General features: G+C 39.6%; 7 protein-coding genes across 12 annotated transcripts; 3 read left to right on the forward strand and 4 right to left on the reverse strand.

Moving 5' to 3' along the window:
* Positions 1-4,570: 4,570 nt before the first annotated feature.
* Positions 4,571-12,951, reverse strand: LOC132767825 (carbohydrate sulfotransferase 8-like). Its single transcript, XM_067467694.1, has 3 exons — positions 12,846-12,951; positions 7,395-7,541; positions 4,571-5,376 (listed from the first exon to the last, which is right to left on the reverse strand). Exons 1-3 carry the CDS (start codon positions 12,949-12,951, stop codon positions 4,571-4,573), a joined length of 1,059 nt encoding a protein of 352 aa, XP_067323795.1.
* A 2,163-nt stretch (positions 12,952-15,114) lies between these two features.
* RTF1 (RTF1 homolog, Paf1/RNA polymerase II complex component) lies at positions 15,115-48,301 on the reverse strand. The gene is made up of 18 exons (XM_060760665.2): positions 48,103-48,301; positions 40,899-41,009; positions 39,210-39,357; positions 37,029-37,230; positions 35,959-36,073; positions 35,284-35,395; positions 33,178-33,313; positions 32,065-32,242; positions 29,633-29,715; positions 28,061-28,148; positions 27,839-27,946; positions 27,144-27,221; positions 23,868-23,989; positions 23,281-23,338; positions 20,339-20,416; positions 19,203-19,298; positions 18,817-18,928; positions 15,115-17,621 (listed from the first exon to the last, which is right to left on the reverse strand). The coding sequence occupies exons 1-18, from the start codon at positions 48,178-48,180 to the stop codon at positions 17,515-17,517; spliced, it is 2,010 nt and encodes a 669-aa protein (XP_060616648.1). The 5' UTR covers positions 48,181-48,301; the 3' UTR covers positions 15,115-17,514.
* A 6,358-nt stretch (positions 48,302-54,659) lies between these two features.
* Positions 54,660-75,126, reverse strand: NUSAP1 (nucleolar and spindle associated protein 1). 4 transcript variants are annotated; one of them, XM_067462838.1, is made up of 13 exons: positions 74,941-75,126; positions 72,593-72,859; positions 69,402-69,467; positions 68,571-68,681; positions 67,973-68,123; positions 67,369-67,458; positions 65,566-65,678; positions 64,398-64,588; positions 63,931-64,115; positions 62,898-63,011; positions 61,610-61,697; positions 60,520-60,626; positions 54,660-55,098 (listed from the first exon to the last, which is right to left on the reverse strand). In XM_067462838.1, the coding sequence occupies exons 2-12, from the start codon at positions 72,686-72,688 to the stop codon at positions 60,539-60,541; spliced, it is 1,293 nt and encodes a 430-aa protein (XP_067318939.1). In that variant the 5' UTR covers positions 72,689-72,859; positions 74,941-75,126; the 3' UTR covers positions 54,660-55,098; positions 60,520-60,538. The 4 variants fall into 4 exon arrangements, with proteins under 4 accessions (XP_067318939.1, XP_060616668.2, XP_067318938.1 ...); XM_060760685.2 differs by lacking the exon at positions 54,660-55,098 and having other exon boundaries at positions 59,931-60,626; positions 74,984-75,126; XM_067462837.1 differs by lacking the exon at positions 54,660-55,098 and having other exon boundaries at positions 59,931-60,626.
* Positions 54,738-60,267, forward strand: NDUFAF1 (NADH:ubiquinone oxidoreductase complex assembly factor 1). The gene is made up of 4 exons (XM_067462840.1): positions 54,738-55,247; positions 57,237-57,422; positions 58,756-58,830; positions 59,977-60,267. The coding sequence occupies exons 1-4, from the start codon at positions 54,738-54,740 to the stop codon at positions 60,115-60,117; spliced, it is 912 nt and encodes a 303-aa protein (XP_067318941.1). The 3' UTR covers positions 60,118-60,267.
* Positions 75,127-75,314: 188 nt separating the features above from the next.
* On the forward strand, positions 75,315-84,799 carry OIP5 (Opa interacting protein 5). Its single transcript, XM_060760722.2, has 5 exons — positions 75,315-75,652; positions 78,049-78,115; positions 80,700-80,819; positions 82,414-82,495; positions 84,336-84,799. The coding sequence occupies exons 1-5, from the start codon at positions 75,343-75,345 to the stop codon at positions 84,492-84,494; spliced, it is 738 nt and encodes a 245-aa protein (XP_060616705.2). The 5' UTR covers positions 75,315-75,342; the 3' UTR covers positions 84,495-84,799.
* Positions 84,800-93,072: 8,273 nt separating this feature from the next.
* Positions 93,073-111,571, reverse strand: CHP1 (calcineurin like EF-hand protein 1). The gene is made up of 7 exons (XM_060760656.2): positions 111,410-111,571; positions 106,280-106,352; positions 97,582-97,662; positions 96,737-96,864; positions 95,913-95,974; positions 95,185-95,307; positions 93,073-94,617 (listed from the first exon to the last, which is right to left on the reverse strand). Exons 1-7 carry the CDS (start codon positions 111,474-111,476, stop codon positions 94,564-94,566), a joined length of 588 nt encoding a protein of 195 aa, XP_060616639.1. The 5' UTR covers positions 111,477-111,571; the 3' UTR covers positions 93,073-94,563.
* A 114-nt stretch (positions 111,572-111,685) lies between these two features.
* On the forward strand, positions 111,686-137,188 carry EXD1 (exonuclease 3'-5' domain containing 1). 3 transcript variants are annotated; one of them, XM_067462841.1, is made up of 13 exons: positions 111,686-111,850; positions 116,405-116,498; positions 117,661-117,841; positions 121,388-121,456; positions 126,492-126,555; positions 126,639-126,769; positions 127,480-127,544; positions 128,325-128,411; positions 129,498-129,602; positions 129,743-129,823; positions 131,130-131,273; positions 132,743-132,934; positions 135,444-137,188. In XM_067462841.1, the coding sequence occupies exons 3-13, from the start codon at positions 117,709-117,711 to the stop codon at positions 135,879-135,881; spliced, it is 1,509 nt and encodes a 502-aa protein (XP_067318942.1). In that variant the 5' UTR covers positions 111,686-111,850; positions 116,405-116,498; positions 117,661-117,708; the 3' UTR covers positions 135,882-137,188. The 3 variants fall into 3 exon arrangements, with proteins under 3 accessions (XP_067318942.1, XP_067318943.1, XP_067318944.1); XM_067462842.1 differs by having other exon boundaries at positions 111,686-111,782; XM_067462843.1 differs by lacking the exon at positions 111,686-111,850 and having other exon boundaries at positions 113,857-116,498.
* The last annotated feature ends 6,020 nt before the right edge of the window (positions 137,189-143,208 follow it).

Here is a 143,208-nt window from a genome sequence, read left to right on the forward strand (position 1 = left end):
GCCCCTTCCTCTATTACAGGCACGACTTGTGGGAACAAGGAAGAAAGCCTTCTCCGCTGTGCCCCCCCCGCTCAAACTTTGGAATTCACTACCTGGTGAGATTAGGCAAGCCCCCACCCTAGCAGCCTTTAAGAAAGATCTGAAAACTTGGCTCTTCCTATGTGTTTTTGGAGAGTGACCATTCACCCCATTTCTCTTTGTTCAACCTACAGTGTTGCCCCTATGATGCACTTTTTCCTGTCCTAAACTGAAAGCCTAACCCCACTGTTCATCCTTTTGGGCTCCTCTCAAATGTACTTTTTCTACTCCTACCTCATCCAGGGTTTTATCATTTTACCTTGTCCAAGTGGCCCACCTATTGTGTTTGATTTTATATTATGTTATTTTGCTTTGTTTACTTTGTTCTGCTACTGTATGTATTTTATTGTGATGTAATTTTTGTTGCTTTTTGTTGTTTGCATTTTGTATTTTATTTTGCTGCATTGTATCTTTGGGCTTGGCCTCGTGTTAGCCGTTCCGAGTCCCCCTCGGGGAGATGGTGGCGGGGTATAAATACATATTATTATTATTATTATTATTATTATCATCATCATCATTATTATTATTATTATTATTTATTAGAAGTCCCGACAAGCTCTCCCGGCACATAGAAATGACGCGCCAGGAGAATGGGGTTGGGGGAGCTTGCTGAGACTTCTAATGGAAGTTTCTAGTACTTTTCAAAGGGGGGAGGGAGTAGGGGCTTCAGGTGTTCTCTCAGGCTAGTCCCAAGAGAATGTCTGAACACCCACCCCAGAAAGTGTGCGCTTTCAGGGGTAGGTGTGGACAGGCCCCCCAGAAACATCCACTTTTTAACACTGTTGTTTCCAGAATAAAGGCCTGTCTGGATCCAGCCTAAGTAAACAGAGGGCTCAGGCACCTTCTGAATCAGACTTTGTTATTTAAATACCTGTCTACAGGAAATCTTGCTGATGAACAGAGATGTTTTGTTTTCTAGTTTGAGACTGCTTCCTTGAGAATGTAATCTTCAATAGAGTTGCTTGGCAACATAAAAACCAGGAATGTTCTCCGTTTATATATCTGGCAGACAAAATCACTTTGGAAGTATAATTGATTCACTTAGTAATCTGTGTAGGATGTTAAAATGCAGGTGAAAGAAAAATGGAAGATAAAATTGAAAAGATGCTCTGCTTACTTTCACCTTGAATAAACTTCCTCAAGGAAACTGTCTCAGGAGTGCAGTTCCTAAAGCACTAGAATGTGTTAAATAACATGTGTCTGGATTGGGAAGATACATCCCAAATTGCTTTCTGCAGTAAAAGACCTAGTGCAGCTAAGTCTCAATTTATTTTTTTCTTTTTCAATGTGGAAGACCAGTTCGGATCTGCATCACCATGCACAAGTAAAGGAAACTTAAACCACCACCACCACCACCACCACTCAGCCTGTGCCCTGTCAATTAACCTGGCCCCCTGTAAAGATCATCTCTCTCCCACATAAATTAGAGGAAAGGTTCCCAATCTTTCATGAAGTTATCAAAGGGTTTTCAGAGTTTCAAGTGTTCTCAATGTCATCTTCCTCATTCTGACAGTCACTTATTTCACCACTTGCTGCTCTACATTCTCATCCAGAGTTTTGGGGTTAGGTGTCATCTGTACGTGGATGATGTTCAGCTCTATCACTCCTTTCCACCTATCACTAAGGAGGCTGTGCAGGTCCTGAACCGGTGCTTGGCTGCTGTGTCGGCCTGTATGAGGGCGAACAGATTGAAACTCTATCCAGACAAGACAGAGGTACTCCTCGTCAGTCGAAAGGCCGAACAGGGGATAGGGTTACAGCCTGTGTTGGATGGGGTTACACTTCCCCTGAAGACACAGGTTCGCAGCTTGGAAGTGATCCTGGACTCACCGCTGAGCCTGGAACCCCAGGTCTTGGTGGTGGCTGGGAGAGCTTTTTCACAATTAAAACCTGTGTGCCAGCTGCACCTGTTCCTTGGGAAGTCTGACTTGGCCACGGTGGTCCATGCTCCTGTTACATCCCGAATAGACTACTGCAACACTCTCTACATGGGACTGCCTTTGATGACCTTTCAGAAGCTTCAATTAGTCCAACAGTCGGCAGCCAGGTTATTGACTGGAGCGGCGTACAGGGAGTGTACAACTCCTCTGTTACGCCAGCTCCACTGGCTGCTGATCAGCCTCCGAGAACAATTCAAAGTGCTGGTTTTAACCTTTAAAGCCATAAATGGTTCTGGCCCAGATTACCTGTATGAACATACCTCCTGCTATGAACCATCATGAAGCTTAAGATCAGCAGGAGAGGTCCTGCTATTGATCCCACCACTTTTGCAAATGCAGTTGATGGGCACGAGAGACAGGGCCTTCTCAGCAGTGGCCCCCCATCTGTGGAACTCTCTCCCTAAGAACATCAGGTTGGCCACCTCCCTTCTGGCTTTGGGACCAGGTGTTCGATTAGTGGACAGCGGCAATTGGAAAGGAAACTTAGGATTGGCATATTTAATTTATTGTTTAATGGATTGTATAATGTGTTTCTAATGATTGTTAATGTTTTAAATGTAATTTTTAATTGTTTATATGTTGATAGCATCATATGATGCTTGTGTGAGGCTGCCCTGAGTCCTCCTTTGGGGGAGAAGGGCAGGGTAGAAATGCATGAAATAAACAAATAAATAAATAAATAGATTAGATGCTCTTGCTGCAGCTTTTGTTAATTACCAGTTGGCGAACAAACATCTTATAGAATACCTCTTTTCATTAGGAACCAATATCCTAAAAAAACAACTCACTTATGATGGTGAGGATTAGGGATGTCATCCACCTAGTGACTGGAGATGTTACCTAAGTGAACAGACACATTTACATTGTCATATGGAATATTGAAGTGCAGTGCCGTCTCGTATCTGGTGGGAACGAGAGACAGAACTTCTCAGTGGTGGCCCCCCGTCTGTGAAAGATGTTCCCTAGCAAAATTAGGTCAGCTCCATCCCTCCTTTCTTATAGGAAGCAGCTCAAGTCATGATTTTAGGACCAGACATTTGTGTAGCAGGCTTGAAAACAATTACAATGTTTTTGAGATCTGACTATGGACAGGCTTTGGACTAGGTGTTGGTCACTGATTCGGACTCAGATATGGCTATAGGGTTAATAATAATGTTTAAAATGTATTTTAATGTAATGTTTTTATCTACTGTGTAATATCATGTTATATTGTGTTTTTGTATGTGTCGCCATCAAATTTGTGAGGATTTGAAAAGAGACACAATAATGTAATGAGTTGACTGGAAAGGGATGTGTCAGCAGCTGATTGGCTGAGCATGCCAGGGGCCAGAGTTCTGATTGGCTGCTGTCTCTGGCTTGCTGCTGAGACCAACGGTTCTAACTGCCATTTTAATTTTGGACAGTGAAGAGAGTGCTAAATGAAAGGAGCCAGGAAGCCTGATCATTTCTAAGGTATGAGGCATATTTTAAAGACTATTTAAAAGGACTAGTGGGCCTATCTTCGATCAATTTACTCTGCTTGACACGGAAGATGTCGCCAGAATCCTGGCTGCTGCAAAACCAACCACCTGTTCCCTTGATCTGTGCCCCTCTTGGCTGATCAAGAGCTGCTTGGAAGGTCTACTCAATCTGTTGAGCAATATAATCAATGGCTCTCTTGAACAGGGGTTTTTCCTGGACAACCTAAAAGAGGCAAGGGTTCGTCCCTTGTTAAAGAAGCCTAGCTTGGATCCTATGACCCTTGCCAGTTATCATCCTGTCTCTAATCGGCCATTCTTAGGTAAGGTGATAGAGCGGGCTGTACTGGGACAATTGCAACAATTCCTGGATGACACAGCCGGCCTGGACTCTTTCCAGTCAGGTTTTCACCCTGGCCATGGGACGGAGTCAGTCCTGGTTGCCATTACAGATGAACTTCGTCGCCAGTCTGATAGCGGCGGATTGGCGCTACTGGTACTTCTTGACCTTACTGCAGTGTTTGACACCGTTGACTAAGATCTAATGATTCATTGTCTTGCCATGTCTTGTCTGCTGGAGCTAGGTGTGAATGTTTCAACTGACCACGTTGATTAGCATTTGATGGCCTGGCAGTGTCTGGGGCAAAGACTACACAGAGAAGCCATTGAAATCCACAAGCATGTGGACAATTTCAACAGAAAGGAGGAAACCATGAAAATGAACAAAAGCTGGCTACCAATATTTAAAAAACTCTAAAATTACAACAGCAAAACAACAGAGAGGAAACAATCAACAAAAGATTGATTTTCAAAATACTATTCGAGATTGATTAGAATGGACTGAATGTAGCATTTATATTTTAAATCATAGAATCATAGAGTTGGAAGAGACCTCATGGGCTATCCAATCTAACCCCCTGCCAAGAAGCAGGAAAATTGTATTCAAAGGATTGCATTCAAATTGCATTCAAATGTCTCTGACTGGGGAATTCGGTCACAGTACTACAATACAACATCCCTTATGTTATTCCTGAAGACCCTGAGTTCCAGAGATAATTCCAGAGGTATGATTGTATCTTACAGAAAAAGTCAGTTTCAAGAATAGTTGAACAAGGAGAAATCTTTCTGATAAACCTCCTTGACCTTCTGTACTTGGTCAAAACTCAATTGCTTGAGGTAATTTGAGGTGATAGCCTTGCTGGTTCGTTTCTCTGAAGTATAAATTTTTCCATTTGGGAAATGGAGACTCTCTGGTGCTCCAATTCTCCTAAGGACATGATCAGCATCTTCAGCCAAAGTCTCTAACTTCCCCAAGATGTCATAGTGGATGTTACAGGGATCACAGAGCAAAAACATGGGCTTCCAGTGTACATCCATATCATTTGGATTCCTTGTTACCAGATAGTTTACAAACTCAGGGAATGTTACTTTCTTTGTGGAATTTGTGTCCTTTCTGGAGAATGCTTTGATCTTATTTGCCACTGTGATACTGTAGTAGGGCTCAGAATGCAAGAACTTGTCTCTGTAAGCTGAGACCAATCTTTCTAGAGGATGTCTGGTGAACATCACTTTTGTATAGGTGGTGAGAATCTCCATTTGCTGTTCAGGAGGGTAAGTAGTCAACCTCTTCAGAAGTTTTGTTATGTGGATTGTCCCATGGTTGACTTCACTTGTATCCCTGCTTAGGTTGAGTGTGAAGAGCAGAATGATTTTCTTCCAATTGGAACAACCGACTTTCGGCACTTCACAGTAAATAAATTTGTGATTCTCATCAACAAAAAGCTGCCAAGCAACATCATGCTCCAATTGCCATTCTGAGCTTGACAAACTCTTCTTCAGGCAGGTATTATTCAGGATGTCTGTACGGTTACGTTGCTTTTTTAGCCAAGTGTCTTCAAAATCTAGAAGAAAGATTTTTGGGGGGAGGCATAATTAGAAGAAGGACATGTTCTTTGGGCAAGATGGGGCCAGAGGTATAAGTGGAGTAGTAACTATATAGGCTTGTGGGGTTTTTAACATTCAGTAACTTTTGAATTTATTGTCAGCATTTTAATCCTCTTCATGTATAGAAATTAATGTCAGCAAGACATGCAATATTTTTTAAAAATACAAATATGATACACAAAATTAAACAAGAAGAAAAGTTCAAGGCTGAAATAAACCCATAGAACATAGAATCATCCTAGAAAAACAAACTTAGTAGTACTCCTTTTTAGAAAGTACCATACCAAACCCCTCAGCCAGGCCCGTAGCCAGGATTTCGATTTTGGAGGGGGGGGGGCTGAATTTTTTTCAGGGGGGTTTTTGGGGGGGGGCTGAGTTTTGGGGGGACTGAGTCTGAGTGAAAGAGGGTCTAGCCTAGCAAACCTTTTGTATCATTATCCCAATACCCCCATGCATATGGGATATATTGAGTATGGTGATCAGATCATGATATGAATAAATATAACAGTTTAAATAATGCACCAGTAAGGCCTTTTCGCAAACCACCATGAGAATTTGGGGGGGGGGGGAAGGCTGAAGCCCCTCAAGCCCCCCCCCCCCCCCGGCTACATGTCTGCCCTCAGCTTATACTCGAGTCAAAGTTATTTATTATTTTACTCTATTTATTATTATTATTATTACATTTACATTATTTTACTCTATTATTATTTTTATTACATTTATTATTTTACTCTATTATTATTATTATTATTACATGTATTATTTTACTCTATTATTACTGTTATTATTACATTTATTATTTTACTCTCTATTATTATTGGAAGGATATGTAAGCACATTTGCATTGAAGAAGGTTAGAATAATGATTTAATCAGAGTTGGACAGTCTTATCTTAAATTACAGTTAATTACAGTTTTTAATCTGTTTTTACCCAGTTTTCTTTTATCCATTACATGTAGTTCGCCCATGTTATTGTGATTGTGTTTATTGTAATTTTATATTGCTATGTTGTCTTTTGTTTTATGTACTTGCGTTATTATTGTTTATTATTTGCATTTTCGGTTTTGTTTTATTTTATGTAATTGTTGTTTTGGGCTTGGCATCATGTAAGCCGCACTGAGTCCCCATTGTGGAGTTGGAGCGGGGTACAAATAAAATTTATTATTATTATTATTATTATTATTATTATTATTATTACAGTTTTACATAAATATTCAAAAACATTTAACCTACTGATGCCTCAATTAATGTAATTATATTGGTACCTATTTTTATTTTGAAATTTACCAGTGGCTCCTGCATTTACCACCCTCATCTTATATCTGAGTCAATACATTTTTCCCAGTTTTGTGGGAAAATTAGGTGGCTTGGGTTATATTTGGGTCAGCTTATACTCGAGTATATACAGTAAGCTAGAATTCTAGAGATGTTATTGTCTGCAAACAATATCATGGTTAATGAGTATCTACTGAATACTATAAATGCCACCAGAATAATCAGACTTTATAATAGAATGTATCTCTGGCACTTTTAAAGATGTTTTAATGTAGCCTTTTTTGTGGCCTTGGGCATTTTTGCAGATTGACTGGCTTGTCGAAAAGTGATCCAATGATCACTTGGAAATAAGTTGTATTTGGCTTTCTATGTATAAATCAGAATTACTTTCACTTTTCTTTTCTAATGTGATTTACTGACCAAAGTTTCTTGTAGTTTCTACATTTCTACATTTCACAATTGTCACTGAGCACTTCTTTGTACTCATACTTTCCCATGATTGATCAGGATAGAAGTATAGACATAAATTCCAACCCGTCCCCCGCCCCCCATTTTCCCTTCATTCCCAGTCTTTCCTTCCCCAGAACAACATGTATAATTGTAAAAGTTCTTCTTTGACACATCTTAACATTCTTTTTTAGTAAATGTTTTTAAATGTTTTAAATTTTGCTATCTCACATTGCTAGACTCTGCCCCTTACCAGTCATTTTCGTCTTCCAAATAGGAACAATCTCATGAAAAAAAGATCCAAGAAGAATAATGAAGAGGAGGAAAATGAACAATTTTTCAAGAAGGTGGTTCCTGTTGTTTTTCCAAAAAACAAATGTTGTGGTCTTTATGAAAAATCCTAGACAATTGGAATAACATAACCAGGCTGTTATAAACAGGACGATATATATCACACCAAGAGAAGAATGCCACTGTGTCTTTAACAACTGCCCTGTTCACATTACAGATATAAATGCATACATATTAGTACTGTATATTACAGCTCGGGATGCATCTCTTAAAAATAATTAAACTTTCTTGAGAAAATTCGTCCTCTCATCTCATGATTACTAAGTTTGACTGAGAATCTTTGGTAAAGTTTTTCCCCCCATCAGTAGCCCTTTATGATGTCCAAATAAACATCTATTGTAAAAGTTCACAAACTGTGATCTATACAATCCCCCAAACAATTCTGGTACCTGATAACTGTGAAACTTGCGAGAAATTCCAAATGGGCAGAGAAAAGCTCTGAATGAAATCACCACAGATAGGATCACAGCAGCACACACATGATCCTCAATGCTTTCTAGATGTTCCAAAGCAATGATGACTAAACAGAAAACATATACTTTTACCTGCATCCATATTATTCTAGGAAAGATGGCTTCATGTTTTGGGAGGTTGACTGCTCCCACTCAGGCCAAACCTCCCAAATGTTAAAAACTGGAATTAAACTATGTGCCACCTCTTTTTTATAAGCCTAGTGCAGCCTACAGTAGCAAAAAAAAATGTCTTTTGGGTTTTCCAAGTAGAGTTCTAAAGCATATCCATAAAGTCGAGCAACAACTACTGCTTCTAGCTTCCACAAACAAGATCAAAGGAGAGATATAATTGGCAATGGTAGAAGGAAGAAATGCTATCCAAGGGGTGTTGTACAAGTCAGCAGTAGTTACTGCTCCTTCTGCTTTTACACCACTCTATCTCAGCCCTGAAGGGGACTGAAAGCAGCTTCCAAATTGGCAATAATTCAATGCTGCATTACAACATAAAAACATATAAAATAAAATATATTATGCATTACAATCTTAAAAACAATAACATATAATCAATTTAAATACTGTTCAAAATATAGCACATAGCTACCACCAAATATGCTAGGTAAATGGCAGTGGCAGGTAGTACTAGCAGTGATTAATCCTGCTTATGCCTTAAGGCACCCACTCCACGCTGTTTCAGAACATTTTAAGCGGCTGGTGCATTCCCTCATCAGAAAAGAAGAGAAACACAAAACAAAGGAACCACTTTTCTTGTCTCAATTTCTGACCAAACTTACAAAGGAGGGTGTAGGAGCTGTGCACTTGTGGACTATATGTAGACTTTTGGGGTTTCTTGGTAACTCCTAGTGCTTCCAATCTGCAATACCCCTGTTCCAGATAATACCACAAAATCCAGAAAAGTTTTAGTGTGAAAAAATAGACTAGTTTTGGCTTTAAAATACTATTTCAGAGGGCTAGCCTGAAAAAATGGGGGGGGGGGTCCAAGAGTGTGTCTAAAGATGACTGAAAATGATAGAGGTCACTTCAAGTCATTCAAAATAGTGGCTCTAGTGCAGGGGTGGGGAACTTTTTTTTCTGCAAAGGGCCATTTGAATATGTATAGCATAATTTGCAGGTCATAGAGTTATTCATTAATTAATTATAAATAAATAAGTTATACAATTATATATTATATATATATATATATTATATCTTACATACCAAACAAAACTTCCAAAGACCTCATGGCACAGGGAAATTCCTGCATGCACACAAGCTTACAGGCTTCAGTTCAGTAGGCAAAAACAAGAGTGGAAGATGTAGAACAAGCTGGCTCTGGTCTGACTAGTAAGTGGAACTTGGCTTACAGAAGAGTCAGTGTGTCAGCTCACAGGAGCAACAGGATCCGTTGAGTGAGCAGGCTGGAGCAGGTGCCCTTCCCTGTGCTGGGCCACACCAAATTATTTTATGGGTCTTATACAGCCCATGGGCGGAACATTTCCTGGCCTTCGTTGTGCCCTGTTGGAAAATCCATGTCAGAATCGTCACAGGCAGAAACAGCCAACATTATAGAGAGAACACCTGACAGACATTGGAGCAGGAAGGAGAGGGAGAAAGGATGGAAAGGTCTAGTTCAAAAATTGCAACCTGCCTCCCACCTCCTATAGTGCTGCCCACAGTCCACCTTCAACCCCGTACCAACACTTAATCCAACATACCAGGTAAAAAGGATCCACAGATATCACAGCCTGGGCTCCTGTGGAGGGATGCAGCACTTCTCATGATCCAGCCTTGAAAAGAACAGAAAGAAGGCAAAAGGTAGGTAGCTAGGGCTTATAAAATCTTTGGCCCTCCCCTCCCCATGTGAACTACCTCAACAGACACACACACCTAGGCAGTTTAAACTCTGGTCCATCCAGGGAGGCCATCAAGGGTGCTCCTCCACTCACAGTGCCACAGCTGCATGGTCTTGGGTGCAAATTATTTTGCTTTGATTGCTGTACTAATCCTGCATCTTGAATTTGAAACATGTTCAATTCTCATTTCATCTGTTCTTAAGGTCTTTTATGTGTACTGTAATTTCCTCAATCTTCATCTGAGATACAGTTTTTGCAAGGATTGTTAAAGGCACCGAATTCAAGTTAGTACTTGATTCGTATTTGAGACCAAATCAAATTATCTTGAGGGCCATATATGGGCCCTGGGGCAGAAATTCCCCACCACTTCTCTAACGTGGCTCACTGTGTTCCAAGTGGAGCTTGTTATGGCTCTCCCTGCCTTGAGACCTATGCAAGGGCAAACCCAGGCATTTTCTGAACCATATGAGTGTCCCTGAATAAAGGCAAAACAGCATGGCACTTTTACTAAGCAACAGAAATGTCTTCAGTCATACAATAATCTTAAATTTTGTGTATATTTATAGTTTATTTTTATTCTGGCATTGTATCTATGTTGCACTCCATCCTGAGTCCTCTTCAGGGTGAGAAGGGCAGAATATAAATGCTTTAAATAATAAAAATAATAAAATTAATAATAATCTTCAGGTGGAGGAAAGTACCTGATACACCAGAAGTGCTTCTGACCTGTAGTTGAGCTCAGATTCAAAACTCAGAGTTCCCTTCCTCCCTCATCCTCTTTTTCCCTCATACAACTTTGTTGGCACCCTCACCAGAGCTAAGAGGAGTGCATCACCTTGTTTTCTCTTATTCTCCAGAGATTCAAGAGAGACCCCTGTATTTAGAAACTATCTTTCAGCAGTTCACACTTCCTACCAAATCATCCATCTCACAGTCACCCTAGATCAGGCGTGGGCAAACTTTGGCCCTCCAGGTGTTTTGGACCTCAATTCACACAAAAACTTTAAAAACTTCTTCTTGTATAGCCTTTCAGAATAAAAAGGTTTCAGCTTGCAGCCAGAAGGACAGTAGGGTGGGGGCCATTCTGGCTTTCCTGGGCAGGGAGTTCCAGAGTCAAGGGGCAGCCACTGAAAAGGCCCGTTCTCTCGTTCCCTCTTACATCTCAGACAGCAATCAGACTTTGCTCTATGACAAACCACACAGAATAGACCACCCACAATGGAAGGATTAGGTTCTCGCAACTGCAGAAACAAAACAAGATATGTTAACATCTCTTCCATTTCACTGGAGCAGTCTGTAGTCCTCCAGAATTAAGTTTCATGCATGCTTCTGGCATTTTAGAAACCTTCACAGATGCCTGGTGTCTGCTTCACTGGATGTGAAGTTTTTTGTTTTGTTTTTTTTTTTTTTGCCTGCGCAGACATACAGGAGAAGCAGAAGTCACAATTCTTATGCCTCTTGAGGATCAAAGCAAGCTCTCCCCTCTCATCAGAATCCTTGTAAATACACATCTACTGGCACCTCTATTGTTGATTCAGCTAATAATGTTACCTGCTGTTTCTGCTATCTTTGAAATCAGCTTTCTCCTTGCTGTTGGATTTGAATTTGAAGTGTTTGTTGTATGTTGAAGCATTCAGGGTTGATTTGTAGCTCTGTTCTTGAAACAATCATGCATCATCAAATGACATTTTCAAATACTTAAATGCCTCTTCTCAGATTTCACATTGCAACTGCCAAACCGCTAATTTCTCCTGCTAACAAACTGGTTTTCTCCTATTGGTAACCCTGAAAGAGGAATTAATACCTAGAGAAAATATTTCTCAGCCTCTGAGGCAATACTTCTTTAATGATGTGGTTTAATCCTTTAACCACAAACAAAATTGAAAGTACTTTCAATTTCCTTCTTTCAAAGTAAATTTATTTTAGAACAGTGCCTCTCAATCTGTGGGTCCCCAGGTGTTTTGGCCTACAACTCCCAGAAATCTCAACCAGTTTACCAGCTGTTAAGATTTCTGGGAGTTGGAGGCCAAAACATCTGGGGACTCACAGGTTGAGAACCACTGTTTTAGAAGGGCATTTGAGCATAGCACGAGAAGATGGCGTGAAAAGAGCATTTTGCTTTTAACCGGAAAAGAGAAGGTTCTGTTACACATCAATATCCAATACAGATGGGAAGAACTGGATAGAGACAGATTATCACAATAATCTCAATAGAAAGAAAGCTATATGACCTTATAGCTCCAAATTGCTTCAATTATTGCCACATAATAAGGAATGGAGAGTCTGTAGTTCTTCAGATGTTTTTGAAGAACAACTCTCACTATATCTGTTTTTTTTGGGGGGGGGGGATGCTGGCTCATTCCATAAATACAATGATGCAGCCCAACTTTAATCTTATTTTTTATTACTATTAAATAAACAATCTACTCTCCAACCACAATGTGATTTCATCAAATTAATTTCAAAATCCTCAAAAATATATTCAACAGAAAAAAGAACTTGAAATCTCAGAGCACGAAGGGGATACTATCCCACTTATTAATCCAAGTCCTTATTAAACAATCTTAAGAGTTTGCTTTTGAAATAAAGTTTTTGTTTACCCTATATAGCAGGCATGGGCAAACGAAGGCCCAGGGGCCAAATGTGGCCCCCTGGATGCTTACCTCAGGCCCTCATCATTTTCCCTGTCCTCTTGGCAGAACACGGCGGCCCACAAAGATGAGCTGAGAGACCTCTGGAGTGCTCTCATCCACCATGTATCTCACCCTCCTCCTGGCATAAGGACAATGCAACCCCATCTTTATGCCAGGAGAATGGCCACACGGCAACTAAGAGCCCTCTGGAGCACTCTTAGCCACCACTTGTCTCACCCTCTTCCCAGCATAATGCCAAGAGGACAGCCGGAGGTGGAGGATCACGAAGGAAGATTGGGGCAGCTGCCGTGTGTCCTGCCTTCCTCCTGGCAGAGGATGGGGTGAGCAGCTGCATCCTTATGCTGGGAGGACAACCTGAGGATGACCTAGGTCAAGCCCTGCCCTATCCTGGCCTCACCCTCTCCTGGGCCTTCCCCACCCAGCATGTGCCCGGCCCCTTTCTCCTGGCCCGGCCCTCCTGGTTGGGTCTGCAGTGCAGCCACAAGGCAAAGAAGTTTGCCCATGGCTGCTATATAGTCATGTATAAATCTGGAAATTTATGTTAAAAAAGCAAACCCTGGGTCGACCTACCAATGTCTCAGTATGAGTACTGGACTTTAATTCGTATCAGCTAGATCAGCTGTTGGAATTCAAGACAAAATTGAAGACTTATCTCTTGTAGACTGGACAATTTTAAGTTGTGAATTTTAATCTGCATTTCATCAGTGGATTTTAACTCTATCGTGTTGCAAGTCTTTTAATAATATTTTATCTCTTGTATTAATGACCTTGAGCTGCAAGGAGAGGTGAGCAATAAATTCATCATTTTTCTTCTTGTATTGTCAAAGACTTTCACAGCTGGAATCAATGGGGTGTTGCATGGCTGTATGTTTGTGTTCTAGCAGTACTTTTTTCTGACATTTCACCCGCATGTGGCTGGCATCTTCAGAGGATTCTCTGTGGATAGCAGCCGCAGATGCAGGCAAAACATGCTGCTAGAACAAAACTACACAACACCCCTTTATTATTATATTATAACCAATATGGATCATCCCTTTTTAAGAGCATTGTAAGGACCTTCCAGTTCTGCTCAAGCACAGTCACAGTTAACAGATGGTGGAACAAGTACAGCAATGCAAGTCACCAGTTTAAGGCGACCTGAGGAAGATAACATGGCTTATTTTGAAAGTCAGTATCAAGCAAAGTTAAAATAACAGAAGCTTGTGACATAGAAAGGAAAAGGTCCTTTGCCATCAAAGAATTCTTGATAAGCAATAAATGAAAATGCTTTTGAATCCCCCCCCCCCAAAAAAACACCCCTTTATTGTTATCACCATCATAAAAAAGGGGACCGTTCCTTTCTCTGAGTTGGAATAAGAGATCAGTCTGTGCTGGGAAAAATTAAAAGAAACACTGATCTTCTCAAGTCTCTCTGCTGTGGTGCCACATTTTGAATGCTTGGGTGGCGAAATGGCAGCGGCCAGGGGCTTTTCCCTCAACTTATTCATGGGTCACTGTGGAATCCATAATTATGACTTCAAAGCCTGTTCTCAACTTATGCATGAGTTATAAGTACATGAAGAAGGCAATTCACTGACTCCTAGTATCACTGTCAGTTGAAAAATCTCTTTAGCTCTAATTCTGACGCTATTAGAGTGTAAAAGAATTCAGGCTTTTTGACAGCCAAGTGCCTGTAAAACCTCTTGCTTTCATGGGTGAACCAGCTGTTGATCCCAAAGCCCCCCTTTTCAAATCAAACACCACAATGTTAGTGGTCTCTGTATGAAGAGCAGAGTTCAAGGGCAGGCACAGGTAATCTCACTCTCTTCTCTTGTCTATGGAAAGTTTTTGCTGGATCGTATCATCACCGCTAGTAATGACACTAATAAAAACATGCCCTGTTAAAGAATGCTCACATGGATGTCAATCCACCATTGTTCATACATATACCAAGAGTGAGATATTTCAGGTTGATTACTCCTCATGGGGAACCCAATAAATTCCTGAAGAATAAGAAATCCACAGAGAACAGTACTAATGCTATATAATGCTCAATGGACATCTTGAGCAATGATCAATCCATTTGCCCCCAAGGAACTGGGAAATTGATGCTTCTGTTCGATGTTTTGTCTTTTATCTGATATAACAGGTTGCGTTTTTAATTTAATTTTAGTTGTTAAGGCATATTTTTTATATGTTGGGTTGTCAATTTGCATTATTATGAGTGTATTGTTGCCATGTTTGGGTACTGAATCTTTGCTTTTTATGTTTGGAATCCACCTCTCATAGGGTGGAATATAAATAAAGTTTTATTATTGTTGTTATTTTACTTTCCTCTGAGGCTGAGTGTAGGGGACAGGATAGGGGAGTCCAAATCCCAGTAAATACCGTATAAGCAATTTTGTTCCCACTCTGTAAATACATAAAAGTGAACTGGATTTAATTTAGGATTATCGACTGATGAGTAACAGGAACTGATTCATAATGTAGACAATTCAGGTAAGAAAATACAGGGAAATAGTTTAGTTTCTTCCTTATTGCTTTCCATCTTTCACAATCTACCCCATGGTACTTTCCAGATTTTGCCAGTGTATACCTCTGTCATCCAAGAAAACAGTCCGTTGTGTAGTTCAAGGAAAAAATATCAATTGCATGTTTCTAGAAGCAAAGAATTCAACATAAGCAGCTTTATTAAAACCAACCAAAGTTTATTTATAGAAGTCTATACATTTGTAACAAATGCTGCCAAGACATCAATGAATTAAAGCAAATAAACCCATCCCTCCCAATGAGCCTGTGTTGTCATCACTCACTGTCACATGCATTTACAGAGGAGAAAATGTTACACCTTCATACACAATTAATTCCATAGCTATTTGAGAAAAAAATACTCTCTCAATGCATTTTTCTCCGTGAAAAAAGGTGGTGGACTAAGATTCGTCTATTACTTCTACTCAAAGCAGAAGATACATGAGAGCTATCTCAGTCACTTTTGTCCATAATAGGTTTCCATTTTCTTATTTAATCATCTCCTCTAATCCAATCAGAAAGGGGGAAACTGATACCTATTTACAATTTAAGGAGGTTTTCAGTACTTTGATTATGGAGTTCAGTATCGGGATGTGTACCTCTGTTGCAAACATCTGTTGTAGCCTGCCATGATATAATTAGGTGGGATCATTAGACCATTAGTTAAACTCTGCTTACTCTTTCCTTGCTCCTATGTCACAGCTTTATAGAAATTGGTGGGCAATCACAGCCGTGAAAGGGATTGATGGTTAAAATTTTGTACATTAGAAATGTTGGTACTGGAGAGACTGGCTACTACAGATTAAGTTGCTTGCAAAAATCAAGTGATAGAGATGCATATCTACAAAGGATATCATGATGGCTCCCAAACAGCTATATACTGGTAGAATCTAGAAATTCACTTAAGAAGTACATGTGTAAATAAAAGTCCGCAAAAGTCTGAGAAAAGTAGCTAGAAAAAGAAAAATGCAGAAAACAAAAATGATTACACATTTACAAAACAGTCCACAAAGCTGTGGACTATCCAGTAAATAAAGCCACACAGTTCACACAACTTGACAAAAACCCACTTCAGGAGGGGGACATCCCCTTCCCCCTTTTCATTTCACCAGGTTTTATACAGTTATGTCTCCTTAGTTTTAAAAAAGGAAGTAAGGAAGAAAAGGGATAAAGCATCAAGAGGGATCCCAAAGATCACAGCCAAAAAAATGCAAACTCCTATTCAGATGTAAGCAAAGATTTTGTGGGCTTGCTCTTTTTAGAAGAGAGGTTTTTCCTGAACTAGAGCCAGCACTTTCCAGCACCAGCACTACAGTTACCTCGTGCGTTACCGCTGTATGCCATTCTCAGTTCATTATAATCCACTGCAGCTCATTTCGAAGAGCTCTTTGATAAAATGCCATTTATTTACATTTCGATCTTTACACCTGAGTGATTATCAAGCAGTCATCTTGTTCCTATTCAAACATTCCATACATACAATCCTTGTGCTAGGGTTGCACTGCACATGTTGTACCAGTTACATATAGGTCAAACAACTGCTCTTTTACAGTTTGTTATTACTACTGTATCCTTCCCATTTGGAAAAATAAGATTCCATAAACTGGAAATTAAAATAGGAGGAAAATCATAATTATAATAATAATAATAAAGTTTAAGTCTGAAAAAGATCAGGCGACAAGGAGACAGAACAAAATAAAGTATTCCATAGATACTTTTGAGGCAGGGGAGAAAGATCTAAGTTGCAGTCAAGGAGGATGAACTGGTTTTACCTACCTGCAGATGGGAATTCAAGGGCATGAGTCTTACTGTTTTACAAAGGCAAGGGGGAGAAGAGAGAAGATGAAATAGAGATGTGAGAGGTTACATAGTAAATGTCAGCCAGGCTTTCGTTGTTAAAAAAAAACATTTACTAAATTTCCCCTGCTGTTTCAGATGCTAAAATGTAGCTGGTAGAAATCCAAGACAGCTTTAAAGAACTGTGATAGACAGATACAAATTTACTGCCAGTTAAAAATGATTAAAAAAAACTATCTGGAAAAAATTGCCACAACCCACCCATCCCCACAAAAATGTACACTTCCAACTAAACCAGTTTGTAAATATGCCCTTCTCCAGAGCCAGGAGCCAGGGAGACAGAGGAGAGGGGGGAAAGTGCAGGTGACCTTCACAAGAGGTCTTGTGCCACTGCTTCGACTTGCCTTGCGTGTGGTGGTGAGACAGCCAAGTGCCAACACTGCATCTGCCACCAATAGGTTCCTGCAGAAATCCGGACGCCGGGTTAACACTGAATACACACAGCCAACCCCAAACAGCTGCATTTAAAAAAACACCCCCCCTAAAAATAGCACAGATCCATATTTGTGGGTGGCAAGAAGAAAGGGCAAAAAGGGAGGTCTATACAGTGAAGAGTCAATGGTTTATATTACAGATGGCTGGCACTATTTAAAGAGTCTCTTCCCAACTCTAGTGCTGCTCCAATTCAGAAGGGCAAATGGAAGAGGGAGGGAAGAAAATAAATCTTGTAGCATGCAGGATCAGAAGCAGGGAGAAGGGGCTCAAATGAGGCCCCGCCGCTTTTTGTAGTCCTCCAAATTCAGCGATCGTCGAGGAGCACCATCTTTTGCAGGGGGAGCCTTGGAGGAGATGGCCAGTGTTTTGGACTCTGTGGGAAGACAAGGCACAGACACACATGTCATCACCACTCAGCAGGTTCATAGCTCTCTTCAAACCACAGGGCTGAAGGCAAGATGTAACTGCTGCAAGCCATCTACAGAAGACCCTGTTGGTCATGAATTTAGTGCCATAAGGTAAGAAAAAGGCAAAAGAAACATAGCAGAAGGCCGATCTAGGAAATAAATCCCTACTTTCTAAGATGCAAAGAAAGGCAATAAAGCTGTAGCACTCTAGGCCTGGGAACCCCCATCACCACAGTATCACACAAGAGTCCAAAATGTAAGCAAACAGTTTAGTGTAGAAACACATTAAAATATAGGCAAAAAACAGGAATAAAAAAGTAAATGTATAATCCAAAAAGGTGTAGCAACAGATGATAATTCAAACAGTAATCCAAATGTCTCATGCAGATTCCAAGGTAACACTGTCCAGGAATAGCCAAAAAGTCACAAGTACAGCGTAAGTCCAAAAGCAAAAGGTATACTTAATAAACTTGAGAAGGAATATGTAAGAATAAGAGCATATAATACTTTCAGGAATCTAAAATCCAAAACCAAAGGCTTGACTTGAAACAAGAACCAGAGAATTCAGGTCTAGCTTCTGACTTGAACACTATGTTGCCTGAATTAACTCTTTGGTAAAGAACTTGCTAATTAATAAGCACCTATGAAGTCATGTTTTTCCCCACAAAATCTCTCAACTTCCCCACATAATCACTTGGACCTACGATGCCTATTTTCAGTTCTGATCTGTAAATGAAGACATTTGTTGATCTCCATAACTCCAGGTGTTTTCTAATGAGAGCCTTCTGTATCACTTATCTCTTCTGCCAACTCCTTATCTAATGTTACAGTTTCTGGATCCTCTGACTGACTTTGAAGGCCTGCATTTTCCAAGTCAGATTTCTCAGAAGCATCATTTCCATATCTTGAATCTTCCTCACTTTGAGCCCCAGGAAATCCCACAATCCTCTCTAAATCATCAGTGAACCCATCAGCTTCAAGAATCTCAAGCTGATCTCCAACGAAAGCAGAGATAAGAAAGACAACCCACCAAATACTGATGAGGACGGATAATCTCAGATAATGTTAGGAGGTATGGATATATCACATAAAAAATGTCTAAGATGACGGCAGAAACTCCCGATTTTCTTGACTTTTAATCCCCTCAGCAGCAGAACCTACCTGAGCTGGGAACCTGGAGATCAATCTTTACATCAAAATCATGTACTTTGAAGAGGTCCTCTGAGAGGTCACTGGCTGATTTTGAATTCACATCTTTGTCTTTGCTCTGACTCTGAAAGAGAAGAAATCTTCAAATGACATGGAAAAGAGCCCAGGTTTTTTTTTTGGGGGGGGAGGGGGGGAGAGTAAGATGAGAAACTATATTTTACTAGCAATTGTGTCCAAATGCCTAGAGAAAAGTCTTCATGTCCTAAATATCCCCCTCCCCATTTTATCCTCAAAAATAAGAGATACAATTTCATGAAGTTACAGTTGTGGAAACTGGAATTCATTACTTATAATTATGAGAAAGAAAGCACATACAACAGCCGGTTTAAGGAACTTGCCTTGGTCATGTCCTTTGGAGCATCTGGCAATATACCAGATCCATATTTTGCATTTAGCTGGGCAATGATAGCAGCTTGGACAGCGGGATCTCTGGACTGTCAGCAAAAAAAAAAGAAAAGAAAAAAAAAGATGTACTATTCACCTGACCATCAATTTATTTTAAATCTTTGACATCCATTCTGTGTACAACATTTTATAAGACTCAAGAAGTAACGAAGATAACTGTATGTTTACTTTCCAAATGCAATACTGTTGTCACTCCACGTTTGCAGTTTTGTCTTTGAAGATTTGATTTTCTTATGGATTTGATTAAAAATGTGCTGTCTAGAAATCACTACATCCTCCAGTGTGACTCTATACTCAACTTCTTCCAGTCATACCGGAGGACTTAAGAGGTTTGTATAGAAAACATTTCTCTAGAATCCCTAGGTCCTCCAAAGCGATTCTAATTTCAGTTTCCAGTAGAAGTTGGCTACAGAGACATGCTGGAAGACCTAGAAATTCCTAGAGGAGGGTCCTCAGGTTTAACAAATGGCAATTTCATTATTTGTTTTTTCACTTTCACGAGGGTCCTGTCCCCTAACCGCAGTGAATGTGGAGGGTTAGCTGTAGATGTTTTTCATTGATTTTCAAAGTATAACATAAATGCTATATTTAATAATAATAATAATAATAATAACAACAACAACAACTTTATTCTTGCATCCTGCCACCAGCTCCCCAAAGGGACTCAGGGCAGCTTACAAATGGGACAAAATGCCCACAGACACAAATACAGAAGAATCCATCAACAAAATAATACAAATTAAAATAAAACATAATTAAATATAACAATCCAAACAAAAGCACAATTCAATAAAACATAATAGTATAAAACAGCAGCATTAAAACTCAATTAAAATGTCATTCAACAAAACCAATTATATTTCCACTATATAATATGTGTTCTCTCATGCATATATCTTTCTGTTAAAACAGGGCATGATTTTTTTTTATTTTCTGTAACTTTGTTGTTACGGTTGCACTTTCATATTTAGATGTTATAAAAATATGGTTAGATATTTATATTAATCTCTCCATATGCACAAACATTTACCATATTTTCTACTGTTCTCATTGTCTGTGTTTTACTTACATTGGAAACTATTGTGGGTTTACACTGCCGCCTAGTAAAGGGATCCATCTGCTGGTTTTTCATACTACGGCTTTCCGCCTGCAGAGAGAGATTTAAAGTAAAGGGTCATTCTTGGTCTTGTTGATCAAATTATTCAATGTATTCTATTGTCAATGCATGAACAAAATGGCAATAAATAGAGAAATGTATAGAAGGGGTGAATCTTTAAAGAGTACCAAATAATAGCCATGCCAGAAAAGGTGACATAGCCGTACTAAATTTGCAATTATACAGTATTATGATATTAACAAATTGGTCCAAATGGTTAAATCTGTAAAAACTATAACTCAGTTGCAGGAATCCATACAGAAAGAAGCATGTTACTAAAACATTATGAAGCAGATATGTTTTGAGCTGAAATGAAAAAAACTAGAAGTCAAAATACTGAAACTCGTCTATTGAAGAAATATTCAGTAAATTGGTTTAAAACAATTAAACAAATATAAAATGATTTTGGCATCATCTCCAACACCCTTTTTTATCTTTTCCTGGAACATTACTTTTTTCAAACTGAAAGACAAATATAATCAAAAGAGAAAGGAATATATAGAATAAATGACTAATATTTGAATTTAAACCTATATAATCAGACTTAAAAATAGACTTTAACCATTAGATCCATCCTGGTTGTAGCAAATACAAATAAACTACTTCAGGTAAAATAAAATAGAAAAGAGGTTTGAATCTATTTGAAGCACTGCAATGACAGCGTAATCAAAATGAAATTACATGTTTCAAAACCATACCAAATAATACAAGATGTAAAATTTGGTAAAGGGATTAGATTTATTTTGGAGTCAGATTTTGTAATAGGAATAAAGGAAAAACAATGGGACTCAATTTGAAAAATGCCCCCCTATAAATCTGCAAGATCAGGAAAAAAAATTCAGCTGAAAGTGTTCGGAAATGGTATCATTATTCACCAAAACTTCAGGATATCAATAAGGAAATGTTAGGGCTGTGTTGGCAACACTGTGGCAAACTAGTGATGGGAATGTTATGTAGCTAACTTGCCCAAAATGCATAGTTTCTGGGAGGATCTATTAGAATAGATGTTGGGCCAAAAAGTCTACTTCACTGGACCACTATTACTAATTTCTATATTTAAAAGTGAAAATGAAAATTTGCTATACGAAGATCTTATGGCACTTATGTTAAGCTCCGCAAGGCTAGAAATAGCTAAAGAATGGAAACATTAAAAAATCTCTTGATTCAAAGTGTTCTCAAAATTAACACACATGGTAAGAGTACAAAGAGGGGACAGAAATGTAAATACGACTGAGATTACTTGAAAACCATTTAATGCTTATATTACTCGTCAGTACTGGATACAAACCTCCCTTGCATCAAGTGAGATTTTGGAAGAATGAGTATTGAAGGTTATGAATAAAAAATAAACAACATGTAATTGTTTAGAAGCCAATTTGTATTTATGGTGATTGGCAGAGAGAAAGTTCATGATTTCATGATCTAGGGAGGGGATAGGAAGAGATTAAAAAAATGAAATTATGGTATCTGTATAGGAAGAAAGAACTATTGCATGTATCAGGATTAAATTGTTAACTTACATTTATTAGAATAAAGAGGAAAGAATCACACAAAGTAATCTTTAAAATGGAATTTTCTTCAAGCCCACAATCAAGAGAAATCTTAGATAAAAAGGTGGTGCCTTATTTTAAAAAAAAATTCTAACAGAAAGTGAGAACAAAAACATTCTTTCTCTCACACCGCGCTCTGAACATTTGGGAATAAACAAAATCTAGATCAGATTGACACTGCCCCCTTAATTGTATTCTGCCTTCTCTTTGAACTGATCCTTGGTGTTAACACTATGTAACATGATTTGTTTCCTAGGCTATACATGTCATTTCCCAATTGCTTATATCATAAAAACATGGGAAAAGTTTATTAAACTGCAAAAACTTTGTTTTTGCGGAACATCTTGCAGCCCATTTTGCTGTAGTTTTTCAATGAATATCTCATCAAGTCTCAACCAATTCAACATAACTTGTGGCAGCCACAAAAATGAAGTTTCTGGAGTATAACAACTACTTTCAAAGTAAGTACTGCACAATTAAACAGAAGCAACACTTTCAAAGCAGAAACAGATTTTTTTGAAGTTTCATTACATGGTGTAATCATCATAATCACTACTGGTGGCCTTTATGGGTTTTTTTTCCAGCTCTATGATTCTATGATCTGTATTCCATTCTTCCCTCCAAAAAAATCTGGACTAAAAGCAGTTTACAATTTAGATGACAAATACAATGAAAAACATCCCAAAATGACCATTAAAACAGAATTAAACTATTCATAGTACTAAAATAAGTCAAACCCCAAGTAAAAAAAGATTAAAATCTATTGAAAGCAGCCCAATTTGAAGCAATACAGCGCCCCCTAGCCTGTCTTTTTAAAACTTCTGTTTAAAAGGTCTTACAGAATACAAATTTTAAATTTAAATATTTAAATTTTCCAATAAACAAGGAGAAAGGTCATTCTAGCTCCCTGGGAAGAGAGTTTCAGTTTTTAGGGGCAGCCACTGAGAAGGCCCTCTCTTGCATCCTCACTAACCATGCTTGTGAGAAAGGCCTCTGCTAATGATCTCACACAGAGCAGAGCATACAAGGAGATGTAATCAGCCAGACTGAGGCATAAAGAGCCGTATAGGTCATAACCAGCACTTTGAATTGCGCCTGGAAACAAACTGGCAGCCAGTGGATCTGTTTTAATAAGGCAGTAGTGTGGTCCTATAACCTGCTCCAGTTAATAGTCTGGTTGCAGCTCTTTGGAACCAGCTGAAATTTCTGAACACTCTTCAAAGGCAACTCCAAACAGAGCACATTATAACAGTAACGATAGCATTGTTCAAACACATGACATTAATACGTACACACCCCACTTACCACTAAGGCTTTTTCAGATTCCACAATATTCCATTCTCTATTTCTCTGATTAATGTAACTGCAAAAAGAAACATTTGCTTCATCACATGAATACTCATTTACAATTACTTCAGAAACAAGCAAGTCTCTCAAATTCACAACATAAAGAAATTCTGTCTCTGGAATTCAATTCCTAACACCAATTTCTTTTTGCAACTGCTGAAAATAAGGTAAGTTTTTAAAAACCTGAAAAGCAGCAAATTCTATCATGTGCGATTAAGGCCATTTCATAGCAATTTAATTGCCTGCTATCCTACAGAAGCTTGAGATTTGCAGTTTGGTGAACAATATTATGATTCTATAACGCTCCCCTGAACTGGATCACAAGGATTCTCTAACAAAAAGAATTCTAACTAAAATCTCAAGTTTACATAATCTGGGATCAAAGCTAAAAAAGTGGTATCCAGTTGCTGTAACTGTGCAGTATACATACAAAACTAGCAAAATTGCTGAAACAAATAAGCGTATCTGTGATAGCAGTACACAAGAATTACATAATTGTGAAGCTGCCTTGCCATTTTCCAATACCACCATTTTTAGGTACTGACCTGATGGCTGAAATATTTTTTGTTCGCTGGCGATCCAGCGCTTCTGCTCTCTCATCCAACTCATTAAGCTGGTCCTGAATCTGTTTAGCCCTGTCCTGATCTCCCATGTCTTCTGCCATGGCCTTCAAAAACACATATATACATTTGTTAGGCTTGAACCATCACAACAAATTTGATAAAACGTATATCAAAGCAACACCATAATCATATTTATTAGCTCAAGATGTTTTGTTCAACATTTCAGAATCTAATTTAAAGGGCAAAAGAAAAAACTAGTGGTACAGTTGTGAATTCTATCTGACTTCACATTTTAGCTCACACGTGTTAAACTCAAATCTGGCCCACCATGTCATTGTATGTGGCCCTCCTAATGCCGAACTACAACTCCTGTATTCCTTATCATTAGACATCCTGACTACAGCTGATGGAAAACTGCAGCTTGTTCTGTTTAGTCAGGGTTTGGGTTTGGGTTTATACACAAAGCTTGTGGATATTGTCAGAAATATTAAATATTAACTAGGTAATTTTGATTACAAAAGTGTGAGTCAAGCACTGAAATAGTGGGCCAAAGCCTGTTAAGAGTCAGTGGGCCAAAGCTTGTGTCATCCTGAGAAGAGTGAGTAGGCTGAAGCCTGTTAGACCCGTCGCAAACTCTGTTCCTGCGGGAACAAACCTTGCTAGCATGTCCCTGACATCATGAGCCTGCGCCTCTCGCCCCGCCCCTTTCTCCGCCTCTTTCATAGAATCATAGAATCAAAGAGTTGGAAGAGACCTCATGGGCCATCCAGTCCAACCCCCTGCCAAGAAGCAGGAATATTGCATTCAAATCACCCCTGACAGATGGCCATCCAGCCTCTGTTTAAAAGCTTCCAAGGAAGGAGCCTCCACCACACTCCGGGGCAGAGAGTTCCACTGCTGAACGGCTCTCACAGTCAGGAAGTTCTTCCTAATGTTCAGATGGAATCTCCTTTCTTGTAGTTTGAAGCCATTGTTCCGTGTCCTAGTCTCCAAGGAAGCAGAAAACAAGCTTGCTCCCTCCTCCCTGTGGCTTCCTCTCACATATTTATACATGGCTATCATATCTCCTCTCAGCCTTCTCTTCTTCAGGCTAAACATGCCCAGTTCCCTAAGCCGCTCCTCATAGGGCTTGTTCTCCAGACCCTTGATCATTTTAGTCGCCCTCCTCTGGACACTTTCCAGCTTGTCAATATCTCTCTTGAATTGTGGTGCCCAGAATTGGACACAATATTCCAGATGTGGTCTAACCAAAGCAGAATAGAGGGGTAGCATTACTTCCTTAGATCTAGACACTATGCTCCTATTGATGCAGGCCAAAATCCCATTGGCTTTTTTTGCCGCCACATCACATTGTTGGCTCATGTTTAACTTGTTGTCCACGAGGACTCTAAGATCTTTTTCACACGTACTGCTCTCGAGCCAGGCGTCCCCCATTCTGTATCTTTGCATCTCATTTTTTCTGCCAAAGTGGAGTATCTTGCATTTGTCACTGTTGAACTTCATTTTGTTAGTTTTGGCCCATCTCTCTAATCTTTCTCCTTGCGAGAATGGCTTTTCCTTTGCTAGGGCAGCATTGCCAGCATACTCTCTCAGTTGGCAGAATTCAACTGAGAGAAAATGCGGGCAATGCTGCCCTAGCAAAGGAAAAACCATGCTGGCAAAGAGAAAGGGGCGGAGAAAGGGGCGGGGCGAGAGGCGCAGGCTCATGATGTCAGGGACGTGTTAGCAAGGTTTGCTCCCGCAGGAACAGAGTTTGCGGCGGCTCTTAGAGTTAGTGGGCCAAAGCTAGTGCTGTCCTGAGGAGTGTGAGGTAAACCTCAGTATGAGAAAAGGCTCATGTGAGAAAGCTCCAGTGTGTAAAGCTACTGTGGGAAGCTTCTGTGAAGCTTCGGTGTGAGAAGAAGTTCTGTGAGAGGAAGCTGTTTATCTGCATGAGAAAGAAGTCCAGCGTGGAAGCAAATAAGGAAGTATAAAGAACTTTGTTCGTGTTATGGAAATCTTGCTGCTAAGTTACTCTGCTGTGCATTTATGAAGAGAGTCTTTTGTTAATAAGCTCACTCAGCAACATATATAATGCCTGTCATTAAAATGTTATCTAACTTTTCCTCAACCTGAGAGCCACAAGTGCTGTTGGGTTGCAATTCCCATTATCCCCAGGCCGCATTGTGATGGGAATTCTCCTTCAATAACATGCAGGGACCCAAACTGGATAAAAATGAAAGAACACCGATCACAATGTATGAATGTGTGTGTGTGTGTTTATATGTATATATTTATATGTGTGTGTATATATTTTTGACCCTCTACATTCACAGATTAGCCATCCATTCAATGGTCCTTTGAGGGCAAACATAAGTCCGATGCGACCCTCGATGTAAATAAGTTTGACACTCCGATTTAGGTCCTCTCTCATATTGCAAGATATACCATGAAATGCACCTAGTAGGCCCCCTACTGGCAATGGTGAAGGTTTCCTAAGCTATGCAGTTCAATTAAAATTTAACAGGATGTGTCTTTTGCAAATGTAATCACCATGCAGCAATATCTTAGTAGTAAAATCCAAGTACACATTATCAAAATTGTTATGATCATGAAGCATAAATGAATGGGACTTCTAGAAGGCAAAAACAGTTGTGACAGGTAATATAAGTTGGGTAACCCTTCTCCAAAATTATTGAGATCAGAAGAGTTTTGGGATGTTTTTTTCATTTTGCAGGTTTTGGAATACCTGTATATCCATAGATGTATATAATATCTTGGGGATGGGACACAAGTATAAACATGGAATACATTTATGTTTCATATATATACACCTGACAGACCAAAAGCTACTTAATACAGTATTTTAAATAATTATGTGCATGAAACAAAGTTTTTGTTCCCTGAACCATCAGAAAGCAAAGGTTTTACTCTAAGCTGTCTATGTGAATGATTTAGATTTTTGAAGTATTTATTTATTTATTTGGAGTGCTTCTACCCCGCCCTTCTCAACCCCCTAGGGGGGACTCAGGGCGGCTTACAAAACGCACAATTCGATGCCTAACAATTCACAAAATGCAATGCAATATACAATACACAAATTTACCATATAATGTCAACAGTTATAGCTAATTAAGACAAGTATTTTGGATTTTGGGAAAGAAATTCTCCAACTGTATTATTCTCTCAGGAAACAAATATGAATGAAGGGCAAGTAATGCACAAACAAAGGTGATTTAGCTAAGGAAAGGATCAGTGTTCAATGCTACCCAAGTTTACCTTCTCTTTAAGAAGTTGTGTTTTCTTCATTGCATAATTTGACGGTGCTTTCCGGAACCTCTCTTTCTCTTTTACTATCTATGAACAAAGAACACAGTATTATGTAGTAACTAAAATTTTCAAATAACAGGTCAATTCTTTCTTTTTACTACCATGAGGTAGCTTGAGACTGTTCCTATATCATCCACTCTGTGGTCTGTTTAAAATTCCGTTCTTGTTCTATAGTTAAAGAAGCATTTCAGATGCATGCTGGACACAAGCCTATTGGTACAAAGCAATCATGAATAAATGCAGGTGACTTTAACTGTCAAATGACTACAGGGGACAAGTGCTCAAGGTAAGCTAATTTTGCCTTTGAGTTGGTGTTCCAAAAAACCACTGCCCCAGTTTCATATCTTGTCTTCAGTCTCTTTCTGGTAACTATGCAAAGTATGAGTCTTATTTCAGTTGTGACAAATCTTCTGCAAATCTGAAGAGTGGAGAGCAAATGTAATACATAAACAGGGATAGCAGACTATGGTCTAAATGGAGCCCGAAGAGTATCTTTTCCATCAGAGAAACAAAAACTCAAAACTAATCTTATCTTTAAAGGAGGAAAAAACCCTGAGAACATATCTTTTAAGACCTCACCTACCTTTCTGTCATGAACCTTCAACTGAATGGTTCCAGCTCAAAAGTACATTTTCTTCATTTACCTCCTCAATATCCTGATCATTAAATTTATAGTTGATGGCTTCTTTGATGGACACTTCCTTCTTATTGATCTCATCTAGTGTGGGTAGCTGCATCCCAGCAGAGAACATCTAATTAAAATTGATAAAGAAAGGAGGAAAAGTGTCAAAGTACTTCATTTACCATTCAAACGTATATTCTTGTGAAAATTGTGAGGATAAACGGAAATACTCCATCAAACTTACAGCTTCCTTCCACTTCATAAACTCACTCTCTGTGAATTCTTGATTGGAGACAAACTCTAAACGGAACACACGATGGTCATTCCCATGCCTGTACAGAGAGAGAGAAAATACTTAGGATCTTCTGTACAAAAACAATTTCTTTTCTCTCTCTCAGTGTCCGGAGAGCGGGCAACTGCACCACTTTGAAGGTGTGGGATCGCTGAAATATTCGGGAATGGAAGAATTGATTTCACCATCCTTTTCTCCTTAACCAGTAGGGAATTGGTATACTTACTCATAAAGTTTATTTTCCCTTGAGAATTAATAACCATGGAGTGCTCAAGTAAACATTGCAGTAAGACAGAGGGAGAGTACTGTTGAAATTAATTATTTTCTTGCATCAATACTAAAAAATTCAGAATGTATCTTCCTGTTGCAAAGGTAGAATTGGGCTTGGAATAACACAATCCACTATGTTTCTTGGTCCTTTTGTTTGTTGTTTTCTCTCTGTAAACCTAGCAGATACAATCCTGGGCTTTTTAAAATCTTGTTATGTAACATTTTATTTGTCTCCTTAACTACCTTATCCCAAAATTCCTGTATGATCACACAGGTCCACCACATGTGTGAAATATATCAATATAGCTTTGCAGCAGCAAGATTAACCATAGCCAAAGACTGGAAAGGGGGAAAAGGTCTAACCAAAAGGATTGGAGGGAAAGAGTGCGCGAATATATGTTAATGGCCAGACTAACTTATAACAGGAGGAATAAAAGCAATGAGGACTTTTTAGAAAAATGGAAGTTGGCCATGACAAATCTGAATAGAGAGTCAGTAATATAGAGAAGCTCCATTAGGAATTTAGGTTTACCATGAATAAGGATAGATAAATAGGCTTAAAGGCTTCATAGTGTTTCGGTGTTGGAAGTCATGGTGAAGGGTGCACGGGTGTGGGGAAGAGGTTTTATTTTGTTTGGGATACGGGTTTTGGGATGAGTGTATGGTTTGCTGTGTGTAAAATGCTATGTGCTGATTTTCTGAATGTTATGGGGAAAAATGAATAGAAAGCTTTGACTGAAAGTAGTGGAAAACAGGCAGAAATAACTAGTCTATGTGTATTAAGTTATGTAAATGGTAATAATTTGTACTCAATGTCAAAATTAACTGGTTCATTGACTAAGGTAGATAGGCATGTATACACCAAAAATATTGTTACCTGATTATATCTGACACAATTTGCTTTTCTGTTATGTACCATAACCAAAATAAACAGTTTTATTTAAAAAAGAAAGAAAAAAAACCACAATCCACTATGGAGAGAAATTATTAGTAGTACAACAGGAAGATACATTCTGAATTTTTTTTAGCAATGATGCAAGAAAATCATTAGTATCAACAGTACTCACCTTCTGTCTTAATGCAATGTTTGCATGGTTATTAATTCTCGAGGGAAAGGAAACTTTACGGGGAAGTATACCAATTCCCTACTGGTTAAGGAGAAAGGGACGGTGGCAATCAACTTTTCCATTCTCGTATATTCCAGGGACCACACACCTTCAAAGTGGTGCAATGTGTTCCAAATGAATCACTTACCGTAGCTGCAATCCCTTGTTTGTCCTGGCACCCCCAAGCTGATAAACCTTGGCAGTTTCAACAACACCAGTTATTTCTGCCACCTATAAAAGATGAAAGATTTTTTTAAAAACCTGATACTTCCATTTAAATCATTCTAATCAAGAAAGCTCCTGCTGTTCTTCGTTTAACATTCATTTTGTAGCAGAAGACAATATCAAAACAAACCGATTTTGAGATTTGTGAATAAAAGTAGGTCTCTCCTCAAGTGGACTACATCAGGATCTTACCACACCTGAATATTTATTTACCATTTGGACTGAGAAAGACACGTTTGGATTGAGATCCAAGATAAAAAAAATCCACACAGTTATATCCAGTCTTAAACCTACACCTGTTGATAAACTCTACAAGCTAGCTGCATTGCCCCCCCCCCCCCCAATGTGCGACACGAAGTTGCTGCTAAATGTGAGAGAAATAAGGTTGAACACTGTGAAAGCCACCCACTACATGGCTACCAGCCTCCTCCCAATAGACTCAAATCAAGGAAAAGCTTTATGAGAACTACCACTCCTCTTGGCGTCCCTCCAGCAACAGCAAGGTTATCCCTCTTGACAGCTAAATCAGGAAATCCCAACTGGATGGCCCCCTATGAGGGTCTTCCTCCAGGGGCAAACCAAGAATGGGCAACCTGGAAGTCCCTGAATAGATTCAGAAGCGGAGTGGGCAGATCAAAAGACAACCTGGCAAAATGGCATTACCTAAAATAATCCCATACCTTGTGTGACTGTGGAGCACAACAGACAACTCTGCATCTGTATGCTTGTCCACTGTGCCCTGCCTCATGTACAGAGGAGGAATTGTTGGAGGCTACAGACAATGCCGTTGCTGTTGCCTGTTTTTGGTCAAAAGATATTTAGCCGCCTGCATACCTTCTATTTTATCTACTTCCATTTAAAGTAGTTCACACCTCCCAAAGTAGGAACATTAAATGAGTTATTATACAGTTTATGTGTTCTAGAAACATGCACTTTGGCTGTTTGCGTTGGAAATGCTAGATGTTAAAATATTTCTATTTTTGCAACTGTATTTTTCACAATCCCAGTCTAAGAAGTGACCTCAGTATCAACGAAGAAAAAATAACCTCTCACCCCCACTTTTAAGTGATTTTCGTTCACCCTAATTATTTGACCCATGCCATTCTACTTCCAAAATTTGCAGCTCTTTCTGTGGTACATCTCTATGTCATTCATCTCATTCATACAATTGTTGGGAGCCCTATGAAAAAAACAACCCTTCCTATTTCAAAACTCCATCTATTCCTCTGGGGTACCTTTTGGGTTTTTTTTAAACTAGAGCCCATCTATTTTGTGTACCATTTTCACAAAACTGTTCACAAAAACTGGGGAAGGAAGACATCTTTTTGGAAGCCACTAAACTATAACAATATCTCTCCATTTATTCTGAAACTTGGCAAGACAGATCCACTCCAAAAGCAAAATTATCTCTAGAAATGCTACGCAGCTCTGTTAAGACTAAAGTTAGGACCAGTTCCTGCTTTTAAAAAGCTTAAATTTGGATATCTTTTGGAGGTCCACCATTCATTCACATATACCTAGGATTGGGTTGTTGAGTTTTCCGGGCTGTGTGGCCAGTCCCAGGAGCATTCTCTCCTGACGTTTCACCCACATTTATGGCAGGCATTCTCAGAAGTCTGTTGGAAACTAGGCAAGTGGGGTTTATATATCTCTGGAATGTCCAGGGTGGGGGAAAGAACTCTTGTCTGTTTGAGGCAAATGTGAATGCTGCAACTGATCAACTTGATAGCATTGAACAGCCTTGCAGTTTCAAGGCTTGGCTGATTCTTGCCTGGGAGAATCATTTGTTGGGAGTGATTAGCTGGCCCTGATTGTTTCTTGTCTGGAATTCCCCTGTTTTTTTAGTGTTTTTCTTTCTTTACTGTCCTAATAATAGAGTCTTGTAACACTGGTAGCCAGATTTTGTCCATTTTCATGGTTTCCTGGGATTTACTAGGACCCAAAAATGTTACTGCTGTGTGGATTCAAGTTTTTCTGCCTTATGGTGACCTTAAGGGGTTTTGTTAGCAAGATTTGTTCAGAGGTGTTTGGCCTTTGCTATTCTCTGAAGTTGGGAGTTTCTATGGCTGTGCAGAGAACTGGACCTTGGTCTACTCTACAAAGTCATAGTCCAATGCTCAAACCACTACACCACAGTGGCTCTCTTATTGGGAAAAACAGTGACGATGCTACAAAAAACAGTAAAATTGAGTCCAAAACCAGCACCATATGCTGTAACCATCTCGAATTTCCCATCACCCCATTCTACATACATAACTTTATCTGGTTTTTACTTTATTCTGAACAAGTAAGGGCAGGGAATGCATGATTTTCTTGATGGGAAAAGTAATGAAGTCTGATCCAAGACATACTTACTCTGTAAACTGGTTTGCTGTTGTGATTTCCTATGCCAATGCGCACAAAGCAGCCAGTGACTGTCTTGGCAAAGAAAGGCATGTGACACCATCGCTCCAGTTTGTGTCGTGATAATCGCACACGATTCAGCTCTTCGGGCAAAGATACTGGTTGTGATTTTGGAGGAATTTCTTCTTTTCTAGTGTGAAAGGAAAGGGGGGGGGGGGGGAGAGAGAAGAAAATTAATTAATACTCTCAAATGGAATGAGAATCCATGATGTTACACTCTAGCATCAGAATCCTAAACTCACACATTTTTCATTGCAACGACAGCACTGATTTTTGTAACTTAGTTGGAAAGAATGAAGCTAAACAGGACTGGACACGAGAGTCATGCATTTTAGGCTTATTACCTCCATTTGCATTCAAGTTACGATACCTCTCACCTTTGTTCCAAGGAGCTCAAAACTGTTCTCTCCATTTTATCTTCATAGCAATTTTGTGAGGTAGGACTAGATGAAAAATATCGTCTAACTCACCCAGTCACCCAGAAAGCTTCACAATGAAGCCGAGTACTGAACCTGCATCTCCTCTGCCCTGGGGTGCATCTACACTGTAAAATTAATGCAAATTGACACCACTTTAACTTCAATTGCTCAATGCTGTAGAATTATAGGAATAATAGATTTACAAGGCCTTTAGCCATACTGGTGCCTTGCCAAACTACAGCTCTGAGAAGAATACAGGACCGAGCCATGGCAGTTATAGTGATGTCAAACTGCATTAATTCTACAGTGTAGAAGCCACCCATTATCCGACATTCTAACTACTGTACTCTACTGACTCATATGATGAAAACAAGTATATATACATGTTTAATGTATTTTATAATTCTATTTAAATGTTTATGTTAACTGTACATTATTTGGAAAGGCCTCTAATAGTTGCCTAAGCGTACGTTGCCTTGAGTCCCCTCCGAGGTGGAGAAAGGCAAGGTAGAAATGTTGTAAATAAATAAATTTCTTACTGAAGTGGAAATCAGTACAAAATAAAGGACACATCTAATCAAAGCAAAAGTTAATCCCACTGATAGGCTTCTAAACTCTCAAACTGAAATGGAATTTGAGTACTCACTCTTCTTCTTCATCAGAAGATGAAGACCTGGATGAACGATCTGATTTTTCACTAGATTTATCATCCTCTTCTTCCTCTTCATCATCTGAATAGACCTCACTCGTTTTTAATGGCTGCTTCTTTGCCAGCAACTCAGCTATAAATGAAAAAGAGTATTTTTTCAGTGTCTCCTAGTCTGAAGATTCCTTTTGTTTTAAAAATAACTCAAACTGGAGACCAACATTCCTATACATAGGACCATATAAGATACAAGTATCAAAGCAAACAAGCTTTTGAAGAGAGCACTGACTCATGCTCCATTCAAAGTTGTTCTAAAACAACAGGATATAGCACCGTAAATAGAGTTTTACAAATCTCCTGCTGTAAATGTGCAGATTTTGGGCATAGCCAAATGAGCTGTTGACTACAACCAAGGCAACAATATCCAGTCTGAAGAATGCTGGAATAACTATCAAGTTGTTTAATTCTACTCTTAAGAGAAACATTAATGTAAGTTTAAAAATAACTTCATAGTTGACATAATAAAGCTGATGCCCGAAGAGCTTAAAAAGGGAAATCAGACAGAAGACAAGAATGTCTGTGAGGGCTGCTACACATTGCCTCCAGTATCAGAGGAAGTATATCTCTAAATACTACTCTTTGGGAAACAGTAGTAGAAAGATACTGCTATCCTCATGTCTCGCTTGTGGGCTTTAATATCCACCTGGCCACGATGGAAACAGTCAGACCAGAATACCTCTGGTCTAATTCAGCAGGGCTGTCCTTACGTTTAATAGGTGAATAGATATGGCCTTAATTAAAAATTAGTCTTTTTACAGATGTTGTTCCAAACAACAGGATGCTCTCTAAATCTGATGTTCTAATGCTTGGATCTGATCTCTGTGAATAAGAAAAAAATAAGCAGTGATCACAATCATTTTAACAGATAAAAGAAAAATACCTGAGCTTGTGAACAGTGCCAGTATTAGACTAAAAATATCTTAGAACAATTACAAATAGAGAAATTGGACTTACTGTGAAGGTTCACTGTGAGATAACAGGAGGAGCAATCCTAATTCTTGCAAATGCTTTCTGCAATTTATGGAAATCCAGTTCCTCATATTATTATTGTTATTGTTATTATCGCTACTACTATTACTAGTAGTATTCTGCTTTTCTCTCAGGATTACTACCCAGGATTAGTATGCAGCTTCTAATTCCTGCATCCATAAAATTGTTACCATGCTAAACATGGAAACAGCCGCTGATGCCTGTTTAAAACAGTGCTGATATTTCATGAGCTTTCCTTAAATATGAAGTTCTGCTTTAATCAATTGCTAAATACATTTGAGGGAACAGGGGCTTAATAGCTCAACTGAAAAAAAAATCTGGTATCCTGCCATTCCAGCTGGAATGTGGGGGTGAAACCAAATTGCAGTCGATTGCTTTTCCTGTCATCCTGAGAAGTGAACGGCTCAAGTCGAGATAACAGCTGTTCTGTTCAAATTGAGGGCACACATCCAACACACTATCAGCATATCAGTTCACTGCATTTAAAGCAATATGAAGTCACTAATATAAAGTAAGGAAGTTTTTTTATTGTGTCAGAAGCGACTTGAGAAACTGCAAGTTGCTTCTGGTGTGAGAGAATTGGCCATCTACAGAGACATTGCCCAGAAGATGCCCAGATGTGTAACCATCCTGTGGGAGGTTTCTCTCATATCCCTGCATGGGAAGCTGGAGCTGACAGACAGGAACTCACCCCATCTCACAGATCTGAACCACAACCTTGACGTCAGCAGTTCAGCCGGCACAAGGGTTTAACTTATTGCGCCACTGTGGCTCCAAGTAAGGAAATAAACAGCAAAGATATGGCAAGATAGGTCTGTATCTTGCCTAAATGAATTTAAACAGTCAATAATCTCATCATTCATGAAAGGTAAAGGTGGAAGTTCTTAGGTATTAAAAATGGAAGTGTTCATACTATAGTGATAGTTGTTTTTTAAAAACATTTTATTGTTAAGTGTTACTTTATATACTTTGTTTTAATTCACGAAGAGAGCTGCAGTGGTTCACATATGGGAGGCAGGTGAGATACAAATGAAATATAAACTAAAATGCATTTACCCGTTCTGTTCTTCCGTTTTTCCCTTTCAGCTTTCAATTCTTCCATAGCCTGGGATTTCTTATCCAATTTTTCATCTCGTTTTGACCGTCGCTCTTTATTGTGTGACATTACCTGAGGAAAGGCCTAGTTAGAAGTTATGTCTCAAAAATAATTCAGAGTACATAAACTTAAATTCACATTACTTTTCCTTTTGCAGCACTGATTGGTTTGCAAGTCCTCATTTGTAACAAATATTCTGAACTGGTCTGAAATTTAATAAAGGCTGGTAATAATCTTGAAAACTAAAAAATGCATGATCCACAGTCTTCAACGTCTAATGACGTAAAAAATACTTAACAACTAGAATAAAAATATCTTGTCTGGACTAGTTCTTATTACAACAAATTTATTAAGTTATCGAACTAATAGAAGAACCTTATTTATGTTGTAAAAGATTGGCATGATAACCTTTTTTGGTAACAGATATCTAAGATGAGTAGTAGTTTTATGAGACTTTTGGAAGGTGAGAAAAAAGTCTTGTTTTTTTTTTAAAAAAATCCTTCTGGTCAGAGCTTCATTGAGACCATTCCTTAATCAAGTTCAGTCTGAATTAGTGCATGACAGACTGGAATCTACTTGTTGATTTGATATTTGATTTTACTCTCCTAGCAATGTGAGCAAGTTGTGTTTCTTACCTGGGATTCCTGAATTTGTGTAAGTTTTTTCTTCTCTTGTTCTTCTTCTTGCTTTTTCTTTTTTTCTTTCTTTTCTTTCTTTTTAGCTGTTTTTAGTTTCTTCTTAATTTCAAATCTGGACTCAAAGCAAGGAAAGAGATACATAAATGCCTGTAAATTATTTTGCGTATCCCAAGTCAGAGCAAGAATGAAATATAGTATGGCAGATTAAGAAATTCCAAAACTAGGGAATTATCAGCAGGTTTTGAAGCTGCAAGGCTATTAAATGCTGATCAATGTGATCAATTACAACATTCATACTTGCCTCAAACAGACAAGAGTTCTTTCTCCCACCCTGGGCATTCCAGATATATAAACATCACTTGCCTAGTCTCCAACAACCTTCATAACCCTCTGAGAATGCCTGCCATAGGTGTGGGTGAAACATCAGGAGAGAATGCTTCTGGAACATGGCCATACTCCCTGGAAACCTCAGAGCAACCCAGAGCTCTTGTTTTTTGACATCCTACTCAGAGAAGGGGATAATTCAAGTTTTTTAGAAGAGTTAAGGTACTTAAACTGACTTGTGGGTTGATTCTTTAAACTAAAATTTTGAGATGTATGTGTGAATATTTAGGATACCTCACCAAATGAAAAATACCAGTATGCTATAGGATGGACCCATAGCAGTTAAGCTTAGATCAAAAAATCTCTCACTGTACTGAAATGTACTCCATGTGGAAGACTACTATTTGCAAAATATACAGATTATTCTCTCAACTGTAACCAGAATATTTGTCAGGCACAAACAGCCAATTTTGTCTGGGAATTAATTCTGGAGCCATTGAACACAAAACTCTCACACACTATTAATATTGCACACAATGAAAAAGAATTGTTATTGCATACATCTGCATTTACATGGCAGGTGGGAAACCAAATCAAAGACCACAAAAGAACTGGCTTTGCTGATACTCTTCCATCTCCAAGAGAAAATAGGTGTTGAGCTAAAGGAAAAATAGCAGATCCACTAGCAAGGGTGACACAAATTGCGGGCTGCATGTGCTGTTTCCCATGGATCAAAACCTTACCTTCTCTTTAGAACTTCTCTCTTCTCTATCCGGTTAAACAATTCCTGCTCCCTCTCTTTTTCTGTCATCTGTTCTAGACGAGCTCTGTCTTCTTCATCACCCATGAGGTCATCCCCATAACCATCCGTGAACTCATCTTCTGATGATGAATCAGAGTCTGAGCTGGAACAAGAGCTGTTGCTTTCAGAATCAGAAACTTCACCTGAAATAAAACAAAAAGAATCCCACAATGCTGGAGCACCCAAGGAACTATAGATGAATTTCAAAGGTATCAGAGAACTGGACCACTTACAGCCATTCCTTGTTCCACATAGAAATTTCTTTCTCCCACATCAGTCTAAATTTAGATTCTAAGCTACACAGGCAAGAGATCTCCCTTTTTTATGTTGCTTTGGGAGGACAACAATGGCACTAGAATATATAACACACCTCTACGGGAGATATCAAATGTTGTTCAGTGAACCTTCCTAAACAAAGAAATTATAAATATTAATACATCCTTTCTTAACCCTTGATACATTGAAAGCGAATTTAGGTGGGCCTACTTCTGTATAGGACTGAACCAGAGAACTGAAGGAGTTACTTATAGATTAAATTTATAAGTACAAGAATGTAATCAAGATTTTAAAATTGAGAACCTTCAATTGTTCTAATTTATTATTCATCCTGTCCTGAAGGTGCCAATTACCATATATGCTCATGTATAACTCAATTTCATGCGCAAGTCAAGGTCAGGTTTTGGGGCCAAAATTATGGACTTTGATATGATCCATTGATACCTCGAGGGTTATTCTATGGAGAGCAGAAAGAACCAATGTTGCCTTGTGGGGCCAGTCATCCCTGGCTGCCACCACAATTTCCCTGCCCAAGCATTCAAAGAGCCACAAGCAGACTCTGGTACAGAAGGTAGAGGGGGTTGATTCTTCTTTTAGGTTGTCTCAGGACAGACTAAGATTTCACCTTTTGTCATTTTACTCAGTGTCGAGAATTGTTCCTTTGTGATAAGGATTAAGGTACAGTATGTATACTGACCTTTGGACAAGTCAACTCAGTTTTTTTGGTTCAATTTCTAGATTAGTACATGAGTATATAGCATAGGTTAAAATAATTGCCCAGATAAAACACATACCTGAAAAAAATGTGACTGAAAAGTGTCAGATCTTATTGAAAATACAGGGTGAGGCAGCATAACTTCCTTTTTCAAAATGCACGCCATTCAGTCGGTTGAAGATGTAGTGGAGCGCTAGTGGTCTCGTTCAAGAGACGGAAGTATAAAGTTTTGTCCTGACACAGTTCAGTTACCATCATGCGTTGGAACAGTGAGGAGCGTGCTTTTGCTGTTGAGGCCTACTTTTTGAGCGGATTTGGAGTAGATGGCCCGCTCTCCAGATTTGGCCCTTTGTGATTTTTTTCTATGGGGCTTTTTGAAATCCTGTGTTTATGTGAACCGTCCAAGGACCCAACAAGATTTGAAGACCAACATCCAGGAAGAAATTGCCAACATAACGCCTGCTATGCTGGCAAGAGTCATGACAAACGCCAGAAATTGGTTTACTCAGTGTATTGAGAATGGAGAATGGGGGATCTCACCTACCTAATTTGATCTTCAAAACTACGTAAAACAAAACTTTAGGTATGTGCCTACGTTATAAAAAAATTTAAAAAAATTGATTCATACAATGGGTTTTATTAAGTTTTGAAAAAAGGAAGTTATGCTGCCTCACCCTGTATAAGTGGCTGGACCACTTTAACAAAACGTTTTTCTTTTCATCTCCCACTTCTTATTCATATTCTTCGTAAGTAAATTATTTGTACCACTGAATACACCACCATTTTGCTAACACTCACAGCATCTCAGAACACAGAATATTTTGCCTATAAAAGTAATCCTTGTTTCAGTATACAGCCTGAGTATTAATGGTTTTGTGCAAAGGTTAACTGATCATCTGAGGACATCATCTCTTTATTTACTTATTTATTTACTTATTTCTGGGTCTTAAAACAGAGTGAAATAAATTAAAAAATCCAAAAAGTAACCCCATTGCATTGAAAGTATTTTAGGAATGCTTTCAATGCAACAAAGATAATGTAATTTAGATATGTATTCAAGATATAAATTCAATGGGAACTAAGTTTCCTGATGATATCTCATGTTATTACATGGCCCATACTCTCCTTTACCTTCTTCAGGTGCGGAGCTCTCTGCAGAGCTTTCTTTATCAGAGCTGCCTGATGAGGCTGCTTTGTTCGTCTGTTTCTTCATGGCTCCTTTTTTTTCTGCTTTCCCAGTTTTCACTTTCTTTTTGTTTTTAGAACCTCCAACAGTCCACTACAGGATCAAAGAAATGAAGGTAATCTCTTATCCCGAGGCTGAACACTCTCTGTACATAATTACAAATTCAAATCTTAAAATGTTGATTTTTATAGGGCAGGTGGGACAAGCATGAACAAATGCAGATTGTAATGCAGGCATCCTCAAACTGCGGCCCTTCAGCTGTTTGGGCCTCAAACTCCCAGAAGCCCTAACGAGCTTGTTCAATTGTCAGGAATTCTGGGAGTAGAAGGCCCAATAGCTGGAGGGTCACAGTTTGAGGATGCCTGCAATGTAATACATTTTTCTGTCACATAAATCCAGTACGAAGCTGCATTTGGTGGCTGGACTAGAGAGCTGCAAGTCATATTTTTGAAACAAAGTTACACATCATCATCGTCATCGTCAGTAGTAGTAGTAGTGCCCCACTATTCTTTCTAGATCAAGGCCCAAAACAGCATTTGAGTTACTGTACAGAAGATATGGGTGCTTAAGTAGGAATTTCTGTCCATCCTGTCCATTTAATGTTCTCTAAAGACTGTTTCTCTAGGAAGAAAAGAGCATTATTCACAATCCAAATTACTTCTACAATTTTTTAAGAAGTAGCCAATAACAGCAGCAAAGTTATTTTTTCCCTCTTCTGGAATGAATGTGAGAATGTGTTTTAAATCAATTGCAATATACCATGTTATCCAAATTCTAATGTTTGGTTAATCTTAAATTATGGCTAGTCAAAACAACCAACTTTTTAAACTATAATGTGAAGTGGGTTTCTTTCCACTGATCAATGTTTTTGATTGTATGAGAAGCTGCAAATAACAAAATGCAGAGTGAAAACTTGGGGAACATTGTTTTATTCCATTTTGGTCCAGGTCATTCACTTTTTTTTCTTATAAGCTTTTAGGCAACCTTGCTGACTGACCTCTTTATCTGTTAAGTGCTTTCATTATATTTTCTATTGCTTTTCTTATCCCAAAAGCCACTCAGAAGCCATTTTTGGCAAACGGCAATTGAAAAAACACTTTATCTTAAATAAAGGAACTTCTGAAAAAGCACCAGAATGTAACTGATGAAATCAAAATTAAACAAAATGTCTGGTTGTGATTTTACTAGCTTGTTTGCAAGACTATTATGTGGGACCTTATCAAGATACTAAAACTCCTTTATCACTTCCTTGGCTTTTCCTCTGTTTACTTCCATTACCGATTTAAGAAGACATTTCAAGCATTGCACACTGTAAAATATTATGTGGCTCTTCAGCTATGACCCTTGTGATAACAGTAGTGAGAGCTTTAATCCAGTATAGTTTGAAGTAAGCTGGTGATAAGGCGGTTATCACCCAAATCTAGATATCCATACAACCATACAACACCAAGTGTACCAGGATTTTGGAAGAGAGGCCTATAGAAATTAGTAGTTGTGATTACTGCTACTGTTATTATATGTTTTATATTCTCATCACATTAATATGATACTGCTGCTATTATATATATTTAGATTCTCAACAGATTAATATGACACACTTGCTTGATACAATCCACCTCTGTAGAAAAACATACCTCAACATCACTGTCTGAGGTCTCAGAATCTGAAGACGCTGTAGGTTTACTAGCAGGTGTTTCCTTTTCCTCAGAGTCACCACGTTTCCGTTTCGCCAATGACAAGAGCTCCTGTTAAAAGGAGAAGTATGGGGTTAAATTAAAAATTAGCAGGTTCTTCCAACCTTGAGTGACACCATTTCCAAGATAATTTTTTTCATTCACTTCATGGCTAGCACTATTTTAAATGGGATTTCCAGTTTCTATTTTAAACATGTTTAGTCTACTGGTATAGGGGCCAGGGTGATGTAATGATTTCAGTGCTGGACTAAGACTCTAGAAACCAGGGTTTGAATCCTTACTTGGCCGTGGACACAAACTGGCTGACAGAGGCAGCCAAAGGCAAAACTCTTCTGAACAAATATTGCCAGGAAAACCCTTTCACGGGTCGTCTTAGAGTTACCTTATGTTGGAAATGACTTGAAGATACGTAACAACAGCAACTTCTACTGTGCAAAGAAATAACTGCAAAATTCAGCAGGCACACAAAGACAGGTGTTTCTACATTTGAACTTCCTATTCAGTAAATGTGATGGTTTTAACTTACAGAAAACCATGTAAATGTATTTCAGAAATATTTTAAGATAAGCGATACATCTTTTGTTGCATTCAGATATTAGTTTTCTGAATGCAACAAAAGTTGTATTTTATGCATATTTTCTAGTTCTTTATTCAGTATCAGATTCAGCCATCCACGGCTTAAAAATATCCCCCCTCCAAAAAAAGGTTCCAAAAACAAACCTTGATTTGCCATTTTATATTTTTTAAACCACTATTTTATTGCACCACTGCATATAATGGAATTTGAGCAATCACGGCTTTTAGTATCCATGGGGTAGGTGGGATGGAGGATGGCTCTGGAACCAAACCACAACAGATGTCAAGGGCCCACAATATTCTTAAAATACACACATAGGAACAATCTCTGAAATTTTCTAGATGTCCTAGTCATCCGCAAACCAGAACAACAATTGGGTCACACCGTCTACAGAAAACCCACACACACAGATAGATATCTACATAAAAACTCCAACCATCACCCAAGTCAAAAAAGAAGCACCATTAAAGCCTTGGCAGACCGTGCAAAAAGAATCTGCGAACCCCACCGCCTCCGAGATGAACTGAACCACCTCAACTGGGCTCTCCAGGCCAATGGATACTCCACCTCAGACATCAGAAGAGCTGCAAGACCAAGAACAAGCCACGAGAGTAAAGATGAAGATCCACCCAGAGGAAAAGTGTTCCTGCCATACATCAAGGGAACCACTGACTGCATAGGGAAGCTGATGAGGAAACATAACATACAAACAATCTACAAACCCACCAAGAAAATCCAATAAATGCTACGTTCAGCAAAGGACGAGAGGGATCCTCTCACCTCTGCAGGAGTCTACCGTATACCATGCAGCTGTGGACAAGTCTACATAGGGACCACCAAACGCAGCGCCCAAACACCAATCAAGGAACATGAAAGGCACTGCAGACTACTTCAACCAGAGAAGTCAGCAATAGCAGAGCACCTGATGAACCAGCCTGGACACAGCATATTATTTGAGAACACAGAAATGCTGGACCACTCCAACAACCACCATGTCAGACTACACAGAGAAGCCATTGAAATTCACAAGCATGTGGACAATTTAAACAGAAAGGAGGAGACCATGAAAATGAACAAAATCTGGCTACCAGTATTAAAAAACTCTAAAATTACTACAGCAAAACAGCAGAGAGGAAACAACCAGGCACATCTTAACACCTCTCAACAGAACATTTTCCCAGGCTCAGCCAAGCCTTCAAATGCTAATGAAGGTGGTCAGCTGAAACATTCACACCTAGCTTCAGCAGAGAGCTCTTTGCCCCACCCCAGTCATTCCACAGATATATAAACCCATTTTCCTATTTCCAAAAGACCTCACTACCTCTGAGGATGCTTGCCATAGATGCAGGCGAAACGTCAGGAGAAATGCCTCTAGAACATGGCGCTATAGCCCGAAAAAACCTACAAGAACCTAATCTCTGAAATCAATAGTATCAAGAATGCACAGAACAGGAATAAAATATGGACTGAATTAGGTTTACTTATTTTTTATCATGTCAGAAGCAAATTGGGAATATACTGCAGAATTGGCTGTCTGCAAGGATGTTGCCCAGAGGACAACTGGATGTGTTAACATCCTGTGGGAGGCTTCTCTCATGTCCCCATGTGGGAAGCTGGGGCTGACAGAGGGGAGCTCACCCCATCACGTGGATTCAAATCGCTGACCTTCAGGTCTTCGGGTCAGCAGTTCAGCTGACACAAGAGTTCAACCCATTGCGCCATCACGCCTCCCATTTACTTATTTGATGATGGCTTTTATAATTAAATGTTGTACAATGTTTAATTCACTTACAACATATTACAGAAAGCCATTATAAAATTAATACAAATATCTGGGCACACTGCAAACTGTATATGGTCCATAGGCATTTTCTCAACCATATGTCACATTTTAAAAGCTCACTGACTGATATATTCATATAGCATACGTACTACTAGGCCTGATGTAGGTTTTCAGACTACCACCTGAAAGCTTAACACCAGAACTGTTAAAGCAGTCTGTGAAATACAGGCATCCTATGAGTGGTTTCCTATGCAACCATTGGGTCGTCCTGGAAAACTGATGTTTTCCAGTTTCCAGTTGTGTTTTCCTATTATCCTTCTGGTTTCAGAACATAGCTCACACATATCAGGAGAATCTAACCATAGCTCTTCAACTGAAGGGTTTTAGGTATGAAGGGAAAAACTTTTAACCAATAAAGCAGATTTCCTTATTTGCCCTTTAAGGCCAGAAGTACATGAATTGACAACAATGTCGTGTTTTCTAGGTGACTTATTAGCATCAATCTTTGTTTCAGTTGAGATTCAAGTAACGGTTGGGCAGGGGAAGGGATTTTCATCATCCTCATCAAGACTCTGCCATCAAGAAGAAATGTATCATATTTGCCGTAGTTCCAAATGATATTTTCTTATGCCTGCATCTTTCATCTACTATTTAAAGCAGAAAAATTAAGCAGTCACAGCCAATGTCAGGATTTAAATGTGATGTGTACTTCTAGTGATGTATGAGAATTCTCCAAATGATATGATACACAGCTAATCTGAAACACCTAAATAAAGTAATGCCTATAAACAAGAGGGAATAAACATTTAAACAATTTTGACTCAAAATACTAAGTAGTTTTGAAATTTTCCCTCAATGAAAGTAGTTTCTTGGGCATGCTGGACTATGTCTCCATGCAAAGACATTTTCTGTCCTTTAGGGTCTTCTGCGCATCCTTTTGAAAAGGTATTATGTGTTGCCTTAATTTTCTTCTTTTACCTCTGTATGTTGTCAGCAACAATCTCTTTCCATGGCCATACATATATTAACAACAACAACAACAACAACAACAACAACAACAACAAATGAGATTATATCACGGGGTTAGCAATATCAGTGTATTTTGCTTGGAAATGAATGTTTTTCAAAAAAAAAAGCAAGTCCAAGGAGTTCAAATACAAATATGGATCTACACATTATGACTAAAATGTGCATCACTAAAATGTGCATCACCTCTGTTGCAACCAAACTTGGCACCTTTGCTTACAACAGAGGTGAGAACTGTGTGATAATCCACACAATGCTGGGACGCAAGTCCCAGCATCGTTCACCATTGGCTATCTATGCTGGCTAGGAATGCTGAGAGTTGAAATCCAGCAATATACAAAGTTGAATAATTGCATCCCTAGTATTATGGAACACTTCACCAAAGTGGATCCTTGAGGGAGGGCCATAGAATCACAGTACAAGACTTTAACACAGTAGTACCACAAAAAGCACATCTTCAAACAAGTGCCACAATATGAATAGAAATGAAGATGATAAAAAGTCATAGCAAGAGGAGGAAAGGATAGCAAGATCCCAAGGTTGAAACACATCCTCATGAAGTTGCTTAATATAGGTATCAGAAAAGATACTCTGGATGTCCCAATTGCTAACTCAAGACAGTGGAGCAGGTAACAGATGACTCCATAAAAACAATATTCCCAAACCAGGGTTGGAGGAAAACATGGCATGGAACAGCTGGAGAAATTATTCCTTGGAAATGAGTGGAAAGACAATTGCTGAACAATACTTACACTATAGAAGTCCTTGTGGATTGCTCACATTTGAATTATGGAAACAACGTTCAATAAGCTGACTAAAGGCACAGCACCAAACACATTATAAGTCAAATTACCAAAACACCCCCCCAAAAGCCAAATAATAATATAGTCCTCAGGATTCAAGACCAAGTAGGAATTATTGCACCCTGTAAAAAAACATGAAAAGACTTGCAAAATGCTCAGACAGTCTTCAAGAAAAAAAAAAGCAAGACTTCGCAAGAAATTAGATATGGTGACCTGTGCCCAAAGCTTAACTTTTACCTAATAATATAGCAGGCAAAAAGAAAAACCAGTCTCATACACACTTGTCCATCCACTCTAATATGAAAATGTCATGAGGTGGGCACCCCTATTTAACTTACTAGGATACCCATAGTAGTATATTGGTAGCTCAATGTCAGAGGTTGCATAGCTTACAGCTTGCTGTGCAGGAAAGATCTTAGTGCATTTGTGAATCTTCTATTGGGGTAATATTGTTGCTCCACTGGCTGCCGATAAGGTTCCAGTCCCAATTCAAGGTACAGATTATGAACTACAAAGCCCTAAACGGTTCGGGCCCTGCTTGTCTTCAGGACTGTATCTCCCCCTCTGAACAAGTGTGGGCTCTAAGATCTGCCAGGGAGGCCTTCTTCTTGTTTCCACCACTGTCACAAGCACGGTTGGTGGCGACGAGGGAGAGGACCTTTTCGGTGGTGGCGCCCCGACTTTGAAACTCCCTCCCAAAGGAGATTAGGCAGGCCCTCTTTTCGCAGAAATTTGAAAACCTGGAAGTTCCAGCAAGTTTTCAAGAATGATTAGTCCCCAGGCCCAATTCCAGGTAGCCAGACAGCACTCTGTCCTGCACTTAATCCACTTCCCCAGCCCTATGAATTCCTGTTTGCACAATCCCATGCCCAGCCCTCTTATAGTTGGCCACGTCCATTTGTAACCTGGCCATAGGTTTTGTTGAACCTCTACTGATGGAGCCACAATGAAATCGGTTTTTAATATTTCTATCTTTATTGTGTTTTAGAGGATTTTTTTGTATTTGATGATGTTTTCAGTTGTTATTTATTTTGTATGTTAAGTTTCATTAGATTGTGTTATATTGTCAAATGTGTTTATCTTGATGTAAAGGTCTGTATGGTTTCTTGCCAGCAATTGAACATTTGCCTTATATGTTGGAAACCACCCTGAGTCCCTTTGGGGAAGATAGAGAGGTATACAAATAAAGTTGTATTATTATTACTATTATTGTTGTTGTTTAATTATACAGTACCATTAGTGTGTATGGCATTTAACAAGCAAAAGAAGATAGCTGACATCTAATTGGCCACAACTGGTAAAAACTGCAGGACTAGAGAGGCTTTTGGTCTGATCCCGCATGACCACTCTTATTTTCTCATATGAATTGAAACCAGACAACCCACCAAGAGACTTAAGAGTACAATGAATGTAGTTCAGTCCCACCCAATGTTATGGAATCATGGGAGCTGTAGTTCTTATAAAGCATGCATGGGCAATTGTGGAAGTTAAAGACCAAAACACCTGGAGGGCGAAAGTTTGCCTATTCCTGTTATAAAGTATCTACCAAAGAGTGCTGTAGAATTAGTGCAGCTTGACACCACTTTGTCTGCCATGGCTCAGAATGAAGGAATTATGGGAGCTGTAGTTCTGAGACGCTGAGGTCTTGTGTTTTATTGCTTTTATTGTTTTTATATGGTTTATATTATATGTTAATGTTTTAACTATATTTTATGTTGTTGGGGGCATTAAATTATGCCGATTGTAAACTGTCTCGAGTCGCCTTTGGGCTGAGAATTCGGTATACAAATATGGTAAATAAATAATAAATGAATAAAGTCTTCGGCTTTCTCTGCCAATGAGCGCTCGTGCCTCATCAAACTACAACACCCAGGATTCCATAATACTGAGCCATGGAAGTTTAAGCGGTGTCAACCTGCATTAATTGAACAATGTAGATCAGGCATTGGGCCAACTTCGGCCCTCCAAGTGTTTTGGACTTCAACTCCCACAATTCCAAGGAATTGTGGGAGTTGAAGTCCAAAACACCCGGAGGGCCAAAGTTGGCCCAATGCCTGATCTACACTGTAGAACCGACACACTCAAACACCACTTAAACTCCCATGGCTCAGTACTATGGAACCATGGGAGTTGTAGTACGATGAAGTGTCAAGCCGCATTAATAGGACATTGTAATTCCAAGGAATTGTGGGAGTTGAAGTCCAAAACACCCGGAGGGCCGAAGTTTGCCCAATGCCTCATCTACACAGCCACACTCAAACACCACTTAAACTCCCACATCTCTGTACTGTGGAACCATGGGAGTTGTAGTACAATGAAGTGTCTAACTGCATTAATAGGACAGTGTAATTCCAAGGAATTGTGGGAGTTGAAGTCCAAAACACCCGGAGGGCCGAAGTTGGCCTAATGCCTGATCTGCACTGTATAACCGACACACTCACTCACCACTTAAACTCCCACAGATCAGTACTATGGAACCATGGGAGTTGTAGTATGATGAAGTGTCAAGCCGCATTAATAGGACATTGTAATTCCAAGGAATTGTGGGAGTTGAAGTCCAAAACACCCGGAGGGCCGAAGTTTGCCCAATGCCTGATCTACACTGTAGAACTGATACACTCAAACACCACTTCAACTCCCAAGGCTCAGTACTATGGAACCATGGGAGTTGTAGTACAATGAGACATCTTGCAGTTCCCCTGATACTGGAGCACTGAGCCATGGCAGGAGAAGGGCTCCTTCACTGTCTGCCCCTGGGCCCCGGGCCCGGAAGCAGACAGAGCCCCAGGCAGGCACCTTCCTCGCGGGCTGCGTGTGTTGACCGGAGACCTGTCCCTCTCCCTTCCTTCCTTCCTCCCTCCCTCCCTTCCTTCCCGGGGGCTCCAGGCTCCCTCTGCCCCGATCCCGGCTGAGGCGAGGCTGGAGCTCCCTTCTGGGCCCAGCTCCCCAACCCACCTGGTCCAGGTTCTCCTCACTGCCGCTGTCCTCGCTGTCGGAGTCGATGAGGACCCGGCCTTTCCGTTTCTTCACCATGACGCCTCTTCCTCCTCCTCCTCACGGCGCTCCGCTCCTCACGGCCGGGCCTTCACCCAGCGAGGGATCCTGCCTGCCTGCCGCCCGCCCGCCAGCCAACCAGCCCGGGACACAAAGGGCACCGAGCATGCGCCATGCGCCGCTCCGCCCGCCGGAGGCGGGGCCAGCGCTCTGACGTCAGGCGGGGGCGGGGCCAAGAGGGCGACGATAGCGGCCATCTCGACGCCAACCGTCGCTTTTGAGAGAGCGAGATATATATAGAGAGATATAGATATAGAATAGGCCTCTCGCCGCCTTTGTGGTCGGCGCCTTCTTGAACCCCCCAACATTGTGGAAACACAAGAGCCCCCTTTCTTGGCTGTGGGAGGAGGCGTTCATTTTGAGCCCCGTCCCCCCCCATAAACAAGGCCGGGCCTGGGCGGCCTTCTCCCCTCAGAGGCCTTTCTGGGCGAACAGAAAGAGGGAAGGGCACAGCAGGCTTCTCTGTGGCGACGGCTCCTCGCCGTGGAGGCTAAGGCGGGGCCGCGGCGTCTGTCGCTTTTGAAAAAAAGGGAGTTCGAACCCCAACGGCGGCTGCAGGCGGAGCGCTTCCTGCTGGCGGAGGAGGAGGAGGAGGGCGGGCCTAGCGCGCGGCCCGGAACCTTCGGAGCGAGGCGCTTGTTTTCCTGAAAGGCGCCCGGACCGCTTTCGGGGTTGGACTCGCCGGCGGAGAACAGTCCCTGGAGCAGAGAGGTCGGGTGAGACAGTGCGCGAATGAACGGGAGGCTGGCTTCGGAAATGGCGTGTTCGGAATAATGAGTTCATTGCTTGCTTAACATATTTATGTTTATATTAGCCTTGATCGGGCATGACTCTTGCCTTCCAGCTCTCCTTCCCTCATAATATAGCTTCCATTTCATTCTTTCCTTCTTCAATTCTTTTCCCCTCATACATCTTCCGGTAATAGTATAAAAGCTGGGTCCGGAAGCTCTGAGCCTTACGCTGTTTCCTTCGGGAGCGCTGTTTGCGTAACGCAGAACGGAACACTGCTATTATAGCAGGAATGTAAGAATTCTTCAATGGTAAAACCCTAACCCTTACCCTAAGCCAGGCCTGTAGCGAGGGGGGGGGGGGGTAGGGGTTCAACCCCCCCCCCCGAAATGTTTCAGAGTTTTTAAAAAACCTGGTTTACTCATGAATTTTAACTGGTTAACCAAATCCCCACGCTAAGTCTATGAGATGCAAAAAATTAAGAGTCCCTCCAGAACTGCAAGCACTATCTCAAGGAAATATTGACAATTTTATTCACAGTCATTACTTGCAGCAATAGCTGATGTAGTGAAGCAACCAAGTTGGGTGCGTGTGTTGAATGTTCTCATTAAGGAGGCCAGATTTGGTGGAGGTGGTTGACAGGGGCGGAGCTGCAGGCTATGGAAGGCTGCTCTGCCCTCTGCTGTGCTCTTTGCTTCAGCGTGAGCTAGGAGGCAGGTTTCACCCCCCCCCCCCCGCGAAATTTTCAACCCCCCACCCCCCAAAATTTTCAACCTCTCCCGAAATTTTTTTCTGGCTACGGTCCTGCCCTAAGCCTAACACTTAATCAGGGTTTGGGGTAGGGTAAGGGGTGATAGTATGATAGCTGGGTCCGGAAGCGCTGAGCTTTCCGCACATTCCGCAACGGCAGTTGTGAATAAGGGAGGGGGGGGCAGACTGAGGGCGGGAATATACTTCCGTTTGGTGGAAGGATAGAAAGGAGGGGAGGGTTTGGGGTAGGGTAAGGGTTAGGATTAGGGTTAGAATTAGGCTTATGGGTTAGGTTTATGGTTAGGGTAAGGTTTAGAGTTAGGATTAGGGTTTGGGTTAAGGGTTAGGGTAAGGCTTAGGACTCGGGTAGGGGTTTTACCATTAAAGAATTCTTACATTCCTTCTATAATATCTGTGTTCCTTTCTGCGTTGTGCAAACAGCACTCCCAAAGGAGTGAAGTGGAAAGAGCATAAGGCTCAGAGCTTCTGGACCCAGCTTTCATACTGTTACCCTAACAGTATGGCCCCGGTGGTGCAGTGGGTTAAACCCCTGTGCCGGCAGGACTGAAGACCGACAGGTCGTAGGGTCGAATCCGGGGAGAGCGCAGATGAGCTCCCTCTATCAGCTCCTCATGCGGGGACATGAGAGAAGCCTCCCACAAGGATGATAGAACATCAAAACATCCGGGCGTCCCCTGGGCAACATCCTTGCAGACGGGCCAATTCTCTCACACCAGAAGCGACTTGCAGTGTCTCAAGTCACTCCTGACATGAGAAAAAAAAAAAACAAACCCTAACCCTTATCCTACCCTAAACCTTATCCTAACCCTCCCCTCTATCCTTCCACCAAATTGAAGTATATTCCCGCCTTCAGTGTGCCGCTCTCCCCTTCCCTTATTCACAACTGCCCTTGTGGAATGTGTGTAACACTCGGAGCTTCCGGACCCAGCTATCATACTATCACCTTCCAAGCCCGTATTAAATTCTTTTTTCTTCATTCCCTTTCTTCGTCCCTTCTTTCCTCCTTTCTCTTCCTTCCAAACTAGGACCTCATCACACTAGAGAATGAATCCACTTTAAATCCGATTACTGCCTCCTGCAGAATTATAGGGTTTGTAGTTTAGGGAGGAGCCTTTAACAGCCTAACTTGTCCACAAGGACTCCAAGATCTTTTTCATACGTACTGCTCTTGAGCCATGCGTCCCCCGTTCAGTATCTTTGCATTTCATTTTTTCTGCCTAAGTGGAGTATCTTGCATGTGTCCCTGTTGAACATTTTGTTAGTTTTGGCCCATCTCACTAATCTAAGATTGTTTTGAATTCTGTTCCTGTCTTCTGGGATATTAGCTATCCCTCCCAATTTGGTGTCGTCTGCAAACTTGATGATCATGCCTTCTAACCCTTCATCTAAGTCATTAATAAAGATTTTGAACAAAACCAGGCTCAGGACAGAACCCTGCGGCACTCCACTCATCACTTCTTTCCAGGATGAAGTGCATTGATTCGTTCACTTAAGCAATTACAGATTGATCTAACCGTAGTTTTGCCTAGCCCACATTTGACTAGCTACTTCATTATCTGGAATATTGTGTCCAGTTCTGGGCACCACAATTTAAGGGAGATGTTGACATGCAGGAATGTGTCCAGAGGAGGGCGACTAAAATGATCAAGGGTCTGGAGAACAACCCCTATGAGGAACACCTTAAACCCTGGCTTAACCTATTTTTATGAATTAGATTGTGCAAGAGAACAGGTAACTTGAGAGTGACTATAGCTCATTATGAAAAATTGAAGTAATTTGTAAACCATTTTAAATTATTATTGTAAACACAAGTAAAATACACATCTCAATAACAATTCCGCGGGGTTAAGTAGAACAAAAAATGATATTCCACTTACGTTTTCTTTTAATTTGATATGCCCTACTTTCTTAACCTTACCAATTCTACACTTATCTCCCACTTGTGCACAACAGTTTTTCTCCCCTCCCTCCCTTCTCCATCTTGTTGGTTCCTATTCCTCTTTGGCATAAATTCTTATATACATAGGCTTTTGTTGTAGTGACAGTTCTATCTTAATAAAATTATTGGTCTGGATTAACTACATGATAATGTAAAATTAGACATCTGCCCTTGCGCTATGCTACTCTGCTGCTGAGTACGCATGCCCAGTGTGGAACACATCTCACCACACTAAAACAGTGGATGTGGCTCTTAATGAGACATGCCGCATTATCACGGGGTGTCTGCGCCCTACACCTCTGGAGAAATTACACTGCTTAGCCGGTATTGCACCACCTGATATCCGCCAGGAAGTAGCAGCCAATAGTGAAAGGACCAAGGCAGAGACATCTCCAGCTCATCCCTTGTTTGGGTATCAGCCAGCATGTCAACGACTTAAATCAAGAAATAGTTTTCTAAGATCTACAGAGACACTAGTTGGAACACCTCAGCAAGCAAGAGTCCAAAAGTGGCAGGCTCAAACCCAGAACCTCAATCAATGGCTGATACCAAATGAGAGACTCCCCCCTGGGCACACAGAAGACTTGGAAGGCGCTGAACAGACTGCGCTCTGGCACCATGAGATGCAAAGCCAATCTTAAGAAATGGGGCTACAAAGTGGAATCCATGGCATACGAGTGTGGAGAAGAGCAAACCAATGACCACCTGCTGCAATGCAACCTGAGCCCTGCTTACATGCACAATGGAGGACCTCCTTGCGGCAACACCAGAGGCACTCCAAGTGGCCAGATACTGGTCAAAGGACATTTAATCAACTGTGTTTTTTTATCTGTTTGTTTGTTTTGTTCTGTTAGAAATGTAATACAATGGTCTGGTTGCCCCTGACACGATAAAATAAATAATTGTAAAATTTGCCATTTTGTACAGTTTAAACTTTCATTTACCTTGTCTTCTTGTACCTTGTTGGGAGATGGGGCGGGGTATAAAGATTATTATTATTACATTATTGCTTTTATTCACCGTTTGTGAGAATTTGCTCAATTAGCTGTACTTTTCATCTGACTTGGCAAAGATGGTTGGTAATGATTCTTCAGGGGAGACTTGAATTGAGCAAATGGCATGTTTGTTATCACTTTCTTTTCTTTCTTTTTTTGGATAAATATTTATTGAGTTTTGTAATTTATAACTGACATAACAAACTGACAAACATAACAAACAACATTTACAAAACTAACGAACTGAACACCGTTTAACAATAACATACAAAACATCTAGTATGACATTTTCCCTCTAACTTCCAGATACCTCAAGTGAGCATTCGTCTTCTTGTTTAAGTTGGAGTCCGTCATTCCCAGCAAAAAATACTCCGGTTTAAACTCAAATTGTAACTGGAAAATTTCTCCAATCTTTTTATATATTTCGTGCCAAAACTTTTTGACAGCTCCACAGTCCCACCACATATGTCCGAACGTGGCCACTTTTTTCTCACATCTCCAACATGTTTGTTTCCCCTTGCTATACTTAACAACCTTCTCTGGTGTGCGGTACCATAGATAGAACATTTTGAACCACTTTCTTGAGCAGTGGTAATGGTAGTGTGGGTTCACAGGATGAGTAGATTCACAACAGTAGTTCCACTTTTTGATTCTACCAATTAGTAAAACCAGTATAGGTAAACAACATATTTTCATGGTACCTATTTGTTATTTCTCTAAATATTGCTTTAATCTCAAGAAATATTCTATGTCTTCTACTTAAGAAAGAGTGACTACCTTCATGTTGCGATGCTAATGCTGTCTATATATAACATGAGTAGCACATGCATTTTTAGTATAAGACTTCTTAAACTTTTTCCTCTTGCACCCCTATTTTGCTGGAGAAATTTTTGCATGACCCCAGGTTCATAGGTATGTTAAATAGTTATACAAATCAAGTATTTACTGGTAATAAATCATTAAGAAATGTATTCTAAAACAATTCTTTGGTATACACATAATTTTATTACAAGAGAAAAACAGTTTGTAAACGAATGAGCTGGATGGGCCTATTTATTTTTACATAAAGAAGTAAATCTTGGCTGAATTTTTGATACTACAGAATGTATTATTCTTTTTTGGAATGCTCGGTTTTTAATCTGAATGACAGAATATATTCGATTTTCTCCTGAACTGGGACACGAGGTATTTTGGGGGTCTATACCTCCATCTTTAAGTCCCAGTTTGCAGAAGGCCAGGTGCCTGAAATAAATCTATACCCACCTCTCCCTTTGGTTCCCATCATCTCTTACAGAATCAGAATTATGGAATTATAGATTTGAAAGAGATCCCGAGGGCCTTCTGTCCAGCCTCATTTCTGCCTTTCAGGAACACTCAGTCCCAAGGCCCTTCTGATAGATGGCCATCTGCTTAAAATCCTCCAGTGAAGGAGTATCAGTGAAAGCATATTGCACTGTCAAACTCTTGCTATCAGGAATTTTTTCCTAATGTTGAGATGTAATCTCTTTCCTTGGCATTTGAATTCACAGTTCCATGTTTTAGTCTGTGGAATAGTGGAAAACAGGTTTTTACATTTGGAAGTCTTGCTAATTTTGCTGAACCCCCACCCAAAGGAGTCTTGGGTGAAAGGAAGGTACAAGTCATTGAGTAGGAGAGGGTGGAAGGGAAGAGAAGGCAGGAGAAATGGCTTTGTAGCTCTTGTTTTTCTTCTCTTTCAACTGGCTAAGAAAAAGGCTCTGGAGGGAAAAGGAAGGAGGTGGGAATTTCCATGTAGTATGAATTGTTGGGAAGGGAAAAGGGAGGAGAGGAGGGAGCTGCTTGGCTCACCACCACTTTGCTTGTCTGCTTCTGGGCTCTTTTCAAAAGGGACCCGTCACAACCCCCCAGAAAGTTATGGAACCAGAAATTGGTTTGTGACCCCAGTTTTAAGAAGTAGGGCCTTCGTAGATTTCAAAAAATTAGTAAACATATTTTGTTTGAAAAATGTATTTCATTTCTTTTGTTACAGATGGAGACAAACAACATTAACCAGAAAGAGATACTAGTGCTTTTATTTAATCAAGAAATGTTTGTTGGAAAGCTGATTTTCTAAGGCTGTGATTATGCTTTCATCACGTAAGGTGTTGGTCAATGTCTATATTTTGAAGAAATGGCACTGCAAAAATGGCGTGTTTCCTTTGTTCAGACCTCTTGTTGATGGCTACAGTCCCAAATGGCACAGCAACTATAAGAGACCAGGGACACCTCCTGACAAGACCCCACCATGGAAGAAAATTCACTTCAGCTTTCAGAAGGGAATAGAAGGAATCAAGACACATTTTGAGAAACTATCAAAGGAAATAGTTGACCATGTAAAAGGGCCAGAGGGACGTCCACTGCTGGATTATATGCTGAACCAGACAAAAGTCATTTGGGAGTTTCGCAGTGAAGAAGACTTGAAAAATTGGGTAATTTCTTCTGATGCTGAAATTGGAGGGAAAAGTGAAATTAACTTAAAACTGGGTAAGAATAACCAGTCTGCTGTGCTGTATGGGACCCTGAATACTACAGTACCTCGTGATGGAGAGACAAGGTACAGCGGCTATTGCTCCATGAGATCAAAACCACGATTGGTGAGTGAAATGGTAGTGTACTATAACAGTTCCACATTTAAAATGTCACTTTTAGTTGTAGAGTTGATAACCTCCTTGTATCATATTTATTGAAGGAGAATGGAAATCTATTTGAATGATTCTATTTTCTCTTATATTTTTTTATCAATTGGGTATGGGCTGATATAATCACTGTGTTGTAAAACACAATGGATTGTATCAATTTGGTATCTCCTGCAAATGGAATAGTGTTAGTTCAGTGGTGAGGAACAACCTTCCAGAGCAGATTTGGAGGTGATGTGATGGGTGGTGGTGGTGGTGGTGGTGGTGGTGTGTGTGTGTGTAGGGGAGTGAAAGGAGGAGAAAGGCTTAAATAGAAGTTTGTTTGTATAATGTATTTGGAATTAAGTCTCGGAGTATGATGGAACTTTATAAAGTAAATATAGAAATGATTGAGATATTAAAGACTACGATAACTTAATGTTAACCTTCCCCCCCCCCCCCCCCAATTGTTTTCTCAGCAGGAAAAAATCAGGTTCATGTATCTTGCAAGCCATGGCAAAAAAAAAAAAAGATTTTACTAGTCTCAAACAATATTAAATGTAGTAGACTAAGATCTCAGAATTCTTGATACAGTCACAAAGTTCAGGGGAAAGGCACACCCTAAATTATACATATGAATATGTGAACTAAAGCAATCTCCCATACAAATAATCTTATTTAGATCAGAAAAATTGTATATTTAAGTGCTTGAACAATGAAAAAAATGGCATAGCGTGTAGAAAATGGTAAAAAGTCACAAGAGATATACTGTTCGTATTGTGTGAAGTTAAATGAATCCCAGCCAAGGTTTTACTGCCAGGTAACTGTAAATAAGGTTGGCTCTTTAGTGCATTGTTGTAAATTTTGAAGTTTGAAATATTTTCTGGCTTAATCACTTCATTTATTAATTATATATATCTGTTATTATTTGCTTTCGCTATTCCTGAGATGGCAAAGAGGAACAATCCACTACAATTCAGTTTAACCCTCATGTTTATATTGGCAGTCACTAATTCCAGTGAATTTAGAAACTGGCTACAGCAAACTGCTGTTCCCAACCATAAGACTTTATGACTGTTGCAAAATTGAGCATGGTTCTCCTAGAGAAACCAGGGTACACATAATCTCTCAGCATGAAAAATGATTAGGGCAGCTACAACCTTTTTCAGTACTATGCTCTTACTGTATGTACTCATATAAGTTTTAAAAAAGCTTTATTGAAATTGCCCCCCACCCCCACCCCACCCCACCCCACCACCCCCTAGATTGACCTATACATAGGCTCATGTAAGAACAAGGATCCAGTGAAAGGCAGTGGCAGGAAGTACTCCTGCTCTTGCCAAAATAAAAGTCAACTTTTTCTTCTTCCTCACCTTCTTTGGCTTTAGCCTTAAGCAATGTGGGATGGCAGCAGCCATTTTTAATAAGGGTTTTCTGCATAAACTCTGCAGAGACCATGGTGCCCATTTTAATAAAGGTGTGCATACTTTTACAGCACGTAAAACAAATCCATAATTTTGCCCTCAAAACCTACCCTCTGCTTATAGTAAAGTTGATGTATGCATGAGTATATATATGGTAGTTCTGGAACAGTAAAAATCTTAAGGATTATGCCCTAATGTTTCCCAGTTTGGGGAGAACACAGTAAATATAATGATTATAATGTTCTACTAGGATGCAAAATCTTAATGAGAAAGTCAAACTGGCATGACAATAAGTTCTGGGAAAGAGCTAGAGTAGATTAATAGTACAGGCAAAGTATCTGCTCTTTACCATTCTACATAGTCAACTCTTGTGGGTCCTACATAGGGAGAACGGTGAGATGTAAATAGATATGAGTTTTTCAAGCGCACATTAGGACCCCATTAAAATTTTAAGAATTAAGTTTTCAGGTTGGGATGGGAAAAACTGAGTTTGACTAAATGTAGTAACTGTTGAAACGCTCAAAACAATATTTCATTTTGCTAGGTTGCTTTTGATCGAAAGAACCCATATGATTGGTCAAATTTCAACAGCCTGCATCTGCGTATCCGTGGTGATGGTAGACCCTGGATGATAAACATTTATACAGACCCATACTTCTCTCATCAGAAGGATGACCTTTATAGCTATTTTATGTTCACACGAGGAGGCCCTTATTGGGAGGAAATCAAGGTAAAACATTTAAAATAATTCATGATTTCCACTGGAAACCAATCAATCTCAGGGGATAAATTTATTAAGCGACATTGTCATTGTAAGTTGAAGCTCTTCATTTAAATGAAAGCAAGGTTTTGGGGCAAAATGCAGATATTCTTGCATTTTAAAAGCCTTCAAGTGGACCTTTAGATGTTTCCAAATGCTTTTTTGTACATGCAAAGTTTGACCTGATGGAGGGTGAAAATGGTTTCCAAAAATAGTTGCTAATGATTCAAGGAGCACACTGCTCAGATCTGTACTGTTTCCCCTGTGTTATTTACCATCTTGTCATGAACTGCATTCTCTCAAACAGCCTAAAATTAGTTGTAAGGAATGTAGCAGGTAATAACGTTGAATGCCCCAAATTTACACCAGCCAATTTGATTCCACCTCCCTTCATCAAGCCCAAGTCATTTCATATTTACACCTTGTTAATTATGAAGATTCCCCCCCCCCCAAAAAAACATTTTTATTGCTCTCCTTTTTTGTAATATGGAAATCTATCTCTATCCTTTGCATGTTGTTTCTGTCTTGAATTTTCTCATAAAGTAGTGTCTTGGAAAGTATCTAGTTCATTAAAAGGTATACATGAACAAAAAGTCACTTGTTCAAAGGACACATTTTTTTCCAAAATGAAACTTTTGTATTCTAGGTTTTATTCTACATGTCTTAAGAGGGGAAAATAAAATTAGAATTTGAGCTGGCTATCAGATAAGTAAGCTTAGAGAAACATACATAACTACAGTTGCATCTTTTTTCTGCAACATCTGCCAAATACTGGTTATACGGACTAAATTGGAAATTGTGCACTGGTTAGAGTTCCTGTATTTTAGGTACTGCTTAGAACAGAAATTCTGGAACACTTCAGGATTTCCTCCATACCCGTATGTAGGTTAGAAATCTTTGAAAATATGTTAATATGCTTGTTGTATTTAATAATATTGTATTGTTAAAGATTTACCACTGCTGTTAAATGCCAGATACTAGTACCGTATTGTATATTGATGTGATTTGGTCCGATTCCCTATCATAGTAGGTATCAATTCCTTATAGACAAATAACTTGGATGATCACAAGTTGCCTCATAATGAGTGGGTATGTAAATATCTTATTTTGCTAACATGTTCCTGCTCTGTTGCATATTTATGTTTTCAGTTCTGATCAGTTAGCAAGAAGTTATGCTTGACTGTATGTATAGGTTTCAGACTATATGCAAGCTTTGTATTTAAAGTTTGGTGAACACTTTGAGACAGTTGCTATCATCTGTTTTGTACTTCTTTCTAATGAATCCATAATTTATTATTTACAGATTCCATTTTCTAAGTTCTTTTTCTCAAGCAGAGGTAGAATCCAGGATCACCAGCATGAGCTTTTGTTAGATAAGGTATGTATGTGAACCTGCATTTTAATCTTGATACTTAAAAAACAGCTTCTAAATAATAATATGGTTAAAAATAAAAACAGAAATGAATTCATAGATTTCAGGATATTGGTGGGTTCTGCTTGGACCGTGCCCTGAATATTTTGCACAGTAATTTCTCCTTTCCTCATAATTCTTGGAGCTGGAGGAGCACTCAAGCAGGAGAGGGTCTTCATCAAGCCCAAGACATTTTCTGCATGTCTATACATATTTCCTTGTCTTGTTAGATTTTGAAAAACAGAAATTTCCAGTTTATCTAAAATCAGTGCAAAAGTGAGAACTGCCCCTTTCTCTGCATTCTCTGTAAATGCAAGATAATTGGAGGGATCAGTGATAACCTAAAAAAACCCCTTTAAGTCAGTTTGTGGGGTCTGTTTTTGTTATCAGATCACACACCCAATTATACTGTAGCCAAAGATTTTTTAAACTGTAACCTGTAATCCAGGGGTCCTTAAACATTTTAAGCAGAGGGCTGATTCACAGTCCCCCAGACAGTTATGGGGTTGGACTATACTATGGGGAAAAATTAATGAATTCCTTCCTATGCACAATGCACATACCTTATTTGTAGTGCAGAAAAAAATGAAAGGACAATACGGTAATTAAAACGAGGAACCATTTTAACCACCATAAACTTACCAGTATTACATGGGGAAGTGTGGGGCTGCTTTTGGCTGATGAAATAGTCAAGTTATTTAAAATTGTTGTATGCCTTCAAGTAATTTCAGACTTCAGGCAAAAAATAAAGTTTAGGGCGGGGGCAGGTAAATGACCTTGGAGGGCCACATCTGACCCACAGGCCTTTGTTTGGGGGCCCTCCTCTAATCTAATTTTCAAAGTCCCCAAAAACATAGGTAGGTCTTTCTCAGATCCAAACCCCTACTTCAGCTTTAGTCTATCAGCTCAAAGGAGGATTTGCCATTGCCTTCCTCTAAGTTTCAGAGTTACTTGTCAAACGTCATTGAGTGGATTTTCATGTCTGAATGGAGATTTAAACCCTGGCCTCGATTTATGAGTAGTGAAATTTGAGTGTAACCAACTTCAAGTCGAATAAACATGCTGTATTGATTCAAAAGAATGGCCTTTATTAACTATATTTTTCTTTAACAGATTAGCACTTTAGGATTTACTGTGGGTGACAAAGTAGACGGTCCCTTCCAGCTGGAGATTGACTACATTGGATTGATTAAGGACAGAGCACATACAGAAGAATGTGCTTATGAGCTATATGATAGAAATCCCAAGAAATAGAGTGCATTGAGTATTTGGAAGACTATTTGCTCATTTGTTAATGACTGAAACCAGATTTTACACGTATACCAAAATATATTGTTAACAGTTAAGATTATTTATCAATCAAGTAAGACAGATGTATTAAAAAAGAACAATATGAATCTAAAACTTGCTGTTTTGTCTGTTGTCTAATATATGTAAGATTTTTACCCAGGCATTTAAAATAATCTTTTAGGCTGCAGCCAAACTAATATGTAGTAAACAAACTTTGCAAAAAAAAAAAAAAAAAAGGGGGGGGGGGACAGTTCACTTACAACCTGTATTCTTACTAAATATGTACAGGATGACTGAAGCACATCACTGGAAAGAAAACACATAAAAATATTTACAAGGAAATTATCTGTATGAAAAAATATTTACAGCATCTTTGGGATTAACTTCAAACAGCACTCAATCCTCTCCGAGTTCCAAGCATTTGGTCTTTTTTCTGTTTTCTCTCCTGTACAAGTTTCTGACGTCTCTCTTCTCTGTCCGTGAAAAATATTAAATTGGGTAAGTATTTCGGTTTCCATACTGAAAATGTATTCATAATTTTGGTGACAAAAATCAACCCATGTTAAAGAAATACAACTGAATTATCACTGGATTATTTCAGTGATATACTTAGATTCTTTTTGGAAATGCTAAAAAGGAACAGGATGACTGATCAATAGAACACACCCCCCTGAAACTAATACCGGCAGCTTCTTGGAGCAAGAGTTATCAGTAGCTGCTTGTTTAGATATATATATTTGTCAAGCCTATTTGCTAAGTCAAATTATAGTCAAGCATTTATGCTTGTATCATATGATAACTAAAGGACTATTTTCAATTGTACTGGAGAATCATATTAGTAAGCATTAAATCATCCAAAAATACATAAATTCCAGGTCATATGTTGACCATCTTTTTCAAAGGTATTCCTTTCTAAAAGGCTAGTACAACATGAAAACACACAAAGAGAAGAATCCCAAGGCTTCTCTTCTTCCTTCAAACAATTGTATTATCCTCAAGATTGGGACTAAAAGCAGCTAACAAATTAATTATCACAACAGTAAAAAATATTAAGAGGGTTACTATTAAAGAAGAATCAAACTATTAAACAATTTAAAACACACTTTAAGCATGGTTGGACAACTATAGGAAGCTACGGGTGCAATTCCAACCACCAACACCCCCACCTTTTTTTCTCCGAAATACTCCAATAAGGGCTGTGACAGGTATTTTTTTGCTGTTTTTGGCACCCCCCTTTCCAGATTTTTAAAAGCCTTTTCTTGAGGGGCTCTAAAATATGCCAAAAGCATTTTACTTCTGTGGAGCTGCATGCTGGCTAGATCTTGAAGATCATTACAGTTTAAAACAGCACTACCTCAAATACTGTAAATTGTCTAAAAAGCCTTTCAGGGCAAAAAAGCTTATGCCTACCGATGGAAGTACTTAGTAAAGAAAAGATGTGTTTTTATATACTTGCCTGGTCTGAAGAATTGGCTGTTTAACAGCTCTTTTATGGGGACAAATACTCTTGTTTTCCTTTGAATTACCCCAGGGTTTCAGTTTTCCTGAATGGCAGAAAGGTAAATGGGTCAAGATATAACAAGTATATTTTTCACATGCTCCCAAACTGCAACTGTTATCTAATTTAGACAGCAGAGCCAATGATGAGTAACATTTGGAGAGCCCCTCCGATTTAGAGAAAAGGGTATATTTAAGTCTTGCCTATACAATATTCTGAAGAAATTAATTTTGCATGTATTAAGATGATGGTTGTGTGTGCCATTTTTCTTTTACAGTGTCATGTAGATGTTTTCAGCATCACTGATTCTACTTCTGCAAGAAGTACGGTATTCCCTCACTTATTGTGGGTGTTAAGTTCCAGGACCACCCACAAAAGTGAAAATCCGCAAAGTAGGGATGCGCTCTCTCTCTCTCTCTCTCTATATATATATATATACACAGTATATATATTTATTATTTTATTTGCGACATTTATACAGGCTTGAAAGGGTGTGTGTGTGTATATATATATATATATATAAAATCTCAAACTTGACACCCCTCCTGCCTTTCTTTCCCTGCACGCTGCTCCCCCTTCCTCCCTCCCTCCATACACTCTCTCCTTCACTCACGGCTTGCCTCTTCCAGGGCAGGGTCTTTGAGAGGCAGGGCACCAGCAGCAGAGGGGTCACCAAGATAGGACCATGGCTGCCTTGCCCAGCTCCTTGCTCAGGCCCAGTACCACTATGGCAGTGGCAGCAGCAGGGAAGCCTGCTCAACACAGAAACCTGGGCCTGGGGTGACACATGGGAGCCCGGCAGGAAGGCCTCCTGCTCCGATTCCTCCTCTTCTCTGAGGCACCATAGGGAAATGTGGGACAAGTAAGGCCTCATCAGGGAAGGAGGAGGCAGCATCTATGCTGGAGCAACAAAGGGTATACAGTGTTCTCTCACTATTGTATATTTTAAATTCATTTTTTTAAAAACACAAAACAGCAAGTACACAGAAAGCAAACTGCAAAGTAGCGAGGGAACACTATACTTCGTGGGAGCAACAATGTGCTGTTAGGCATGCAAAGTTCAGTGTTCTATAATAGGTTGCATATGAGAAAAATAAAAATCCAGTTATAATAAAAATCAGAATCACCTTGGGAGGAATTCTATTTTGCAACTATTTTGACATATAATTATTAACTGAAATACCAATCTGCCTCCCCTGACTATTTCTTAGAGTTAGAAATACAGTTTCTAATACAAACATAATACCTCTGTGGGGCTGATAATTAAGAGGCCTTGACAGACTTGCTTGCAGATCAAATACTGGCTTTTTAGTGCTTGTGGGTTCTGCAATGTTGGATACAGACTTGAAAGGGGCAACACCTATAAGGAGACAACAATATCACTAAGCAGGATACAAGAAAATCTTTCCAAAATGTATTACTTAAATTGATGACTTGTTATCTGCAGCTATATAGTGAAAAGAAAAAAAATCTGCATATCTATTACCAGATTCAGGCAGTAGTAAGACTTTTAATACTGACAATTTTTTTAGTAACAGTATTTTTTTAATTATTTACTCTATTTGTATCTCGCTTTTCTTTACCCTGAAGGGGACTCAAAGCAGCTTTACATATGGCAACTATTCAATGCCTTTGAACAACAAACAGTTAAAATACATTATGTTAAAGATTTAAAATTAAAAGCACATTAAAAACATAAAATATTACAATCACTATTAAAAATCACACCAGCCAAAATTGTAATCCAGGGCCGTTCCAAAAGTCATTGCACACAATTCTGTAGCTATTATTGCACTGTAGTTAATCTCTAAAAAGGCTTGACCACAAAGTCAAGTTTTCACTTTGCTTCTGAAGGCCAGGAGAGAGGGAGCTGCTCTAATATCATTGGGGAGGGAGTTCCAGAGCCAAGGGGCCACTAAGGCCCTGTCTCTCATCCCCACCAGTTGCACCTGTGACAGAGGTGGGACTGAAAGCAGGGCCTCAGAGATGGTTCATAGGAGGAGATACATTCCTGCCTCCCCTCCTTTGGCCAACGCAGATGAGCCAGTGCATGCACCCTCTTTCTGTACCATCCCCCTATGCATGAAACAAGGAGCACCCATGTGATTGGTCATACACCCCTTGCCAGTGATTTCCTCCCCACAACACCAGTGTTATCATAGTGCTTGTTAAAAATTGTATAGGGCAGTAGAGAAGTGACAGCAAATAAAATAATCCATGAATACTTAACGCTCAAATGCAGAGGGTCAATCTTATATAAAAAAATAAACTTAATTTACAAGAGTTTCTTTGAGCTGCTTTTAGTTGACACTTGGTTGCACTTCCTGTGATGTTCTTCCTAATTATTACATCTTCATTGCTCTTCTGAGTGTCTGGGGTGCAGCCACTGAGGAATGGAGGTTTTCTAGAAGGAGTCTTGGTAAGGGAGCGTTTGTGCTCATTGTCCTTTGTAGACTCGGAGAATCTGAATAGAAACATTAACGTTATTTAATTACACAATTTAAGAAAATTCTTAAATCAACTTCACCTAAAGTATACATTTCGATTACATCATTACTATACAATCAAATCTGAGTTACTAACACTACAAACATTTTTAAAGTTATGTTATAAATTATTCTGAAATTTTGTTTCTATTGTTATAAACATGAATTTATACATTAAGTTGGATTCTTATATTATCAAATCAATACTACTTATTTTATCAGTTGATGCTGCCTATAGTGCAGATGCTGGCATGAATTACCTGACATTCGTTTTGGTGGCTGAGAGGCCAGTTGAACTGAATACTGATTTCTTAGATTTCTGAGATAAAATACTTTTGTTTGACGTGCCAGAAGAATTGCGTGGTGAGCGCCTTAGGATTGGTGTACATGGAGGAGAGAGCCTGTTCCTTTGATGATGGCATGGGCTAAATAAAACCCCACGGGAACGTACCTGCAAACAGGTAGTCCATTAGAACAATATAAAATCTGACCTGTATGATTTCAAGCAAAAGATGTTAGATCAATAAGGCCATCCTGCTTTAAATTTCTTTTAAATCAAGGATTTATTCTCACCTTGGAACAACTTTTTGGAGTTTCTTTCTTGGAGGCCTTCAGATAATTGTTCTTAGTCAGCAACATTGTATATTATTTAGCATTTTATCATGAGCACTATTATACATCATTGTTTGAAAATGGATTATTTTTAGGGATCTTGTGGAAGCATAGAAAAAATGTAAAATTAAAGAAACAGCAGGTCTGTCAACTATCAGTTTTGCTTCCTTGGCCTCAAAGCCACATAAACTCTTAAGCAAAAGTCCTATGAAATCAGCATCACAGACAATTATCAATCAATGGGTATTATTCAGTCTTTAGGGAAGCTGTTCTTTACACCAAATTCTGAAACTGTAAATGGAAAGCAGATGAAGGGAGGCAAAGGACAGTCAAAATCCCAAGAAAGTGAGATTGTCTTGTTTGTACATTATGTACAATAAGTATAATTCTATTAGGCACATGTTAATTCTATTAGCGTTGCTGTATGATGTTTCCCCTGTGTTCGGTTTTAATTTTAATAACACTCTGAAATTATATTGTTTATTATCTGATTTTTATTCCATTTAAATTTATTGTAAGTTTTACAAATATCTTTATTGTATGTAGCACTGCCTCTTGTAGCAGAGGATACAATTTATAATTCTAAAATAAATACAGCGCTTAAAAGGAACAAAGAAAATAAAGAATATAGAAACAAGTTATATTTCAAATACACCCTGTACAGATCATACAACAGGCAATTCAAAAATAGTTTTGTACTCTTGTGGAAAGAAAGGCTAAACATCGTAATTCCTTAAAGGATGCTTACATTTGGCAAAGTGCAAACATGACTGAATGAAAGCCAAAATCCACTTGAGAGAAGAGGGATATTTTTACCTTATCCTCCTTTACTGAATTGCTGATGTTGCATGTCATTTTATTTTTCCTTTCAACGTAATCATCAATAGATTGCATTTTCTTGAACTGAGCTTCATGAATTCTTTTAAAATCTACAAAATCAAAGGAGCATATTATTGGTATTTTGTTAAGGACATTGATAGTTTGTTAGTTTGCCTAAGGTTGGGGTTTCCACCAATATGTAACAAAATTCGGGGGAAAAATCTGCTCCTGGTTTAAAAGAGTTATTTCTTGTTTAATTGTGAGGTTCTTACTTTGAAAGTAGTTGTCAGCAGAGTTATAATATCAAATAAAAAATAACAATACTATAGCAGAAGCTTACTTTATTATAGCTTCATAGTGGAAACTCAGAAATCAGACATCAGACCCTAAACAAAAACCTCCAACCAAATCGAAGACCTAAAGACTGCAGGCAGATGCAAACCATTATAACAGCAGCAATGAGATCCACCTGCACCCAATTGACCAAACCCAAACCACAAGAATTTCAGCAATTAAAGGCATAAACTCACTTACACAAACATAACTCACTTACACAAATACATACAATGAACAATATAATTTTGCACATTTTACAATACTTCTAACAGTAGTTATAGAAATTTCGTTTTTGTGGCTGCCACAAACTGTTTAATTGGTTGAGGCCCTATGAGATATCCAATGAAAAGCTATAGCAAATGTGCTGCAGGATGTCTTGCAGCACATTTTGCTTTTTCCGTGTTCTTATAATAGAAGCAATTAGAAAATGACATTTACAACCCAGGAACAAAAATCGTGTTACATAGTGAAACGAAACAGTGCTACATACAATAATGATGTTTCACTTGGTATGAATGACCACATACCAAGACTCAATAAGTATGGTGTCTACTATAAATAAAGTAACCAGTAATAGTCTCATGCTCGGCAATGGAAGATAATACCTTTTAAAATGGAAAACGTTTGCAGAAGACTTAAATTATATATAGCTGTCTAAAACTAGAAGACACAGATTGCCATTTGTTTTCATATATGAAAAAACAAACAGAAATCACCTGAAAAAATAATTATTTTATGATCACATGGTGGACATTGTCAGAAAAGGACTTTGGATCCTGTTTTTAGAAAAATGAGCAGTTTTTACAATTATTGAGTTGTAATGAGAAAAGGACCCCTTTGAGGTCCTTTTCTCATTATTTGTAACTTAAATGGTTGGAACTAAGCAAGTATTTTGAAAAAATACAAAACCAATTAATCCAAGGCTTTAAACAACCTTTTAATTTTTTTTCTTACATCAGTTTATATTCTAGTTTTCCAACATCTTTTAAGAGACTGTTAAAACTTTTTGTAGTAAGAATCCCAAATACAGGCAGCCCACAAGTTGCTAATTCAGATATTTGTAACTCAAGGACTGCCTATATATGCATAATTCTCTGAAAATAATTTATGAAAACAGAAACAAAAAATCCCAAGCATGTAAATATCAGACATTTCTCATTATAACCAGATCTCCAAATTTGCAGGTTTAACTTTTGTGAATTTAATTTGATTATTCACAGATTGGATTAGGTCTTCCAGGGCAACTATATGGTCAAGTTTTTAAATGCCACTATTATGCTTACCTCAAAGAACACCTAAAGAGGTGTTCTTTGAGGTAAGCATAATAATGGCATTTTAAAAAATGCATGGTTTTTTCCACTTTTATGGGGCTTCTCCACTTCTAACTGCCATAGTAAAGAATCTATTGTGCATTGTTATGTTACTGCTAGGATAGTGCTAGTGGCAGGTAAGCTTGCAACTTACTTGGAGTGGTAAGTGCTCCTCTTCTCCCAGATTTTGGCAAGTTGCCTTTGTAAGGTTTCTTTCCAGAAAGAGAGCTCACAGGAGTATCACCTCATATAAAAAGATTGGAGAGAAAGCTTTAAAATTGGTGGGAAACAACTTTCACTAGAAGTCAAATTTAGATCATTGGCTACAAAAGATAAAAATGCTTCCTAAAGTAAAAGGCAGCTTTTTAAAAAAATGTTTTAGATTTAGTCTGTTCTTGTAAGCCGCTCCGAGCCCTAGGGAAGTGGTGGCATATAAGTTTGAATAATAAATAAATAAAAGAGGAAGACTAAGCTATAGTTATAATGATTCAATAAAAAAGGCATGACCCTGAGCTTACAAAACGTGAGTAGGACTATGCAAGTCAGGAAACCATGTTTAAATATTTGGAAAGGTATAATATTGAGGAAGGAGCGAACTTGTCTGGTGCTGCTCCAGAGCCATGGACCAATTGATTCCAACTACTGTAAAAGAAATTCCCCCTAAACATTAGGCCAGCACATTAAACAAGTTCTCTCCTTTTTAGGAAACTATCAGACTAAAATAAAACTATAAAATTTTATTTATAAGGGCAAATTACTTTCAATTGGTTTTTGTCCTGGAGTAACAGACTCTGCTACCAAGTTTCCTGTCGTTTTGCTGTTGGTCAGATATTCATCTTGGTAAATTTCCAGTGTTTTTCCAGATCCGGCATTTTGCAATGGTTCATTTTCCTTCTGATCTTCCGGAATCTACAGTGCAAAATCAAGGGACAGATATATTTGAAGTCTAACATCTAACACAAGCTGGTGGTGGCATCTCAATGGGGCAGCAAGTTCAATCAGTCTAAACACAAAAGATTTATAAATACAATACAAACAGCTAATCTGAAGTTCAGATTACATTCCAGAGCAAATTCAGCACCCTATTCCCATGGAAGTCACCAGCCACCACTGTTGGTATCTCACATCCTGCTTCCACTATCATTATTTTCTTCCTTCACATTTAATGCAAACAAAATAATAATGCGCTATAACTGCATTTGGTATACATTACTTTTGATGCTTTCCATGGCAAATCAATAAGATCCATAGCAGGGATGGAACATGAATAATATAAATCTTATATACCAAAGAGTACCTCTTTCTTTGGGTGACATTCTGGTTTCAAGTCACAAACATTTCTAGACTTTCCAGTACCTTATGGCAATTTGATTTTCTACGCCTTTTGGTAACCATGGACAGGTTGGTAGGCATTTGATTGCTGTCACTTTCCTCAACATCTGAAGCAGAAAAGGTCTCATTGCTGACCTATACAAAAGAAATTGGACATTTTTTTCTATTTCACTGTTATCAGTGAGGAAATGTAAAATGTAGTTAATCAACACTCAAAGAGCATTTTGAATTCCACTAATGGAATTGAACCAAACTTGGCACATAGAACTCCCATTACTAACAGAAAATACTGGAAGAGTTTGATGGGCATTGATCTTGAGTTTTGGAGTTGTAATTCACCTACATGCAGAGAACACTGTAGACTCAAACAATGATGGATCTGGACCAAACATGGCACGAATACACAATATGCCCAAATGTGAACACTGGTGGAGTTGGCGAAAAATAGACTTGGCATTTGGGAGTTATAGTTTCAAGGATTTACAGTTCACCTAAAATCAAAGAGCATTCTGAACCTCACCTACGACAGAATTGGGCCAAATTTCCCGCACAGATCCCCCATGTGTTTTCTAATGGTCCTTTGGTATCCCCTCTGGCACCCCTTCACGAGCCCCCAGGGGTCCAAACCTCCAAGCTGAGAAACACTACTATCAACTAATACTAGATTTCATGCCCTGAGAATGACTGCAACAATTACGGGAAATAATTATTTCTTTGATCATTATAGGCAGTAAGTGAATGAGACATTTCAGAGGCAGAATACTATTAACTTTAAAAAAAAAAACAAAACAGGGAAATTGTTGGTCCTTTCTTAGAAACAAACTCAATAACAGTGGATTTTTAAAAATTGCATACCATACTTCCATTTTCCTGTACTTCTTCATGAAAATGTTGCTTCAACGCATTTAACAATTTCTCTGCCTGTTACAAAAATATTATAACACATTTCAGGTATGTGCAGTTATTTCACATTTTTTCAATACATGAAATACAAAAATGTACTATTAAGTTATACAAATTAACAAGAAAAATGTTGTCATTAAAATAGCCAAGTTCAGCTTGAAATAGTAACAAGAGTATGAGAAATCTGTCTGCAAGATGAACACAAACATTAGGCAGAAACATAAATTAAGACACCTTTTACTTCCGCGTGGCCCATGGCAGTCTGCTAACACCTGAAACTGAATTCTATGTGAGTTTTTCATTACCGAGTTTACACAAAAGGAAATGTACAATATAGTCCTTTGCCATCCAAACGTAACATACTTTTTCTTTGCCATCCAAATGCAACATACTTTTTTCGAATATTACTCGTTGAGGAAAAATGTGACCAGGGGAAGCAGATTTAGGTGCCTCTTAAGACTAATTTTAGAGAAAAAAAACATATCAGGCCTCTTCTAAACTGCCATATAATGCAGATTATCAACATAGATTATCTGGATTTTATATGGCAGTGTAGAAGCGGCCTCAGTTTCTTCTTCCTATTTAATGTGGGGAAGAGAAGGATGTTGGCTCATGCAGCTGTGGTTAATTAGATACACGTCAGGTGCTATATGACTGAAAACTGGATCTTTTAAAATTATAATGCATAGTTTTATATTTGATTATTTTCCTTCCTTTATTTATGCATGTAAATGGTCGGTCCTCTGTATCCACTAATTCGGTATTCACAGATGGAAAACCTTAAAAAAACCCCAAAAAGCAAACCTTCATTTTGTCATTTTATACAAGGGACAACATTTTCCTCTTTAATAGGACTTGAGAATCCACAAATTTCAGTATCAGTGAAGGCCCTGGATCCAAACCTCAGCAGATACCAAGGACCCACTCCACTGTTCTTTGCTGTATTACTTTTAAAGCTGCCTGTTCAGGGTATTTCAAACAATGAATATGAACAAAATCTGGCCGCCAGTATTTAAAAACTCTAAAATCAGGACAGTAAATAAAGAGCAATACTCAGAAAACTGGGGAATTACAGGCATAAAATAATCAGGGCCAGCTAGCTCCTCCTAACAAAGGATTCCCCCAGGTAGGAAGCAGCCAAGATTTGAAGCCATTCTATGCTAATCAAAGTGGCCAATTACAACATTCACACCTGCCTCAAACAGAAAAAAGTAATTTCTCCCAGCCCGGACATTCCAGAGATATATAAACCCCACTTGCCTAGCTTCCAACAAATTTAACAACCTCTGAGGATGTGGGCGAAACATCAGGAGAGAAAACTTCTGGAATGTGGCCATACAGCCTGGAAAACTCACAGCAACCCAATTTCATGCTTATTTCAACCCATTGCAATGCCAACATCATTAACAACTCTGAAAACAACGATTAAAAATAACCTTGTAGTGCCTAGCCATTTTCCAGTAAAGAAACAATGCATTTAACAGGAGGAAGAAATATGGGGACAAAAACTAGCCCAAACAAAAACTGCAGACCAGCTAACCAAAAAGCCTGAGGTGCACTGATTCAGAAGAAAACAATTTGCTGCCCCTTTGGACCCCAACAGGAGTTTCTAAGGTTCAAAATGGAAAATGGGCATCCTATACTTCAGCGGAGAAGAGAGGTTTCTCTGGAGACACACAAGTGGGCTCATTCCAAGTGGATCAGCCCAATAGTTGGGCGGTTAACAGTAACAAGAGGACAACAACCAAGCCATTGGCCTTCTTTGATTTGAATCCTACAAAGTAGAATGAATGCAGTTTGACACCACTTTTCCCGTCATGGTTCAGTGCTATGGAATCACGGGAGTTGTAGCCTTGCAAGGTCCAGAGTGCTGGTGTCTTACCGAACTACAAATTCCAGTTCAATTCCATATCAAACCGCATCACCTCAAGCTCCATCAAATCTCTAAAAAACCGAGTTCAAGACTTTTCTTAGAGCAAGCATGGGCAAACTTAGGCGCTCCAGGTGTTTTGGACTTTTTCAAAATATTTATTTCGGTCATTGACCAGCACAGGAAATAGTGTCACATTTCCATACAAACCTGGCATGTTTGGTACATTAAAAATATAAATATAACTACTAAAAACACAATATGGGTGAGGGAGCAGAAGGGGAAACAGGGTAAAAACATACAATTCCTACCGGGTGTTAGGAATTGTGGGAGTTGGTCCAAAACACCTGGAGGGCCTAAGTTTGCCCATGCCTAGCTTAAAGGAACAAAACCTTCAGTTTCTTCGGTCGCACCTACACTATAGAATTAGCGCAGTTTGAGACTGCGTTAACTGCCATGGCTCAACTATATAGAATCATGGGAGCTGTAGTTTTAAAAGGTACCTCAACAAACTACAAATCCCGGGATTACATAGCACTAAGGCATGGCAGTTAAAAGTGGTATCAAACTGGATTAATTTTACAATGCAGATGCACTCTAAAGAGTTCTGCTAGAATGTTCCACCAGCTAATAATTTCCACAACATCCGCGCCTTACCTCTCAAGGTACCATGGCTATAGTAATTCAAGGGTGTGCACTAGAAGTCTCTGTCATTCTAAGTACCGTTCAAAACTCAGTTCCCTGAGGCAATTCAGTGTTATCTTTGTGCCATTCCCCATAGAATCATAGAGTTGGAAGAGACCTCATGGGCCATCCAGTCCAACCCCCTGCCAAGAAGCAGGAATATTGCATTCAAAGAACCCCTGACAGATGGCCATCTAGCCTGTTTAAAAACCTCCAAGGAAGGAGCCTCCACCACACTCCGGGGCAGAGAGTTCCACTGCTGAACGGCTCACAGTCAGGAAGTTCTTCCTCATGTTCAGATGGAATCTCCTTTCTTATAGTTTGAAGCCACTGTTCCACGTCCTAGTCTCCAGGGAAGCAGAAAGCAAGCTTGCTCCCTCCTCCCTGTGACTTCCTCTCACATATTTATACATGGCTATCATATCCCCTCTCAGCCTTCTTTTCTTCAGGCTAAACATGCCCAGCTCCTTAAGCCGCTAATCATAGGGCTTGTTCTCCAGACCCTTGATCATTTTAGTCGCAGATAGCAATTTATAAATTCGTTTTCATTGGGAAACATAAACAACTAAGGGTAGACCTAAGTTCTCACCTTGAGATTGGCCTTCAGCCCCAGAGCCTTGGCCAGGGACTGCAGCTCGCTGTACTTGAGCGTCTCCAGCCGCTCCTCCGGGGGAGAAACCTCCATGACTGGGCGCCTCCAGCCACCAAAGGGAAGGAAGGAAAGCTCCGCGCCCAACTGCCGCGCCTCGAAGCCGCTCGCGCGCTCTCCCTTCAAACCTTCACTCGTCGCGCGGCATTGGTTGGACGCTCGCGGAAGAGGGCGGTGCCTGAAGGAGGCCCGTGGCCAATAGGATGCCTTCGCGTGAGCCAGCGAAACAAAACAAAAAGGTTATTTTTTTCTAGGGTTTTTTTCCCCAAGCTTCTCGTACATTTTCGGAAAGAGAACGGAAACAGCCGAGCTCCCAACCCTTCCAGTTGGCGGAGAGACCAATCCTCCGGGGGTTGGGAATAAAATCAACCGGCGACAAAAGCATGAATGGGTTGCTGTAAGTTTTCCTGGCTGTATGGCCATGTTCCAGAAGCCTTCTCTCCTGACTTTTCGCCTGTATCTATGGTTTGTTGTTCATTCGTTCAGTCGTCTCCGACCCTTCATGACCTCATGGACCAGCCCACGCCAGAGCTCCCTGTCTGGAGCTCCCTGTCTGCAGTCACCACCCCCAGCTCCCTCAAGGTCAGTCCAGTCACTTCAAGGATGCCATCCATCCATCTTGCCCTTGGTCGGCCCCTCTTCCTTTTACCTTCCGCTTTCCCCAGCATCATTGTCTTCTCTAGGCTTTGCTGTCTCCTCATGATGTGGCCAAAGGTTGTAAGATCTCTTGGAAACTAGGAAAATGGGGTTTATATATCTGTGGAAAGAACAAGAGTTCTTTCTTCCAACCTTTTAGTCCGGGGGTCCTCAAACTTTTTAAACAGAGGGCCAGGTCACAGTCCCTCAAACTTTTGGAGGGCAGGATTATAATGTAAAAAAACAAACAAACATGAATTCCTATGCACAATGCACATATCTTATTTTAGTTCAAAAACCACTTAAAAACAATACAATAATTACAATAATGAACAATTTTAATAAATATTAATTTATAAGTATTTCAATGGGAACTGTGGGCCTGCTTTCGCCTGATGAGATATGATTGTTGTTGTTGTGTGCTTTCAGGTCGTTTCAGACTTAGGTTGACCCTGAGCAAGGGCCAGGTAAATGACCTTGGAGGGCCACAACCGGCTCCCGGGCCTTAGTTTGAGGTCCCCTGCTTTAGTCTTTAACTTTCTCTCCCAAACTGTGCTTGTGCCAGCTATCACCTTCCAACAAAGGATTCCCCTAGGCAGGAAGTGGTCAGGCTTGGAAGCTACAAGACCATTAAATGCTAATTAAGGTGGACAACTGCAGCATTCACACCTGCCTCCAACAGTGTCAGTGAAAGCCCTGGATCCAAACCTCAGCAGATACCAAGGATCTACTCCACACCGCATTTTAGATTGCATACCTTTGGCAGGTCCAGTGTTTGTTGTTTTACTTTTTAAGGCAGTCTGTTATTTCAAACAATGATATGAACAAAATCTGGCTACCAGTATTTAAAAACTCTAAAATCAGGACAGTAAATAAGGAGCAATACTCAGAAAACTGTGGAATTCCAGGCATGAAATAATCAGGGCCAGCTAGCGTATCCTAACAAAGGATTCCCCCAGGCAGGAAGCGGCCAGGCTTTGAAGCTGCAAAGGCATTGTATACTAATCAAAGTGGCCAATTACAACATTCACACCTGCCTCAAACAGAAAAAAGTTATTTTTCCCAGCCTGGACATTCCATAGATATATAAACGCCACTTGCCTAGCTTCCAACAGATCTCACAACCTCTGAGGATGCCTGCCATAGATGTGGGTGAAACATCAGGAGAGAATACTTCTGGAATGTGGCCATACAGTCCGGAAAACTCACAGCAACCCAGTGATTCCGGCCATGAAAGCCTTCGACAACGCCAAAGCATAAATGTAAAAAAAAAAAAAAGAGCTGAGTTAAGAGGGCCAGGCTTTCAAAAGGAAAGGAACCAAACCGCCACCGTTTTTGAGACCAAATCAATCACCGAGAGGCATTTCAAACACAAAGCTGCGCAGTTTAAAATCAACACAATGAAGCCTTCCCAAAAACATCAGAAAGGAGCTGGGATCTAGCGCCCACCCACGTGACTTTGAAACCGAATTGCTGCTTTTCACAGCGCATCGAGAAAGAAAGCCGAATTCCGGGAGAATTGCGGGAAGGGGGATAAATGCATGTCATATTTTCCCTTTGGAAAGAAAAGGGGAACTGAGAAGGGATTCAACAACCCGGAGTCTTTTTAAAGAAATGTATACATATAAAACGGGGACTACCTTTACCTTTACCTATACATATAAAAACACGCGCGCACACAGCACAAGAGAGTACCAAAATGCCAAAGGAACACGGTGAATGTTGTGAGCCGCTCTCTCCTCTCCAACCGAGTCTGCAGGTCTTACGAGAGAAAGACAGGCCTCTGCGTGGGAGGTCAAGTGCCGAAGAGACGTTGGCTTCGAGGCCTGCCTGGGCCACGGAAACGTCCAAATAAAATTGTTTTTAAACCGCCCGCGCCCCCGCTTTGTGTTATATTCTTGAAACCCGATTGGGTCAAGCCGCAAAGTAGGCCAATGGGCGAGGAGAAGGCGGGCGCGTGCTTAACGAAAGCGGGGGATTAGGTCTAACGGAAACGTGGGCGGGCAGCTCCAGCCAATGACGGTGGAAGAAGGCGGGCTCGTGCTTGGCGGGGGATGAGGTTTGAACGTTTGGCGGAAAACAAGATGGCGGTGCGTCGGCAACTGCAGCTGCTCTTCCAGGAGCCCCGAGTGGGTGGCGGCATCATGGTGGAGCGGGCAGGACCTGGAGTAGCGAAAGGCCCCAGCCCGCCGCCGCCGCCGCCAAGCAAGAGGCCCGAGGGTGCCTGGGAGCGGCTCCCCGGCTTTCGGGGCCTGAGACCGGAGGACTGCGTGCTCTACCAATGCCGGAGTTGCCGCGCCGTGCTGGGGGACTCGCTTCACCTGTGCGCCCAGGAGGAGAAGCTCCGCCTCCTCGCCTGCTTCAGTGAGTTCGCCTAGCTCGGGAGAGCGGAGGTTGGGCGCATCCTCGCTACGCCAAGTGGGGACAACCTGTGGTCCTCCAGTGCTTGGGCCTCCAACTCCCAGAAGCTATTGCCAGCCTGTCCAATGGTCAGGAATTCTGGGAACCTGGAGGACGAGTTTGGAACTCACTTGAGTAGAATGAATGAATCAGAAGTGATGGGCGTTGTTATTCAATAACAAATGGGCTAAAAATGAAAAGCAACTATGTGAAAAATATATTTGGCCCCCTGTATCCTCACATTTATTTATTTATTTATTATTATTAACTTTATTTATACCCTGCTAACATCTCACGAAGGACTCGGTGCGGCTTACAAGAGGCCAAGGCCCAACACATCAATAAAACAACAGCATAACAATACAACAATTAGTAAACTCATAAAAGAAAGCAATAAACATTAGACAATAACACCACAACACATTTAAAACTAAGGCCAGGCCAAATGTAATGAATAAAATTTAAAAAATGCTGGACATGACAGGTGAAATGGATAGGTTTTTGGAGATAGGTGCTGTGTGCAGACAATCTTAAATCTCTAATAATGTGCATTTGGGACATGATGCTAGGCGTTTCCTATTCTGGGAAGGCACACTGGAACAGCCACGTCTTCAAGCTCTTCCTAAACACTGCCAACGTTGGGGCTTGTCTGATGTCCTTAAAGAGAGAGTTCCAGAGTCGGGGGGCCACCACAGAGAAGGCCCTGTCCCTCGTCCCCACCAAACGCGCTTGTGACGCAGGTGGAATCGTGAGCAGGGCCTCTCCAGATGATCAGAGAGATTGTGTAAGTTTGTATACTGTATTTATATGCCGCGTTTCTCAGCCCTGGGTGGACTCAAGGCAGTTTACAACGTACTAATGGCAAAAATTCATTGCCAACATACAGTAGACAAATCATAATAACTAAGTAATTACTACATATAACTATGAACTTAAAATCAACTTAAACCATTAAACATAAATACATAACATTTAAATATTCAGACAAAGCATAAAATCACCCTAGTATAAACATTAGGCTATGTATCTCAGATGTATATGAAACATAAATGAATGTTGTGTTCAGGCTTTGGGTCTCATCTCCAAAATATCTCGAAATGTATCTGCAAGTATTCCAAGATCTTTAAACATTCTTATTTAAAAAACATTGCTAGTCCCATGGATTTTGGATAGGAGTTAGTGAACCTGAACTTTATCTCTGTTCTGAGTTGCATCCAGGTACGGACTATTTTTAAATTATTATTATTATTATTATTATTATACCCTGCTTTTCTCCCAGGACAGAAGCCTTATCTGCATTACATGATCAGTGTAGACTCATATAATGCAGACTGAACTGGATTATATGAATCTACACCAGGTTCTCCCTCCATGGATTCAAAGGCCCATTGAAGACAACTGTAAGGCTTGACACCACTTTAACTAATGTGGTTCTGTCCCCAGATGTTATTAAATGATAAACTTTTGAATATCTGCCATGCAGATTGGGGAAAATGGGAATTGCAACCCAACAGCACATGTGGCTCTGGGGTTGGAGAAAGGTTAAAGGACAAAGGTTAAAGTCGAATATCATATCCACAAGCCATATATCTAAATTCAGGCACCATCATTCTGACTAAAAATGACAGACTGCAACCTTACAGGTGTTACTTTTTCACATTGAACATCAGCTCCAATCATGTCTAATGAAGAGGAATACAGGAGTTGTCATCCAGCATCTGGAGGACTACACAGAAAGACATGGCAGGCCAGATTTGTGTAGATTCACCCTCAAAAATATTCCCAGCCCAATTACATTCATACTTCCTTGAAGGCTACCTCATTCCTACTTTGTATTTGCTTTGCTTTCCTTTCCTTTTGTTTTGTTTTGTTCCTGGCCATCTAACAATATAAAAATAGTTCACCTGTTTCTTTTTTGTTCAGCAAATGTACTGAGATTTTTCTGCAGTCAGATTTCCTGTCAAGTGTTTAAGCAGCATGCAATGATTAGAAGGATACAGTTAGCTCTTCAGATCAGTTAATTTGCAGATTTCATTGCTGTATTTGCAAATTGCTGTATTTATGCCACCTCTTTTGTTCTACTCACAGCCAAAAACATGTGGTATCTTCTGTCTAGGCATTTGTGGGTCCCACAAATGGCTAGAGCAGTCTTCTTTCAAGTAAAAAGTAGCATTTGCAATTTATATTTGCATTTTCCCCACTTTGAGACTATGTGCCACTAACACCGGTAAATGTAGAGGAGCTACGATATATTAAGGGTGTGCGAGACATCAAAAAACTGCCATTTTGTATGCAATATAATTAAATCTGTTAGCAGAAAATTTGGAGTTTAATTTTTTTTAAATGTTTTTCTCTTTCAGAAGTCACAAATGATATTGTTGTGGAAGATGATTTGATGGTTTGTGTGGAAGGAGATCTTACTGGATGGTGGGTATTTCTTGAAATTATTCCTTCTCTTTTATGCATGCTAAATTAAGTGATTAATGCGATGTGCGCGGCTTGATGAATGCAAAGCTGGGGTGAAAATTGCTGGAAGAAACTTTAACAACTTCAGATATGCAGATGACACCACTCTGATGGCCGAAAGTGAGGAGGAGCTGAGGAGCCTTCTAATCAAGGTGAAAGAAGAAAGCGCAAAAGCTGGGTTGCAGCTAAACATAAAAAAAAACCAAGATTATGGCAACAAGAATGATTGACAACTGGAAAATAGAGGGAGAAAATGTGGAGGCCGTGACAGACTTTGTATTTCTAGGTGCAAAGATTACTGCAGATGCAGACTGTGGCCAGGAAATCAGAAGACGCTTACTGCTTGGGAGGAGAGCAATGTCCAATCTCGATAAAACAGTAAAGAGTAGAGACATCACGCTGGCAACAAATATCCGCATAGTCAAAGCCATGGTATTCCCTGTAGTAACTTACGGATGTGAGAGCTGGACCTTAGGGAAGGCTGAGCGAAGGAAGATTGATGCTTTTGAGCTGTGGTGCTGGAGGAAAGTTCTGAGAGTGCCTTGGACTGCGAGAAGATCCAACCAGTCCATCCTCCAGGAAATAAAGCTCGACTGCTCGTTGGAGGGAAGGATACTAGAGACAAAGTTGAAGTACTTTGGCCACATCATGAGGAGATAGCAAAGCCTAGAGAAGACAATTATGCTGGGGAAAGTGGAAGGTAAAAGGAAGAGGGGCCGACCAAGGGCAACATGGATGGAAAGGCATCCTTGAAGTGACTGGACTGACCTTGAAGGAGCTGGGGGTGGTGACGGCCGACAGGGAGCTCTGGCGTGGGCTGGTCCATGAGGTCACAAAGAGTCAGAGACGACTGAACGCATGAACAACACAAATTAAGTGACTATTACTTGTAGAAGATGGCTAATGGAATAGTTGCCAGGCCTGCGTTTTGCATCTTCAAAATGTAATGAGTATATCTTGCTATTTCTTTTGGAATGAAAACCTTGCGCGAGAAACAGGGTGGTTGTTTTTAACCAAAAATACAATGAAGAGAAACTTTGTATAGCTTTTATATGTTAAAACATTTATTTGTTCATCCTTCAGTTCTTGAAATATAAAAGCTGTAGATCATTCTGATAAACATGGAGAATTCAGCTGGATTCAGGAAAGGACTAGGTTAATCAAAATGTCAGTTGACTTATTCGATGACTGAATTCTTTGAATGCAGCAAGTCCTATTTTCTAGGTAAATTTACTTGAACATACAAGCTAAACATCTTTGAAATATTTTGTATTAACTTGACTGTAAATTCATGGAGGATGTTCAGAGATGTCTACTAATGATTTCATCACTAAATACATCTTCCAAGTTTTAATGTAGTAGCTGCTTGAAAGTTACAGTAGGAAAGGGAAAAGGCTATTGCCTTCATGGAGGCTTCCATCTGAGCCCTGTATGAACCTACTGCTTTCCTAAAGTGACTGCAGAAGCTCAGCTTGCAAGTTAATCATTGGGGCCCATAATGTATTACACAGGGGAGGGGGTGCGTGGATGCAGTCCTCTTCTATCTGATGTACATTTCTCCTTTAGTAGCCAGTGAGTTAAAAATATTATTTCATAGTGTTTTAAATTGCTGATTTTGGGTATGGAGTTCTAAAACTGTTCTTTAGTGTCAGAATTTTACATGCCCAGATTTGATAAGTTTCAATGTAGTTTTCTTATGTTAACATCTTTCATGTGTATTTAAATTTCCTATACATAATATTGCTTTTATAGTTGTTTATGATGACAATATATCAGTATTTATATTAAATATTGCTTATATTCTAACTTGTTTGTGGAGTATGTTTTCTGACAAAGGATCATCTAAATACTTGAATAAATTAACAAAAATATGATTGGATGCTGTGAAAAAAGGAAGTGTTTAAATTATGTGATTTTAAACATATAGATGAAAGCAGCAAGTGTTAGTATTTAATGAAGCATATCTGTAATAAGGAAAGTATAGTGGCACTTTTTAAAAATAGTTTCAGAAGCAAATTGAGAATATACGACAAGTTGCTTCTGGTGTGAGAGAATTGGCCATCTGTAAGCACATTGCCCAGGAGATGCCCAGATACGTTAACATCCTGTGGGAGACTTCTCTCCTGTTCCCACGTGGGAAGCTGATGTTTACTGAATCTGTTGCACCAGTAGATCCTTTGAGTTGAACTGCTATTCTTACATTACTATTGTTGCACATGGGGAGAAGAATGGCTTTTGTTTCATTTTCTTTAGGATTATATATTGGAAAACTAATTAAAATAGCAAAAATACGTTCTGAATTGCTTATTCTCAAAGACGACACAGTATTAGATACATTTATCATGCAAATCTTTAAAAATTGACTTAAAATAACTTCTGAATTTAGGTGTTCAGATTGCAGTTTTTAAGGAATTTGTATAATAGGTTCAAGAGCGGTTTCCATAGTGTTTGATGCCTATGAAATGTGGTGTAAAGTTCAATTTGTTATACAGAAGACAATTTGGAACTTTGAACTGACTCCAGCCTCTCTGTCTTTTATTTCCAGCACCTACAACTTGTTGCTCTGTCGGTCCTGTGACACATGTGTAGGTCTCAAACTGTATTGTTCAGTGTCTCATGCTTATCTAAGAGGCTTCTTCTGCCTTTTTAAGGACAACATCATATGGTTAGTATCCTTCACAAGCATACTAAATCTAGAATTTGGAAAGTTAGTTTTAAGAAGAATGGATTTCAGGGCATGCTGAAACCACCTGTTGTAATAGTGAAATAATATGAAAGGTTATGAGAAACTTCTCAGAAATTCATTCTGGCTGATGGCATCCAGTATTTGTGAGCAGTTTTTGTTGTTATGTCAAGTAAAATAGGCTAAAAATAGGGATCCTTTCTGATAAGACAATATCTGTACACACGATGCCGTCAAAAGCAAAACTATAATTTCATATGACTTGCCCTTATGTGGAAAGATTAGGACCAAATTACAGGAAAGAAGATTCTGCCTGATCTTTAGGAGGAACTTCTTGCCTGTGAGAGCTGTTCAACAGTGAAACTCTCTGCCTCAGAGTGTAGTTGAGGCTCCTTCCTTGGAGGCTTTTAAACAGAGGCTAGATGGCCATCTGTCAGGGGTGCTTTGTGTTTTTCCTGCATGGCAAGGGGTTGAACTAGATGGACCATATGGTCTCTTCCAGCTCTATTATTCTATTATTTATTTATTTATTTATTTATCGTGTCAGGAGCAGACCGAACAGTTGTGTTGCATTTTTAAACAAACAGACAGACAAAATACAAAGTTTGCAAGCATGGTAGTTGATTAAATGTCCTTTGACCAGTATCTGGCCACTTGGAGTGCCTCTGGTGTTGCTGCAAGAAGGCCCTCCATTGTGCATGTAGCAAGGCTCAGGTTGCATTGCAGCAGGTGGTCAGTGTTTTGCTCTTCTCCACACTCGCATGTCGTGGATTCCACTTTGTTGCCCCATTTCTTAAGGTTGGCTCTGCATCTCGTGGTGCCAGAGTGCAGTCTGTTCAACGCCTTCCAAGTCGCCCAGTTTTCTGTGTGCCCAGGAGGGAGTCTCTCATTTGGCATCAGCCATTGATTGAAGTTCTGGGTTTGAGCCTGCCACTTTTGGACTCTCACTTGCTGAGGTGTTCCAGCGAGTGTCTCTGTAGATCTTAGAAAACTATTTCTTGATTTAAGTCGTTGACGTGCTGGCTGATATCCAAACAGGGGATGAGTTGGATTATTAATTATTATTAATTCTATGATTATTAATTGTCTCAATATGGTCTGGATATTTAGATGTGAGGACTTTCTCTTGCAGCAGTAAACAGAAAATAATGAGGATGTGAAATAATCAAAAATGCTATGATTGCTGAAAGGAACATAGGCCTATACTACAAGAATAATCCCCCTTCTGTATCACCTGCTGCTTTTTGCATGTTCCCAAATGTCTAGTGCAGATATGGGCAAACTTTGGCCCTCCAGGTGTCTTCAACTCCCACAATTCCTAACAGCTGAATTGTGGGAGTTAAAGTCCAAGACACCTGGAGGGCCAAAGTTTGTCCATGTCTGGCCTAGTGGGTCTTTTTTCAAGCTAGCGTAGCAGAGTTTGGGGGGTTGTGAGATCTGTAGAGGAGGGAAAATTCCCTCCTGCAATAATTTTTGATCGAAGCTGATCATTGTCAGGAGGGATTCAATAACCCCAATATACATTAATTTGAAATTGTTATTGTTTTACTATGAGAAATGTATTTTCTTGTCTTAGTTACTCAGTAAAGACTAAAACCACTGTTGAAGCTTCAAAAATGACCTGTCCTCAAATCAGCTTAAAGGAACATGTAGAAAAGGTAAACTTTCTTCTGCTTTTTGAGTTTTTTAAATAAATGTGTCTGTTAGAGTTTATATGTTGCTTTGGCACAGAGAAATAGAACACAGGTTTCCAGAGGCTGGGTAATAGTCTGTCGGGAGTGTGTTCCTGCATGGCAAGAGATTGTACTGGATTGCCCTTGTGACCTCTTGCAACTCTGATTATATGTTGATGACCAGGATTCTTAGAAATTTCTCATTCATAAGATCACCATAAGCAGATTTGCCAGAACCCTTGTTTCACTGGTCAGTCCCACCATGTATGAAGACAGGACCCTACCAAAGCAGCTTCTCCAGAATTGTTATTATTCGTTTTAATCTTAAAAGTACCACAGTATTCCTTTCTTTTTCTTCCTTGAAGAAGTAGGCTGTTGGGTGACAAAAGCTTATGCTGAAATAAATTGGTTAGTTCTATGGGTGCCAGAAGATTAGCAGGGATCCATTTGCACCATGGGACTTTCCTATTTATTAACTACTGCAGGTTCTTATGCATCCTGAAAAATGGAAAAATGAAGGCAAGGAACTTGGTTTGGGTCTCAGAAACTATGGGGAGATTCAACAAATACTAGGCAAGACACTCTATGGGCATATCTGGTTTAAGGCCTTTTTTAAAAATTATAAACAAGGTCCAGAGTAGAAATCTAAAGAAAATATAATATAAGCAACAGTATTTATAGCCAAATCATGGACCTGTACTGACCTTAATCTGATTGAAATGAGAGTTGCAGCACTGTGACTCTTTCCTGTGCCACATGGGCATTAATTGGGAGACGGGTGGCAGGTCTTTTTTTCCATGCCATTTTTGCTTCATTTGTGGAAGGGGCAATTCAGCTTCAGGAATTCAAGTGCATCACTAATTCTTCCCATGCATTTGGAGATTTTTGACATAATGGAAGTAGTTGTGAGAAAGTGTGTGCCGTAGGAAGTGCCACGTTGCTTGGGAAAGTGTTGGAAAAATATCTAAAGCAAGGGTGAGCGTTTTCAGATGCCTTTCCTACTGATCCTCATACAGCAGCATTTGTGTCCTCTGCACCTCTATAGTTTTTTATTTTTTAGTTAGAACTCTCTATGCGTTATGTTTTGCACTTTTTATTTTAAAATTATATTATTAATATTATTAATGCTTCCATCCTCTGGAATCCAATTCCAAAGGAGACTGAGCTGCCCCCCTCTCCATATTGTCATTTCACCAACAGGCAAAGATATTTTTTATTCAAGTAGACTTTTATCTGGGAAGTTTTTTATGGGATACACTGGACCCTTACTATCTATTGGGGTTTGGTTACAGGACAGACCCCCACTTCACCCCAATGGATACCAAAATCTGTGGATGCTTTGATCCCATTATAGTGGCATAATAAAATGGTGTCACTTATATAAAATGGCAATATCAAGGATTTTGTATCCCTGTGTCAATATGTAAAAGCCATGGATAGTTGAATCTTTGCATATGGAGGGCTGACTAATGATTTTTTTTTGTTTATCTTTAAAATGTTTTAGGCTGTTTTATGTAGCTTTAGTATGAATATTTTAACTGATTGTTTTTGGGACTTGAACTAGGTCCCAATCTGAAAGAAAGGCAGCAAATAAGTGCAATACCTAAATAAATATTTTTTTTTAAAAAAAGAAGTAATAACATAACTTCCTTGTTTTTGTTAATATGAATATTTGTTAAGTAAAAATTGTTTTTTAAAAGTTCCAGACAGCATTTTGAATATTTTTCTAATTCTTAATAGAACAATTATTTTATTAGGAATTGTTTAACTTATATTTTGTGTTACTCATTTTACTTAAACATAACTGTTTAAACTTCTTTTGAAGTTGAAAGAAAGACTTGTAGTAGTACACACACGTATAGAATTGCTGATGGAGAAACTGGAAGGATTAAACCAGCAGAAAACAAAGGCAGAGAATCAAGATTCTCACGGAAGACGACATAACCAAATACCTGCATGTAAAAGGAAGAAGTCAAACAATTAATCAGTTGCATTTCTACAGTAATATCTTAGTTGTGACAAACATGAGTGTTTGAAAGGAACTTCATACAACTTCGATTTTGAATGCAATTGAAAATGGCATTTGAAAACGGACCTGCAGTTGAATTTTCACTTGTTTCTTTTATTTACTGAGCACTCAAGTGCCTTAATTGGTTGAATATGAACAACATGTGAGTGTATGGATGCCTTCAGCATACATTCACAGAAACATGGTTATCCTTCTGTTTTATGACTGCATCTATATAAATGACTGCATCTGTATAAATAAAAACCTTAAATCTCCCAAAATACTTCACCGATTGCTTTAAAAATTTGACACAACATAGCATTCTAATAGGCACATGTTTTTATGTTTTCACATACCTATTACATTGATGTCACACCTGTGACAAGTAAGAATTGTGTTTTTTCAAAAACAGCACCATCTGTTGGATGTCAAAGCAACACACCCAATACTACATATTTTACAAGTCTGTTTCAGTCTATCCGAATGCATTGTTACATAGACTTCGAATTAGTTACATTTTGATTTTATTGCGTTGGAATTGAGATGTGTTATTTACCACAGCATTCATTTCATGAGTATAGTTTATTGTGGTCCTTCATTGGTTCGGCCCTGCTTACTCTGCCTTGAAAGGGGCGGAATTGTGCAGGGTCGGGCATCAGGACCACACTTTTGCCTTCCCCCTCAACGCTGCTACTCTGCCTCAGTCAGAAGTTGCGCCCAAAGGAGAGGAAGCACACCTCGGCCACTCACCCACTCAGTCAGGCCTCTTTGGACAGGTAAGGCAGGCCTCGCCTCTTGGACACTGTTTATTTGGCTGCATAGGCATGCGCATCATGCCTCCTCTGTTGGGTTTCCCTAATTCCAGTGCCCTCCCCCCTTTTTAAAAAGCCCTCACTGTCAATCATTGTCTCATCTGAGGGGGGGGGAGTGGGACCTCCTCCTTCCCTCTTCCAATGCCATCCCCCACCTCAGGAATGCTGCTGTATTTTATTATTTACTTCATTGAGGCTCCCTTGGGCATCCTGTGTCTTTCTTTAAGCTCCTTCCACACAGCTGTATATGATCCACATTGAACTGGGTTACATGGCAGTCTGGACTCAGATTACTCAGTTCAAAGAAGGCATTGTAGATGATCTGCCTTAATGTTCTGGTTATATGGCTGTAAGGAAGGGCCCTACGCCTATAATCCAGTACAAAGGAAACATTGTGGATTATCTGCCTTGATATTCCGAGTTGAAGATGTCCTAATTCCTCGCATTCCTATGATTCCAACGGATACGCCATTTCTATTTAAGAGATGGCCATTCCCAATTCGATTGGCATTTGCAGTCTCCCTGAACAAAGCTCAGGGTTCAGATCTAGACAAGGATTACTTCTCACATGGACAATTATACGTTGGGTATTATACAGTCGGCAAACCAGACAATCTATATCTGCACAGACAATGGAACAACGACAAATATTGTATACCAACAAGCATTCTGAAATTAAATATATTAGAAACCTGCTCTTTCTCTTTTTTCTTTCTTTCTTTTACATTTAACCAGGCTGGGCCACAGCAGAAAGAAAATATGCCACATGTGAACAGTAAAGAGCAACTAGTTTACTCTTCTTAGTTCAGAACAACATATGTACAATATGATCAGTTGCATCAACTCACTAAATGTCCTTTCCTGCGAGATTTAAAATTGTCCTTTCTGTATCCATATGAGAGACCCTTCTTTTCAGCAGCCAAGAAGCAAATCAGTCTTTCTCTCTCTGGTTCTCTTCTTTGCACCTGCATCTGCTCGAGCCTGAACAAAAAATGCAAGTGTCCAAAAGTTCCAGGCTTAGCCATCACCCCGTGCTTGCCCGATCAATCAGCTTCATGCATTTTATTTTACCATTGACACACTCACTGATTCCTTGCATTCTCCAGCAACTTCTATGCTAAACCAGATCTTTTGAAAGGGGGTGTGCAGTTTAGAAGGTGGGGCAGAGGAATGGCCTTTGAACCTGTTGAAATTGCCAATTCCAGTTGCTTTGTCAGAAATAAATTTAAAATTGGCACATGCACTTTCTTGACCCTGAGATCATCTAGTCTCCATTTTTTAGGTGAAAGCAGTTAGGATTCTACTTCAGTGAAACAGAGGCATTAATTTAGAAACCAGTTATGTTAAAAAAATATCCTTCCTTAATTTGCTTAATGATGTTGATTGTGTGCCTCTAAATTGTTCCCAGCATATGGCAACCCTAAGGTGAACCTATCATGGGATTTTCTTTCCCAGAAACAGGAGGTGTGACTTCTGCTAGGTCACTCATTGGACTTCCATGGCTGAGCAGGAATTCAAACCCTGGCCTTCAGAGTCCTGCCCCAATGCAGAAACCCAATACACCACTCTAGGATTAAAAGAGATATTTAAAATAGTGCCTGCAAGAATGACAGATGGATAGTTGCTTCCGGGAAAGAAAGTTTTGCCCTTGTGAGTCAGCTGTCCTGAAGACTAATGTCATTTCTGCAAAAATGCTTGCTTAATTCTCAAAAATGATTGCTTAATTCTCACTTCTAAGGAAGTGTGTGATTAATGCAATTGATCTCAGCTGCTGTGGAGTGCATTGCTCCACAAGGAAGGAACTGTCCATTTGCACCCAAACTACTTGATGGATGTACCAGGCTAAAAACCCTCTAATACCTAAGTAATGTGCATTGGGATTTTGAAATAAGCCATCCTTATCATCATGGGATTTAGCCCTGAACAAATCTGCAGGGAATGTGATACTTTTTGCAAATGAATGTCTTTCACAGTTGGGATTAGATTATTTATTTATTTATTTATTTATTGCATTTATTGACCGCCCCTCTCAGCCCGAAGGCGACTCGGGGCGGTGAACAACAACAAAGAAGGACAGTGTACAGTAAATCACGACAATACAAACCAAACAGTTACAACATAACACATACCTATACTAAAAATCCGCTTCGTCAAGTCCTGGGGTCATAGCCGAAATTCATAATCCTAGTTCATTCCAGTGTCATTCCAAGATACACTCAATTGAAGGCCTGCTCGAAGAGCCATGTTTTCAGGCCCCTACGAAAGGCCATCAAGGAGGGCGCCTGTCTAACTTCAGCAGGGAGGGTGTTCCACAGCCGGGGGGCCACCACCGAGAAGGCCCGCTCCCTCGTCCCCGCCAGACGTGCTTGTGAGGCAGGCGGGACCGAGAGAAGGGCCTCCCCGGATGATCTCAAGGCCCTCGTGGGCTCGTAGGCCGAGATGCGGTCTGCAAGGTATTTTGGGCCGGAACCGTTTAGGGCTTTGTAGGATAACACCAGCACCTTAAATTGAGCCCGGTAGCGAATCGGCAGCCAGTGGAGCTGGGACAGCAGGGGCGTTGTATGCTCTCTGCGTCCTGCTCCCGTTAACAACATGGCTGCCGCGCGTTGGACTAGCTGCAGCTTCCGAGCCGTCTTCAAGGGCAGCCCCACGTAGAGAGCGTTGCAGTAGTCGAGACGGGATGTGACCAAAGCATGTACCACCGTGGCCAAGTCAGACTTCCCAAGATACGGGCGCAGCTGGCGCACGAGCCTAAGCTGTGCAAATGCTCCCCTGGTCACCGCTGAAACCTGGGGCTCCAGGCTCAGCGATGAGTCCAGGGTCACACCCAAGCTGCGAACCTGCGCCTTCAAGGGGAGTGCGACCCCGTCCAGCACAGGCTGTAACCCTATACCCTGTTCGGCCTTGCGACTGACCAGGAGTACCTCTGTCTTGTCTGGATTTAGTTTCAGTTTGTTCGCCCTCATCCAGACCATTACAGCGGCCAGGCACCGGTTCAGGACTTCGACGGCCTCCTTAGTAGCAGGTGGGAAGGAGTGACAGAGTTGGACGTCATCTGCGTACAGGTGACACCGCACCCCGAAACTCCGGATGATCTCACCCAGCGGCTTCATGTAGATGTTAAACAGCAAGGGGGACAAGATGGAACCCTGAGGAACGCCACAGGTCAACGGCTGTGGCGTTGAGCAGGAGTCCCCCAGTAACACCTTCTGAGTACGACCCTCCAGAAATGACCGGAGCCACTGCAGAGCAGTACCCCCAAGACCCATCTCTGCAAGGCGCCCCAGAAGAATACCGTGGTCGACGGTATCGAAGGCCGCTGAGAGGTCCAGGAGCACCAACAGGGACACACTCCCCCTGTCTAGCTCCCGGCGCAGATCATCCACTAAGGCGACCAAGACCGTCTCGGTACCATGTCCCGGTCTGAAACCAGACTGTGCCGGATCCAGATAATCCGTGTCTCTCAAGAATACCTGGAGTTGTGAGGCCACCACGCTTTCCATGACTTTGCCCAAGAAGGGAAGATTGGAAACAGGCCGAAAGTTGTCCAATTTAGTGGGGTCAAGTGATGGTTTCTTCAACAGCGGCTTTATAACAGCCTGTTTTAGGCTCGCTGGAATCTTGCCTTCCCGAAGGGAGGCATTAACCACCACCGTTACCCACTCGGCCAATCCCCCTCTGGCCTCCTTCAGAAGCCAGGATGGGCAGGGGTCTAGGATGGACGTGGTGGGTCTCATTCCTCCAAGTAACTTGTCCACATCCTCGGGTTTCACAAACTGAAAAGAATCCAACAAAATCGGACAAGCAGGTGCTTGTGTCACATCCACAGAGACTGCATCTAATGTGGCGTCCAGCCCAGAGCGGATCAAAGCGACTTTGTCTGTAAAGAACCGAGCAAATGCTTCACAGCGCGCTGCCGAATTGTCAGGGCTCCCACCTGAGATAGGGGGAGTTAAAAGACCTCTGACAACCCGGAACAACTCCGCCGGACGGTTTTTTGCAGACGCAATAGTGGCCGCAAAGAAAGTTTTCTTTGCGGCTTTTATTGCCGCGGCATATGCCCTTAAAAAGGACACAAACCGTGTTCGGTTTGACTCGCTTGGGTCCGAGCGCCACACGCTCTCTAGAACCCTCTTCCTTCGCTTCATCGCTGCCAGCTCCTCAGTAAACCAAGGGGCTGGTTTAGCTCGGTTACTTGAGAGGGGACGTTCCGGAGCGATCTTGTCAATAGCCCTGGTCATCTCCCCATTCCAGAGAGCGACCAAGGCCTCGACATGATCACCTACCGCGGTGGCGGGAAACTCCCCAAGAGCCGTCAGGAATCCATTCGGATCCATTAGCCTCCTGGGGCGGACCATCTTAATGGGTCCTCCACCCTTGCGGAGGTTAGGGGGCGCAGTGAGCCTAAATCTAATCAGGAAATGGTCGGTCCACGGCAACGGAGAGATGGACAACTCCTCCACACCGCCACCCTGCTCCCATCCCTGGCAGAAAACCAAGTCCAATGTGTGTCCAGCACAGTGGGTGGGGCCAGTTATTTGTTGGGACAGCCCCATGGTTGCCATGGCGGACATGAAGTCCTGAGCCGCACCTGTGAGGGTTGCCTCGGCGTGGATGTTGAAGTCCCCCAGCACAAGAAGCCGTTGGGACTCCACCGCCAGGCTCGAGACCACCCCCGCTAGCTCAGGTAGGGAGACTGTAGTGCAGCGAGGTGGACGGTACACTAGCAGAATCCCTATTCTGTCCCGGTCACCCACCCTCAGGTGGACAGATTCAAAATTTGTGGTCTGCGGGATGGGGCTCCTGGTTAGATGGATGGTATCTCTATAGACCACTGCGACCCCGCCTCCCCGTCCTCCGGCTCTTGGTTGGTGTTGCACGGAGAAACCTGGAGGACAAAGCTGGGAGAGATTTACGCCCCCCGCTTCATCCAACCAGGTCTCCGTGATGCACGCCAGATCTGCCCGCTCCTCCAGGATTAAATCCTGAATCCAAGTTGTTTTTCCGTTGACAGACCTGGCGTTCAACAACACCACCTTCAAGCCAGAGGGCCCGCTCACCTGGTTACACCAAGTTACCTTAGGAGACCTATTGGGAATAGTTAATTTGGAAAAGCGGTCCGAATTAGGCCAAATTCGGGGTCTCCTTCTCCCGCATCTCCTCCTTCCCACCACGACCTCTATGGGGGCCCCTCGGCTAGTGGAACACCTCCCCCCCTCCATGCCGCAGTTATGAGCCATAAGATTCCTTTCTCCTACGTTTGTTGTTAGGTTTATTGGTTCTTGCCAGCATCCCCCCTCCCCCTCCTCCCCCCTCCCCACCACACCTTCAATCACCGGCTCCGGGCCACCTCCTCTTCTGCCCCCTCCGCTACACCAGAGCAACAGAAACAGTACACAAAGGGGGGTAGGGGACCACATGGGTAGCAGCAATACAGATGGTAGTCGATATTCCGACTGCTTCAACAGACCAGTTCTTAAAGTGCTTAGATTCCAGGAGCAGTCCGTCGGAGAGCGTAAATGAACGTAAATTACTTAGCAGCAACACACATTCAAAGGCACATTAATAAAGTGCTCAGAAGTGAGCAACTGTAGTGGGTTCGGTCAATTTTTACCTCCTTGGGTTGCATTTTCCCATACATTGGCTGCCAGGTGGCTGAAATTTTGCACTTTAGGAAGGGATGAAAACTTTTCACCTCCGTATGTCTAACTTTGCTGTTGGAAAAAGTTTAGATAAGCTTAGAGTTTTGGGGGGAGTCAAATGGTGTTTGCAAAAAGGTTTCCTTCACTTTAAATTACACCATTACACAGGTAGGTGTTGTAAATAGGGATTACCTAACATGGCAAACTGTGTGATAGCACTATAAAACGCACTGACCGTACCCATGGATGATACTTTTCGCAGAGACATCACAGGTCCTAAGAAGCTTATCACAGTATTTTTACTTGTAAAAGGTGCACTGAGATCAAATATTGCCTTCCTTTTCAGTTCCCTTCGAGGGGGGAGGGGGAGAAGACCATTTAAAAAATCTGTTTTCCTTTACTGGAATGCTTAGGTAGTTTTTTTTTCCCTGTAAGTGTCTTTACACTGCCCAGTAATAGAGGAATCTGTGGTAGGTTGTAGTGTATCTTATCTGAGATGGGTTTTGTGGGGTGAGGATGAGATGCTGGTATAATGACAAGTCTTTCTCAAACAGTGGTTCTAGCAGACAACCCCATCCATGAAGTACTTTTAAACTAAGCCAGGCCATTTTTCATGTTTAACCTACTCTGTCAACAGTTTCTGAAAATCAGGCTTCAGTACTGTTTTCCAGAGGTATCTGAGTTTATACTTAGCACCTCTTTTTTATAAATCATAGTCCCTCGTATTTATCATGTATCCAGTTTAAGACCTTAAATCTAGGAGAACCTGGCAGCTTTAAAGGATCCTGCTTGGATGCTCACCTCCTGAACACTAAGTTTGTCTTGAAGTGGGGAGGTAAAAGAGATTTACATTGGTGCTGGGGCTTCATTAGTTGGCAAAACCGCTCTGTGAGTTGCCAAAAATTGAATAACTATCTGTGGAGAGTCATCACAATTCTATTAAATCTATTAAAGTTCCAACTATCAATATAATTCAGTCCTAGATGTTGTTGCACAATAATTTTACATAGCCTCAAATAGCATACCCAATTTTTAGAAATCTTGGGAACTAGTCCAATATCTAGGGCCATATAAGTCCAACCTCTGTGCTAAGGCAAGTAACTTTGAGTGTAAAACAGAGGTGGGGAGAGGATTCATACAACTTACAGTAATAATAGAGGTATCAAATAACATCTAATATTGCATTCTTCAAAGGTCTCCTGACGCAAGAATACTATAGAATTGCACCAAATAACATGTTTTGTTGGATGAGGATAAATGAAACCACAGATAGTGGTTGTGCAGATATGATGGTCATACTGTAATCACAATAACCTAGTGATTCCAGCCATGAAAGCCTTCGACAATACAATCACAATAAACTTTGTATCTCATAGCCTAGACTTGGATGCCAGTCACAACACAACAGTTTTCTCTCCAATGCCATTTGGGCTACATTGCCAACAATGGAAAGTAAATGAGATAGAAGTAGAATGTTTTCTTTAGCTTTTAAGAGAAAAACTAAAGAAAATCTAGGGTAAACAGATCACAACCCCATGCAGTTTAGACTTGCTGGGGCTCAGAAATTGTGTTGAAGGGATGAGATATCTATTAAAACGGTCTTCTTCAAGAGCTTTATGAACCCAGATGCATTCCTCATGGCTCCTGTTGCCTTGATAGGTGATACTTATGAAGTTCTACCCAATCTCTAGATTGGAGAAATGGCCCAGGTGGTGGACAAAATTGCTCTTGAGTATCCCTTCACAAAATCAAGCCAGACTGCCCCCCACTTTTCCAGGGAACTGGTGGTAATGAAGCAAACGAAACTGACTGGAGCAACATTGGTAGAAAAAGTGCACCCAAGACTGGCTAAAGCTCATCTAAGGGCCTACTCAGTGGCAACAGAGGCAAGCAACAAAGGTAAATATATTCTCTGCCTCTATTACATCTGCAGAGAACCAGCCAGTAGAGCTGTTTCAAATAACAATATTTTACACACAAGCCCAAGAGAGGAAAATCCAGATTGCTCTTACCCCATAAATTCAATTCCTTTATTTCAAGTTGAAACATGTTTTTCCAATCTACACTGTATTAACAAATAAAACAAAAAACACTAGGAAATTATCCAGGTTGAAAGATTTTATTCAGACTGATGGAATACAAGAGGTCTGACAAGGCACAACTGTTGATTATATCTACAGAGCCAAAGAATGAAGCTTATTTTAAAATAAGCACATCTAACACCTTGGTATTAACGACAGCTGTTCTTCTCTTTACAAATTTCCATGTTACATTGTGGTCAGAATCCCAAAACATTCTGTCCAAGAGAGATCATTCACTTGTGTTTCCTAAGGGATTACAATTTAATTATTGGACTGAAAATATATTTCATTGTGTAATTTAACAAAGTAGTGCAAATCAACTTTGAGAGATTATTAAATTGTGCAAAATTTAAGTAAATAGGACAAAATATACTCAATGCTTATATAAGCTTGGCTTATGAAAGTAGCAAGTGAACAAAGTATTTAAACACTCAAGAGTTGTTTTTAGCAACACTGAAAAGTTGAAGTTACACAACCAAAAACCGTTGCCAAGATCTCAAATTTTATTTCAGCCAATGTGATGCTACTCGGTCTGGGTGCAGGAATGCTTGAAGTAAAATAAAATTAATACATTTCCATAGATCACAGGTTGTACTTGAACTAGATATTATCCTAATAACAATAGTGTTCTATGAATGTGAGAGAACATTATACTCCTCCAGCTTGACTTTCACGAGTATTTGGGAAACTAAAAGTCCAATTGGTCTAGTGTATCATAATATGAAAAGAAAACTTCCCTTACAGTTGTCCAACAAAAATAATATGTTGCACACTCATTGAAAAATAGTTAATCAAAAGCACAAGCAAGAAATTGAGGACTTCACATTACAAACATTTCAAAACAGATAGCAGAAAAGCATTTAATGTCTACTAGTTGAGAAACTATATATACAAAAAACAACATTAACAAGTCACATCCTTGGCAGATGTCCCATCTCCCTGTGGACAAATTCATATACATTTCACACACTTGGAAGCCTACAGCCATCCAAGCCTTAGTCCTGAAAACGAAATCACTGGCTTTGCATCATTACTTTCAGAGATTTAGTCAAATGAGCAGGCATCTATTTCAACAAAACCAGGGAGAGAGGAGAAGACAGTTATGCTGGCAAGACAAAGATAATGGAGTATATGGGTACTACCGATCAGATCTTTGTTGTACTTTTCTGAAATAGCTCTCAGCCAGCCCTACAGTAAAATTTGATGTCCTCTCTAATTTATAGTCCATAAGATGGTGAAAGAGTACAGTACACGGGAAGAAATAATTTATAATCAGAAAACGTGAAGAGAACCGTGACAAAAGGCTGTTTCAATGCTCCATTCCAAGCTGCACTGCAGCCATGTTCCTTTGTTCTGATGCAGAAGGAATGTTTACGCTGATGGAACAAACTGGGGAGGGGTTTGGAGATGTACCTCACATGCACCAGAAGCAATGCTCAGGAAAAAAGAAGAGTAAAATAAACTATATTCCTTAAATATGCGGACAACACAAGGAATTTGCCTGGATTCATCAGTGAAGAAATCGAATGCTCATTTTTTGTTCTACATCCACCTTCTCCAATACCTGTAAAAAAGCAGAGCTGTTAACACTTTTTAACAAGTTTGAATTGTATTATACTTTTAAATCTTGGCTTTATGGGGTGATATTCTTTCATATGGTTAAAGTTCTGTATTCTAGCTTTACTACTTTTAGTATTTTTTTTTTCTATTAAAGCATTAATACAAGCAATGATAACTCCATTTGCCAATGCCAGCACTTTTAAATCAATATGTAACCAACTTTTCTTCCATGTTGGAATTCGAAGAGGAATGAAAGGCTCTCAGACAGTACTCAGTTATGTACTGATAAGACTCAGATCACCATGACATGACCTGGGGCAATTTGTAGGGCCATTCAAAAACTGAGGAATGTGGATGAATATTCTCCATCTACAATATTCAAAATGTGACATTTCTTGCAATTACAACACTGAGTGGCAGTCTACTTTCCAATTATATATGATAGAGTAAAGCAATACAAATATAATAGGACTCATACAAAATACTTGCACATCACCTCTGCATCTGTGCCCAAATCCCACAAGGAAAGCCTGAAAGCAAATATACTATGTAAGAAATGTTACTTGCTAACCTTAACAAACTCTGCAAAGGATATTGCACTATCTCCATCTTGATCGGCCTCCTGAATTGTTCTGTCAGCAATACTTCCCAGCTGTTCATCAGAGATGTTTACGCCAACCATCATTCTCAACACCTACAATTCAAGGAAAGTAAAGACTGGTGTCTAAATGAAAATAACTGGAGATGTCTATTAATCTCAGTACTTCAGAAGTCATGTCAAGTAAAACTATTTTTGATATAAAACATGGCAGGATCTGCTCAGACTTTCACACTATTAACAACACCTCATATTTGAAGGAGAGGCTTTCTAATTTTTATATCAGCAAGACAGTCAGAATTCTCCAATGTCTGGATCCACATTGCAAAACTAATAACTGTGATGGCAATGTTATTTCCTTATTAATCTAGCAAGTGGGCTACACAAACACAACACACAGAAAACCACAGGAATATATCCCTATCCAGTATATTCCCAGTACTGGTCCTGTTCAGAGCTTCTTCCAGTCTTTAAGAGGAATCTTGTAGTGTCTGAGCTGCACAATGGAAACTTCTCCCTTTCCCGCCCTTCCTGCACCATTTTGTAGACACTTATTGTTCCATCACTTTCAATATCAAGCTAAAAGGCTAGGAAGTACTTCACATTTACTGTTTTCCTCACCCCCAAATCCCATATATGTTATAACCAAGGAGTTAAAAGTTAAAACAAAATAGTTACTAGACTGCAGAAACTTAGCCTACCTGAAGTAGCTCATCTCGAGAAATCTTGTCATCTTTATCCAGATCATAAAGTCGAAATGCAACTACAGGCAAAAAATAAGGATTAGCCATCTTTTCCAACTGCTGTGAAATAAAGAGGACAAAAAAGCCTTTTTTTCTTGAGTGCTAGTGATTTTGATTGAGAAAAGGAGATAGGATATAGAAAGGAAGAGGTGGATTCTCTTTAAGTTTCATCCATCAGTTACTTACGGCTTGCTCAGACTCAATTTCTTATGCTCATATTTTTAAACTGTCCACATGACCACGAAAGCCATTTTGCTGTGTTGCATATGACAACATCTCAAATTTGTAAATGTATCCACAAGTCTAGAGAGAGTAGGTACTCCTGCAATACAGGAGCTGGGTTTTTGTGCACAAGTATTTTGGAAAATAGTCCCAAGCCCAGGGGATGACAAGGGAAAAGAGGTGGATTTATAGGGAACAACAGATATTTAATAGTTAAACTGGGAAGGGAAAGCTTATAAGCAGTGATCAGTTATGGAAACAGCAAAGAGATATGGGAGTTATGCCATGGAAAACTTGGAAGCAAATGGGAAGTCAGTGTAGTAATGTTAGGAATTGAATATCCTGAGATTAAACATTGAGAAGGGTATATATTTGTAAGCAACACTTTTATGGGGAGAGAGGTAATGGGACCAAGGTGAGCCCAATGCCTGAGATTTTGAAATCAGGTATAAACTACATTTAAAGAAAGGTGAACTTCCAACGTGTAGGACTAGTAGACAGAATTGAATACAAAGCAATGCAATAATTTTTAATAGATTTTAAAATTTAAATCATCTTACAGTGTAATTTGTTGCTCCGACTATTAAGTGGCTCCAGTCCATTCTGGTCTTTGTTTTTCTCATTATCTTCAATAGGCCGAAAGTGAGCCAACGTCCTCATGAATCCACGGAAATTCACTTGATCTTCTCTGCAAACAGTACAAATATGCACATGAAGTATTCACTGGAATTACTATTTTAATAAAATATTATTCTTATACCATGTCCAAACTAATTTAAATGAACACATCTCAGTTTTTTCCTGCTATTTTTCTCTACTTATTTAATTTTTTTTTTTGTCGTGTCAGGAGCGACTTGAGAAACTGCAAGTCACTTCTGGTGTGAGAGAATTGGCCGTCTGCAAGGACGTTGCCCAGGGGATGCCCGGATGAATTGGTGTTTTTATCATCCTTGTGGGAGGCCTCTCTCATGTCCCCGCATGAGGAGCTGGAGCTGATAGAGGGAGCTCATCCGCCTCTCCCCGGATTCGAACCTGTGACGTGTCGGTCTTCAGTCCTGCCGGCACAGGGGTTTAACCCACTGCGCCACCGGCACCAATCTTGTTTGCTTTTTCAGTTATTACTGAATAAAATTATGTCAACATTCAATTTAACAATTCACCCACCCCTCAAAAGCAAACAATGAATGATATTAGATGTAGATTCAATGGTGAAGTCATAGGTTTTCAGTGCTCAATAGTTTTTGCAAAAATCACAAATATAATTTCAGTTACTGACTACATATTTCATCTGAAGTCCTGGGAGATAGATTTTAAAAAATTAAAAATGGCTATTAAGAACACAAATCTTAAGATATATCCCACAAGTAGTCTAGTTTATAGAGAATAAAAACATAACAAAGCTTACCCTTCTGGAAAAAATGCATTGATAATCCGGTCCCCCAGTGGGTTGATAGCGAGTTCTGGAATTCGCTGGAAATCTTCACGGCTGTAATGCCAAAGAAAGCCACATCCATTTTCAGCCAAAGTAAAACTTCTGGTCATTTTTTAAAATAATGTAACAAGGCAGATTTCTAGTCAAGGATCAGATACCACATAATAGTTATGCATTATTTGATATAATATGAATGTTATATCAAGTTCATAGCATTGCTCATTAGTAATCAATGAATATTCACTCACCACAAAACATAGACATTTATCTGCATTTCTTATAACTGCAGTGTTTTAGAAAAAATATTTAATCTAGAATTGTCAATTTACTTATAATCTTAATTTTCTCTGCATTCAATTATAAACAACGAATTACCATGACTCACAGTTATTATTAAAACTTTTAGACATAAACAGCTTATGCCAGAGTAGGAATGCATGGCAATTTATCAGAGCTCCCGGTTTTTAAAGAAATTGTTGAATGACCATTATGATTCATGTTTCACAATGCTATATCATAGCAAATCTGTTATATCTTTTCCTTCTTCTCCCAAGACCTAGCCACAAGCTTCTCTTTCCACTGTCTACTAAAATGCAACAACAACAACAAAACCAAAACAAAGCCCTGTAAATTAGCTTTATGCCTGATATTGCAGTAGAGAAAGTATATCTCCCCATGGTTTTCTGGCCTTCGTCATCTCTCAAATCTCCTTTTCTAGTTAAAACAAAAGTGAACTGCTGTTCTGGGAAGCCCACTGCTGCAGCAATTTGTTTTTTAAATAAGGCTCAAGCCCTCTATATTAGGGGTGTGCGAAACAGCAGAATTCCTTTCTTTTTGGGCAAATATGGGAGATTCGGGAGGGGGGGGGGGTTCAGATTCGTAATTCAGAACTCAATTCTGTTTTCATTTCAGTAAGATTTGGTTCATTGGCACCAATGGGGGAACTTGGGCAGGTCGTCAACTTGCTACACTTCTAGAAACATTTACGACTGCAAGCCTGTCATGTTTCAAATCATTTCACTAATCCACTGATTTTTGGGATTTTTAAAAAGTTTTTACCAATAATATATATTTAAAAATAACACAAAAGGTGTTTCTGGGATTTGAAGTCCACAAGAAGGAAGTAGAATGGACAGAACCAGTCCTGTGATTGGCTGAGAAATGTGATGCAGCTGACTGCGTTCAGGAACATTGGGGGGGTGGGGTCATTTCTCCATCATTTTATGGCAATCAGGATGAATCTTGCTACCTTTCTAGGACACAGTTACGACTTCAAGCCTGCCAAATTTCAAATCATTTAGCTAATCCACTAATTTTGGTGAAATATTTAAAGTTTTTACCAATAACATTTTTTTAATGACAAGAGGGTTTTCTGTAATTTGAGGTTCAAACCAGTGAACCACAATTTGGGGGGGGGGGGGGATGGACAGAACTAGGCTTGTGTTTGGCTGAGAAATGTGATGCAGCAAGTGTGGCTGTGTTTGCCACTCAACCCCAACCCCACTCCACCACAGAGTAGATTGCTGCTTCTGGTTGTAAAAAAAAAAATGGCCAGAATACTAATGATGAAAAATAAGCCAGAATCAACTAAACTTTCCCAAATTTAGTTGAAAGATGCAGAAGCTTGTGTTTTGTTCTGGTAAGGCTTCGGGGTGGGGGTGTCCTTCCTGGTTTGTAATCGGCGGTTCAGCTGGCGAATTGCCGAAAATATCCAAATTCCAAATTGATCCCCAGAATTCCACACATCCCTATACGATTTATCATAAGAAAAAAAATACTTTGAGAACCAGAAGGAGATTTTGTCACATTGGAATTTTTTTTTTTTCATTTTGGAGGGGTTGGTGGTTCATGAAGTCCTAGAGAGTCCTGGAGCATAAAAGTAGCCCACTCCTCCTCTTTTTTACAACATTTTTGAGTCCAAGGTTACGTCTCTGTTTAACACAGCTTAAACAGGGACAGGTTATGTCCCTGTTTAACACAGCTCTGCCTCACTTGGCTGTCGGACTTGGCTGATCATAAGTCACATGCTAGCTAAACAGCTAAATTCCATCCTGGTGTCTTGATTTTGCAAGGCTTCTCTCTCATAATAAAAAAGCAAAACGAAAACCCCCATCTCATGGTGGCATTTTAAAGCATAATTTGGAGAAATCCAACTTTGCAGTCTCTCTTTCTCTCTCTCTCTCTTCACACACACCGCCAGTCCTAATCACAGCACATCCCCACTGTCAGTGTTAGGACCAACCATATAAAACCATAATGAGGGGCTGGTATCCTCTCTGTTTTATCCTGGCACATACAGGGCAATGAAGTCAGTGGCCTTAAATTTAACTGCAGCATTGGTGGGGAAACATTTCTCTAAGAATGTGCACTTCCTTCTACATTACAACTGTTGACCCACAAATTTCATAGTGTTTTTTAAGGTAAGGAATACTTAGATATGGTTTTCCAGTTCTTTCCACTCAAACAATCTTTAGTGTTCCTTATTAATCTCCCATCCAAGTAGTAACCTGTGCTGATCCTGTTTCATCTCCAAGATCATGCAGGATCATGCACCACTGTTTTATTATTTAAATATATTTCAATGTAGAGTCCCTCTCTCCAATCTTTCATTTGGGGGAAGAAAGCAGGATATAAAGTAACTAAAAGCTGACTGGAATAACTTTATTTGTAGTTGTTAGGTATGTCAACCATTAAATGATTTTTAATTGCTTATTATTCATTACTTGGTCAGGAGAGTTTTGTGCAGTCATGCATGATACTACACTCATAAAATCAGGCAGTTGCTTGACAATTTATTTTCTTCAAGCCACTTGGTAAAAGTTCCTCTAGTCATGAGCACCCATTTATTTCCTGAAAACTTTCCATAGTATATTACTGTACACACCATATAAGTGGCATTGTTCTATTCCAAAAAAACCCCCATAAATTAGAGATATTTTGTTGAAAGAAAAGGCTGAATTAAAAGCAACATACAATATGGAAACAGGGTATTATACCATTTTAATTTCCTAAATGCTACCACCATGCATGATCAAAGTGTGGCAAAAATCTGCAAAGTAGCTTGTTCACAACAGTTACCAAAGGAAGAAATTCTAGGAAACAGAAGAATGCCTGTTGATTAATTATTATTTATTATATTTCTATTTATTTACTATATTTCTACCCCGATCTATCTCACCCCGAGGGGGACATATAAAAACAATTTTACTCCTCTGATAGGGAGAATACAATGGTTTAAGACACAATTGCATCCTCACGAGGTGCTGAGAATTAGAATCAAGGTATTAGCTTTATCATTGTTTTATGGGATTTGTTTAGGGCATCTAGTGAGGAAAAATATTCATGGAAAGTGATCCATGAGAATAGGGTTTGAATTAGTATGGAAAGAAGACGTGATTTAACACCTTATACCTCTATGGCCTTCTCTGGCCATTCTTCAAACAAAAAAATGTGTCTGTTTATTTTACCAGCCTGTCTTTAGGCCTCATAGCCTTTACTAATAAGCAACAATTCATTTCAATATAAAATTTTCTATATGTGACTGAATAATTGATGAAAAGGTTGACCTAGTTTGTATCACAGAAACCTGGGTAGAGAAGCTGGAAGAAATTAATCCACCCCATCTTTGCCTGCTTGGGTATCTACTGCAGCATTAGCATAAGTAGAATAGTCAGAGGATGGGAGGAAAAGTTGCTTTTATCTTTTGAAAAGAAATCTCCCTCTCCAGGTCTCTGGTCTGGGAAATAGCAATTTGAAATGCCTCTTTGGTTGAGCATTTCCAAAAAGCTGGGAAGTCTGCTGGTTATATTTTTGCTGCCTGATAAAATGCATATTGGCTTCTATGTAGAAGATGAAAAATATTCAACTTAGTTCAAAAGACCATAATGGAAACACTTCACATGGGACAGCTTCATGGCCACAATGATGGTCGCTTACTATGTCAATGAAACAGAATGTGAATCACTTCAGAGATTCAACGTGAAGAATGTTTCTTTTTTTTTCATTCTGATGATAGCATTCTTAGCAAAGGGTGTTGGATCAATTGATTCAGATATTTTTTAAAAAATAACATATGGGCCTCTCACTTTAAAATCTGGGTTTTAGTTTAATGGTTGTTTTATACTTTGTTTTAATTTTGTCTTAATAATGATAATAATAATAATAATAATCCCCCCGATGGGTGCCACCTTGTCGTTTGGGGGGGGGGGGGGGCTTAATGCTCCAAGGATGCTGAGAGCTGTGCTGGCAGTAGTGTAACTACCCGCAGGCCCAAGCAAGCCAGAGAGGTCTCAGCTGAGGAGTGGAACTAAGAGCACCTAACCTATTAGCATTATGGAGAAGCAAACCAAAACGAAATCTGTAATAGCTGCTGCAAGAAAATCGCACAAACGGACTACAAACAGAGGCACAACTCTGTGGCCCAAATGATTCATTGGAACTTATGTCACAAGTACCAACTGCCAGTAGTAAAGAACTGGTGGGATCATAAACCTGCAAAGGTAGTAGAAAATGAACACGCAAAAATACTGTGGGACTTCCGAATCCAGACTGACAAAGTTTTGGAACACAATACGCCAGACATCATGACTGTCGAAAAGAAAAATGTTTGGATCATTGATGTTGCCATACCAGGTGACAGTCGCATTGAGGAAAAACAACATGAAAAACTCAGCCGTTATCAGGACCTCAAAATCAAACCGCAAGGACTCTGGCATAAACCAGTACAGGTGGTCCCGGTGGTCATCGGCACACTGGGTACTGTGCCAAAAGATCTCAGACGGCATTTGGAACAATAAACAATGACAAAATCACGATATGTCAACTACAAAAGGCCACCTTACTTGGATCTGCACGCATCATTCAAAAATATATCACACAGTCCTAGATGCTTGGGAAGTGTTTGACTTGTGATTTTGTGATACGAAATCCAGCATATAGATCTCGTTGGCTGTGACATACTGTGTTTTTGTGCCAGTAAAATAATAATAATAATAATAATAATAATAATAATAATAATAAACTTTATTTATATGTAAAAGGGAAATGTAGAGGAGAAAGCTGATGAAAAGGCAGGCAAGAACAGAGAACGGAAGAACAGAACAAAAATCTTTGGCTGTGGCAAAAGCAGAAGTTGAAAAAACTAAACCAAAGGGCAAGAAAGTCAATTAGAAAGTTCTGGTAAAGATTACAAGGCTCCAATCTCTTGGAAATAACCCTTAACCTAGGATAATTGTCCCTGTTTACACAACTTTAAACTGTTTTTTTTTTCACAGCAGGGAAACAACATTACCTTCCAGGGAGAGGTTTGAATAATAAAAATAGCAAAAAGGACATTGGTGCCCACGGCACCTCCTTCAAATAGCTTAATTCACCTTTGGCTTATGGTCCAACCAATACGGAGGATCAGCAAAAAGATCTTATTTTACATAGCATGGATAACAAAAAACAGCATTTCTAAGAACAGTTAGGAGCTCACTCTGCTGTTTATGAAAGCTTTTAATACCAACTTTTCTCTCTGTTTCAAAAGTGGTATAAGACCTTGTGCATTCTGTCCCTATATGTGAAAATTAGACTGTTGAGATTTACCTATAGACAGTCACCTCTAAATTAATTTTATGGCTAAACTTGAGATTAAAAATTAACTACATATAACTACACTTTCAAAATCCTTTGCTGCCACTGTTACTCACATCTAAACATTCCATTTTGCTCATGAGGGAACATTATCCACCAAGATTGCTAACTGGAAACTCTGCACAAGTCATAAAAGTAAATGAACACCAAAAACAATTTGTGCTTTACTCTATTTACTCAGTTCTTACTTTAACAAGACCTATTTCACCTGGCTTAGACTGGAAGTTGCAGGAAACTGCTACTTTTCTTTTGTTCACATGCTATAAGAAAAGCATTTAGTATGCTCTATGTTTTCTTGAAGAATGCTTGCATATTTTTAGATTCATTAATTTTGAATCATTTTGAAAATCTAGTTTCTCTGTCAAATTCTTGTAGATATGCTAGCATTTTTCAATGCAGTGTGGCATGTCTAGCATGAGGTCCATTTATAAGTTCTGTATAGAAAAAAAATGTAAAACAGCATTAGGTTATTGTCCTGACTCTAATACATGTTTCTCCATTCTGTAAAGATGTGGTTTTAATGTAGGAATAAATACGATATATAGTTACTGTGATCTATTGGTACACCATTATTTATCAATGTGCAAAATCGGTTGTGGAAGGGGAAACAGTAGAGAAGACAGGAAACAAGAAGTGGTGCATGCCAGAGTTCTAGATAGTGAAAAAAAACTACCCTATCAACTCCTTACAAGAAATTAGTTAAGTGCTTACAGTGTATAGGACTTAAGTGAATAAGATTATTTTTTAAATTGGCCACCTTGAAACATTCACGCCTAGCTCCAACAGACAAGAATTCTTTCTCCCACCCTGGACCTTCCACAGATATATAAACCCAATTTTCCTAGTTTCCAACAAACCTCACAACCACTGAGGATGCTTGTCACAGATGCAGGCAAAACGTCAGGAGAGGATCCTTCTAGAACATGGCCAAACATCCCAAAAAACCTACAACAACCCAGTGATTCCAGCCATAATAGGCTTCAACAATACATTTTATTGTACTTATATGCTGCCACATACCAAAATATTACCAGAGTGGATCATCCCCCCCACCACCACCACCACCAAAGTTTCAAAGCAACAGGTATTAATTGGAACAATGTACACAGTCTCCCCTGCTTCCTCCTTAAACATTCTTGAAAACTTTTCCAAGCTGAGAAGTGCACCACAAAATCTGGAGAAATATGCAAACCAAAAAATTAACACATCATGATCTGATTTCCATGTAAGTCTAATAGTGTTGAAAATCAGCTGGGTATGCTGGCTTAACTCATGGAGTAGTACTCTAGAGCAATGTTTCTAAAACTCTGCTCCTCCAGGTGTTTTGACTTACCATCTGTTAGGAATTGTGGGAGCTGAAGTGCAAAACATCTGGAGGAGCAGAGTTTGAGAAACATTGCTCTAGAGGATCGTGGTTCAAATTCCTGCTCAGCCGTGTAATCCTACATTGAGCATGTCATACTCTCAACCTCAGATGAAAGGTATGTCAGAAATGACTTGAAGAAAATCAACAACTAACAAATATGAGTTAGGGTTGCCTGAAATTAGCTTGCCAGAAATCCTTCAACATAGATTGCATTTTCCGTAATTATTTTTTGGAAAGTGAAAAAAGCAACTATGAGGTGAGAGATGTCATCCTGCCTCAATCTAGTTTTTTTGGCATTAAGCAACCATTGTTAAAACTGCAATCATTAGTCTTTTCTGTTGTAACCAAAGAGTTAAGGTTTCTGGATTGTCTTGTTCTTCCACCTTGAACAGCAAACTATGAGGTCCCCAAGGTTACATACCAACTTTCAAAGGCTCCACAAAGTATAATCCTCAGTGATATAATAATTAACTTCTAAGTACATGAGGAATATGTACGATTAAATATAGATTTGTCAGTAAGTTCATGTACAGATTAGTGAATGCCTACATATTAGATTTTGATAAATCACAATATTGTTTTGACATTGTTATCCCAATCTTCCCATGGAAGAAATCCCAAAATTGCTTTCAGGTAGGCTCTTTCCTGTGCCTTAACTCCCTTGTCTTGGGGGGAGGGGAGGGGCTAAAAAGGAGACTATGACAAAGTAATTTAAGAATTTTTTCCATGATCCATGAAGAGCAAGTTTCAAGTAATCACATGTTTAGTCGTTCCAGCAACTATTGTCAGGAGGCCAGTAAGCTGCCCAAGGAGATTCATAGCCAAAGCAAGAAAGCCGAACTCACCAATCATAACACCAACTCTACCTTAGTGCTTTGCAGTTCTATAATTAATAGCAATTAGTTAACTTTTTTCTTGTCTAAATTGGTTTGAATTAATTAACAGAAGAGACAACTCTCCCCGCCCCTCTCTCTCTCTATATATATATGAAAAATTTAAGAGAGAAATGATATTATGGTTTTTGTAGCAAGAACAAAGGAGTCCTGTGGCACTATAAAGACAAATATTAGAAATATATTTGTATATCATGCAAACATAAATGTCCATTGTGTTTGTGTAATATACTTTCTCTGTATTTGCACAGGAAGAAGAAATAATGGTGGTCTCAAGAGGTTGCTACTGGGTCTAAATATTCAAAGCTAAAAACAGCCTTGGAAAAGTGACTTTGAAATCGGCCTCTTTGGGTCTGTCTAAGCCACTTCTCCTAACGTTTATCTACTTTAAATTAAAAACCCTTCCCCCTAAATACCTTTTCCATGAATTAAAGACAGCTTAGGATACTTTCACCTTGAAATTTTTTGTGGAACTCATGACAAAAACATTTTAAATAAATATACTCCATGCAGTTCCAACATAACAGTTCAGCTGTCACATTAACTAATCACTTACATTAACCATTTACATTTATTAAACTCTGTGATAACCCTGAATCTATTTTTAATATAAATATAGCTCTATGCAAGATTAATTCCTTGGCTCCTCGCCCTGCTACAGTGCTCCAAAAGCCCTTTCAAAGTGCCTGAGATGTGGGGTTGCACTAGGAGAAGAATTCTAGAGAGGCAATATCCCTCAATGGTAAGACAATACAAATACTGAATTGAAAATACTTACCTAAGAGTGCCATTCTCTCCTTTGTCCAAGCTGGTAAACCGACTATACAACCGAGTAATCTGACTGTGAGAAACTAAAGAAAAGAAAGTCAGTTGACCTTGAGAAGCAACAAAGACAATTAAGTCAATCCACAGAAAACATTTAACCATCATCTTTACAATCATCTGATACCCTGAGTTGTTTTTTTTAAAGACTAAAGATAGCTGTTGTGTTTGTTATTAGGAAAATGATGTACTTTAATAAAATTACATAATTCTTCAACTGCAATCCCATGTTTAAAAAATAAACTCTTGCAGCACCTTACCCTTGTGCATCTTGGAAAATGAAAAGAGGAATAAAACTAAAGTACACCAATTCCCTACAAGTACATAAAACTGCCTAAAAGTACATGTGTCTGGTGCTATCAGTATATACTCGTACATACATAAATTAGTATATAAACATCAGCATGGTGAACAATATAATAGGATAGCATTATTTTAAGAATGATTGTTTCATAGCTGTAGTGCCTAGAACGCATATAGTGAGGCTTATTTCTATTTTGAAAAGTTGTCACCATATTTTTCTACAATTCATTCTGCTATAACTACCAGAATATATTCTAAGTTGTAACTGGTTTTTGCCATTGCATTCAGCCAATTTCATAATTCTTTTATTCTAACCTATTTCATAAACTCTTGGGGATTTCTTCATTTACTGAATAGAAGACTGTACAACATTAATCTGTTCCAAAATTGTTTTCTATTTGTTGTCACCAAATGGATTACTTTGGTTTGATTTTAAAAGCTTTCACAATTTAGAGTTTAAAAAAAACTAGTGTGTGAGAACAAGATCAAATTGCAATAATTGCTACATATCACCTTGAATTTTCAGATTTCCTTTCAACAATTATTTATGTTGGTAGTAGGCACCAACAAAGGAGACAAATGCCACTTGAACTATACACTAAGTAAATACTTTCTTTTATTTGTCCTGAATCTCCCACTAATTCAACTTCTCAGGATAACTGAGGACTGTGTTGTAAAAGAGAGGAATACTTTTCTGGTCATTTCTCTTTCATAAAACTTCACTTTACCACCATTAAGCTTTCCTTTAATTGCCCTTTTCTCTGAATTAAACAAGTTCTAAAACAATACTATTTTTTCACACAAAGGTTGTTCCAGCTCCTTTATGTTTTATCTAATCCTACAATGTTCTTTTTACAGTTCACTTATCAAACGGTACACAATATTCCATAGTGAGACAGGAATCTTACTACCTTACTACCTACAGATCACCATGATTTTAGGCAAGATTCTTTTTCATCATACATGAAAATGTCAAGGATTGAACCTTGGACATTCTGAAAACAAAGCATATGCTTTACTACTGCTTACTCTGGATCTGTAGAGAAGAACTATACATTAGCAGATTTGATCCTTTTCCTAGTGATCCCTAATATGGAATTTACCTTTTTGACAAGTCACAAACTTGGTCATTGTTCTAATTGAATTTTATCCTTTTTCTGATTAGTCATCCTTCCCCTATTCCAGGAGTTTGTTTTACTGTGGAGTCCCTGGTGTAAGTATAGTTACAAGCTTTTTGAAAAACCAAATATACAAAGGCTGCTATCAGTAAACCTGCTATCTTGCCTTGACATACTATCCCCATGGTAACCTCAGCAATTGCTTACACACTGAAACTGATTCCAGGAAACCATTAAGTATATTTTTAGCTTCTTTCACTACAGTTAAGTAACTGGAAAAATTGAATGCAATCATACAAAAATCCTTTAGTTTAGAAACTACCACCTCCTTCACAAAGAACTGCATGTTGTTAATTTGAAGAACAGACTGGCTTCTCTGAATGCAGACATTTTTTAAAGTTCCCTGTGGGTTCAGGAAAAGTAGACCAACAATATAAACAAGAATCTCTGTACCCATGAGTTACCATCATGAATGACTAGATGTTACCTCCAATATAAGGGACTATATGCTGGGTAGTTAAAATGGAAGGGTGCTACAGTATCCAGGTTCTGCTCATGGACTTCCATAAGAATCTGTCTGGACTCTCTGGGAGCAGTGATCTCATCTAGTTCTTTCAACTGCAGTTAAAGAAGAGCATTCTAACTCCAGGAGGAAGCACCTGGCAACCATTCATCTGTGGGAGAAAAAGGCGCCACGCCTTTGGGCTGCGTTTGGGAACATGATTTCTATTGTCACGCGGCCGGCAAAGGTGAGCAAGTGAAACAGGATATGCAGCTCCTTTGCCTTTAAGAGAGTTGACAAAGGAGGACAGTCAGCAGGAGCCACTGCCTGCCAGATCCTGTAACAGGACAGTCTGAAGTCCAATGTATTGTCAAAAGCTTTCATGGATGGAATCACTGGGTTGTTGTGAGTTTTCCAGGCTGTACGGTCATGTTCCAGAAGCATTCCCTCCTGATGTTACATGTGGGCGAAACGTAAAGAGAGAATGCTTCTGGAACATGGCCACACAGCCCAGACAACTCACAACAACCCAGTCTGAAGTCCTTTTCCCCTTAGTTATGAGATGCTTGGGGTCGACTTCTCCTAGGGCAGTGATTCCCAACCTCTAGTCCAGTGGCTCTAAACCTGTGGACCATGGACCTCGAGAGCGAAAATCTGGTCTGCAAACCTCCTTTTTATTTGCTTATTTTATTTCCGCTCCCTTCACGCTACCTGCCACTCCTTCCCTGTTGCTGACCATGGCATATGTTCTGTATCTGACGTGGTCTATCCAATGCGATTTTCTGAATTAGCACCCTGAACTGAATCTAAAATTGACCAAAAACCGATTCATAACCCTTTTAGTACTAACGTTGTTTAGTACTAATGTTGGAAAGTGGTCTCTAGTCAAGTATCCCCTGCTCAAGTTAAGGCTGGGAACTACTGCTAATACCTCCAGTGTTTTGGTCTTCAACCCTGAGTCCCCCTACGGGTTGAGAAGGGCGGGGGTAAAAAATGTTCAGAATAAATAAATAAATAAATAACCCAGAAGCCTTGGCTGCCATGGCCAATGTTCAGGGACTCTGGAATGTTAAGTTCAAAACATCTGGAAGACCCCAGGTATATAAAATAGGTTAAAAATCACACATTTACTGAAAATTAACAAGAATTTGCAAGACCTGCTAAAGAGGCTAGTTTTCCTTTTTTGTGGAGTCCAGCTCATGCATCCCGTCTGCAGGGTCCACTGTAAAGATGGCCCGTTGTTGCTGCTGACTAATTTATGTAAAGGGGCAATGATTGGAAACCTTTTACTGCTGCCAATTTTTTGCAACCCCAGCATTGAGCCAAGAAGAGGACCTCTTGGGATCAGGACCCATACTTTGAGGAGCGGTACTCTGTGTAGTGCAAGCATGGGCAAACTTGGATCCTCCAGGTGTTTTGGACTTTAACTCCCACCATTCTGAACGGCCTCAGCCCCCTTCCTTCCCCCCCCCCTTACCTGCTTAAGCTGAGGGGGGAAAGGAAGGGGCCTAAGGCTGTTAGGAATGGTGGTAGTTGAAGTCCAAAACATTTGGAGGGCCTAAGTTTGCCCATGCCTGTTAGATATACATAATGAGAAATCTTGGAGATGAGGCCCTAGGGCCCTTCCACACAGCCATATAACCCAAGTTTGCCCATGCCTGCCTAGTGGCTCCCAAGCATTGGTTCTCTGGGTGATTAGGGCTTCAATTGGCGAGATCAGGAACTCTGGTCTAGGCATGGGCAAACTTGGGCCCTCTAGGTGTTTTGGACTTCAAATCCCACCATTCCAAACAGTCTCAACCCCCTTCCTTTTCCCCCTCAGCTGCTTAAGCTTAAGCTGAGGGGGGAAAGGAAGGGGCCTAAGGCTGTTAGGAATGGTGGGATTTGAAGTCTAAAACACCTGGAGGGCTGAAGTTTGCCCATGCCAGTAATATATTTATGAGATACTAGCCGTCCCCTGCCATGCGTTGCTGTGGCCCAGTCTGTGTATATGTGTTTTGTGTGTATATATATGTGTATTTGTATATATGTGTGTGTTTGCGTAGATATGTGGTTTTGCACCCACGTTGGCAGTCTTTAGGAAGAACTTGAAGACCTGGCTATTCCGATGTGCCTTTCCAGAATAGGATAACCTCCAGCACTACGTCCCAGAAGCACTTTATTAGAGCTTAAAACTCTCTGCACATTGCACTTGCCCAGAATCCCAACATATCACCTCTTACACCCAGCACTTTTTTAACCTGTACCTTTCATTGGCCCGGCCCTGGTTTTATTGCGTAATAGTGTAATGTTTTGTTTTTGTTATTGCTTATGTTTTTAATTTGCTTGCATTGTATTGTTATTGTTTCTTGTTGTTGTTTGAGGCCTTGGCCTTTGTAAGCTGCATCGAGTCCTTCGGGAGATGCTAGCGGGGTACAAATAAAGTTTAATAATAATAATAATAATAATAATAATTTTGCGCATGTGTTGTAATGTATTTTTTGGTATTTAAAGTATTTTCCGCTGTGTTTTTCAGTGTTTTTATAAGTGATGGTTACTTGTTGGCCTGATAGGTGCATTGTGCCCAAACTTGGTGTCCATTCGCCCAGTGGTTTTTGAGTTAGGTTAATCCCACAAACGAACATTACATATTTATTTATATAGATCTTGGAGATGAGGCCTTGGGGCCTTTCCACACAGCCTGGTCTAGTTTACCCATACCTGTTAAGACATACATAATGAGATATCTTGGAGATGAGGCCCTAGGGCCCTTCCACACAGCCATATAACCCAAGTTTGCCCATGCCTGCCTAGTGGCTCCCAAGCATTGGTTCACTGAGTGATTCAATTGGCCAGATATCAGGAACTCTGATCTAGGCATGGACAAACTTGGGCCCTTCGGGTGTTTTGGACTTTAACTCCCACCACTCCTATCAGCCTCAGCTCCCTTCCTTTCCCCCCTCAGCTGAGGTCCAAAACAATCAAAACTGGGAAGCACAAGGCGGAAGTCCACAACCCCAACCTCCTGTCAGACAAGGAGGCCCAGCGTCCCCTTCGGAGACTGCAAGCTTGGCCTCTGCCAATGACAGAAGGGAGGGACAGCCCCGTCGGACTTCACCTCAAGGCCCAGGGCCGTTGGCGAGCAGGCCAGCCCTCCCCTTCCCCTTCCTCTCCCGGCACTCACAGCCCGTCTCCTTCTTGATCTCCTCGATCTCCTCGTCCCTCAGCAGCGTGGACGCCCGGGAGCCCATGGCGGCCGCCTCGAATCGCAACCAGCCTCCGAAGGCAGCGCGCGCGCGTGCGTCTTCTCTCGGCCTAGCAGCCGGGGGCGCGCGGGCGGTGCGAGGGAGGGAAGGAAGGGACGCGCGAGCGGCGCACCGCCAACCAGCTGAGCGTGTGACGTCCCGCCGAGAGCAGAGCCTCCAACCGCCAGGGCGCGCGCCGCTCCCTTTTATAACCTCTTCCCCGCCTGCGCAGAGCAACGCCGACTTCGCGCCTGCGCAGAGCAACACTTCGGCGCCCTCGGCTCCTGGCGGGCGGAGTTTCTCCTGCGCGAGGTGGATGGGACGCGCGTCCTCTTGAGAAATTGAGCCTCGTCTTGTACAGCTCTAGTTGTTTTTAACTTGTATGTTTCGAAATAAGCCTGAGGCCTTTAAGAAATTTTGCCCTTTTTTTCTGGTTGGCCTCACTAGGGCATAGACTACAGCAGGCATGGGCAAACTTGGGCCCTCCAGGTGTTTTGGGCTTCAGCTCCCACCATTCCTAACAGCCTCAGGCCCATTCCTGAAAGGAATGGCCCTGAAAGGAATGGGCCTGAGGCTGTTAGGAATGGTGGGAGCTGAAGCCCAAAACACCTGGAGGGCCCAAGTTTGCCCGTGCCTATACTACAGTCTTACTGGTTGTTTCTTAGGTGCTGTTTCTGTGGGCTGTCTTGTAAATATTGGGTCTAAGCTTAAATATCATAAAGTCACACTGTCCTGCTTGGCCTTGAAGGCTAAGTAGGGTCAGGTTTGGTTAAGCTCTTGGGTGGGAGGCCACCCATTAATTCCAGGTGGTGTAGGCCATATTTGACAGGAAAGAACTGGCAAAACTGAATATCCCTTGCCCAAGAAAACAGTGGGGTAGCCATAGGTCAGTGGGCAACTTGAAGGCACAAACATCCATAGGTCAGTGGGCAGCTTGAAGGCACAAATATACACATTAGACCAGGGGTCCTCAAACTAAGGCCCAGGGGCCGGATGCGGCCCTCCAAGGTCATTTACCCGGCCCTCGCTCAGGGTCAATCTAAGTCTGAAACGACTTGAAAGCACATAACAATCCTATCTCATGAGCCAGAAGCAGGCCCACACTTCCCATTGAGATACCAAAAAGTTTATATTTGTTAAATTGTTCTTCATTTTAATTATTGTATTGTTTTAAGTGATTTTTGCATTACAAATAAGATATGTGGTGTGCATAGGAATTCATGGTTTTTTCAAATTATAATCCGGCCCTCCATCAGTTTGAGGAACTGTGACCTGGCCCTCTGTTTAAAGTTTGTGGACCCCTGCATTAGATGATTGCTGCAAATACAGATATATTTATTTATTTATGACATTAATATGCCGCCCTTCTCACTACGAAGGGGACTCAGAGCGGTTTACAAGATATTTATACATACAATATATTATATTATTAGCATAGTACATATTATTATATTGTGCTACACCATTATATTGTATTGTTATTAGTAATATTGCATGTAATATAAATATATAATTATAATAGCATATTAGTATTATTTTGTATTACATTATAATATAAATATTATATGTATATACAATACAGTATATTACATTATATTATATTATTAGCATAGCACAGGAGACAACGTGGAACTGTCTTCTGCCCTCCTCTCTTCACTCTGGCCCAAAGTGGCAGTTGGTGCTGGGGGAGCGGTCCCCAACTGATGGCATATGCAGGAGGCAAGATGGATCTGTCCTCTGGCCTCCCCTCTCTTCAAGTCATATGTGTGCATATGTCTCTTCTTGGATGGAACACAGGACGCGGAACAATGGCATCAAACTACAAGAACAGAGATTCCATCTGAACATTAGGAAGAACTTCCTGACTGTGAGAGCCGTTCAGCAGTGGAACTCTCTGCCCTGGAGTGTGGTGGAGGCTCCTTCTATGGAAGCTTTTAAACAGGCTGGATGGCCATTTGTCAGGGGTGCTTTGAATGCAATATTCCTGCTTCTTGGCAGGGGGTTGGACTGGATGGCCCATGAGGTCTCTTCCAACTCTATGATTCTTCAAGGCATTACTCTATAGCCCTGTGCACAACATCATTAAATCCGTGCCCTGCAATATATCTGTTTGTCTAACAAGTTCCAGGGTGGTAGAACATAAAGCAGACTGGCTGCTGGAGTATCAGGATGCTTCTTCCAAATGGGACTGATATGTGTAACGCAGGGGGCCTCATACTTTTAAAGCAGAGGGCCAATTCATTGTCCCTAAGACTTGGGGAATGACGACTATATTTTGAGAAAAACATGGACAAATTCCTATGAACACTGCAGATAAATTATTTGTACTGCAAAATACATGAAAGAACAATGCAGTATTTAAAATGAGGAACAATTTTAACCAACAAACTTACCAGTATTTCAATGGGAAAGGTGGGCCTGCTTTTGGCTGATCAGATAGCCAAGTTAATTCAGGTTGTTGTTGTTGTTGTGTGACTTGAAGTTGTTTCAGATTTAGGGTGATCCTAAGTCCAAAGTTTAGACCAGGGGCTGAGTAAATGACCTTGGAGGGCCGCATCCAGCCCACGGGCCTTAGTTTGAGAACCCCTGATGTAAAGTATATGAGATTCCTCTTTTGATGACCTTCCACCTTTTCCAATTGTGGTTGGTTTTGCAGCAAGAGCTGCTTGCTTTTGCCCTTTTCCAGTGCCTTGGTCTTGCCTGACTGATTTTTATTCTTCAGCCTTTCTATCTTTATATTAAAATAAAAGGGATCCTTTTGGTAAAAAAAAAAAAGACACAAACATCCAATTTAAGAAAAAATACATGTTTTCCCCCCATTGAACCTATAGGAATAGTTTAAGAGGAAGGAATTGGTATATCCGCCTTTGTCTATTCTTAGCCTATGAAAACAACAGGAAAGCAATAAATTTTTAGGCAACTTGAAAATATTTCCATAGATACAAAAAGCAAATGAAAACGATGGCTGAAAAATGGGGTATAGAAATAAAGCAAATAAATAAATAAAACCACCTCTGAGTATTCCTACCCTAAGAGAACCCTGTGAAATTGTTTGGGGTTACATATATGCACATGCTTGTTGGAATGGAAGTCAATGTGCACCATTACTCGGGTGCCCAAGATGGTGTTAAAACGTCTTGAACAGAAGGTGATTGGTCTTGACCTGAGAAAAATTGTCAGCTCAGGCTATATAAGCCCTTTAATCTCCCTCTGTTAGCAGGTGGTGTGCTCTTTTAGAAACAAACAAGTTTTCAAAGCAAATTGTAGTTATTTTTAAATGACCTAGACTCAGATATCGAACTGATGCAGTTTAAAGACATTGGCAGTAAACTTTCTTTTCCTCTTCTAACCTAAGGGGCAAGTTTTCCAAATCAAAATTATTCTGAATTGAGGAATTGCCTACTTTAATCATAGTCAGCTTAAGAAAGTATGCCTGTTTTGCTTTTCCTGCCACATGTATGACTGGCTGTAGCAGTCGTAAACACCCAGGCTAGGGAACAATTCCTAATTAACTTAATAAGGTTCATATGTAGGAAAACATTCTCAGGATAGTGTTATAATTGTGATGAGTATACCAAAGTACAGTGCAGTGTCATATACAACTTGTAATTATTCTGATAGACCTGGAGTATTCTGAAAGTCTTTAATGGCTCTGTCCCACCTCCCTTTCCACCTGGTCTTGATTTTTGGACATGAATAAAGTAGATTTATTTTTTTGTAGTGAATCATCTAATTCTCTGATAACGACAAGGTTTCACCCTGTCCCAACCTAACATACTGTGCTAAAGTTCAAGAATTCTTTCTGTTTAGGCAGTAGGGGAAAGGAGATTCCTGGAACTGAGAGCTGCTTGCAGTCATCTAGCTGAAATGGGACAATTTTCCCATGAACTCTATTTTTAAAGTTAAATTCTTTGTTGCTTACCATTTTACATGTCTAGCTGAGCTCTACTTTTAAAAGCTTGTAGTTTAAACAAAGAGCAGTGTAAGTGGCTGAAAGACCAGTTTCTGTGAACCACTATTGAGCTCTATTTCCTTTTCGTATGTATAGCAGACTGATCTTGCTGGCTTCAAAATGACAATTTTTTAAACTTATTTTTTTTGTAATTAAAAAAATACAACTCACACCTTCCCTATAAAAATAAAACAAACACGGACACTATAATAAAATGCATAAAACAGTCTCCCGATCTTCCCTTCCTGTAGCTTTCCTTCCACCATTGTATCACTTTGCTTTAAAAATAGCATTAAAATGACAATCTTGTTTGATTATTCCTCCATAAACGTTTGCAATGAATATGAGTAGAGGGAAAGGAGAGAAGATTTATTGTGCTCTGTAGTTGCTTATACTGAAAGGTTGTGTGTCATTATGCATACAATTGAACTTAATGGAATGGCAAACCTTTCAAATGAGAGACATTCCTAATAGTCACAACCTTCTTGCATGCATGCCTGGAGGTTGAAACGACTCCTAACTCTAGTCTGTTTAGGTTGTTCTGCAACCTACAGAAAGCCTTTAATTATGTATGCACAACAATGCAGTGACAGCGACTGTTCCCATGAGTAGGGACTATTTGTTCATGTTTGTTCAAAGATTTGGTTCTATTGGGTGGGGAGATTTTATAGTCTGACTGCCCACACCTGGTTTCCCACACTAGGTATGTAGGTGTCATCTTTCTTTCCATTTTAACAATGGAGATTCAGTTTTGTTTAGTAAAAGGTTTTCAATGTTTCTCACTTTAAAGATTTTATTAGTGCCTCCAGCCAACAAGAAAGAAAACCAGTTCATGTTTTACTGTATTTATAGCATGCAGGCTTCGTCAGGGAGAGTTGCATGATATTAATAGTTGTTTATGTTGTTATATTCCTGAAGTCTTGAAAGAAGGTGTGGAAAACCTTTTATTAAAAAGGACTATTGAATGAAATTTTATTTTCAGACCAAGGTATTTGTAAGCAAGTCCAGGACCAAAAATAAGTGGGGTAAGCCTATTCTAAGGCTGGAGAACAAACCCAGGGCTCCTTGCAGAACCTGTGAGTGAATGATTTTTTTTTTTTTGCCAATTATTACATCATAGGCACTTTGGGCTGCATCATATCAATGGGTCTAATCTTAAAGGAATATTTTATTTCATGGATTTCACTAGAATATGCAGAATCTCAGTTCATAAAATATTGTATTGATTAAATAGCTAATGTAAGCCTTGGTAGTACTGGACTGTCCCACAGGGAGATATTTAATTTTAGGGGGGAAACAGGTTATCCCACTAACTATTTCAGTACCTTGTGGTAGGGACAGGAGTAATGACAGTGTTACCAGAGGTAAAGATAAAAGTGCAAAGGCACTTAGTACAGTATACCCCCCCCCCTCCCGTTCCTTCCAATTTCACCTACCCACATGTGATAAAATATGCCCTAAGAAATGTTTAAATTCTCCAATTTGAATCTATGTTATGCTTCTACCAGAAGTTACCATGGATTTGTAAATTCCTAGAAAGGATACAGCTCTAGGAATTTTCTAGGTCCTCCAGGATGACTCTGCAATAAGTTCTATTAGAATTTGCTAATTTCAGTAGCCTTCACAATTATCCACTGTTTCCTGATTCCACAATAAGTTCAGGAACTTGTCTCCTGGGAATACAGGGGTCACAGTATAATAGTAGACTTGGCTCTTCAGGGATGAATGCAGACACATCTACTAAGCAGAAAAGGGAATTTCTTTTTGTACCTCTTCCCAGATGTTTGACTGCAGCTGTCAGTAGCTAGGTTCTGTTGTCTTCATGCTGACCTGTGAGTGATAAATACAGTTTCAATTGAGTCTTATAGATATCCTTGTACAGCCTTGTTCTATCCCATCTCTGTAGCAGAGCTACTTGCATCATATAATTCTGTCTGTATAGAAGTAAATCATGAGAGCACTGACTATTTGTCTCTGTGCTGCTTAAGCTCATCTCAAAAATGGTGATATTTTAATTTGTTGATATGATTGCCATGTTTTAGCCGAATTTGTTTGAGAGCCACCATGGATCCCTCACTGGAAAATAGGTGGCATAAAAATAAAAGAAGTATATATCATTAACAGCACTGGAATAACCAGAGGTTCTTGAGCTTTATAGTCAAGTTGATTTAACATACTGTTTCCTTTTTAAGTTACTGGAGTTCTAGAAGTGATCTAACACAAGGCATCTGGATTTAGTTTCTCATTTAGGTTGAGCAGTAGATCCCTTGGAGGATAAAACCCACAATGGATCGAAGCATTGACCTGGACTTTCTCCATGACATTCTTGGAAGAACTCTGAAACTCACACTGAAACACAGCACATTCCAAGGGGTTTTGCAACATTTGGATTCCAGCCAAAGTGTCTTTCTAAATAAAGGTTCTGCTTTTGTTTTGAATTACACCAATTTCTTTTGAAAATTATTGCTTAAATATTAGTGGGTATTCTTTGGTCTTCTCAATTAGAGTACAGCCTGCTATTCTATTTTTTAGTCATTGGTTTGGGATTATGTTGTTAGTGTATGGTTGTGAAGTAGTCTAATATAATATTTATTTATTTATTTATTTATTTACTTTGCTTATATACCGCTGTATCTCAAGCCCGAAGGCGACTCACAGCGGTTCACAAACAGTAAAAACAGTAGAAAAAGCAGTGGTTCCATACAACTTATAACAATTGACTTAACACATTATCCATAAATTACCAATAAGCAATTACAATGCACAATTATTACAAAAAACAACCGTACCCAATCTTCTCATCATCCAAGCGTAGTCCAGGTTCGTCGTCCATTGTTCCATTCCTATGTTCCATTACCAGATTGCACTAAATTAAATAATAATAATAATAATAATAATAATAATACAACTTTATTTATACCCTGCCACCATCTTCCCAAAGGGGACTCGGCGCAGCTTACATATATGAGTAAATATGAGTAAATATCAGAAGCTGTTACACTCAAAATCCAAATCTCAAGAGAACAAAATAATGTTCCTATAAATCAAGGCTAGGTCCAAAGAACTTCTTAAGATCTTATCAGGCCTGTGGTCTACCACTTGGATATCCTTTTTTAAAAGACATTTTTGAGATAGCATAACAATAGTGGGGAGCAAAATATTGTATTAAAACGGATTATACTTGTAATAGTCATTTGAAAAGTTAAAGGGGAGAGTGGGACAGGATACATTATACTAATTGGCAGCTTGCAATGTTCCAATATTGTATGACATATTGGTCCATATGCTTGTTGTCCATTCTCGGGAAGGCACAGAGGAGCAATCTACTTTACTAATGAGTTAATCCATGCATGTAATCAAACAGGCAGGAATCCACATTCTTTTCAGTTACTACTAGACTCTTTTCCCTTGTCAATTTTTATTATCCTGCTTTGGCAGTGGATGGGTTTACGGCCTATTCCTTTTATAGAGACTTATTACTATAAAATATGTGTAAAGTAATAGTTTAGATATGGAAAAGAAAATAAAGTGGCGAGAGCCAGGAGAAAAAGAGGGTTCTGGAGAAAAATTTAAAGAAATAACCTTATGAAAATATTACTATTCACAAAAATTCTGTCCAGTGGGTCTCAAAGGATGACAGAGAATCTGATTCACAGAAAGCCCTCTGAAAATAAAGGAAAATAAACATCTGATATACATAAGTATTAATAAAATACAGATTATACAAGGCTAGATAACTAAACTGCCGGAAAGGGAGGGAATCTAATGGTAGTAACTGAAGAATGTTGACTCCTGTCTATCTAGTTGGTATGTGGGGACTAATCCCTTAGTAGAGCCAAGTTTCTCTTGCTATCCTAGAGTGAACATTCATGGTAGATATAACTTCTCATTCTTAGGCAGTGTAGACTTTAGTTCTTATAAATTATTATTTGTACACATAAGGAAAATTCAAGGAAAGGAACAAAAATTCCCACAGTACTTTAATAGTAGTAATTATTACACAACTGCATAAAATGCAGCCCTATCATAAGCAATATTGTACTTAGAAGTTCAAATGACTGATATATCGCTACAGAAGATTGGAGACATAGTCCATACACTTCTGAATTCCAAGTTGCTCCGAGATTAAAAGCACATGAATTGCCTTGTGTTTCAGGTGTGTCTTCCTGGCAGGTAGAGTGGCAGCACAGCATTCCTCTCTTTTGCCTGTAGCTGTGTATGCAATTATTTCCCATTATTATCAGTCTGTGATCCTGGATGAACAGGAGAGAATTTAGATAAGAGGAAGCCTAGTCTCTGCTTTTTATCAGAGCAGACAATTCTAAGCACTGGACATCTTGAAATGATTTCCGTGTCAGTTATTCTGAAAGGACTATAGAGTTGTAAGAGATCCCGTGTGTCTTCTTGTCCAGCTCTTTGTGTGTTTGTGGAGCAAAACAATAACAGAGAACAATTTCAAGAGACTTAATTTGAAAGTCCAGTGATCAGTTCTTATGACTCTAGAGATTGAATATTATTGTTGCGTCTTTGTAGTATTTTACTTGTATCTATTAAGAATAAAAATACCTAAAGTAGCAGCATTTGTATACAGCATTGAATACCATTTTCTCCTCTGTAAGTACTATTAGCAGAATATTGTTAGATACGCTACCCCACTCCACCAAAATGTGCAGACATTTTAGCATTTTAGTTATTTAAAGGAGCCTATATTTTTGTGAAGTTTCAAGGCTGTAAGACTGGTTAAGTAACCAAATTGCTTATGTAATACTGAATGTATTTTGCATAAATGAAATATAATTTATTATTAAAAATTCCTTAGCTGCCCTTGTGCTTGGAATTCTTTACTTGTCCTGTTGACTTGACATAGTACACTGGAGTACAAAATACTTGAAATTGTTCTGTTTATGTGTACACAGGATCAAATACAAAAGATGTATGTTGAATGCATTCCAGTAGCATTGGCAAATAATTAATACAACCATATTTTATTCAGCAGGAGAAGAAAAAAATAATTTGTACCGCCTAAGTTTCTCAATAGCTGGCATCTATTGATAAAATTCCAAAACCATGACAGGGTCGAAATAATATTTCCAGTCATGTGTGCAAAGGTTCCTCCAGTTGTAGTTTCAGTGCCAGCTTTACATTTTGTTGCTTTTAAAAAAACAGAGTTAGTTTGCTTGAAAAAGAAGAGGCTAACAGACTTAGTTCTTGAGAGACCAGAATCTTATTTGGAAAGTTGAATCTGGCAGGAGATTCAAAGTGCTTCATTTCTAGATCTAGATTTTGCTGTAATGCTAAACATTCATGGCAACTAATGGTAGAATCTACCTCCACCACCTCTGAATATCAAACAAGACTATTAAATGGTCAAGAAGTTTGGACTTTGCATAGGAAAGAAAACAAACCTCTCAGAACAAGCTGAGCTTTTCTAAGCACCCTGACGCTGGTGATGACAATGTTATGCAACTCAAGAGGAGAGGAAAATAAACAACCAAACTGTGTGATAAAACACTAGCATGCCATATGCATTGGCGATTCACTTCGATGGTAATGTCCTATACCACTTGCTTATTTTCATCAATGTCCTACTTTGTATATATTCAGGTATGACATCCACTCCAATGCGAATAAACAGTTTATATATGAACAAATCAAGCATAAGAACAAAGATTTGCAGGAAAGTTCCAAAATTACAAAATAATTTCTACATTGCTGCATCCATGCTGTATTGAAAGGTGCTTATATTATTGGAATGGCATGAAGGAGCAATCCACCAGGACTGAGTTTAACACCTACATGCCAACCAGTTTGGCAAAATATTAAAAAACCATTTAAGCAGGCACATTGAAGTTAAACCCATTCATAGTGGATTGCTCCTCCTGCCCAGCGCAGAATGAACCTTCGTGGTAAATCCTATTTCTCATTTTATATGCAAGTCAGTAATATTTCTGTTTCTGTATTTCAGTTACAAACTTGGAAAGTGGTAGATATGTACCAGGAGTCAAGATGTTTTTTGGCCATGAAATTATTAATGGTGAGATTCCCCTCCTTTTACTTGGACATTTTCTGTTGGGTTTTATGCCACAGGAAGTTTCATTCCCTCTTACTAATATGTTTTCTTACTCTAATAATTGCAATGTCTTCATTAAAATGGCTAAAAGGGCGGGGGGGGGGGGTGTCATTCTGAGCTTCCACTCAGAATTTGCCGAAACAATTAAATCATTTTCAATCAGTTAACTATGGAACACCCTCCCTAGAGAAATCAGGGCCCCCACTACTCTTATCATTTAGAAAAGGAGTGAAAACTTTTATGTTTGAACTGGCCTCCGGGGGGGGGGGGGGTGTGTGTGTGATTAAGATTGTAGATGGACCACATGTCCCTCTAATCCAAGATCTAGCTCTAGGGTTTTATCGCTGACAGTTTTAGATGATCAGGTTGCTATAAGGAATTTATTGCATTGCAATCTGTTTAAATTTTTTACTTTTTATGTTTTTATTGTATTTTTAGCCGTTTTGAGTCTCGCCTTGGTGTGCAAGAAAAGCAGGGTAAAAATCGACTCAAAAATAAAATTTCCCAACTTTTAATTATCATATCTTTAAACTAAATACAAAAATTGATGAGCAGTTGCAGGAGGATATATTCAGAATGTTAGTTGGGTCAGAATTTGAGACAAGAGCCAATGAAGGGGGAAAAACAAGGTATAAGATTAGAAAGAAGAGTAGGGAGGAAGAAAAGAAAAGGTAGTTGGAGATTGTAGAGACAGAAGAAGCAAAATAGGGCAGCATGGGAGAGACGTGTGCCTAGAAAAAGAGAAAAGTGGCAGAAGGATGTAATCGCCTTCCATGCTTCACTTTACGGCATTTTCTCTCAGTGAGGTGGGAAAATGTGATTTTTTACCCAAAATCATAACATGCAAGCAAAGGAAGTCTAAAGGAAAGGAGCCTAAGAAGCATTATACTGATAACACTATATTACATGGCATAGGAATAGTGATTGCAAGTGCCTCAAACCACTAGGTAATGTTTAAAATTTGGCTTCAGCTGACTTTTGTTTTGCCTACTATACCCCTAAATTTAATTTCCAACTACACTCATGTAGAGACTATTGTTTTGCTCCATGAACATATGACCACTGAAAAGGCCAAAATAGCCTTTCTCGGGGTATCAAAGGATCTTCATTTGTGGGGTGAAGAGAAAACATTTCCTGTTCACAGAGCTGGCTGTATTGATGTTGCAATTGCACAGGCACACAGTGACTACTGTATCAAACCAGATTATTGGACGTTTCCCCCACTTGCCCTAGTTCCTTGTTTTTGTGCCATCATGTTTGATGAAGATTTCTGAAAAAATTTCCTCACTTTTGCAATACTTCAGTGATCTTAATAAGAAGATACTTCCATTTCTGCTTTTTGGTATTGTCGAAGGTTTTCAAGGCCAGAATCACTGGGTTGTTGTAAGTTTGGCCTAGCAGTTTCAAGGTGTGGCTTCTTGGGGGAATCCTTTGTTGAGAGGTGATTAGCTGGCCCTGATTGTTTCTTGTCTGGAGTTCTCCTGTTTTTGAGTGCTGTTCTTTATTTACTGTTATGATTTTAGAGTTCACTTGTTCAGAATCTTGGTTTTGTCTGCAAAAGGACAAAACCTTTTCTGGTCACCTTACCAGTTGCATCTTCCCTTTGCATCCTGTGTTTCCCATCCAAACTCATGAAGTTGGGGTAGGATAGGTGAAGGGCTAGTACATACAGCTAGTCTGAAAAAACACGGACGCACAACATTGAACTTCCTGGGTGAAGAGCTCTTTTCTATACATTTCCTTCAATTCCCTCATAACACTAATTGCAAGTTGCTATATCCATTTATCATGTTAAAGAGAAAATTAGATATAGAGATTCTGTGCTCCTTAAGAAAATTCAACAGAATATTTTAAATCCTTATCTAAAATTACACAATTTGATTTTTTGTGCAATTTTCTCTTTCTCTCTCAGGATGTCTAATATCATTTAAAGTAATTTACAAGTAACAAAACCTCTTAAGATAGCTTTCTGATTTTCAAGTTACTTTTGCCTATTTAGTTTATCATATAACTAAATAAAAGAAATAATAATTTGAATTTTTATATTTCATTTATACATTTATACTTTTGTATAGTCCCTTGTAATGTGCCTGTTATTTTTAATAATTATACTTATATTTGTTCATATTTAGATTGGCACTTACACATTTTTGCCAATTTTGTCCTCCCCACTTAGTCATGCATTTGTGGTCACCCTTCTACATATTTCCCTCTTTCTTTATTTCCTGAAGGAAAATTGCCCCAACTTGATGCACAAAAATTTGGGGTAGAGGTGGCTTCTATTGATATCACTGGAATATTTTCCTTATCTGAGTTTGCCCTGCAGGATTTTGGGTGAGGCACAGTGCAATAGAAGAAGAAAATTAACCCTTCCCTTCCCACAATATGAGCCCATGGGTTAACCTTTCTGTCTTCAGCTGTAACGGTGTTGAAAGTTGGATGTTAGGTAAGCTGGGGTTGTGGGGGGGGGGGAGGTGGGGGGAGTGAAATGCCATAAATAGACATTCAGGCTTTGTGGGCCCAGACCTAATGGCAACATCCCTCCAGATGCACTGTATCCTAGTGAAAAAAAGTACTTAAATTCTCATTGTTGCATGTGGGCATCTGAGTTTAAGGAATACTGATGAGCATAAACTGATCCATTACAGAGTACCAAAATGTTCACAGCTGAACCACATTCAAATGCCAGTGTCCCAGTGATGAGTAATTTCTAGTATATTGACTTACCCATAAATAGTTCATAGTTCAATTTAATTTATCCCATGTACATTTTGGAGGGATATACAGGAAGTGATTGTTATTATCTTTTTCTGTCTTTCACTTGTACTATAAGATTAAAATCAATTTAGTGAATTGCAGGGGAGAATTATGATTTAGTGTATTGTCGAAGGCTTTCATGGCCATAACACTGGGTTGTTGTAGATTTTTCGGACTATATATAGTGGCCCAGCATTTCTGTGTTCTCAAATAAAATGCTGTGTCCAGGTTGGTTCATCAGGTGCTCTGTTATGAAAGGCACTGCAGACTACTTCTATCAGAGAAATCAGCCATAGTGGAGCACCTGATGAACCAACCTGGACACAGCATTTTATTTGAGAACACAGAAATGCTGGACCATTCTCACAACCACCATGTCAGACTACACAGAGAAGCCATTGAAATACACAAGCATATGGACAATTTCAACAGAAAGGAGGAAACCATGAAAATGAACAAAATCTGGCTACCAGTATTTAAAAAACTCTAAAATTACAACAGCACAACAACAGAGAGGAAACCAACAAGGACATCTAATCACCTCTCAACAAAAGTTTGCTCTAGGTACTGTCAGGCCATTATATGCTAATCAAGGTAGTCAGTTGAAACATTCACACCTAGCTCCAGCAGACAAGAGTCCTTTGTCTCACCCTGGTCATTCCATAGATATATATTAACCCTTTTTCCTAGTTCCAACAGACCTCACTACTTCTGAGGATGCTTGCCATAGATGCAGGCGAAACGTCAGGAGAGAATGCCTCTAGACCATAGCCATATAGCCCGAAAAAACCTACAAAAACCCAGTGATTCTGGCCATGAAAGCCTTTGACAATACATTAAGCAATTGGGGTTTATATATCTGTCAAATGTTCAAGGTGGGAGAAAGAACTCTTGTCTGCTTGAGGCAAATGTGAATGTTGCAATTGGTCACCTTGATTAGCATTTAATAACCTTTCAGCTTCAAGGTCTAGCTGCTTACTGCCTGGGGAAATCCTTTTTGGGGAGGTGTTAGCTGACCTTGATTGATTCATGTCTGGAATTCCTCTGTTTTCTGAGTGGTGTTCCTTATTTACTGTCCTGATTTTAGAGGGTTTTTTAAATGCTGGTAGCCAGATTTTGTTCATTTTCATGGTTTTCTCCTTTCTGTTGAAATTGTCCAGATGCTTGTGGATTACAGCCCAGAAAACTCACAGCAACCCAGTGATTCCAGCCATGCAAACCTTCGACAACAAATTGTATTACTATTGTTATCATTATTTTCATCTCACTTTCCTCCCAGTACTGACACTCAAAGCAGCGCACAATCTTAAAAACGATGCAATGAATGTTATTTACTTTACTACCACTAACCTCAAAACCTTATACATATTTAATTTTGTCTTCTCTAACCTGTCTTCATTCTTAGATCCTAGTTAGCCAGCTTGTTATTGCAAATATATATCAGTGAAATCATCCTAGCTTCCTTTGTCAATAGCATCAAAGGGATTTTAGGGAGTTGTTCAGGAGAACCAATCAATGTAACCTCTTTTCTACTTTCATAAAGTGTGTGTCTCGATAAAATAGTAAAGAGCAGAGACATCACACTGGCAACAAAGATCCGCATAGTCAAAGCCATGGTATTCCCTGTAGTAACCTACGGATGTGAGAGCTGGACCTTAGGGAAGGCTGAGCGAAGGAAGATCGATGCTTTTGAACTGTGGTGTTGGAGGAAAGTTCTGAGAGTGCCTTGGACTGCGAGAAGATCCAACCAGTCCATCCTCCAGGAAATAAAGCCCGGCTGCTCATTGGAGGGAAGGATACTAGAGACAAAGTTGAAGTACTTTGGCCACATCATGAGGAGACAGCAAAGCCTAGAGAAGACAATTATGCTGGGGAAAGTGGAAGGTAAAAGGAAGAGGGGCCGACCAAGGGCAAGATGGATGGATGGCATCCTTGAAGTGACTGGACTGACCTTGAAGGAGCTGGGGGTGGTGACGGCCGACAGGGAGCTCTGGCGTGGCCTGGTCCATGAGGTCACGAAGAGTCGGAGACGACTGAACGAATGAACAACAACAACATTTACTGTTAAACATGCAGAATCAGTGCCCATTTCCTTCTGGCTCTGATTTTGCTACTTGCTTGATAGTAATTGTATTCTTCTTTGACATTGAAAGTTTTGGCACAACTTCCACTTTCTGTGGATCAAGTGTAGTTCCTGGTTGAAGGTTGTTTATGTAATAGGAGCTGCTGATTTATGTTTCAGTGGAGTTACTTGATGACATAGAACAACATGCAGGAGAAGAAAAAACAACTGCCACTAAGTGTAGGTATGTACAAAGAGGATTTTTTTTTCAGACTCCTTATTTAAGTAAAATAGTTACTCATCATATGAATAACATAACTTGTGCAGAGAAGTTGCAGCTACCAAAATACCTACATCAGACAAAGGAGAACCATTGAAGCCAAGCATTCAGGATGTTGAAGCTCATTTCCAAGAGATGCAGGAGCTCAGGCTGAGTACCTCCAAATATAACTTTGCAGGTAACTAAAAGAAATTAGGCCTGATACCAAATCTGTGGATCATTTTTTGTATCCCAGTCACGGGTTTCCATGTGTTGGGGGACCACAAGACATTATAACCCAAGCCAGCAGCACAGTGAATGTTAAGGATTGCTGGGAGTTGCATTCTGTCAATATCTGAAATGCTGCGTGTGACAACTTAGTAACAGTTTGCTATGCTGCCAGTTAAAAAAATCATGATTTACCTTACCCTTTAAAAAGGGAGAGATGTGAATGAGGTGCTGGTGCAAAACTGAATATTTGTGAGCAGTGCTGCTGTAAATGTGAAAACAAGCATCATAAAGATTTTTCCCTTCCAAAAAGCCTGTAAAATGATTCAGCTCAAAATTATAATATCCTTGGATTTGAAGCATTTCACTTGGTAGCTATAGGTAACAAAGAATTGCACATAAGCAACTCAGGAAGTTGTTGAAGCCAGGATAAAGGGCTCAGTCCCATTCCAGCACTTTCTGAAGCTGGAGCAGGCTTCAGAGAAGAGAGCTTTTCTCTTCTTTCCCTTTGGCAGTCCTTCAAATGTATTGGACTGCAGCTCCCATCATCCTTAATGCCCATGTAGGCTGCCCATAATAGGACATGTTGTGTTGCCCAGCATGTTGGGGGGGGGGGGGTTTCAGGAAGTTATACTGAGTACAGTCAAACAAGATTTTTAATGTATGCTTTTTACATTGCAGGAGATAAGAGGGAAAAAATAGAATATGTTGTTGTTGATCAATTCCAGAAGAAATTTGGCTATGCAGTGAGTATAATCCTGTTACATTCTGCTTGAGGCTTCTGTTCAGTCTGCTGTTCATTTTTATACTGGGAGCATATTTGTGTGTTGTGCTTTTCTGATCAGTATTGCAGTGCCAGCCACTTGTCAGCCAGATTTTTCCATTTGAACATGCTATAAGGAAGGGTGTGAAAATCTATATGTCACTGGTCTTGACCAGCCTCATGCAATTGGCTGCTATCCTTGCATGGTGGTGGTGAATACTGGCTATGAGATCATTTTTCTCAGAGCCAAGATGGTGTGGCTAAAGTATTTGGATTTTATATTAAAAGTCTGAAAGTAGTGAGTTCAATGAAGAGGTGGTAAAATTCCATTAACTATAGCCCTGTCTTTTGATGGTGGAGGGATTGCCTGCCTCTGTGAGTCAAGAGGCTATGCTAATGATAGTAGTATGGCAGGTAGAATCTTCTATTTCAGACAAGCTTTTGCAGAAGAGCCAAACCAAAAATGCCAAACAGCTACTAAGTAGTCGCAATAAAGAGAGTTGACACTGGTGGAGAGAATAATCTAGTAAGCTATTTAGGAAAATGCAGGGAAGGGTGTTCTGTTATGCTTTAGAATGCCTTAGTCTGAAAATATGTTTATATAAGTAATATCCAAGAAATTGAAATTCTGGTTTATTCTTTATGGAGCATCCGATCAAAGCCCAACTATTTTTTATCCATATTGCAATTACACACTATGTTTGATAGTAAAAACGTCCATGTTGTATTTCTTGTTTTCCTAACACCCCCTCCCCAACACTAGATGGTACACATCAAAAAGCAAGCTGTATGCAGTATAGCAGCCGAGGGTGTCAATTTGTGCCGTTATGGAAAACTGTCTTGGTTTCAAGTAAGAAAATACACTGAAATGTTTGCCTGGAGCTTCTATGAATTTTTTATTTTGTGATTCTTAATCAGTAATCTCTTTCTGGGCAATAAGTCCAGAAAAGAAAAATATGCTCTGTCCTTGTTTTTCAGTATCACCTCTTCTTTTTTTCTCTCCTTTTAGTTTGACTGTTCTATCCATTGTTTAACTAATAGAAGTGTTATGTTCCTGGGAACATTCAAATTTTCATGATCTTTAGGCGGCAGGAGGAAAGTTGATATCATTGATTATGTTATATAGTACGTTTATTCTCACTATAAAATAATCCAGTGAACTATCATTGCCTACTCGCTCACAGGATGTGGGTGAAATCAAGTTGTGTTCATCAGCCATTGGACCAGAGTCTATCCCTGGAGTACTCCTTGAACTCCACCATAGGGCTCTGTCCACCCGTAACATCTCTTCTTCATCATGTTTCTCAGACATTCACAGACCTGGTTCTATCCATTCTCCTCTCGTTTTGTGGTGCACACTGGTTTGGACTTCAAATCCCAGAAACCCCTCGTGTATGTGTGTGTGTATATGTTATTGATAAAACCTTTTTAAAAATCCCAAAAATCAGTGGATTAGCGAAATGTTTTGAAACCTGGCAGGCTTGCAGTTGTAAATGTGCCCTACAAGTATGACAAGTTTCATTCTGATAGCCACCTAAATGATGGAGAGATGAGACTCTAAAATTCCCTAATTGGCGCCAATGGACCAAATTTTCCCGAAACGAAAATGGAACTCCCGATCGGGAATTATGGATACGAAACCTCCCTCCTGAATTTCCAGGTTTTCCCCAAAACCGGAATGGGGGGTAACCAAAACGGTACGGATGTCTGCCGTTTCATACACCCCAATGAATACAGATTGAGGAAACAGTGAGTTTCATAATCTGTTCTTAAACATTTTATTTGAAGTGCATTTGACTGTGATGTCAAATGTCCACAATATTGAAATCACTGGAGAGTAATTACTGAAATTCATTTTATAAAAACATTTTCATGCTAATATTTCAATAATAGTGCTTCTTATGATTTTGGTCTCTATTCTGCATACTTACCATAGGTAGCAACAAGAAGCCGGGTTTTCTTATTTGACATTTTCCTTCTGGGACCTCGAGTGTTCAAGAATGGACTTCAAATTATATTGGAAGATCAGCATATTTTGAAAGCAAGTATTTGTAAAACATGTGACATTTGAGAACACATGTCGAACAATGTAAAAATAGCAACAAGGATTATTTTTATTGACATCTATATTCCATTCTGAATCAGTTAACTGCTCTGCTGCTTCTTCCTCACATACTTTAGGTTATTCATGACTGCAGGTGGCTTTCAGATTGTCTTTCCCACCAGTATGGCATAGAACTCACTAATGTCTTTGATACACAGGTAGGTTGTAAGATGGTTTTGTCTGTAATTTTAAAAGGTAGTCTAATACAAGTCAGAAGGAAACACTTTATTAAAATGTATCAGATTCTATATCTAAAAATCTCAAGGTGGCAGAGAATAAAATCAGTTTGAGCCAATCTAAAAAAATTTAAAAAGTTAAGATAATTTGTACTGCCTAAAACATATTAAACGGGTTAATTAAAAGAAGGCAATTTAAATCCAGTTAAGAATGTCCCATCTGATGGGACAAAGAGAAGAGTCCCTCTAGAAAATTCTTTCAAGGTCTAAAGCCATTTAGCACTTTGCCATGAAGATTAAATTTAATTCGGAAATGTGCAGGCAAACAGTGAAACTGCTTGAGACCAGTTAAGTACAATCTCCCTATCCGTGGGGGATACATTCCAAGACTCCCCATGGATAGCAGGAGTGGTGAATAACAGTGAGCTCTATAGTTAGACTTTGGCTGGAAGTATATCCTGGAATCACACATGAGAACCTACACAGGCCCACAAACACTTCTAAGGGGAAATATTTCTTGGAAACCTTGATATTGAATCCATGGATAAGGGAGTTCTGTTGTATTATACAATTTATATGTTACGTTCTTGTCAGCTGTTTAGCTGTAGTGCTGCTGTTTGCACTAACTGCAGTTTCCAAGTTGCATTCAGAGGCAGCTCCATGTAGTACTATATATTGGGAAGTTACCACTTCATAACCTACTCTGGCTAGGTTATCTCTCTAGGAAAAACTATATCTGGCAGGCCCTTCTCTTCAAGGATGCTTGCTAATACTATATGCATGTAATTAAATCAGAAAATTCAATTTCTAGTATGAATTCTGCTTCTTCTGAAAACTCAGTTTTAAAAAATGTCATTGTTTGGGGAAATAGATGCAAGATCCTGAAGATTTTGTCAGTGCTGCATATATTTGTTACTTCTTATTTATTTATTTACTTCATTTATATACTGTTTTTCTCCCCGGGGGACTCAAAGCAGCATATAAATTTATTTATTTTGCTGCATTTGTTGACCGCCGTTCTCAGCCCTAGGGCGACTGAATGACTGAAATTCTTAATGAGTCATGGAATATAGTTTGTCACAGGGCTAAATTTTAATGACATTCTTTTGCTTATATGCCTGCAATAAGCAAACTTTACAATTTCGCATTCACTGAATTAAACCAAGTATATAAATAATTCAAAGATATCATGTATGGTACAGCAATGCTTACAGCAGTATTCCTTTATATTTTGAAGCCATCAAATTGTGGAAATGACCTGTGAATCCCCTCCTGTTTTCTTCCATAGGTCGCTGATGTTTTGCAGTTCTCAGTGGAAACGGGAGGATTTCTTCCACGTCGCATCAGAAATTTGCAAGAGTGCCTAATAGAATACTTGGGGATGTCAAGAAAGGATGTCTCTTTCATGGATCTAAGGCAGCATGAAATTGAGGTAATCTTGCCATCTGGAATAGCACCATTTTATGATAACCTTTAAAGTACTGTATATGTACAATACTTTCTGTGTATTTATTAGGGGCCGCTTTAGTAGATATAGAAACTTTTTCAGACATGTACCTTCTGTATTTAGTCACAGGCCTACTTACTGAAAATCTTATGTTTTTTGCTGCAGTGTGATTGTGGTAGATGCCACAATCTGTATTACTTAAATATTGTCAGCCTGTTGATTCCTGGGAGTGTGAGCAGCAGTGATGTGAAAGTGCTTAATCTATAGGAAGTCAAAGAGTCTAAGTAATTAGAGACTTGCCTTCATGGAAGGAAAAGAGATAAGAGGAAGCTTAAGTAAATCTCTGAACTGAGGACAAAGGTCTGAGAGCGAAAGTATATGAAAAGAACAAATAAAGAAAAGGTAAAAGGCAATAAAGAATCAAGGCTACAAGATGAGGAAACTGACAGCTAGGAAAGGGAGCTGGATAATGTCTATAAGATAGAATTATTCCTAAATTATTGTGCTAAGATTGAGTTGCTTATTTCTTACATGGGTGGTTCAGGGCAGAGTCAAAATGCCACTTGAGGATGCAGAATCATAGCTTTCTCTCAACCACCACGGCTGGCCATATGGACCCAGGGATCATGCAGGCTGCCAAGAGATTCAAGAAACAAATAAAAATGGAACAAAACAAACAAAATCATACCTGGCCTGAAGTCTATTTTGGATATGTTTTTTTTAAAATGTTAAAATATTTAAAGAGACATGGCCAGATTGTTAATTGGAGCTGGTTACCAGGAGCACACAACTCCCTTGTTGCAACAGCTCCATTGGTTGCTCATGCAAATCTAAGTGCTGGTTATAACCTATAAAGCCCTATCTGATTCAGGTCCAAGCTATTAGGCAGATCTCATTTCCCTATATAAACCTGCTCATACACTGAGATCCTTAGGAGGTCCTTCTCTCAGTCCCACTACCATCACAAGCTCAGTTGATGGGGATGTCGGAGAGCGTCTTCTTGATAGCTGTCCCTGGACCCTGGAACTCCCTTCCCAGGGAGACCAGAATGCCCTCCTCCCTGCTATCCCTTTGGCAGCAGGATGAACAATAAAAATAACAATAAAAGTAGTTCAGCTGGCTTCTGTGATCTATTTTAAAGCTGATTTTGCATACTTCATAAAATCATATAATAATAGAGTTGGAAGAGACCACACGAGCCATCTAGTCCAACCTCCTGCCATGCAGGAAAAGCACAAAGTACCCCTGACAGATGACCATCTAGCCTCTGTTTAACTTCTAGAATAGACAATTGATACTTTTTTTGGCCATAAAAAGACTGTTTGGAGAGTCTGGAGGGGTATAAAAGTGAAAATAAATCATTAGATGGTCAGTCCCAGTTTCTGAGGATTACTAAACATCCTTTCCTATTTTAAATAATCACATTTTCTGTCATTTTATATGTGTTCATGAAGAGAAATCCTGAGGTATGGTTCATGAGACCCCTTTCACCTGCCCTGCTGAATGTGTTAGCTCTGGAAACAGTGTACCTCCTCCCTCTTCGTCTGATGCTGCTTGATGAAATTATGTCTGATTTAACAACTTTGGTAGATGGATACCTTAATGCATTTCGGAAGGGATCTGCAGACCTTTTGGGAAGTAGAAAGGTAGGTGTGACCTCAGAAGCATCTCCAGAACATGAGATCAAATAATCCTTTATTTCTGTCATTCTTGATTGTGAATTTTAGAACCTCAAACTGCAGATTATTGGCATTTTATAATTCCAGTTCAGTTCATTTAAAGCAGTGTTTCTCAACCTGGGGGTCGGGACCCCTGAAGGGGTCAAAAGTGGGTGTCAGAGGGGTCACCAAAGACCAGCAGAAAACACAGTATTGTCTGTTGGTCATGTGTGGGAAGTTTGGACCAATTCTATCATTGGTGGGGTTCAGAACATTCTTTGATTGTGAGTGAACTATAAATCCCAGCAACTACAATTCCCAAATGTGAAGGTCTATTTTCCCCAAACTCCACCACTCTTCACATTTGGGGATTTTGAGTATTCATGCCAAGTTTGGTCCATCATTGTTTGAGTCCACAGTGCTCTCTGGATGTAGGTGAACTATAACTCCCAAACTCAAGGTAAATGCCAAATAATCCTTCCATTATTTTCTGTTGGTCATAGGAGTTCTGTGTGCCATGTTTGGTTCAATTCCATTGTTGGTGGAGTTCAGATTGCTCTTTGATTGTAGGTGAACTATAAATCCCAACAATTGCAACTCCCAAAGGACAAAATCAAACCCCCTCAACCCCATCAGTACTCAAATTTGAGCGTATTTGTGCCAAATTTGGTCCAGCGAATGAAAATATATCCTACATATCAGGTATTTACATTACAATTCATAACACAAGCAAACTTACAGTTGTGAAGTAGCAACAAAAATAATTTTATGGCTTGGGGGTCACCACAACATGAGGAACTGTATTAAGGGGTCGCAGCATTAGGAAGGTTGAGAACCACTGATTTAAAATGATTTATCAGAAAAACATTTCTATTAAAAATGCTAGTATTTGAATGCTTTCCTTTCTGTGTTACTTCCATATTTTACTATGGTGAAAAAACACTCTTTAGTACAAATATTTTCAGTAACTCACACAAATGAGGTTTACTGTAGCTATGCAGTGCATCGTTCAGAGCCTTCTAAATCTGTTACATAAGCATTTTAGTGGTTGTCCCTCTTTTTCTCATTCTAGTTCATTCAAAACCTGAGTTCCTTTTCGTCTGCCACATCAACAGCAACAAAGGAACTGTTGATGAGCTGTTTGTTTCCATTTTCAGATTTATCTTCCCTCTGGTTTTTTATTTCCCTTGGATTGCACCTTGGCTTCACTTTCTTGAGATTTTGATTTGGCATTGTCTGGACTCTGTCTTTTGAGTTGACTTAGACTGTTCGACTTGGGAACATTCAGTTCGGTTTGGTGGTTTGGGTTTGATGGCCTACTATGGCCCCTGGTGGCGCAATGGGTTAAACCCTTGTGCAGGCAGGACTGCTGACCGACAGATCAACAGTTTGAACCTGGGGAGATCAGTGTTGAGCTCTCTCTGTCAGCTCCAGCTCCCCATGCGGGGACATGAGAGAAGCCTCCCACAAGAATGGTAAAACATTAAATATCTGGGTATCCCTGGGCAATGTCTTTGCAGACAGCCAATTCTCTCACACAAGAAGTGACTTGCAGTTTCTCAAGTTGTTCCTGGCATGAAAAAAAAATCTGGTTCAATAAAAAATGTATCTTTTGAGGAGCTAAAATCACCCAAGGGAATGGTCATTCACACTGCCTTTTATGCCCCAGAGAAGGCCACGAAGTGGGGTCCTGTTTTCATTGTAAGGTATTTACCCCAAAAGTAAGAGAGATGTATTGTGTTTTCCTTTGTCACATGACACTCCCACTTCCTATAGTGATTAAGTAGTTGTCTCCCTTTTGTGTGAGCCATGGAAACCACAAAGAAGGACAGGTTGCTTACCTGCAACCATAGTTCTTGAGTAGTTGTGTGTAAGCTCACACAATACCCATGTTTCCTCCCCTGTATGTATTCTGCTTATATTAGCTCCTTGGTGAATCAGCTTTTTGGGCATAGGGCTCGTTACGTAGATCAGGGGAGGTTACTGCCAGAATGCTTACATAACAGCTCCAGAAGGTTGTGAATGATGCATTGCATAGGTGTAGGTGTTCACTATTTGTGTGAGTTATACAAGTTACCAAAGAATTGCGATCCTTGTCTATACAGAAAGAGAGAAAAACTTGTAACATTAACATTTCATAAAAATGAAAGATACTTAAATGAATAAAAAGAGCAAAAGATATGAACACAAAAATAAAAGGTCTAGAAAAACAAGAGAATTCTAAGGCATTGAAACGAATCTGGTCTGTCAGTCATCTGTGTAATGTTACTGTAACATTCTACGTAGTATAGAACTTAAAGTCTTTTTCATCAACTTTATTTGTTAGACTGCACATTAGATTAGCACTTTATGCTCTTATTCTCTTCAGTCAGTGGATACAGCCTCAACTGTATTATATCTTTTATGTTTGGCTCATTTATAGAAGTAAGTAACTACAGTTGAATGAAATGTTGGTAATAAATGAATATTAGAGGTACGATCTGTCTGTCTTAATCAGATTTCCTGTATGGAGCTACCACGAGAGCTAAGACAATTGGAAGATTTTCACAAAAATCGGAGAGAGAATGCACTGCGAAAATTCCAAGTGAACGAGGACGGTCTTCTTATCAGAAAACATATAGCGCCTTTGAAAGGAAAGAGAGCACAAAAAGATGAAAATGAAAAAAATGGCACTAAATTAACCCCTTCCAATAAGATAGCATCGCCCAAAGCATACAATGCCAATTGTCTTCATCCAGTTGGTCATGAAAATGCTAAAATAATAGAGCAGAGGGTATCTCACTGTGATAATCAAGGGGAAACAGTTAGTGGAGATATAGAAGATGCTTGGAGACAAGAGGCCCAACTTGTACATCTACAACCTTCAAACCACGAACCACAAACAAAGGTTGCTGGGACTTTGGAAGAGGAAATCAGGCAATTATTGACACAGTAGAAACTCGAGCTACTGCAGTTTTTGACCTATACACCCAAGAAATAATGATTCTCCTCAGCTGTCAGTTCATTGTCTTGCCTTCTATAAAGTCATATTGCCAAACCTTGAGTAACAACACACCTTTCCTTTCAAGCAGACAGGGGGCCCTTCCACGTAGCTGAATAAAACCCCACATTTTCTGCTTTGAACTGGAATATATGGCAGTGCGGACTCAGATAACCCAGTTCAAATCAGATATTGCAGGATTTTCTGCCTTGATATTTTGGGGCCCTTTCAACACAGTTAAATAAAACCCCACATTTTCTGCTTTGAACTGGAATATACGATAGTGTGGAATCAGATAGCCTAGTTCAAATCAGATTTTGTGGGATTTTCTGCCTTGATATTCTGAGTTATATGGCTGTGTGGAAGAGCCCAGGATCCCGTAAGTCCTAAAAGGGAAGAAAGTGCAATTAGCTTTACTTTGTCTCATGGAGACATCTGCTGTCAATTAATTTCAAATTTTGGAGAAAAATAAGAATTACAGTTGATCCTCCACATTTGCAGGTTTGACTTTTGCAGATTTGATTATTTGCAGATATGGGAATCTCTAGGTCCTACAGTGCAACCCTTTAGTCAACTTCTGCCAGAAGTTTGTAATAGAATCAAGTTGGTAGACCTAGAAATTCCTAGACAGAACACCTCGAGGAATCTCTAGGTCCTCCAGCATAATCCTCACTAGAGATGTTGGCCATAAAGTTGTGCCAGGGGACCTATAGATTCCTAGAGGTGTTCTGTCAGATAAAACTAGAAAGCAATATTTTTAATTTGCAGTTTTTCACTTTTGTAGTGTTCCTATGCCCCTAACCCTAATGCAGGTGTTATGAAGTGAAAACACAGGATGTTTATTAAATAAGTTGTTCTTTCCAAGTGCTTAAGTCTAAAGTTCATATACATTCTGAGACATTTCTGGTTTCCTAACCCTTGTTTAAGTTGTACCTGTTTTTTGTACAATACTGGGTGATTCTTACATATAATTAAATTATATTTTTTGTTTTCTTCCTACACAGGACTTGCAGCAAGTCCTTTAGAAGACTCTTTGTGTCCATTATGTTTTTTAGTTCAACCCTTGGTTTTGATGTTTATAAGTTATATTGAATTTATTTTATTTTATGTTTTGCCTTGTTTGTTTGATTGAGCATTGAATGTTTGCCATTTTTGTTATTTTTTGTAAACTGCCCTGAGTTTCTTCGGGGAGAGAGGGTGAGTTATAAATTAAGTATTATTATTATTATTATTATTATTATTATTATTAAGAAGAGGAGGAGGAGGAGGAGGAGGAGGAGGAGGAGGAGGAGGACGAAGCTTCTTTCACTGCAGTTGACTGTGCTGACTAGGGCTGATGGGAATGGGAAATCTACTCCGGGTTCCTCACCGGTGCCATAGAGAAATATAGAAACATTTTATTGTATAAGAAATATTCCTTGAGAGCATCATTATTTGCACTTCATTCCTTTAAAATACTGTGAATAGCAATTTGCTATTTCTAGTAAAACAATCTAGTAAAATAAAACCATTCATTTGTCACTGTGAACACTGATCAAAGTATATAATGCTTTGTATTACCAGTGTAATTTGATTATATTATATGCAATGCCAGTTAATATTGAGTGAAGTATTCACATTTCAGAAAGTTGTTTTTTGTCTGTAAAATGAAGTAAGATGGAAGGTCTTCAGATAAGCAGCATGAGTATACTATCTAAAGAAGGCCAAATATGAAGTGATTTGAGCAAATGATTCCTAAAATGCAGTTTTGTGCATGTCACAGATAAATATGTTACACTGTGTTTTTGTTTGTCAGCACTTTCCATCCACAAAGCAGTGGCAAAGTTTTATGTTTAAAATAAAAGTCTTGATTGTTATCTTTGTCCTATATGTAGGTTTAATATCTGTATTCGAGCTAGTGTGGTATCGTTTGAGTATTGGATTAGGAAGAAAACAGATCATGGTTTGCATTCCTACTTGGCCATGGAAGTTCACTGGATGACTTTGGGCAAGCCGCATTCTCAGTCTGACCCCTGCCACATGCACAATGGAGGACTTTCTTACAGTGACACCAGATGCACTTGGAAGTGGACAGCTTCTGGTCATTTAGTATAATACCAAATTTTTAACTTTCTTTGTGGGTTATACATTATACTTGTATTTTCAGTTCACTTCTGATGTGATAAATAAAAGCCGGGTTTTTTTGGGGGGGGGGGGGGAGAGAGAAAGACAGTGATAAACCCTCCCATGAACTAATTTTCAACAAGAGAACTCCTCTATTAAATTGCCTGGGGTTTCTGTAAGTCAGAAATGATTTAAGGGTACACAGCAATAGTAACAAAGCATCTATGTATATCTTTTTTTCTAGATCAAGTGGGTAGCACCTCCACTATATATATATACCTGTCTGGTGATAAGCACAATTCCATTCACTCACTTTCAACCATTCCAATTCCCAACATTGTAGAGCTATTGGACGCTTTCCTTAAACGGTTTCAGTTCACTTATGCAGACAATCTAAGTAGGATACACAGTAGTAAGTAGGATACAACTCTTTAATACTTTTTTTCCTTAACTATTTAAAACTGCAGCATATCTGGTGTATTTAGAATGTATTTACAGTACAAATCTAATTGATATGTCATAAAATCCCAAAAATTTTAAGAATTGGAATGGAAGGGGATACAAAGGTTATCTAATCCAACCCACTACCATCTAGGAATACATAAATTAAACACTTCTGAAAAATACTCATCCAAATGTAAAGGTCTCCAAAGAAGGAGATTCTACCATACTCCATTCTAATATGCCTCTTACAGTAGTTATCCTAAAGTTTTGGTAGAATCTCTTTTCTTGTAATTTAAATGCAGTAGTTCATGATCATGTTTGTGAAGTAGAAGAAAACAAGCTCACTCCATGTTCTACCTGACATTCATTCAGATATTTAAAGATGGCTCTCATGTCATCTCTGTCTTCTCTAAGCTAAACGACTCCCCAATTTATTCCTCAAAGAGCTTGGTCTCCAGATATTTTCTCATCTTGATTATAGAATCATTGAATTGGAAGACACCTTGTGGGCCATTCAGTCCAACCCCCTGCCAAGAAGCAGGAAAATTGCATTCAAAGCATCCCCAACACTTCTCTGGACACATTCCAATTTGTCACTCTTGCCCTTGAACTGTACTGTTTCAATGAGGCTTGTTAAATTATATTTTCTTTCTCTGTCAAGAGGTCAAGTTCATCTTATTTCTTATGCTTTTGCATTAGTGAAAAGAAATCTAAGACCATGGGTCATTCTCTACAGTTCATTCCTTGTTGTCGTCACCCCCACTATTATTGAGTTCGTGTTATAGTGCCCAATTTCCTCCTATCATTAATGTTATTGTCCTCAGTACTTGGTGTTCTTCAGCTCTTTTGAATAATGCCTCACATTCCCATGTACCTCAAGTTTGTAGCCCTCTTGATCAGGTTTGTGACACTCTGAGCAAAGGTTCTCTTACCAACTGCTGTGAGATGCAACCCCTCTCTTACAAGAAGTTCCCTTCCTGAAAGTGCAACCCACTTCCAAAGAAACTATATTTTTCCTAATGGAATCATAAATGGAGCTAGTTGCTCATTTCAACAATAAAGAGCAATTACATGCCAATTTATGTCCCAAGGTCCTTTAGTTTCCTCCTTAGAGCCTCATATACCCCTACAATGTGTTGAAGGCTAGATCTTGGAAGTATATTTTTATGTAATGGAAAGTGCAATAGACTGGGACTTGTTAATTTTTTTACCTCCAGCAAAATGAAAACTTTCACTTGGATTACAATTGGCAAGTTTAACTTATACAGCACATAAAGATTTTTTTCTATTTGTACTAGTATAGGATCTTTTTTGAGAAATGTATGTTCTCTTCCTAAGAAAGGTTAACCATGCACAAAATAAGGGCAACCTTACTCTCTAGGGGAATGTTGTTGTTGCTAATGGAGTTGTAATTTAATTCTCTTGTACTGACCTTTTGTCTCCAGTCTGCACATGGGTAAGACAGGGAGTGGCCTTTGCCTGCATTGGAATCTAACTAAAATAGAAATATCAAATATATAATGTAGGTCTTTGATTCTACCATGGTCGTCTTCAGGATGTTTTTAAAAACCATTTTTTTTACTGAGGAAGAAGCCAGTGGAGCTTTGAAAAATTGTTAATGTATTTTCTGCATTTGGGTAGGCCAATAAAAGTATTACATTTTTGGTGTCTGGTCAACACAGCTACCCATGAATATGAAACCTCTCTGAAACTGGGTGGATGAGTTTTCCGGGCTGTATGGCCATGTTTCAGAAGCATTCTCTCCTGAAACGTCAGAAGACAATGCTTCTGGAACATGGCCATACAGCCTGGAAAACTCACAGCAACCCAGTATTCCGGCCATAGAAGCCTTCGACAACCTATCTCAGAAATATTAACTAACTTTGTTCTGTCATCTTAGAGAACTGAAAGACTTGAATAGCCAGATAATGTTAAATGTGATAAATAATACTGGATGTAAGAGAAATTAAACTACAATGTGTTATACAGATTACTGTTGGCAAATGATCCTTTTCCAGTCATTGCTACTAGGCTCCATGTATGCTGGAGCCTTGGGTTCATATGACGCAGGGATCCTTGGATGGACTGAGGCAGTGTCCCATATAATTTCTCTTCCAGTAGTTTTCTTTGTTGGTATACAATGAAATCATCCACACCTATTGACTGACGGAAGGGTGGCATGCATAATTGTATGTAGAGCAGAGTTGAAAGACTATGCTTACTATTTTTAAAACTGCATTTGTTGACCTGCAAGGTACTTGAGACCATCCCATCACCAAACATTCAATTCCATTGTACAGAATACATGTCCTGTTTCATGCAGATGACAGAAAAAGACTGAAAACACCTGGGATTTAAAAAGTTATTTATGTTCTGGTGACCCTGTCTTAAAGTTTGTATGTTTAAAAGTAATTTGTTTTCCAGCAGCATAATACACTTTTTGAACAGTTCCTGACACTACACAATTATAACATTTTGATACTTTTAACTGCCCTGGGAATTGTAGTTTGAGACATTTCGAGTCTCAAGTCCACAAGCTCTGCATTGTCTGACCAAGCTAAAAATCCCAGTGGTTTGTAGAAAGCCGCCACAGAAGTCCATTTCAAAAGAGAAATAATGGCACAGTACAAAGGAACATCCTAATTTACACTTCAGAAAATCCATTCGTTTTCACAAGCATGTGCATGCATTTGCACACGAGGAAATTTTGTGATACTGACACAGAACAAGCTACAATCAAAACAGGGCAGGGAAAGCAGACTGGGTATATCAGCATTTCCACTAAAGCAGACTTAAAAGTAATGTCATGCAATCACTGGTATACATTGTGTTCAGCCAAGCATACAGATAGCCATTACAAAACCATTTAGAGCAGGCATGGGCAAATTTGGGCTCTCCAGGTGTTTTGGACATCAACTCCCACCTTTCCGAACAGCCTCAGGCCCCTTCCTTTTCCCCCTCACCCACTTAAGCTTAAGGAAGAGGCCTGAAGCTGTTAGGAATGGTGGGAGTTGGAAGTTCAAAACCCCTGGAGGGCCAAAGTTTGCCCATGCCTGTTATACATATATAATAAGTGCAAAATATTGGGGGGTTTTTTAATGCAGTTAAACATTAAAAAAAACAATATTACGGCAACAAGACTGATTGATAATGGGCAAATAGAGGGAGAAAACGTGGAGGCAGTGACAGACATCAGACAGGCCCCTACGCTGGCAGTCTTTAGGAAGAGCTTGAAGACTTGACTATTCCCGTGTGCCTTTCCAGAATAGGAAACCCCAGCAACATGTCCCAAAAGCTAGAGACTAGAGACTTAAGATTGTCCGCACATTGCACTTACCCAAAAATCCTTATACTTCAACTGTCATACTCAGCACTTTTAATCTGTACCTATCTACACTTGGCCCGGCCTTAGTTTTATTGTGTTACGGTGTATTGTTTTTACTGTTTACTGTTATTGCTTAATGTTTTGATTTGCATTATGGTTTATGTGTATTGTTGTTTTATTGAGTCTTTGGCCTTTGTAAGCCGCATCAATACGTCAAGAAATAAAGCCTGACTGCTCATTGGAGGGAAGGATAGTAGAGGCCAAGATGAAGTACTTTGGCCACATCATGACAAGAAAGGAAAACTTGGAGAAGACGATGCTGGGGGAAATGGAAGGAAAAAGGAGGAGGGGCCGACCAAAGGCAAGACGGATGGATGGTATCCTTGAAGTGACTGGTTTTACTCTGAAGGAGCTGGGGATGGTGACGGCCGACAGAGCTCTGGCGTGGGCTGGTCCATGAGGTCATGAAGAGTTGGAAGCGACTGAACGAATAAACAACATCTTGGAAATGAGGCCTTAGGGCAGGGGTCCTCAAACTATGGCCTGAGGGGCCAAATACGGCCCTCCAAGGTCATTTACCCGGCTCTTGCTCAGGGTCAACCTAGGTGTGAAACAACTTGAAAGCACACAACCACCCTATCTCATCAGCCAAAAGCAGGTCCACACTTCCAATTGAAATACTGGTAAGTTTATATTTGTTAAAATTGTTCTTCAATTTATTATTGTACTAGTTGTCCCCTGCCACGCGTTGCTGTGGCCTACTCTGGTGGTCATGGGGGGTTCTGTGTGGGAGGTTTGGCCCAATTCTCTCATTGGTGGGGTTCAGAATGCTCTGTGATTGTAGGTGAACTATAAATCCCAGCAACTACAACTCCCAAATGTCAAGATTCTATTTTCCTCAAACTCCACCAGTGTTCACATTTGGGCATATTGAGTATTTGTGTAGTTTGGTCCAGATCCATCATTGTTTGAGTTCACAGTGATCTCTGAATGTAGGTGAACTATAACTCCAAAACCAAAGGACACTGCCCACCAAATCCTTCAAGTCTTTTCTATTGGTCATGGGAGAACTGGCTCAATTCCATTGTTGGTGGGGTTCAAAATGCTCTTTGATTGTAGGTGAACTATAAATCCCAGCAACTACAACTCCCAAATGACAAAATCAATTTTTTTGAGTGAAGGACATGCATTGGGCTGTTAGGTGTCTTGTGTCCAAATTTGGTGTAAATTCGTCCACGGTTTTCTGAGTTCTGTTAATATCACAAACGAACATTACATTTTTATTTATATTGATTGTATTAAGTGTTTTTTTGCACTACAAATAAGGTATATGCAGTGGGCATAGGAATTCATGTGGTTTTTTTCAAATTACAGTCTGGCCCTCCAACAGTTTGAGGGACTGTGACCTGA

The sequence above is a fragment of the Anolis sagrei genome, chromosome 1 (genome assembly GCF_037176765.1).
Source record: "Anolis sagrei isolate rAnoSag1 chromosome 1, rAnoSag1.mat, whole genome shotgun sequence".
Lineage (NCBI taxonomy): Eukaryota > Metazoa > Chordata > Lepidosauria > Squamata > Dactyloidae > Anolis > Anolis sagrei.

Excerpts from the sequence above, each read along its gene's own strand:
- LOC132767825 (XM_067467694.1), bottom strand. The coding sequence starts at position 12,951 with ATGGGCAAACTTCTTTGCCTTGTGGCTGCACTGCAGACCCAACCAGGA. Across the intron at positions 7,542-12,845 it reads TGGGGAAGGCCCAGGAGAGG|GATTTTTCATAAAGACCACA; the intron begins GTGAGGCCAGGA and ends CCAATTGTCTAG. Across the intron at positions 5,377-7,394 it reads TTGGAAGACGAAAATGACTG|ATTTTGAAGACACTTGGCTA; the intron begins GTAAGGGGCAGA and ends TCTTTCTTCTAG.
- RTF1 (XM_060760665.2), bottom strand. The coding sequence starts at position 48,180 with ATGGTGAAGAAACGGAAAGGCCGGGTCCTCATCGACTCCGACAGCGAG. Across the intron at positions 29,716-32,064 it reads ACAGCAAACCAGTTTACAGA|GTGGCAGAAATAACTGGTGT; the intron begins GTAAGTATGTCT and ends CATCTTTTATAG. Across the intron at positions 27,947-28,060 it reads TTATGAAGTGGAAGGAAGCT|ATGTTCTCTGCTGGGATGCA; the intron begins GTAAGTTTGATG and ends AATTTTAATTAG.
- NDUFAF1 (XM_067462840.1), top strand. The coding sequence starts at position 54,738 with ATGCTTTCATCACGTAAGGTGTTGGTCAATGTCTATATTTTGAAGAAA. Across the intron at positions 55,248-57,236 it reads TGAGATCAAAACCACGATTG|GTTGCTTTTGATCGAAAGAA; the intron begins GTGAGTGAAATG and ends TCATTTTGCTAG. Across the intron at positions 57,423-58,755 it reads CTTATTGGGAGGAAATCAAG|ATTCCATTTTCTAAGTTCTT; the intron begins GTAAAACATTTA and ends TATTATTTACAG.
- NUSAP1 (XM_067462838.1), bottom strand. The coding sequence starts at position 72,688 with ATGGAGGTTTCTCCCCCGGAGGAGCGGCTGGAGACGCTCAAGTACAGC. Across the intron at positions 64,116-64,397 it reads GCCACCAAAACGAATGTCAG|ATTCTCCGAGTCTACAAAGG; the intron begins GTAATTCATGCC and ends GTTTCTATTCAG. Across the intron at positions 60,627-61,609 it reads CAGCCAATTCTTCAGACCAG|AGAAGAGAGACGTCAGAAAC; the intron begins GCAAGTATATAA and ends TTTCACGGACAG.
- OIP5 (XM_060760722.2), top strand. The coding sequence starts at position 75,343 with ATGAGGTTTGAACGTTTGGCGGAAAACAAGATGGCGGTGCGTCGGCAA. Across the intron at positions 75,653-78,048 it reads CCGCCTCCTCGCCTGCTTCA|AAGTCACAAATGATATTGTT; the intron begins GTGAGTTCGCCT and ends TTTCTCTTTCAG. Across the intron at positions 80,820-82,413 it reads TTTAAGGACAACATCATATG|TTACTCAGTAAAGACTAAAA; the intron begins GTTAGTATCCTT and ends TTCTTGTCTTAG.
- CHP1 (XM_060760656.2), bottom strand. The coding sequence starts at position 111,476 with ATGGGCTCCCGGGCGTCCACGCTGCTGAGGGACGAGGAGATCGAGGAG. Across the intron at positions 97,663-106,279 it reads GGAGAGAATGGCACTCTTAG|CCGTGAAGATTTCCAGCGAA; the intron begins GTAAGTATTTTC and ends TTGGCATTACAG. Across the intron at positions 95,975-96,736 it reads TCGGAGCAACAAATTACACT|TTGCATTTCGACTTTATGAT; the intron begins GTAAGATGATTT and ends TTTTGCCTGTAG.
- EXD1 (XM_067462841.1), top strand. The coding sequence starts at position 117,709 with ATGGATCGAAGCATTGACCTGGACTTTCTCCATGACATTCTTGGAAGA. Across the intron at positions 126,556-126,638 it reads ACAACTGCCACTAAGTGTAG|AGAAGTTGCAGCTACCAAAA; the intron begins GTATGTACAAAG and ends TAACTTGTGCAG. Across the intron at positions 132,935-135,443 it reads ACCTTTTGGGAAGTAGAAAG|ATTTCCTGTATGGAGCTACC; the intron begins GTAGGTGTGACC and ends TGTCTTAATCAG.